At 39.9% G+C, this 144,179-nt stretch overlaps 1 protein-coding gene across 5 annotated transcripts; it reads left to right on the top strand.

Moving 5' to 3' along the window:
- Positions 1-56,968: 56,968 nt before the first annotated feature.
- inf2 (inverted formin 2) lies at positions 56,969-143,743 on the top strand. Of its 5 annotated transcripts, none has more exons than XM_072269624.1 (23): positions 56,975-57,159; positions 94,072-94,487; positions 96,851-96,966; positions 101,755-101,914; positions 103,334-103,367; positions 103,617-103,758; positions 105,753-105,894; positions 109,109-109,867; positions 111,671-111,816; positions 111,968-112,029; positions 112,508-112,610; positions 112,730-112,812; positions 114,773-114,873; positions 115,924-115,994; positions 119,525-119,632; positions 119,721-119,791; positions 120,409-120,529; positions 120,614-120,778; positions 127,658-127,760; positions 133,680-133,844; positions 137,354-138,052; positions 140,657-140,753; positions 142,423-143,743. In XM_072269624.1, exons 2-22 carry the CDS (start codon positions 94,094-94,096, stop codon positions 140,710-140,712), a joined length of 3,801 nt encoding a protein of 1,266 aa, XP_072125725.1. In that variant the 5' UTR covers positions 56,975-57,159; positions 94,072-94,093; the 3' UTR covers positions 140,713-140,753; positions 142,423-143,743. The 5 variants fall into 5 exon arrangements, with proteins under 5 accessions (XP_072125732.1, XP_072125740.1, XP_072125725.1 ...); XM_072269609.1 differs by having other exon boundaries at positions 142,420-143,743; XM_072269617.1 differs by lacking the exon at positions 56,975-57,159 and adding an exon at positions 82,312-82,434 and having other exon boundaries at positions 142,420-143,743.
- Positions 143,744-144,179: the final 436 nt, after the last annotated feature.

The following is a 144,179-nucleotide window of genomic DNA, read 5'->3' as shown; positions in this document are numbered from 1 at the left end:
CACTCTCCCATTAAGTTGCAACTGTTGAAGCACCTGGGCAACAGTTGTTCTAAGTGTAGTCTTTCCCATCTCAGCTACTGAAACCTGTAACTCCTCCAGGATTATCATAAGTCCTTTGGGGCCTCCCTCGCTAGTCATCTTGCACAGTCACTCAGTTTTTGAGGACAGCCTGCTCTAGGCAGATTTACAGCTGTGCCTTATTCTTTCCATTTCTTGATGATTGACTTAACTGTACTCCAAGGAATATTCAGTAACCTGGAAATTTTCTTCTATCCATCTTCTGAATTGTGCTTCTCAATAACATTTTTTCAGAGTTACTTGAAGTGTTCTTTTGTCTTCATGGTGTAGTTTTTGCCAGAATACTGACTCACCAGCAGGTGGACCTTCCAGGTACAGGTGTACTTTTACTACAATCAATTCAAACACCTTGACTGCACACAGGTGATCCCCACTTGACTAATTATGTGACTTCCAAAACCAATTGGCTGCACCAGTGATGATTTGGTGTTTCATATTAAAGGGAGTGAATACATATGCAATCAATTATTCTGTGTTTATATTTGTAACTACTTTAGATCACATTGTAGAGATAACTGAGAGGTTAGTGTACCTCTTGGAAAGTAGAGGTATGGTGGCTACATATCAAAGTGGGTTCAGGAAAGGAAGGAATACTATGGATCCAGTGTTGTGTCTAGAGGATGAAATAAGAAAAGCTCAAGTAAATAAAGAGACAGTGGTTGCAGTTTTTTTTGATGTTGAGAAAGCTTATGATCTGTTATGGAATGAGGGGCTCCTAATCAAGCTATGTTTAATGGGAATGGGGGGGTGGTGTTCAATTGGGTTAAGGACTTTTTAAATGGGAGAACTATTCAGGTGAAGATAGGATCAGAGCTATTAAGCCAGTATACTGTAGAAAATGGGATGCCTCAGGGGAGTGTAGTGAGTCCAACTTTATTCTCCATTTTGATAAATGATATATTTGTAAATATTCCAATGGAAGTGGGAAGGTCATTGTTTGCAGATGATGGGGCTTTGTGGAAAAGAGGGAGAAATATTGAACGTATAGTTATGAAAATACAAGATGGAATTAATCAAGTTGAAGAGTGGGGGACAAAGTGGGGTGTTAAATTTTCAGTGAAAAAAACAAAAGCCATATTCTTTACAAGGAAAAAGCTCAGGGGACTTAATTTGAATCTGTATGGAAGTAACCTGGAGAGTGTTGAACGTTTTTGGGAGTGCACTTTGACTTGAGATTAACATGTAGAGAACATGTTAGATATGTAGTTACTAAATGTAAAAATGTGATAAATGTCATGAGGTGTCTTGCTGGATTGGAATGGGGTGCTGATTTTGCATCACTGAGGTATACTTCTGTAGTGTTAATAAGATCAAGATTAGACTATGGAAGTATTGTACACGGGTCAGTAGCAAAACCTGTGCTAGCAGAACTGGATATCGTGCAAGCTCGGGCTCTAAGGGTGTGCTTGGGAGTGGTTAGAACTTCCCCAGTGTGTGCACTCCAAGCTGAAGCAAATGAAATGTCATTGGGGCTGCGGAGTAAACAGCTGGAGGCCAATTACTGGATTAACTTAAGGGGGAATAGCGATAGCCATCCTACAAAAAGGGTGTTGCAGACATGTTGGGAGAAGGAGAGGACACAAAAAGAAAGTTTTGGCTGGACAGGAGAGCAAACAGCAAAAGATATGGGTGTATACAATAAAAAGTTTTGTCCAAGTGTGGTGTGGCCTGTCAGACCTTTCTGGGTATTAGAAAATCCCTCTGTAGATTTGGAATTGCTTAAGATTAAACACAGTAATAAGATGGCTGATATACTCAGTGAATATCATAGTTATAGGAAATGTAAATATAAACACATACAGATTTTTACGGATGGATCAAAGGATCCAGAAACAGGTGCAACAGGGTCTGCAATTGTTGTAGCAAGTTATCAAGTGGAAATTAGCAAGAGAATGCTTGATTGCTTGAGTGTATGTGCAGTTGAAATGTTTGCCATATTGTTAGCACTAGAATGGAGTGAGCAGGTTGATTGTAATAATATTGTGATATGTAGTGATTCTGTATCGGCCCTTGCAAGCATTAAGGTGGGTACAGCTAGAGGTCACCAGAATCTGCTTTATGAAATCCTGTTTGCAAATTCAAGACTGGCTAGACAAGGCAAAAATATCGCATTCATGTGGGTTCCAGCACATTCGAGTATTATGGGAAATGAGACAGCAGATAGGCAGGCAAAAGCAGTCAAAAAAGGATCGATAGAGGTCAATATTAAACTATCAAAATCAGAGGGGAAGAGCATAGTGTGGAGAAGGATAAATCAACAGTGGCAGCAGCATTGGGATAGAGCTATAAAAGGAAGACATTTACATTCAATTCAGAACAGAGTAGGTATGGGAAGAAGTAGGGGAGTAAAGCAGAAAGAGCAAGTAATTTTAAGTAGACTGAGAATTGGGCACAGTAACCTTAATGGAACTCTGGCCATCATAAATCCAACATCCAACAGATTTTTACGATCTATGTCAGGAGACTGAAACACTAGAGCATATCCTTATTTCATGCAGGAAATTTGCACAGGAAAGACAACATATGTTACAACAATTACGCAAAATAGGACTGGTAGAGAACAGTGTTAAAGGTTTATTGGAATGTGGGGAGAGTGATCAGGGAGGAAACGGTTGATTAGTTTTTTAATGGTGACAGGACTGGAAAGACGGCTTTAAAGTGAATGGACAATGAGGGACAATAAATCCTGAAGATGGCAGTAATGCAACACAGTGGATGCCAACTGCCGTAAAAACTCAAGGAAGAAGAAGATTACTTTGAAGAGATCTGTTTTCACTTTGGCACAAAAGAGTCTTTTTCTGTTGATTAGTGTCAAAAAAAGCCAAATTAAATCCACTGGGATTCAGTGCTGTAAAACAATAAAACATGAAAACTTCCGGGGGGGGGGGGATTATGAATACTTTTTATAGGCAGTGTATAAACAGTATTTTATAAATTGTATTTATTATAAACAGTATTTTACATGTAACTACTATATAGACATCCACAGCATGGTAAATTTTAAATTGCCCTTTCAAGTCTAAAAATTTAATCGCTGTGGACGATTTCTTACTCTTGTGGGATAATGTCTTTCCTGACAACCAGAGTCATCTGCTTGGCAGGTGAGACTTGTGGCTATGAAACAATCTCAGGCCCAGGGGCCTTCCCCATGATGGTTATAGGAGTTAACTCTGGGACTGCAGGAAGTGATACTGACAGATCTGGACACCTTTCTTCTGGACATGTTGGCATCCTGAACAGTGCATGGCAAGCTGCGTGATCTACTGATCTAACCCCAGTCACCAGACAAAGCTTTGTACCAACGCTTTCATTTTGACCACACTAGATGACTAACATTTTAGTTCTCAAGTTGGATGTTACAAAAACTCTCAATCCTCAGATAAGGCAACCTCCATCAAGGGCAAGTTCATTGCCCTTGGGAGAACTGGAATTTCTGATGCACATTCCAGCCATCTGGAGTGAACATAGAACATAGAGAAATTTACAGCACATTACAGGTCCTTTGGCCCACAAAGTAGTGCCCACCATGTAACCTATGTGGTCATGTAGACCTAAGATAATGTGGAGTCTTTTCTGACTATCATCTCTGCCCTTATAGGGAGACTTTTGAATTGTATTAAGGAGAATATGTCCAGAAGACTGTCCTCTTTTGTAAATTCTTCAGGTATTTTCTTCTCCGAGGGTAAACAGGACAACCCATCAGCATTTCCATGATTAGTTGTCCTCTTGAATTTGATCTTGTAATTGTGTCCTTCAGGAAACAGAGCCCATCTCTGCATTCTTCCCACTGTTGCTAGTGGAACACCTTCTGTGGGTTGAAAATGGACACCAGCGACTGATGATCAGTAATGAGGTTAAATTGGTTCAAATGTTTTATGCCCCAAACTAACCTCAAGGCCTCTCTATTAATCTGAGTATAGTTTTTCTCTGCAGTGGTAAGGGAACACGATGCAAAGGCTGTGGGGCGTTCACTTCCATCAATCATAATATGTGACTTGACTGCACCTATAACATAAGACGAGATGACACGGGCAAGCTTCACTTGACAATGTGGATCATAATGTGTGTGTACAGTGTCTGATGTCATCATTTTCTTTACCTTTTGGAAAGCCACCTCACACTGTTTAGTCAGTTGCTATTTCTTCCTGATCTGTAGTAATGAGTTCACAGTAGCCAGGTTTGGCAGGAACCTGTTACGGTAATTGACAAATCCTAAAAATAACTGCACCTGTGACATGTCCTTTGGCCTTGGGACATCCACCACTGCTTGAATTTTCACAGCACACATGTGTAATGCTTGTGGGTCAATGATATGCCCACAGTAAGCAAATTAGAATTTGATCTTGCACTTATGTGCTTGAAGCATCAGGGCCCATTTCTGCATTTGTGCTGCTACTGTATTGATCTACTTTTGGTACTGGGTCAATGGTGACCTTAAGATCACCTGAGATCCCGACAGACCCATTCTTCATGGCTACTGGGAGCACTGGTGTTGCCCATGGGCTCCACTCAACCTTGGAAAGTATTCCTTCAGCCTCCATGTGATCTAGCTGACTGACTACTTTATCAGAAGTGGTAAGGAACTGGGTGGGCTTCATAAAAATGGTATTACATTTTTGTTTAACGTTATTTTACCCTTGATATATTTGAGTTTTCCAATGCCACACTTGAACACTACTGTGACATCATCCAGTACCTTTCTTAATTCACTTTCAATTGATACAATTGCAGGGGATGTGGCCACTCACACCCCACACTGCTGGCCCTCTCATTTTTACCACACACAAGTCCAATGTGGCTTGTTGTTTGTTGTATTTCACTGTTACAAATGTCAATTCCACAGGAATTTCTCCAGTACAAGTTCTTAGTTAGATATCTGCAGGCTTCAGTTTAGTATCTTTGCCATTCAAACTCACTTTGTGGGATGACTGAAACAGCTGAGCCTGTGTCCACACTGGTAACACACTTTGTTTAGGCCAGGCAGGTTTCCGTTTGCACATTGCAATTTTGTTCATGCTCACTTTCATTCCTGACAGCAACTCAATAGTGTCTCTGTCTGCCTTTTCCATTGATACAGCAATTTCAACTGCTCTTTTAAATGTGAGTTGTGCTTCAGTTAGGAGACATTTCAGAATGCTTTCTTGTAAGATTCCACAAACATTCTCTCAATGCATGATTAAGCCCATCTCTGCTCTACTCTCTCTTTACTCACATGACTGCATAGCTAGGAACAGCTCCAATGTCATCTATACATTTACTGATGATAAAACCATTGCTGGCAGAATCTCAGATGGTGATGAGAAGGTGTACAGGAGTGAGATATACCAGATGGGTGAGTGGTGTTTCATTCAATGTCAGTAAGACCAAAGAATTGATTGTGGACTTCAGAAAGGGTAAGATGAAGGAACACACACTAGTCCTCATCAAGAGAACAGAAGTGGAAAGAGTGAGCGATTTCAAGATCCTGGGTGTCAATATCTCTGAGGACCTAACCTGGACCCAAAAATATTGGTGCAGCTATAACGATGGCAAGACAGCAGCTATATTTCATTAGGAATTTGAGGAGATTTGGTATGTCACTAAAAAACACTCTCAAATTTCTACGGATATAACTTGGAGAGCATTCTAACTGGCTGCATCACCATCTGGTATGGGGGGGCGGTGCTACTGATCAGGATCGAAGTACGCTACCGAGAGTTGTAAACTTAGTCAGCTCCATCATTGGCATTAGACTCCATAGAATCCATATTATCTTTAAGGAGGGGTGCCTCAGAAAGGGTCCATCTGCCTTCTGATTTCTGAATGGACATTGAACCCATGAACGGAACCTTTTTTAAAAATTTCCTATTTTTTTGCCCTGCTTTGAGCAGCCATGATGAAATGGCAGAACAGACTCGATGGGCCAAATGGCCTAGTTCTGCTCCTATACCTTATAGTCTTATGGTCAAAAACGTTGATGGATCAACATACAGGAGGCAGACTGAAAATCTGGCTGAGTGGTGCCAAAACAACAACCTCTTTCCTACTCAATGTCAACAAGTTCAAGGAGCAAACCAGAAGTCTATGAGCCAGCCCCCATCGGAGACGCCGAGGTGGATAGAGTTAGCAACATTAAATTCCTCAGTGTAATTAATGCAGAGGACCTGTCCTGAGCCCAGCACGTAAGTGCAATGACAAAGAAAGCACAGCACCACTCTACTTCATTAGAAGTTTGCAGAGATTCTGCATGACACATAAACTCCCATAGATGTGTGGTGGAGAGTATATTGACTGGCTGCATCACAGCCTGGTACGGAAACACCAATGCCCTCAGATGGAAAATCCTACAAAAGTAGTGGGTACGGCCCAGTTCATCACAGGTAAAACCCTCTCCAGCATTGAGCACATCTGCACTGAGAGTGTTGTCACAGGAAAGCAGCATCCATCATCAGGGACCTGCACCACACAGGCTATGCTCACTTCACTGTGCTGCCATCGGGAAGGTGGTACAGGAACCTCAGGACTCACACCACTAGGTTCAGGAACAGTTACTATCCCCTCCCCCATCAGGCTCCTGAACCAAAGGGGATAACTTCACTCAACTTCACTTGCCCCACCAGTGAAATATTTCCACAGCCAATGGACTCACTTTCAAGGACTCTTCATCTCGTGTTCTCAATACTTATTGCTTATTTATTTATCAATATTATTATTTCTTCTTTTTGTACTTGAAGTTTGATGTCTTCTACACACTGGTTGAATGTCCCATTTGGGTGGTCTTTCATTGATTCAAAGGTTTCAAAGGTACGTTGAATGTCAGCGAAATGTATACAATATACATCCTGAAATGCTTTTTCTTTGCAAGCATCCATGAAAACAGAGGAGTGCCGCAAGAATGAATGACAGTTAAATGTTAGAACCCGAAAGCTACCCCCCCAACTCCCCTCCCTCTCGTGCCTAAGCGGCAGCAAGCAACGATCCTCCCTCCCCCACCAGCAAAAAGAAGCATCAGCACCCATCATTGAGCACTCAAGCGTGCAGCAAAAGCAACAGCAAAGACACAGGCTTGCAGTACCCAAAGACTACGCGTTCACCTGGTATTCGACGTACCACAGGTTCTCTCTTTCCTTAATAAGGGAGAAAAAGATATCTCCATTTTACAGCGAGAGGGGAGACATAACAAACAACTCACTGGTTTATGATGTTAAAAGTCCGTAATGGTTTCTGTTATGGTTATTTTTCTATAGATTTATTGAGAATGCCCACAAGAAAATGAACCAGGGGGTTGCATACAGTGATATATATGTAGCTTGAATAATAAAATGTACTTTGAACTTTAATCAAAAGTAAAACATGGGAGACCGGGAGAACGTGTACATTTAGTTTCCTTACTTTAGTGAGGTGTGCTCATATGATGTGGTGGCATAATGACATATGCCATTTACATACTTTTATATAAAACCCATAATGAATTATTTAACTAAACAAACCATATATTTACAATATTACTGCAATATTAAATACTCAACAGTTTATACCTCAACATTCTATTTCTATCTAATTGGTCTTGACATAATAATTGAATATTGAGGACTCCCTTGATCAATATTTTATAGTTTCTATAGATGTTGCTCCATTGATCAGAAAACTATACAGCAATTACCCCATTCAGAAGATGTTAAGTGTAGGCCTTCCAGTTGGATTTCCCCAGAGCAGGATAGGACTTGAACAGGTTCCTATCTTGGAGCCTTCATTCAGAATATCAAGCCCTGGAATATGGAGCTGGTAAATCGGTGTTGACAAGCTCTTGTGGGCCGCTTACATACAAATTTGATCAATGTCTCAGCATATCATGAATCCCAATGTAAGGATGAAGAACAAATCTCCCTCAATAAGATAAATAATCAACAGCTTTGTGACCAACATTTGCAACCCAAAATACAACTTGGGAATTTCCATGAAGAATGAGATAGCCAAATAAACAAAACTGTCATCCCCTGAAAGACAGCACCCATCAAATTTCATAAATTGGCAATTATTAACATTCATACTACACCCAATTAATCACTTTGTAGAACTCTATCAAGCCTTGAATTGCCATTCTACACATTGGAGAGTTCAACCTTCAGCACATGGAATAGGCAAATGAGATCTGTGTACCACACCAATTCAATTGATACCATGATGAAACCACAGAGGGATTTATGCACAAAGGCAAACCCAACTCTTCCCATCTAGTGAAACTTAAAGTAATTCTTTTTTTTAATGTGAGGACTCCAAGAAAACTTGTGGAAATAGATATAGTTCTTACAAGGTAAAACATTGCATCAGCTTGGGTGAAAGTTGGAATTAACATTTAATTTCTGACCCCAAAATGCAGTCTCCACATTTTGACCATTTGTGAAAAACAGATTCAGGAGCAGCTCAGAAACAGGTATATCTGTTCCAATACATACTGCAGGAATAGTATTTTAGGAATTCTGCAAAATGTAATAGTTCAAAGTTCAAAACTGCAAAGTAAATTTATTATCAAAGTACATATATGCCACCATATGCACTTCAATGAAAGACCGCACCAACTTTGATGTTCAAGCAGTGTGCAAAGTACAATAAACTGTGCAAACACAAAAAGAAAGAAAGAATAATAATAAATAAATAAGCGATAAATATCGAGAACATGAGATGAAGAGTCCTTGAAAGTGAGTCCATAGATTGTCGGAACAGTTCAGTGGTGCGGTAGATGAAGTTGAGTGAAGTTAACCCCTTTGGTTCAAGAGCCTGATGATTGAAGGGTAATATCTGTCCCTGAACCTGGTGGTGTGAATCCAGAGGCTCTTTCACCTTCATCCAGATAGCAGTAGTGAGAACAGAGCATGCCCTGGGTGGCAGGGGTCCCTGACGATGGATGCTGCTTTCCTGCCACAGCGTTTCCTGTAGATGTGCTCCAAGACAATTGATGTGGTCCATACCGTTTCCTTCTTCACAAATTTGACAGACATTGCAGTGATATATTCCTTTTTCCCAACAGCATTTGACTGGTTATCTAACCCCAATTATATTTGTTGATTCAAGCCATCTAAATGAAAGCTTTCCTTTTGCAAAAAGAAAAACGCAGCAGATTAACTGACAATTTTCATTGCAATTGTAAGTTCCATTTTGAACATGTTCATACATCTGTGTACCTTGCAGTTTTTAACAGAGTCTTTGAAATGACCTCATGATATCTTAGGCTTCGTGTTGGTCTTTACTTCCCATGTAAACAATGTTGTACTCAAACAAATTTCACTCTAAAATAATGAATTAAACAGGTTGATAATGGAAAAAAAACTGCCTATAAAGAAAGTGTTGCAGTACTTTTCACTGAAGTCAAATCAAAATGTTCCTCGTTTTACACTAGTATATATATTTTGAATGCTATCTTGTAAAAGAACATGTTATTTGTAACTTAGATAAAGCTAGTGTGAAAAATGCACTCTCTGTGAAGGGACAAAGGTTTTATAATTGCAGAGTTCCCACTGAGCAGCCTGCAGACGGCAGATTGCCACATTCCTCAGCATTAAACAAACCAATCTGTACCCCTGGAATCTGGTAGAGCTTCATGCAGACATGCAGTTCTTGTTAACGTTATTTCTCTCTGCTCCATGCTGGTACCCTCTCAGACACAGTGGTGCATTTTCAGCCTATCATATTAGTACAAATGAGCATAATGAGAGAACATGGTTCTGATTTTCTTGTAAAATGCTAGCAATGTCATGCGGAACAGTGGGTATTTCTCTACACCCGCTGGACAGCTCTGGACTTTTGCATCAGAACGTGATTGTGTTTATCTTGGGTTTCCTGAGTGGTTTCTCCAGGCTCTTTCCTGACATTCCTCTGAGACTGGAGTCCAATGTCACACCCAAAATTCACACAATTCCCAGCCATTATGTATGGAAATTGTAGCCCCCAGAGATGTTGTGAGGTGATAAACTAATCAAACTATGCACTACATAACACACTGACTGTCTTAAATATTTGATCGAAATTTTGGAAAAATAAATTTGCTTTCATGAAGTGCATTAGACAGGTTAACTAACCTTAATCTGGATTTATGTTGTTATTCCTTATCAGCTATATGAAATAATTATGGCAGTTTAGACTTGGCACAGGAACAAAGAAGAGGCACGGTTGGGAGGCAGCCAGGCAACTTTCAAGGTAATTTATATCTTTTTTACTTAATTAAATAATCTTCCCCCCCCCCCTTTCTATTTCTGTATGGAAACACCAATGCCCTTGAACAGAAAATCCTGCAAAAAACAGATACAGCCCAGTCCATCACAGGCAGACCCCTCCCCTCCACTGAGCACATCAATACAGAACACCGTCGCAGGAAAGCAGTATCCTTCATCAGGGACCTCCACCACCAATGTTATGTTATGTTCTCACGGCTGCCATCAGGATGAAGGTACAGAACCCTCAGGATTCACACTATCAGATTCAGGAACAGTAATTACCCCTCAACCATCAGGCTCTTGAACTAGTGGAGATCATTTCACTTGTCCCGTCACTGAACTGCTCCCACAACCTATGGACTCACTTTCAAGGACTCTTCATCTCATGTTCTAGATATTTATTGCTTATTTATTTATTATTATTATTATCTTCTCTTTGGAATTTGCAGTTTGTTGTCTTCTGCACATTGGTTGTTTATCTGTCCTGTTGGGTGCGGTCTTTTATTGATTCTATTATGGTTCATAGATTTACTGAGTATACCCACAAGAAAATGAATCTCAGGATTGTATATGGTGATATACATGTACTTTGATAATAAATTTACTTTGAACTTTGAATTGGTTTAACTTTTCCTGTTAACTTCGTTTTAGTTAGATGATTTGTAAAAAGCTGCTTGTGAATGAGGTGTTTGTAAATGTCAGAGTCCTTATTAAGACTGAGAGCACGATTTTTCTGCCGGACAAATGTTTCTATACAAGGTCTTGTCAGCCACATTAGAGCCAGTTCCTTCATTTAGCCCTGTTAGATTACCTGTTCCAGGTAGAAACAGACCTGATGGGCAACGGGGAGCAATGAATAACCATGCCTCACTGCTTGCAGGAAGTTCAGAGAAAGTGAAAAATTCATGATAATCCTGATAATGATCATCCTGTCAACCAGATTTATCTCTTAGAGTTTACCTGCTTTAATAAATTAACCGGATTAGTCAGAGATCATATTATATTGTGACTAACAAAATTAAAAAGGACTTTTAAAATTATTTTAGTTTCAGGATATATTTTTGAACCTGAAAAATCACCCATCATTAAAATTAAACCAAATATGTTAATTTTGATATATCTTTGAAAATATGACAAAATTATTCTATTCAGATCTGCTAAGTAAAAGAGACAAGCGTTTTTTGAGAAGTTTTATCTCAAGAGTGCTGCTAGTTTACAAACCCAGATGTGGGCTGAAGACACTGCCACGTGTTCTGCACCAGAAGCCTTCACAACTTGTGCACGATCTCCATCTACTGCCTGGCAAGCAGCATTGTTCTTAAGCAATCATTTTGTTCTTAAATGGTTCAAAATAAATTTATTATCGAAGTATATATATGTCACCATATATAACCCCAAGTTTCATGTCTTTCTGGGCATACTCAATAAATATATGGAATAATAACCATAACAGAATCAACTTGGGTATTCAACCAGGGTTGATATCAAACAATATTATTCCAAATTAGTTTTTTTTAATGCCCAAAGAGACTGAGGCATTCAGACATTGACCTTTATCTCTGCAATTAAAGTATCAACATCATGAACATAATCCATATTGCACTAAAGATTTCTTAAACTATAACAGTAAACAACAAAAAACAGCAATCTCACCAAAAAAGACCAATCTATTTAACCCCAGTTGTTATGTTGGAACTTAATGCTAGCAAGTACGCAACAAAATACAGGAGAACCACAAGTTATAGAAGTCCTGACATTCGGAAGAGTTTTTCAAGATAGTAATAATAAAATGTTTCTTGGTACAACTGGATATTGTACACATTTCTTAGGTTAAATTATGGGTAGTGTTAGGTTCAGTACTTCAATGGAGTTAAGGTGTTGTGGCAAGCATATGGAGAGAGATGCAATAAGGGCTTCAAGAGAAAAAGCATGTTCCTAACACACAGACAATTCTCAGGAAAAGAACTATTATGTAACCTTCAACTGCTCATTTCCTTTTGAATAAAATTATAGCAGCAGAAAATTCTATTCTTCAAAATACACAGTTCTCTCAAATCACATTGACTTCAACAAAAATTCCTTTGTTGATTTGAGGTGAAGGCCTTGTGATATCAAACAGCATGTTTGAGAACACAAGATAATGAAATCTCCATTCCGCACATCAATTTCCATCCGACAGATGTTCTTTATTCAATATGGCTGTACCCAACTCTTAATAATTTACCTCTAGCCACACAATTTACTGTGCCTCAAACAAATAGTAAATTTCAATTTTAAAAAAACTTTATAAGTTCATTTAAGTCAGTAATAAGAAATATGAAACGCCAAGGCTTCAGTACAGAAGACTATGGGGGAACTACTTGTCACATTCACCAATTATAACCAATTAGTTCTATCACCCAGCTGTCTAAGAACTGATGCCATAAGGTTTGCTCCACTTGAAGAACTATTATTTTTGGTTACGTTCTAACATGCAGAACTTTATTGAACAGCATTTAGAGATCCACATAAACAGAATCATTTAAACACTCCCTTTTCCACATACAGTATTATCAAGTTCAATTGAACGCACTTCAATAATGACCAAAACTGTTGCACATATTCAGTAGGTCAGGCAGCATCTATCAAGGTAGAAAAAGAGGGAGGGTGTAGCGAACAAAGGGAATGGTCAATAAGGTGGAGATCAAAGAAGACTAACTGACACTGCCAGCTAGAGTGCCCCCTAGAGGGTGATGAGTGCTTGTTCAGCATAAATAATCTGCCTGCAGGAGAGAAAAATGGAAGGAAATAAATTCAAGCAATGGAAGAGAAAGAAATAGAAAAGGAAATAAAAACACTGCTGGAACTGCAACACACACATCAAAGAACTCAAACACTGCAAATGCTGAAAATCTGAAACAAGAACAGTGAATACCAGAAATGCTCACCAGGCTCAGGCAGCATCTATGGAAAGAGAAGCAACAGCGAGAATTAATCAGGGATAAGTCTTATCATTAGAGAAATTCGTCTTTAGGAGTGGACATCTGAAGTTCTAAAATGAGATTGTGTTATGCATGTCATCTGCAACATCGGTAATACCTAAGATACATTTTCCCAAGATACTTCATAATCTAGGTTGGAACTTGTAAGATCGTTTCTAGTAAGAAACACCACTGATGAAGCAAACAACTAAACCTTCTTCTTTCTCATTGTGCTCTGGATATTCAAATATGGCGAAACACAAATCTAGACCCTTTATAATTACTTCTGCTAAGGACTGAGCTAAACATATTTCCACTTTTTGTATCAGAGTGTTTATTGCATGCAATCACCTGTGGAGAAGAAGAACCATTCATAATTAAATATTTAAAGGTGGTCTGTTGCCCTGAAGATTATGAGGTGTCAAGTGTATCTCATACATAATACACCCAATTGCATTTAACAAACATTGGCACAATTTCACTGTGTAAGGGAGGATATTTGAAATACTTTGTAATATTATTTCCAGAATATTTTTTGTAATCTCTTAAAATGCCCCTGACTCTTGTTTGATTTTATGTGCTTACTGTAACTTAACAATAAAAGACTTGGGGACTTAAAGTATTAACTGAAATGAACAGTCTGCATAAACATGCCTTGAATTTGATTGAACCTTCAAGTTCGAAGCATTAGTGAAAGAAATTGAAAGCTTCTTTTCACACAAGGTGAAACAGAAATGGGGAATTCTATCCCTTAAAAAGCCTATGAGTGTCAAGTGAATTGAAATTTTCAGGACTGAGATGGATAGATTTTCTAAACTGAGATGGATAGGTTTTTATTAGGATATCAAGGGATATGGAGCAAAGTCTTGCATGGCATTGATGTACAGATCAGCCATGATCTAATTGAATTACAGAACAGGCTCAAGGGGATGGATAGCGTACATCTGTTCCTGTGTAACCAACATCCCATTTTGCTGCCTGTTTCAATGCAGGAAAGGTGCAAGCCTTTAATGTAAACTGTTGTTATTGTAGGAGAAATTCACCAAAGAAAGCCATTATTACTGATTTTAACTTAGATCTGAAATGTATGGAGTTGTGCAAACCATTCCCTTGCACCAAGACTAGAACACAATCCACAAAACTAGTTGACAAAATTCTCCAAAGATGATAAGACAATTCCTTCTCCCATACTGATTCATGTGTCAACCAGCCAAATCAGGGAACCACAGCGGCATTGCAAAGTAACTCGGTAAAAGAAAAGTAAGAGAAATGACTTCACACCATCCAAATCTTTTCAAAATCTGTGAATATTCAAACAGCAACATTTCTAAAGTTTACCATACCTGGTAAATGACCACCATCATAACATCCAAACTCTGTCAGTTAGAAGCAGGAAATTATAATGGAATGTGACTTGATTAAGTGAATGGGGAACAATTGATAGACAGGATTAAAAGATGCAAGATGATATTCGCTCAGATTTCTGAGAGGCACAACAACCCGGCCTCTTTGCATGTGGCACCTTCTCATCAAACAGAAGATGAAATTGAAGAGAAAATATGTTTTATTGCATCAAAAAGAAATGTTTTTTTATCACTGGAAAAAGGTGAAGATTGTGGAGTAGTCTCTCATCCAGGGAGTTACCTTTCTCATGTACATATCTGCAATTTCAGAAAGTTATCTAATCATGATTAGCAATTAATGATCAGAAATGAGTCACTAGCAGCTGTAATTTGTAGCTGCCCTCAAACAAAATCAATTAATTCTGCATAATTGTAGTTCAAACTTGAAATCCACACAGTTCAGAGCTATTTGTTTAATTTTAGTGCTAAATCATTAGAAGCAATTTAGTTTTAATAATGCAACTGAAGACACCAGCTGCAGTATAAACCGAAACTGAACACCGCTCTTATGTCTTAAATCTTTGCATTGTCAGCAAGTGCTAAACTTACAGCATCTCCAAGGCGAAAATCAAGCAGACCCTAAATATACTTAACATCAAAGCCAAAGCTTTTGTTATTACACTGATAAAAAATCAATAACATATCAAATTTAAAACATTTTAACAAATAAGTAAGACATTCAGGGCAATAGTGGCTGTGCAATTAAATACCTGAAAGTCCCGACTGCAAAACAAGTGAATAAGTTGCTCAGTCTTGACATTTGTTGAAGGATTAAGGTGAATCTGATTTATCCATTGTACATTCAACGTTTCACACATCCCTACGACATGAATATCAAATAGTGGTGTAAAAAGCAGTCAATTTGCAATGGCTGTAAACTCACAATAAAAGAATTGACTAAGAGAAGCTAGCATTTGCAGCTCTAGCTTCCAAGGCTATATTTCGCTTTCATTTTATTTCAAAAATTCTGCTGACTTTTACAAATACAATTATCAAACAATAGAATTTCCAAGGTCATAAATGTTTCGGGAAAGGTTATGGTGCTCCTTCATGGAAAAATCAGCACAAAAATCTCAACTTAATTTGCATATCTTCTCTATATTTTAATAGCATTGGTTGCATCACTGGGTTTATTTTTCTCATGAGTATCTTGGAATTTACTGCAACACTCAGAAATAATGGTCTTTCTCCCCGAGTTCTGAATTAAATATGCCTGCTTTGTAACTTCGTACGGTATAAAGAAGTTAAAATTTTGGCATCGGACTCAGAGTAATGCACTTATGAGCATGGAAATTCCTTTACTAACACAGCAGCAGGTAAAAAAGAAATAGAAGAAGCTGAATTTCCTGAAAGCTTCCCCTGTAACTAGATTTGTACTGCACCACTGAGGAGAGTACACAGTGAAGTTCAGCAAGGATTAATCACGGTTGATAGAGAGCTATGGAGATATAGGCTTTGGAATGCTTTACCTGGCACAAATATTGTGTACTTCTGTTCTGCAATATTTCATACTTCTTGATGGATGAATGTTAGCCAAAACACTGGCAGAATTCCCAAAATGCAAGATCAAAATTCAAGTGCCATGCAACTCATTTTATGAATAGAGTAAAAACAGTGAAATTGCAATTTTTAATACAAAAGATTTAAAACATTTAAAGCAACTATTGCATTATTAGATACAATTAATAAACACATTTGATTATTATATTACAGTTAGGTAACTCTCAATGAAACAGTTCTCTCTATTGTTGGTCATTCTAATGTCATAATAATAAAGTTGCATTTTTGACGTTTGTAATTTAAACTCCTTTTACACATATTGAGAATAACCTCAGAGGTGGCATTAATTTCCATTAATTGAGATCCATTTTAAGGAGCAGCTTACAGCTTTGCACAAATTTTTATTCACCAACAGGGTCTTAGACCCAAATTAAATCACTTTGATCTTGGTGTGTAGCAGACTTTCCTTGAGGTTAATGTGTAAATATCATTAACAAAATTATATTAGCAGAATCTGCAAAGGTTTTGCCCTTTCTCAATAATCAAATCTGACTCAGTTTCAATTCTGAAGTAATATGACAGACAATGATCTGGTAATAACATTTTTCAAAAGTAGAGTTAATCTTTCATATTGATAGGCTTTAGGATTGAAGTTTAATATACTGTTACATATATTAATTAAAAACTTGGAAGGTTACATGGTAGCTTAATTTTAAGAAGAGTAAGCACACAGTACTATATATAAAGCCATCAATGTTCTCACCACGGATTGATACTCTGCACCAGCTAGAGTTTACTGCTGTGCGATTATTGCTTTCCTGTTGAGCAAAATCTGTTTTACAAACATTTCCTTTGTTTAATTTTTTTTAAACCTAAATGACCACGAGGTGACAAAATATTGATGGCTATGTGTATTATTTAAAATCAAAGAGAAAAGGTGTTATCCCACATGACTATTCTGTATGAAATAACTAGGTTAAATAGTCATCAGTCATAGCATTGAGATGTTACTTGTACAAGAGTGCCACTTAAAATGTCACAAAGTGACAATTCCCTTAAGAAATCATCTGCCAGCAAATTTTCTAATCCTGCTCGATACATGACTGCCCTCGTGTGGCTATCTACAGTATATTAGCATGAGGTCTTCCAGTGATTAAAATGATCATTGGGTAACAAAAAGAACATTATTAGTAGGATAAAGTAATTAAAGAAATAAATAATATATATATATGAAAACTGAAAAACTTCCCCAAACTGAATTAAAAATAAATTTAAGATAGCCTTATTTTAAGCATGCAATGCAACAACAGCTGCAATTTTCCAAAATTTGGCTGCAATGAAGTTAATTTCAGAAATGAATTGGTCACTCTGTGGACATGGTGCAAGTATCCGGAGGAATTTGTACTTCAGCTTTTTTAAGTGATGTTAATCAGCAAAGTCCCCTGTTACAATTATCCTCAATATCTGCACCCCACTAGGCTGTATCCTTAACCCCTTATTTTATTCCTTATACACTCATGACTATGTGGCCAAATTCTGCTCCAACTTCTTTTACAAGTATGCAAATGATACCACCATAGTGGGCAGCATCTCAAAATGATAACATGGACTACAGGAAGGAGGGAGCCCTCGTGAGAAACGCCAAAATGTCTTTCCCTCAAAAATCAGGAAAATGAAACAGTGGGTCATTGACTTCAGGAAGCAGAGCATCCACACAACCATCTGTGGAGATGATTGGTACTTTGTAAGTGTAATGATAATCACCTGTATGGACTCTATGGCCAAGAAATATCACCAGCACCTCTATTTCCTCAGAAGACTGAGGAATTTCTGCATGCCCCCAAAGACTGTAAACATTTTTACAATGCACCATAGAAATCATGCTATATGAATGCACCACAACTTGGTATAGCAACTGCTCTGTCAAGACTGTAAGAAATTGCAGAGTTGTGAACACAACCAGACCATCATGCAAACCAGCTCTCCTCCAATAACTCATTCTATACTTGCTACCTTGGAAAGCAGCCAGCATAATCAAGGACCTTTCCTATCCTGATCATTGTCCCTTCTACACCTTCAAAACCCTACAAAAAGTAGTGCATACAGACCAGTTCAACATGAGTAAAGCCTTCTCCACCTTTGAGCACACTGAGACAAATTTCACCTAATATGCTGGTGATATTAAACCTGCTCCAGATTTACAAGCCCTGCTGCAGGAAAGTGGCATCCGTTATCATGAACCCCCAACGTCCAGGCTATGCTCTTTTCTCACTGCTGCCATCAGTCCCCAGGAGCCTCAAGTCCCCATCACCAGGTTCAGTAGCAGTTATTACCCCCACGCCATCAGGGGATAACTTCACTCAGCCCAACACTAAATTGATTCCACAACCTATGGAGTCACTTTTAAGAACTCTACAACTCGCTTTCTTGATAGTTATTGCTGATTCATCTGTTATCTTTTTTTGTGTTTGCACAGCTTGCCCTTTGCAAATAGACTGCTTTTCCACCTTTGTCATGTGCTGTTTTGTCATTGAAAAAGAATCCAGGGAACTGTAAGTACAGTGGATTCCCGTTAATTTGGGACACACTGGGACCAGTACATTTTGGCCTAATTAAGCAGCTACCCCAATTAGCTGAAGTTTCATGGGAATAATTAAAAAGGTATAAAAAACACAAACTGAGCAACAAATTATGTATTTAAATGAAATACAGAACAAATTACAACACTACCAATACTAATACAGTATTATAAAACTGCGTATTATTTCCTAATACCTATCGACAGGGCAATTCATCTGAGTCACTGTGTAGCCCTTAAGGCATTTATTTGACTTTGTTGGGTCTACGCTTTAAATAATTTGTTTGTAACTATTTTCTAGTTAAAGTTAAAGATGGATAATTAAGTTACAGTATAACGAAGGTAAATCCATTGTCTATGGTATATCGTGGCATGTGATGACGTCACCTCCGGTTTCGCCGCGTCTTATGTGTAACCTCCGGTTCAGAGAAGGTGTGAGGGTGGGTGCCATGCGTGCAGCATGATCGTGAAGAGCTCTGTTTCTACCCACAAAGAAACATTACAGAAGCAACGCCATAAGTTCCTATGAAAGTATTTGAAATAAAAATATTAACACTGTTTCTGTTAAGGAAGCAACGGTTGGGGCAGCACGCATGCCGGCTTTTCAATTTCAAACACGGGGTCGGCACAAGCCCGGCGGCGGTTTGACGTGAGCACCTCACCCGCTACTCAGGGCAGCTGGAGACACTCGCTAAAAGAAGAGAGCGTGCGCAGTCTCCAGAATGAAACAGACGCTGTATATGTCTGTATTTTTTTTATCAACAGTTTTCACCATACGATGTTAATGTGGAAGAGCGAACAGTAAATGGTTAACCTTACAATGACTCTGTCTTCATTGGCTCCAGTTTAAATTGGTGTTTAGTCAGAGTTTCAACACACTGCACAAGAACACTACAGTTACATACTTTTGACCATAAATGAACAACACCAACACAGACATATAGGGCAGATAATGGGCTGCCTTCATACAATGTTATCAATGATTGCATCCTCCAAATTTTCATTTGTATTGTAACATTCAAGATCACTGTTGATGCCTTCAAGTTCTTTGTAGTTCATATCTTGTTGAAGTAGTGAAATTGTTTCGTTTTTTCTGACATCTCCAAGCCGCCATGTTTGAAACCGCAGTGAGCAAAACAGTTCAGAATTTTCTTTCTGCTTATTTCTCACCAACTATCAGTGACAAAAATTGCTGCTTTAAGAACACAAACACATGCAATTGTCACTACTTAAAAATTGTTCACTCGAACCATGGTGTAGTGTCAAATGGCCATGCAAGTGCACTCAACTGACACTAGTTAGAAACTGTTTGGCAACCGTTTCCTGTTCTAATTAAGCAGAATAGTGTTCCAAATAAACAAAGGGAATCCCGGCTATTTTCTCAATTAGTTTTTGTTCATTAAGAATTGTCCCAAATAAGTGGCTGCCCCAAGTAAATGATGGCCCAAATAACTGGAATCCACTGTATTCATTTCTTGGAGTTTAAAATTCAGTAAGTTGAGGACAAAGGGTGATGAAGATCAGAAGAAGCCAAAAGTCATTGAAGTGAAATGAAGGGGGAATGAAGATAAGGCAAAGATGAAGCTCATCTTGCTCCTTTCATCCTGTATGGCAGCGGTCCCCAACCACCGGGCCGCAAAGCATGTGCTATCAGGCCGCGAGGAAACGATATGATTTGGCGATATGAGTCAGCTACACCTTTCCTCATTCTCTGTCACGCACTGTTGAGCTTGAACGCATGCGAGGTCATTACACAGGCGTCAGTCATGTCAGCGCGGGAAGAAGATCAACTCCTCGAGCTTGCAAATGACGATGGGCTGAAAAGTATGTTTGACATAACATCTCTGCCGGCATTCTGGATCAAAGTCAAGGCTAAATATCCTGAGATAGCCACGAAAGCACTGAAAACATTGCTTCCATTTCCAACATATCTCTGCAATGAATGCAACGAAAACTAAATTGCGGAATAGACTGGACATAAGGAACCCCCTTCAAGTATCGCTGTCTCCCATCACCCCTCGATGGCACCATCTTGCTGCAGGGAAACAAGCCCAGGGCTCCCACTGATTCAGCGATATTGGTATGTTGCAATGATTTTATATGTTCATACGGGGAAAATATGTGCTGTGTGTTTAATACCCAAATGTTACTTAAAATGTTATGATGCTACTGACTTATAAGTGACTTATATAACCATATAACAATTACAGCACGGAAACAGGCCATCTCGGCCCTTCTAATCCGTGCCAAACACTACTCTCACCTAGTCTGACCAACCTGCACTCAGCCCATAACCCTCCATTCCTTTCCTGTCCATTTACCTATCCAATTTTTCTTTAAATGATAATATCGAACCTGCCTCTACCACTTCTACTGGAAGTTCGTTCAACACTTACTTCAAGCTCCCCTGTTCCCCCCTGATAATTGACTTATCACTATATTCATGCGAGGAAAATATGTGATGTGTGTTTAATATGAAATTCGTTAGATAAGCCCTTTTAGAAACAAAATTGAGTGTATTAGCCACTTATCACCTATATTCCGGTCGAGATTAACACTCCCCCCCACCCCCGAACAGAATCGCCAAAAATGATTTGTAGAAAAAAATCGGCACGTACACGCATGCACACACAGGTGCCCGTGCAAGGCTTCATGGCCATGGTAGTCTTTCTCTGGGTAAACACAACGTATTTGACTGCTCCTCTTGTCCATTGGCAACCCTACCCCGCGCCCCCCCCCCCGTCAGCCGGCCCACAAGAATATTGTCGATAATAAATCAGTCCCCTGCTGTATGGTATCCAAATTGAAGAATCATCAACTTAACGCTTTCCAATTTGTAAATTAACAAATTGGTTTATTATTGTCAGCTGTATCAAAGTACAGTGAAAATCTTCATTTTATGTGCTATCTATACAAGTCATTTCATTACAGCAGTGCATTGAGATAGTTCAAGGGAAAAAATACAGAATAAGATGCTACAGTTACAGATAAAGTGCGGTTCAGATAAACAATGGGATACAGGGTCAACTGGGTGGGAAAAAGTCCATTTTGTCACACTAAGGGACTGTTGAATAGTCTTATGACAGTGGGATAGAAGCTGTCCTTGGGCATGGTAGTATGAGTTTTCAGGTTTATGTATCTTCTGCCTTATGGAAGAGGAGAAAAGAGGAAATGTCAGAGATGGGTGGGGTCTTTCATAATCTTTACTGTTTTACTGAGATAGGGAGAAGTGTAGACAGAATCCTTGGAAGAGAGGCTGGTTTCCATGATGTGCAGAACTGTGTCGACAGTTCTCTGCAATCTCTGCCTGTGACCACACCAAGCCATGGAGTATCCAGATTGGATGTTTTCAACTGAGCACACACCATTTTCCTTCAGCCAGAATACGCCCATTGCGGTGAATTAAATTACTCAAAGCTGCACATTCGTGAAGTACTGTCGACAAATATTCTCAGCAGAATTGTTGCTTCGTGAAGCCACTATAAAGAACTACCTGAATGTTAAGCACAAAGATCAGCAAAATGTTGCCTTGAAAAGCATCCTCTCAATTAACAGACCAGAATGACACCATGCTCCTTTCACAATCAGTTGAGAAGGTGGGGGGGGTAAAATGTTTTGGAAGGAATGGGAAGGAGTCATGGATCAGAACTGATGGAAATATTCTACAAAGAGTCAGATTGTCCTTGATGGATCAAATGGCTTTCTTCTGTACCAAGGTTTGCAAAGGAGAGCATAACTGCTCTGACATCAAGTCAGTATTGACAATGCAACAGGTCCACTCAACCAAACTCCAGAGCATACAGGTTTCTGTCTGCTCACATCCACAGAACTGTTCCTCATCATGCATTTACCCAAGGCACACTATGATTATTTGCAAGTCTGATACACACTTAGGAAAGTATTACCTCAACGTTTTAACTACCTTAACTCACTTATTACATTGTCTATACTTCTGTTTAAAGGTCAAATTAACTAAATACTCTCAATTATAATGAATTTATGTAAAACTCAGTTCAAAGGTTCATTTGTGATCAAAGTATGTATCCATATACAACTCTGAGATTCATCTTCTCCAGATAACCACAAAGCAAAGAAAGAACATAAAAGGCATTCAGAGAGAAACATCAAACCTACCCTGCACACAAAAAAGAATGACATCCCGATCATCAACCTCCAAACCCCCCTTCCCCACACAAAACAGAACAAGAACATTGACCCCCAAACCCCCCTTCCCCACACAAAACAGAAGAACATTGACCCCCAAACCCCCCTTCCCCACACAAAATGGAACAAGAACATTGACCCCCAAACCCCCCTTCCCCCACACAAAACAGAACAAGAACATTGACCCCCAAACCCCCCTTCCCCCACACAAAACAGAACAAGAACATTGACCCCCAAACCCCCCTTCCCCACACAAAATGGAACAAGAGCATCAACCCCCAAAATCCTCTTCCCCTCTCAACAAAACAGAGAGAAATGGGTGAAAAACACAGAATATAAAAACCCTATGTCTGAGAAAGTCCACAGTCCATAAAAGCAATAGTCCAATCCATAACGCATAACCACAGCAACATCTTCCTTCGTCAATGAAGACAGAGACAGCACACAAGCGCAGAGGCCTACCTGCCTGCCATAGCAAGCCACACAGTGATAGGCCACTCACAGACTCCTCCTCAGCAGGGATCAAAAGGAAGGCAGTCGGTGCTGAACTCTCACTCACCTTGGCATTGGCCTTGATGCCTCAATCTTCCTTGATGCTTTAATTGGCACTTAATGGGTGCTTTAATCGGCTTACGCCCCGTCTCGGTTTCTGCACCTCAACAACATCTGAGAACAGACTTTCAAATTAAAATCAACTGAGCACGTGCAAAAGGGGGCTCAGAACAAGGTGGCAGAAGTGGTACAAATCAACTAAATTGGAAAAAAGATGAGATAATAGTAAAGCACAAGAAGCATTTAGTTAAAGCAAAAAATGAAACTCTTTATACTAAGACCAAGATGAAGAAAAGGTAAACCAGCAGAAGGAACCTGCTTTGTTGTCTACTGTATTTTTCTGCTGGAGATTGTAAGCATGCTACATTGATGCCAGAATGTGTGGTGTCACTTGTGGGCTGCCCCCCAGCACACCCTCGGTTGTGTTGCCTGTTAATGAAAATGACACATTTTACTGTACACTTCGATGTGTATGTGACAAATAAACTTGAATCTTTAAGGTTGTCCACTGGTTTTTATCGTCAGTGAGATGAGAAAAGGAGGTGAGCACACATGCAGAATCCCATTCGGGATTCATGAGCTCATTAGCAAGTTGTCCATCAGCACTGTACAGGCCTGCAAATCAGAGAAAACTGATATGCTTCTCAAGTATAGCAGCCAACTGAAATCAATAGAGTAGAGAAATCCTGGCAGATTTGATGGCAGTTGAACAGTGATGGCAAGTATTAATAAAACAGCTGACTCCAAAGTAGTACTCACCGTGCAGAAGGGTTGGTCACCTACACAAGTCTACTGCTTTTGGATCTTATGAATGGAGCAAACCAAATGCAGCTACATCTGAATGAGTTGCAGGAAGAGTGTTTGGTATTTTTGAAACAACTTCAGAATGCCAAGCCAGTGTTGGATCCCCTTTTTTGATAATGCTGAGTGCCACTATTGTGACTGGAGCTAGACTGTGGACTGTCATCTCTGAAGTGAAGGAAGGAACAGAAATCCAGATGAGAAAGCTGAAGTGAGGGGGGTGAGTGTGCAGCAGGGATCCATGAAAGGATGTAGAGGAGGGGAAATGAACACACATGGAGTGACAAATAGACAATGAAGTACAATGCAGCACCAAGACAGATGTGGAACATCTGGAATCTTATGAGTGCAAAAAAATGAAAATTTCGTCAAAGAAGATTCCAAAGAAAGTAAGTGACTGGGTTTGACTTTACACATTTTACAATGTTATCATTGTCTGCCTACTGTGGTTTTCTTGGAGATATGATCATGCTTTCACTAAATCAGAATCAAGTTTATTATCACTGACTAATGTCATGAAATTTGATGTTTTGCTTCAGCAGTACAGTGCAAGATACAAAATTAACTATGTTACAAAAATAAATAAATAATGCAAAAGATGAATAACAAGGTAGTGTTCATGGGGTCATGGACCATACAGCAATCCAATGGCAGAGGGGAATAGCTGCTCCTAAAATCACTTTTATGTTGCTCCAGTTTACACAGACTGTAAACAAATTTGATCTTTGTTTAAAAAAAAACTTCTTAAGATTCTCTCCAATTCAATAGTTGGCACTGTGACTACCAGTACATTTCCCTCTTCCCCATGTTCCGTTGGACAGTAGATTGTGCGCAATATTCCACTAATAATTTGAAACTGACATCTCCCATATCAATTCAAACCCTCTCCCTCACCACGTCTTCAAAATCTATTCTGGTCCTCCAAAATTCTCAAGTCTATCAACAAATCCAATATCTCGTTTCTATCTGTTATAGTTATTACCACCAATAGCAACACAACATCAAAAAAAAAAATCAATATATTTGGATATCTACTGCATAGAATAGAAGTATTCTAACATCACCAAAGAGTGAATGTGCACCCATTTAATAACATGAAAAAATTAAGAGAACTACCTTTTAAGAGTCAGATTTCTATATATAAAGGCAATCAAAATAGAATGAAGATTTAAGTCAAACTTCAAAGTTGTGTGTGCCTAATACTTTTTTTTAAATCAAAACAGTAAATTACAGAGGATTTTTGCTTTTAAAAAAGAAATAGCTTGATGAGATGCCTAGCATATCATTCCTCATTCTGAAATATGTAACTCAGTGAAGTAATTACTGTAAGTACAGGACGCAGTGATTTAAAATACAAGCAGAAGAAAAATGAATTCTGAACTTTGTCCTTCATCTCAAGTATAGCTTGCATGTTGATAAATAAATGGTGCCATTACAAATTGCTTCTCCTATCCCATTTTACAGTATTATATATAAAACAGCATTTACAATCAAGTCCAAAAATAATAACATTACATTGCAACACACAGTGCCTTTTATTGGTTATAAATTAATAATGCAATTTTATAACCTAATTTTATAGCAGCCAAATCTAATGTAAACAGAAGAAAGATATATACAGTACATTATATATATATATAACCAGTATGTTGCGGGAAAAGCTGTGTAAACTCCGGAGGGCGGAACATCTGTGACAGCAAAGAAGGAAGAAAGAGAAAAGGCGAGTGCAGTTTGTGACAGATCCATTCAGCTTCACCAGGACTCTTCTCGGCCAACAAAACTCTGGTATACTATCCAGCTCGAAGCCAGAGGTAGAGGAGTTCCTGCGGGAGGCACACAGCGACCCATGGAGGGGTCAGGGACTAGGAACCAATCGGGCTGTGCGTAGACTGGAAAATCCATCAGTTGAGCTGAATGTGAAGGAGCCTACATGGCAGGAAATCCAGGACATCATCCGGAAAGCTAAAGCATCAGCTGCCCCAGGCCCGAGCGGCATACCTTATAAGGTGTATAAGAAATGCCCAAAACTTCCTCGGAGGCTGTGGAAGGTCATGATCTGGGCCTACTATTCCATCGTTGGAAATTGGCAGAGGGATGTTTTATTCCAAAGGAAGAGGATTCTTCCACAATTGCCCAGTTTAGGACAATTTCTCTCCTGCATGTGGAATGTAAGATTTTCTTTTCTGTGCTCGAAAGAAGGCTGACTTCTTACATCAGCGGTCCCCAACCACCGGGCCATGGACCGGTACCGGGCCGCAAAGCATACACTACCGGGCCGCGAGGAAGCGATATGATTTGGCGATATGAGTCAGCTGCACCTTTCCTCATTCCCTGTCACGCCCACTGTTGAGCCATTACGCACGCGAGGTCACTACCCCAGCGTCATCCATTTCAGCGCAGGAAGGAGATCAACTCCGCGAGCTTGCAAATGACAGCGGGCTGGAAAGTATGTTTGACATAACATCTTTGTTGGCATTCCGGATCAAAGTCAAGGCTAAAAATCCTGAGATATCCACGAAAGCACTGAAAACATTGCTTCCATTTCCAACATATCTCTGCAATGAATGCAATGAAAACTAAATTGCGGAATAGACTGGACATAAGAAACCCCCTTCGAGTATCGCTGTCTCCCATCACCCCTCGATAGGACCGTCTTGTTGCAGGAAAACAAGCCCAGGGCTCCCACTGATTCAGTGATATTGGTGTGTTGCAATGATTTTATATGTTCATACGGGGAAAATATGTGCTGCGTGTTTAATATCCAAACGTTACTTAAAATGTTGTGATGCTATTGACTTATATAACCATATAACAATTACAGCACGGAAACATGCCATCTCTCCGCTTCTAGTCCGTGCCGAACACTACGCTCACCTAGTCCCACCGACCTGCACTCAGCCCATAACCCTCCATTTCTATCCTATCCATATACCTATCCAATTTTTCTTTAAGTGATAATATCGAACCTGCCTCTACCACTTCTACTGGAAGTTTGTTCAACACTTACTTCAAGCTCCACTGTCCTCCCCTGATAATTGACTTATCACTATATTCATGCGAGGAAAATATGCGCTGTGTGTATAATATTAAATTCGTTAGATAATCCCTTTTAGAAAGGAAATTGAGTGCATTAGCCACTTATCACCGATATTCCAGTAGTGATTAACAGCCCCCACCCCCCCTCCTCTGAAGAGAATCACCAAAAACGATTTTGGGGGGGGGGGAATCGTACACGCATGCGCACTGGTGCCCGTGCACAGCCTCATGGTAATTGTAGTCTTTCTCAGGGTAAACCCAGCGTATTTGACTGCACTGCTAGTCTTGTCCGTTGGCAACCCTACCACCCCCCACCCCCAGTCGGCCGGTCCACAAGAATATTGTCAATATGAAACCGGTCCGCAGCACAAAAAAGGTTGGGGACCCCTGTCTTACATGACGCAGAACCGCTATATCAATACATCCATCCAGAAAGGCGGTATTCCAGGCTTTTCGGGGTGTCTGGAACACATCTCAATGATTAGCCATTTGATTCGTGAGGCCAAGCAGAAAAAGAGTGACCTAACAGTTGTCTGGTTAGACCTCACAAACGCCTATAGGTCTATTCTACATGACCTCATGCTAGAAGGACTTGACCACTACTACATCCCAGTGGCTATTCGAGACATGATCACCAGCTACCTACGAGGATTCAAACTCAGATTTACATCAGCCCATTTCACAACTAGTTGGCAGGACCTCCAGAAGGGGATTCCAACAGGGTGCACCATCTCCCCCATTCTACTTATTATGGGAATGAATTATCAGCAGCAGAAGATGTAACCCGCGGCCCCACACTGGAGTCGGGTATTGTTCAGCCGGCTCTACGAGGGTTCATGGACGACAACACTATAACAACTGTGTCATATGTCCAAGCAAGATGGGTATTGGAAACCCTGGGTAATGTAGCCACTTGGGCGAGGATGTCCTTCAAGGCCAAGAAGTCCAGGTGCATGGTGATCAGAAAGGGTAAAGTTATAGCAAGTTTAGCCTCCAAGTTCAGAGTGAGGTCATCCCTTCCATCGAAAATAACCCGATAAAATGCTTGGGGAAGTGGTTTAATGTGTCACTGACAGATGGGGACAATGTCACCAATGCTGTGAAGCAGACAGATGAATGGTTGAAGAAGATCGACAAATCTAGACTTCCCTGTAAATTCAAGACCTGGCTGTACCAATACGGCATTCTGCCCAGGCTTCTCTGGCTCTTCACACTTCATGAGTTCCCCATGACTGCAGTAGAGGGCATCGGGAGGAAAACCAACAAGCACCTGCGGAGATGGTTGGGAGTTCCCTCAAGCTTCTCTTCAGTGGGCCTCTATATTCGATTTGGGCAACTGCATCTTCCCCTTTCATCTGTTGTGGAGGAATTCAAGGTGGCAAAATGCAGAGCCTTATCAAGCTTGAGAGATTCCAATGACGTCTTGGTAAAGCAAACAAGCGTTACAACCAGATCTGGGCACAAGTGGGCAGCCAACACAGCTGTGGAGCAGGTGGTGTGTTCTCTGAAGCTGCGAGATATCATTGGCAACCTCTGTGTCAGGCGGCAAGGCCTCGGCTCAGTTCACTTCCAGCAGTGGAGAAACGCAAGCATAAGGAACAGGCGAGACATGGTACAGGCAGAAGTATGAATCCGTGAGGAAGAGAAGTGGATGTCAAAGGCAATAGAACAAGGGTCCCAGGGTCCCTGGACAAAATGGGATCTGCCCAAGTGCAAGCTCTCATGGGCAGAGTTATGGAGACTGGAGCCCTTCCGTATTTCCTTCCTCTTGCGATCCATGTATGACACCCTTCCTTCGCCATTACATCTGTACACATGGGGGATGAGAGAGGACCTGAACTGTAAGCTCTGTGATCAAAAGGGGACACTGGCTCATATACTGTCCGGGTGTAAAACAGCTCTAACTCAGGGACGGTATAGGTGGCACCATGATAAGGTGCTTCTGGCTCTTGCTGACACACTAGAGCGGGAGAGATGCAAGAAGAGGACGGCTGGCACAGATCTGAGGCAGGCCATCACCTTCATCAAAGAGGCCTTTCGTAACCAAACAACCAAAGCCCAATCTGCTGCTAACGGCCAGGTCCTGGGAGATGAGGATCGATGTGGGAAGGAGGTTGCAGTTCCCGGATGTGGTGAACACAACCGTATGCCCAGACATTGTACTGTGGTCAATGGAAGACAAGAAAATAATTCTGGTTGAGCTGACTGTGCCGTGGGAGGAGGGAGAAGCCAGAACGAGCCTCTTGTTGGATTTGGAGTAGGCAAGAGGAGGGAAGCTGGAAGCCAGGAGCAGATGGGCAGTGATTTGGCCACCACTGCCAGCCCACCAACTGGAGAGTGTCATGGTTAAGGGTTGAAACACTCAGTGAAGGTTGGGAACCACCTGATGACATCTGCTCCTGGCTGAAGTCTACAGTTACCTAAAAAGGTATCTGGAGAATGCACCCTAACAGGTGTATGTAACAAGATCCAGTCAGATTTTGAAAACCCTATGCCTGAATTTTTCATAAAGTAGGACTTGCATAATCAACAAGCAATAGCACTTTCCCCTTCTCCTTCCCTTTCTCCACGATCCGCTCTCCTCTCCTATCAGATTCCTTATTCTTCAGCCCTTTGCCGTTTCCACCTATCACCTCCCAGCTTCTTACCCATCCACCTACCTTTCCTCTCACACGGCTTCACCTACCCCCTTCTAGCATGCGCTTCTACCGCTCCCCCCCCCACCCCACCCTCTTCTTACCTCATTCTTTCTAGTCCTGATAAAGGGTCTCGGCCGGAAATGTTGATGCTTTGTTCCTTTCTATAGATGTTGCCTGACCTGCTGAGTTCCTCCATCATTTTGTATGTGTTATTCTGGAATCCAGGACCTGCAGAATTTCTTGTGTTTATCTGCTGAAATGCCTTGGAACTAAAGGTATTCAGCAAGTGCAAAAATGCAGTTAAGATAACTGCAACTGAGCTTCAATCTATTAATACTTAAAGAAGTAAAGCTCCCGAAGTAAGGTTTCATTTAAAGTAACATTTCTCAATGTTCAGTTCTTTTCTCACATCCTTAGCAAATGAACGAGACCACACCACCATACAGCAAAACCTAGACAACATTCAGACATGGGCTAATAAGTGGCAGGTAATGTTTGTACCATGAAAATGTTAGACAATGACCATCTGCAACAAGGGAGAGTCTAAATACCAGTTCTTGACTTTCATTTACATGAGCATGGTTGGAACTCTCACCATGAATATCTCGAAGGTCATTGTTAACTAGAAACTCATTAAACCAAACACAAAAATATCGTGGCTACTAAAGCAAGTCAGATGCTGGGTGCCCTATGGAGTCCCCAACCTGATAACCTGATGCCATTCCCCGATCTAAAAGGCACAAGTCAGGAATGTGATGGAAGACTCTCCACTTAGCTGTACAAATACAGCTCCAACAACTTTAAAAGATGCTTTATACCATTCAAGACAAAGTAACCCACCTGAATTACACCAGCCTCCAGCATCAGCACTTACTGGCTGTTACCTTCAATAAAATGCATTCCAGTTACTTGTCTGGACTACTCTAAAAGCATCCTCAAACCTAGGGTCTCTGCCACCATGAAGGAACAAGGCAGTAGTTGCACAAGAACCTCACCGCCTGCAGATTCGCCTTCAAATTATACACTATCCTGATTTAGAAGTACAGTATATCATTGGTTCTTCTTTGTTACCAGATAGAAATCCTGGAACACCTTTTCCAACAGTCCTGTGGGCACATCTTCATCAAATGGATGGATTTAATTCAAGCTGGTTGCTCACCACCATAGTCCCAAGTGAAAGATGTTGCTGAAGTTTCACATGGGAAGATTAAGTCACTTCACATTCAGGATGAACTAATCAACTGGATTCAACATTGGGTTGGCATTCTCCTGCTAGAGAGTGGTGGTAGATGGTGGTCTCTCTGACTGAATTCCTGTGACTAGTGGTGTGCCACTGGGATTGTTGTTTATCATCTATATTAATGATTTAGATGATAATGTGGTGAACTGAATCAGCAAATTTGTCATGACACTAAGGCTGAGTGCATAGAAGACAGCGAGGAAGGCTATCAAAGCTTGCAAGATAATCTGGACCAGCTGGGAACATGGAATGAAAAATGACAGATAGAATTTAATGAAGACAAGTGTGAAATGTTAAAAACACAAGAAATCCAAGACAAAACACACAAATGCGGGAGGAACTCAGCAGGTCAGGCAGCATCGATGGAAATGAATAAACAGTTAACATTTCGGGCCTAGACTCTTCATTGGGACTAGAAAAAAGATGAGAAGTTGGGGGAAGAGGAGGAAAAAGCACAGGATCGCAGGGGAAAGGTGAAACAAGGAGAGGGGGTGGGGGTGAAGTCAAGAGCTGGGAAAGGTGATTGCTGAAAGAGACAAAGGGCTGGGGAAGGGGGGATATGACAGGAGAGGGTAGAATATCATGGAAGAAAGGGAAGGAGGAGAAACACCAGAGGGAGGTGATGGGCAGGTAAGGAGATAAGAGAGAGGGAAAAGGAAATGGGAAATGCTGAGTGGGGGGGGGGCTGGGGAAGCATTGCCGGAAGTTCAAGAAATCATGCCTTCAGGTTGGAGGCTACCCAGACGGAATATAAAGTGTTGTTCCTCCACCCCAAGTGTGGCCTCATTATGGGAGTAGAGGGGGCCATGGACTGACATGTCAGAGTGGAAATGGCAGTGGAATTAAAATAGGTGGCCATCGGAAGATCCTGCTTTTTCTGGCAGATGGAGATAGGTGCTCTGTGAAGCGGTCTCCCAATCTACATTGGGTCTCACCAATATATAGGAGGCTACACCAGGAGAACTGGACACAGTATATGACCCCAACAGACTCACAGGTGAAGTGTCGCCTCATCTGGAAGGACTGTTTGGGCCCCTGAATGGTAGTGAGGAAGGAGGTGTAGGGGCAGGTGTGGCACTTGTTCTGCTTGCAAGGAAAAGTGCCAGGAGGGAGATAATGGGGAGGGACGAGTGGACAAGGAAGTCGCTTAGGGAGTGATCCCTGCGGGAAGCAAAAAGAGGGGGTGAGGGAAAGATGTGCTTAGTGTTATGGCGTGAGTGAAATCACCCAGAGAGAGTGTTGCTGGTAGATACAAAGCAGCTTCTTTATTCAACAAAGAAGGTACAGCAGGCATCGAGACCTTTTTGGTGGAAAAGGTCTGCTAGCCCAATGTGGGCTCGATATTTATTTGCTAAACACAAAGGGCAATCTATATTTACAAAGTATAGACGATGCTTTCTTTTGAAGCTACATGCAAACCATCACACTTTCTGACTTCATCCATTCCTTCCAACGCCAGCATGTCTGGGCTGGTATTCACAGCCTTTGGGAATGCAAGTTAAATCCACAATACATTTATTTGGTATCTTATGTGCTAACATAGTGGACAAATCATATTTACAAAGTATAGATAAAGCTGTCTTCGAAACTACCTGTGAACTTCACACTTCCATCCCAGAGGCACCACCAGCATCTGGGCTAGTATTTCTGTATTCACAGCTTTTAGGAACAGCATTGTTACAAATGAACTGGGTTCACAGCTTTTAGGAAATGCATTGTTATGAACTCAATCCACAGTACTTTGTCAAAGGGCAGAGGACTGGTGGCCAAAGTCATTTAAGTGTAAATGAATCATCTACCCAAAAACTCACTCTAACACTCAGTGGTGGGATCCCGTTGGAGTTGGTGGAAATTATGGACAATTATGTGCTGGATGCAAAGGCTAGTGGGGTAGTAGATGAGGACAAGAGGAACCCTATCCCTGGTGTGGCAGACTGTCATAAGGTGGTGGCTGGACAGACAAGACACAGACACTGAAGTACTAGGACAGGACTGGGATACAGGGCGATGGCAAGGACATGGACAGGAAAACCAGGAACCTGGAACAGGACTGGACAAGAGAGCTAGGAGCCCGGGCTTGGACTCCGAGCCAGAGACTAGACAAGGACCCAGTACCTGGGTCTTGCCACTGGCTCAGACCCCAGAATTAGGCAAGGATGAGGCTTGGCAGGCAGGCCAGACAAGGCTGGGATCTTCAAGCTTGAGGCTAGAGGCTTGGCAAGAGGCTAGGCGCGTGGCTGGAGGCAGGAGGCGCGAGGCAAGGCGAGGCTCCTCCTGGGCAGGGCACAACTCACCACCCATTAGAGACAAGGGACAGGAAAGGACAGAACCAACCGCAGGTAACGGCAAGACGGCCTGGCTTACCTGGGCGGAGGCAAGGGAGCTAGGTACAGGGTGGCTCCAGGACAAGGCTGCAGGCAAGACGAGGCAGTACAAGAACTACAGGTGAGGCAAGAGTTACCGGCAAGACAAGGCAGGGCTTCAGGCAAGGAAACAGAAGGAGGAGGAGCAAGGAGCAAGGAGCAAGGAGCAAGGAGCAAGGAGCAAGGAGCAAGGAGCAAGGAGCAAGGAGCAAGGAGCAAGGAGCAAGGAGCAAGGAGCAAGGAGCAAGGAGCAAGGAGCAAGGAGCAGAACAATCCAGCAGCCACAGCCTGCTCTCTGGAGGTATTTATGCAGCCAGCCCCAACAGGCATCAGCTGCCTTAATTAGTGCTTAACAGGAACAGAAACAGGGTAGGCAGGAAAACCTGGATCAAGGGTCGATGGACCGGACCGTGAACCGGAATACAGATTTCACGGACCGGACTATGACACAGACGTGTGTGAAATGAAAGAAATGCGGGTGAGGCAGCGTCGATGGTGGAGGAAGGGAAGCCCCTTTCTTTGAAGTAGGAGTACACCTACTTAATTCTGAAATGAAAGGCCTCATCCTGAAAAATGGTACTCTTTGGGTAGGACTTACACAGAGAACAAAGGGACCTGGGAATTTAAATCAATAATTTCTCAAAAATGGCATCACCAGATGGTAAAGAGAATTTTTGGCACATTGGCCTTAAACCAGAGCATTGAGTACAGAAACTGGTATGTTATTTTGATACCGTATAAGATATTGGTGAGGCCAAATTTAGAGTATTGAGTACAGTTCTGGTTGCCTACCTACAGGAAAGAGATCAATAAGTTTGAAAGAGTACTGAAAAAACTCACAAGGATGTAGGTGGGACTTGAGGACCTGAGTTATAGGGAAATGTTGAACAAGTTTGAACTAGTACCACAAGGAAGGAGGTACAGGAGCATCAGGACTGGAACTGCCAGACTAGGTAACAGCTTCTTCCCCCAGACTGTGAGAGCCTGCATCACCAAGATCTCATTGCACCAGCAGGACATTGAGCTTTTCACAGTGTGGTTTACTGTTTACCTACACTGTGCACTTCATGTGCATTTTGAATTATATTTTATTAACTTATTTGTGGCAACATTTTGTTTTGCATGCTCTGTGTGATATACTGTATGTACTGTGGGTGTACTGTGGTTCAGAAGAGCATTGTTTCATTTGACAGATGACAACAAACTTGAACTTTAACTTGACTTTATTCCCTGGATTGCAGGAGAATGAGGGGAGACCTTACAGAGATGTACAAAATTATGATGGGTATACATGGGATGAATGCATGCAAGCTTTGTCTCTTCATGTTGGATAAGACTAGAACTAGAGGTCATAGGTTTAAGGTGAAAGGTAAAATATTTATGTGTAACATGAGGGTGAACTTCTTCATTCCGAAGATGGTGTGAGTTTGGAATGAGCTGCCAGCAGAAGTGGTAGAAGCAAGTTCAATTGTAACATTTAAGAGAATGAGTGGTTATGGTCTGGGTGCAGGAAGATGAGTCTAGTCAGAAGATCAGGCTGGCACAGACTAGATGGACAAAAGGGTCTGTTTCTGTGTTGTAGTTCTTTATGGTTCTATAAAGCTATGCAATTAAGGATGGGCAATAAATACCGACCGGACCAGCAAAGCCTGGATCCCACAGAAGGATTTTTTTTTAAATGTCACCAACATTTATTGCCTTTTTTAAGTAAACCTATAAAATAGAAATGTTAGGCTAGGGAAATGCTGTTAAAGTGATGCATTCCTAAAGCAAAGTGGGTTTAGCCATCAAAGATGGTTTCTGCAATTTTCTGCTGCTTACAGGCTCTCCATAAGTTGCATTACACTGCCCCACGCCATCAAGTAGCAGTACTAGATGATAGACCACACTCCATTTTCCACCTGAACCCCAGCCTGCAGTCCAACTTCAGCATGAAACCTAGTTTCAAAAAAAAGACATACTACCGTGCACACAATTCAATTCAGAGCTAAGGTAGCACTTCAGGCAATTCTAATCTAATCTAAACTATGCTTTACCATCTTAAGCTTCAACATAGTATTTTATGCACAGACATTCACAAAGAAAGTCACCCTTTATATTAATTTATAATTTACTTTTTGACTGTAAATGTAGGAAAGTGGGTCTTTCCTTACGATCTGGGGCAGAAGTATGTTGCACACTCACTCATATCACCAAAGCAATTGCATGCCTATTCCATTTTATTTTGAGTCAATTTGCATTACATCTGATACATATCCAACATTAGAGTGAGCTTCAAATGCATAATGCTCTAAGGGGATACTCAAGGACTAAGAGCTTGCAAATTTATAACTTATTTACTCATGGGGATTTCATTGCCCGCTCAACCTGAATAGCTATTTATCACTGCAGGAATAAAAAATTATGATCTTATATTAAAACTAAGTGAATGCTCATTTGAATGGTGCATTCTATTAGTAACATTGTGAATGAAGGGAATTACTAATCTTGTTTACAATTCCAGTACATTTTTCATGTGTTGCAGTGTTTCTGATCAATCACATTTACATTAAGTTCACGACAACAGCACCACACTTGTACAGCTACTATAAAACTTTAAAAATAAATGTATGAGGTGAATACGCAATAACATATTTAATATTGACCATGCAAATTCTGATAATGAACTTAATGATAAAAATTGAAATATTATTGATGCCCACTTTTGTACTCATTGACCTTTACCTTATGATATCATCTCATACATATTCAATAGTTTTCCCAGAGATCAATGCAGAGGTGACCAATGGCTGATGAATTCATTCCATCTACCTGATCATGTGACCATTAGGTCCAGCCCATTTTGACACTTGGGCCTCGTTTGCATTTCACTGGTGGGCTGTTCACCTACAGTGAGCACTCTGACAATATTTTTGATAAACAAGAGAAAATCAGCAGATGCTGGAAATCCAATCAACACACACAAACTGCTGGAGGAACTCAGCAGGCCAGGCAGCATCTATGGAAAAGAGTACACTCATTCTTTCAGGCTGAGACTCTTCATTGGAACTGGAGAAAAAAGAATGGTGGTGGTGGGGGAGTTGGGAGGGAGATGGTTGCCGTTACCAGTAGTTTGAGAAATCGATGCTCATGCGATCAGTTTGGAGGCTACCCAGATGGAATATAAGGTGTTGCTCCTCCAACCTGAGTGTGGCTTCATTATGGCAGTAGAGGAGGCCGTGGTGGGAATGTCAGGGTGGGAATGGGCAGTGGAATTAAAATGGGTGGCCACTGGGAGATCCCGCATTTTCTGGCAGACAGAGAGTAGGTGCTCAGTGAAGTGGTCTCCCAGTCTCACCGACATACAGGAGGCCACACCGGGAGCACCGGACACAGTATATGACCCCAACAGACTCACAGGTGAAGTGTCGCCTCATCTAGAAGGACTGTTTGGGTCCCTGAATGGCAGTGAGGGAGGAGGTGTAGGGGCAGGTGTGGCATTTGTTCTGCTTGCAAGGAAAAGTGCCAGGATGAAGATAATGGGGAGGGACAAGTGGAAAAAGGAGTTGCTTAGGGAGTGATCTCTGTGGAAAGCAAAAAGTGAGGATGAGGGAATGATGTGCTTTGTGGTGGGATCCCGTTGGAGTTGGTGGTAATTATGGTGAATTATGTGCTAGATGAGGAAGCTAGTGGGGTGGTAGGTGAGGACAAGAGGAACCCTGTCCCTGGTGTGGTGGCAGGAGGGCAGATGTGCACAAAATGGAAGAGATGCTGTTGAGGGAAAGACATGCTTGGAGGTAGGAGCCATCTTTACCCCTCCCCCTCTCCCGGTCTCACCTGTCAACTGCTACCTTGTATTTCTTCCTCCCCTCCCCCCACATTCGGACTTCCCATTTTTTTTCTCCAACTCTGATGAAGGGTATCAACCCAAAATATCAATTGTTTACTCTTTTCCATAGACGCTGCCTGGCTTGCTGAGTTCCTCCAGCATTTTATGTTTGTTGCCAATATTTTTGATGTTCATTTCAGAAATATAGAATGAATACTGCACTGGAGGAAGTTTTTGTATTTCATGACGAGTACTGAATTATTTTATGGCTACTCCCTCTGCAACCAGATTCTGAACTTGCTAATTGGAAGACTACAGTTAGTACAGTTTAGTGATAACACCTTCTCCTTGCTGACATCAACACAAGTACACCTCAAGGGTGTGTGCTTAGCCCACTGCTGTGCTCTCCACACTCCTGACTGTGTGGCTGGGCACAGCTCGAGTACAATCTATAAATTTGCAGATGACACCACTGTTGTTGGTAAAATCTCAGATGACATCGAGTAGGTGTAGAGAATTGAGGTAGCTTGGGTGGTTGAGTGGCGTCACAATGACAACCTCGCACTCAGCAGCAGCAGATCCAAGGAACTGATTGTGGACTTCAGGGAGGAGAAGTCAAGAGAACACACACCAGTCCTCAGTGAGGGGTCAGCATTGGAAAGGATTTAAAAAAGGTAAATTCCTGGATCTCAACATCTCAGTGGATCTGTCCTGGACCCAACACATTGATGCAATTATGAAGAAGGCATGTCCGTGGCTCTGGTTCATTCCTGTCAGTGACAGGAATTAAACCCTAATTGCTGGTGTTGTAAAGCGTTATGCTAATCACCTCGCTAATGTGCCACCCAGATTTCTATAAATGATTAGCCAGGGCATCAAAAAGTATGGGGAAAAGGTAGGGGAGTGAAGATGACTGAAAGAATTGGATCAGCTCATGATTGAATGGCATAGCAGACTTGACAGACCGAATGGCCTACTTCTGCTCCTACATCAAAGGTTCAAAGGTCCAAAGGTCCAATTTAAAGTCGGAGAAATGTATACCATGTACATCCTGAAATGCTTTTTCTTTGCAAACATTCACAAAACACCCAAAGTACCCAAAGAATGAACGACACTTAAACGTGAGAACCCCAAACTAAGCTCCCCCCCATCCTCACGTGTAAGCGGCAGCAAGCAACAATCCCCCCTCCCCCCAGTGGCAAAAAAAAGCAAGCATCATCAACCTATGGTCTCATGGTAAATACATGGTGGTGAGCATTATGACTGGTTGCATCACACTCTATAGAGATTCCAACACACTGGATCACAAGAGGCTACAGGGGCTTGTAGAGCCAGCCAGCTGCATCACAGATACAACCCTCCCCACCATCAAGAACATCTTGAAAAGTTGCATCAAGAAGATGGCATCCATAATTATGGACCCTTACCATCTGGGACCTGCCCTCTTCTCATTATTCCCATCCAGAAGGCTAGGGAGCATGAAGACCCACACTCAGTGATTCACAAACAGCTTCTCTGCCTTCATCAGATTTTTGTACAGACCATGAATCATTATTCCTTTCATTTCCACTGTTCATTTAGTTTTATAGCTAATAGCTTTTTATCTCTTTGTATTATTCTGTCACAAAGTAACAAATTTCATGTCATACATCATTGATAATAAATCATCGTGCTGACAGTGTTGGCCAGTGAGCAATTCCTATCTGCCTGTGTTTGGCCCATAACCCTCTAAACTTCTCCAATCTATGTATTTACTGTACAGCTTTTAAATATTGTTCAACCATTATTTCCAACAGCTCATTCCAAATATGTACTACCCTTTCCCTCAGGAAGCTGCCCTGCTGAATATATGACATAATTCACCTCTGATCTTCAACTGATGCCCTCTTGTTTTCAGCATCCATTCCCTGGAAAAAAAGGCTGTGTGCTTTCACCCTGTCTATGCTCCATATAGGTTTATATACCTCTATCATATCTTCCCTCATTCTACTATTTTCCAGGGAATGAAGATCTGGTCTTCACAACCTCTCCTTGTAACTTAGGACCCAAGTCCAGGCAACATCCTGGTAAATCTTTTCGGTACAATACTCTAAATGCAGCACCACCAACATATCATGTAACTGCAGTATAAGGTCCTAATTCCAGTACTCAAATGCCCTGACTGATGAAGGCCAGCATACTATACACCTTTTTCATCACCCTATCTACATGTGATGCTGCTTTCAGCGAAGGGTCTCTGCCCGAAACATCAACTATTTACTCTTTTCCATAGATGCTGTCTGGCCCCCTGAGTCCTTCCAGCATCTTGTGTGTGTTGCTTTGAAACTTGTTCACCTAGTTCGTTTTTTTTTTGGATAAATTTGCTGCAAGTAGCCTGCCAACACATGGTGTTTTGCAAAGGAAATATGGTCCATTGGATGTTGTACAAAAACGCTGTGGCTATGTATAGAACTCATGCCAATAAAAACACGCATTTCAGAAGAAAAAGAAACATTTTGAGAAAGAATGTGTTTTCAATTTTTAAATAAAATATATATTTTTCCTCTGTAGAACTTGCTTAGTGAGTATGAGCGCAATTTAGTTCGTAGCAGTCAGTGAAACTCTTCTGAACGCTAGGCATTATCAGACATGTTCGTTTGCTAAGTATTAAAAAAAAGGCCTTGCGTGCCTGTTTTTGTGAAGTTTAAAGGCCCCTTGACACCATTCAAAAAAAGAGTCATAGATTCGCTTAGTACCCTGACCTAGATTCCTTCTGATATCCTCACCAATATTTCTCCCTCAGCCAGCAAAAGACTTAACTAGTCTTTTCCTGATCAGTATTGCTAGGTTTAATTTGAACATTGGCTGCTGTCCAATAATCAATTATAGGAGATATATGGGTATGACTAAGTTGTATGTCAACACAGGTTTTACAGACTGGATTTTATATTCACTGAGCTTTTAACATACCAAAATTATGTCCAACTCTCAAGATTCTAGCAGGGGTCCCCAATCTTTTTCATGCCATGGACCCCTAACGTCAACCAAAGGGTCCATGAACCCCAGGTTGGGAACCCCTGAATGTCAGGTTGCTTGATGATTATGATTTGAATATAGAACTGTCCCCCTATCCCCAATGTATTTTAGTTGTTTAAGAAATAGACAGAAACCTTACTCTGTGTAATGAGCTCAAACAGAAAGCAAAGGAATTTATTAGAATGTTTAAAGTTAGAACATTATCTGGCATTGACTACACATAAAGTGTGCAGAACAATTTTAAAACAAAATAGAGGTATATTCTAATAATGCATTATATAAAGGTAAACTTGAGCAAAGCCTGTCTCAGGTATTGTTACGAATCATAGAGAAGACATTAAGCTGAGCTGAGGAATTCATAGTGGAACAGCAAGCAGTGAAAAGAAGAAGCATTATGCACGATTGCACTGATACCTAATATCCTTGCAAATCAGTTTTAACAAATAACCCACTTTCCCCACAATCTTACTGAATAAATGAAGACCTGTAACAGGGAGTGTCTTGAGGCTTCTGACTAATGGGGTTGAGAGGGAAAATGAATGGTGGTGTAGACGCAATTTGCGGGATGTCCTAATTCTGCTCCTATGTCTTATGGTCAACATATTCAGGAAGGTCCATCTGTTCCATAAAACTCTCGAGGGCCCTGCCATTTACTGCCCAAGTCTGTTTAAAATGCAATACCTCATTTTTATCTGGAATGAAAACTATTTGCCAATCCTTGCTCAAAATAGCTCACTGACCAAAATCCTCCTATATTTTTCATAGCCTTCTACACTATTTACCACACCACCTGTTTTAGTATCATCTACAAACTGACTAACCATGCCTTGTACATGCCTCTTAAGACAAGCTCACTTGTTTCTTCGACCTCTAGGAAAGAGAAACAAGATAAGGAGGGCGCTCGTGGGTAAACAGCATTTCACTACAACAAAAAAAAAATACCATTTCTACCAATGTAGATCTCTAAGAAGAGGCAGAGGACTTGAGCTGTGGTAGGGACAGGGAGGATCAACGCATTAATGCCCTCACAGACAGAAAGCAAGCAATTCAGATCTTGAGAGGAGGAACATGGACTGGTCCTGGTGAGATTGATGAAATGTAACATCAGGGACATCAGCTTTTGGAGTTGTGTTCAGCTTGGTTAACATGAACTGCCACCCATTTCTTCATGAATTGTTCCTTTTCACCATTCTCTAGATTTTTCTTGCCCTCAACTACAGCAAAGACCAAAGGCGAAGAGAACCTCTCATAAATGTGCCATTACTCACCACATAACTTGCAGCAGAAGTACAATTGTTAGGTCAGGTCTGACCCGGAAGGGAATTTCTTTGCACAAGTAAATGCCTTAAGGAGATGGAAGGGAAGGCAAGAACCTGGCTTCCTATCAAATCACGGGAGGAATCAATACCTGTACTATATCATGCTCCTTTCATCCTCTTCAGGTCCGACACATTTATTATAAACACTAGTGCTCCACAAGTTTGCATCCTCAGCCCTTACCCCACTCCCTGTACCTCATGGCTGTGCAGCCAGATTCTGCCCTAACTCCAGCAAATGGAGTCTGTAGATGACACCACTATACTGGACAGTATCTCAAATAATGACAAGTCATAGTACAGGAAGGAGTTAAAGAGCTTTGTGACATGGTGTCATGATAACAACCCTTCCCTTAGCATCGGCAAACCAAAAGAATTAGGGCTTATTCCATGCTGTATCTCAAAATAAAATAAAAGTTAGCCATTGACTTCAGAAAGGGAGGTGGTGCACATGCTCCTGTCTACATCAAGGTTGTTGAGGTTGAGAGGATCAAAAACATCATGTTCCTAGGTGTGAACATCACCTGATTGGCTTGTCCTGGCCAAGAAAGTTCATCAATGCCTCTACTTTCTCGGGAGGCTAAAGAAATTTGTCATGTCCCCATCAACATTTACCAATTTTTAGCAATGCCCCATAGAAAGCATTCTCTCTGGATGCATAACAGGTTGGTATGGCAACTGCTCTGCACATGACCACAAGCAACTAGAGAGAGTTGGGGACACAGATCAGCGCACCACAGGAACCAGCCTCAGCTTTGTCTGTACTCCACGCTGCCTCTGTAAAGTGCCCACCCTCCTTGGACATTTTCTCTTCTCCTCTCTCCCAACAGACAGAAGATACAAAAGCCTGGAAGTACCAGACTCAAGGACAGCTTCTTTCCCACTGTTATCGGACTCTTAACAGACCTCTTGTATGGTAAGATGATCTTTGCTCTCACAACCTACCTTGTTATCATCTTGCACTTTAGTGTTTACCTGCACCACATTTTTTCAGCAGCTCTTACACTTCATTGTCATTGTCATTGATTTACCTTACTCTAGCTCAATGTATCATGTAATGATTTGATTTCTGCAACAGTTTGCAAGTCAAATGTTTCACTGTAACTTGGTACATGTGACAGTAATAAACCAAACCAAACCAAACCTTGTCACCATTCTAGCACTGTGGTTCCTTGTCTATGTTACTTCAACCACTCCTCTCAAGCCCCTGGCTTCCTCCATGAGGACAAAGGCAGCAGATGCATCAAAACATCACTGCCCACAGATTTCCAACCACACCACACACTGTCCCTCTGAGGAAATACGTCATCAGTTCTCCATTGTCACTGGGTTTAAATCAGAGAACCTTCTGTAGCAAATGCAATGGCCAGTCACCACCACCTCCTTGATGAGCATTTTGGGATGTGCAAAAGATGCTGCCTTATCAAGTACATCCAGATACGAAAAGTGAATAAAGAAAGCCACAACTATCCAGTTTGACCCTTGCAACAACTCCCCTACTGACCTCCCAATCCAATACCAATGTCCCATATTGACCTTCATCAGATTTTCCCACAAACTTCCAGATGACCCTTACCCTAATCATCCCCAGTCAACCTCCCAGCCCAACAAAGGCACAGACTTCCCTAATGGGAGCCAGTCCTAGCCCACATAAGCCTTCTATTGAGCTTCCAGCCCAACCTTTACCCAAACCATATTACCAATCTCATAGTCTGACTACTCAATCCCCGACTGAATTCCAAGACTGACCCTTGCCCTGAGCCCTTTACTAACCTCCCAGTTCAATTCCTTATTACAATCCCAAACAAGTAAATAGTGATCTCCTCCACAGCTGACTAAATCACAATCAATCTAGAACCTAGTTCACTCAATCAATGACTGGCCTTCCTTCACCCAGGAATCAACCCATAACACACATGCAAGATCCAAGTATAAACATTCCTTCATGCCAGCATCATATAAGAGCTTTTCAAAGCATAAGGCCTATTCCACAGCCTCGGGCTTCATGCACTGTTTAATCTTGCTGCCTTTCAAATAAGACATTCCTTAGCCCACCATGCTGTGGCCCATTAATACATCAAAATAAGCATCATTCATCTTCTGAATGGCTTTTGTTTTATGTTTACAAATTTTCAGAATTTTTTTGGCTTTTACTTGAATTGTCAACTTCAGACATGGTGCAGTTTTATAATGTTTCATTAGCTTCACTGAGTAGAAGTATAAATTTGTGGATAACACAGGAATATTTTAAAATAAAGGTAACATTTTATTTAATTTAGGGTTTTTTTTTAAATAGCATTCATTACAAGTTAGAGTGAGAATGAAAATCCTAAGGTTTTCATCATCCATATAACCTGTTATCATGCTTCCTATGTAAACACATACACCCAGATAACAAAGCCAATTACATCTAATGACAACACAAACATTGGTATTACTAATCACATCTACCTGCATTTGTAATATTTGCAATGCAGAATATGAAAAGAAAACTAAATAAAAGGAGAGTAAAATACAAGGATAATATTCTTCTCCCACTAACTAGAATAACATTGAATATTAGCAAAACAATATTTTTGCCACTTGTATGATGAGATTTTGCTAATCAAGATTTAATTACTGATTTTAGGGTTTTTGAAGCCCATGTGTCCACTGTTGTTAAAGGTTCTGTCTGCCTCATATTTATTTGCAAAACACAAATTCTGGAAGAACTCAGCGGATCAGGCAGCATCTATGGAGGAAGATGGATATTTGATGTTCAAGTCAAGGTTCTTTATTGTGACTGATGAAGGGTCTGAACCTGAAACATCAACTGTCCATTTTCCTCCAGAGACGCTGCCACTCCCACTGAGTTCCTCCATCATTATGTCTATTGCCACAGATGTTCAACATCTGCAGTCTCTCTCATGTCCCATTACTTATTAATACTTTGCCGCCTATAGTTACTCATGATGCAAAGTACACCAACCTAATGGCAATGCTCTCGTATTTTAGCATTATGTAATCAACTGATAAATAATAATTTATGTAATCAACTGATAAGTAATATTTGTGCCATTAAAGTACTGGGCAATAATCATCTGCAGCAACAGGGAGTTTAATGACCTCCAACATTACATCCTTGCTTTTATGTTCTTGGCCTCTTGAAATGAATGCTAACATCATATTTGCCTTCCTCACCACAGACTCAACCTAGAAATTAACCTTTAGGGAATTCAGCACAAGAATTCCCAAGTCTCTTTGTGCCTCAGTTTTTTTGTATTTTCTCTCAATTTAGAAAATAGTCAACCCTTTCATTTCTTCTACCAAAGAGTTTGACCATACACTTCCCAACACTGTATTCCATTGACTATTTCTTTGTCCATTCTCCTAATCTAAGTCCTTCTGTATCCTCCCTAATGCCACAAAAATACTTGCCCCTCCACCTATCTTCGTAATGTCTCCAAACTTTGCAACAAAGCCATCAATTCCATCATCCAAATCACTAACAAAAAACATAAAAAGAATCAGTCACACCACAGACCCCTGTGGAACATCACTAGTCACCAGCAGCTAACCAGAAAAGGCTCCCTTCATTCCTACTCTTTGCCTCCTGCCAATCGGCCACTGGCTTATCCATGCCAGAATCTTTCCTGTAACAACACGTGCTCGTAGCTTGTAAAGTAGCCTCATGTGTGGTACCTTGTCAAAGGCCTTCTGAAAATCCAAGTACACAACATCAACCAGTTCTCCTTTGTCTATCCTGCTTGTTATTTCTTCAAAAAAATTCCAACAGATTTGTCGGGCAAGATTTGCCCTCGAGGAAACCATGCTGACTATAGTCTATTTTATCACATACCTTCAAGTACCCTGAGACCTCATCTTTAATAATCGATTCCAAAATCTTCCCAACTACTGAGGTCAGACTAACTGACCTATAGTTTCCTTTCTTCTGCCTCGCTCCCTTCTTGAAGAGTGGAGTGGCATTTGCAATTTTCCAGTCTTCCAGAACCATTCCTGAATCTAGTGATTCTAGAAAGATCATTACTAATGCCTGGACAATCTCTTCAGCCACCTCCTTCAGACCCCTACGGTGTACACCATCTGGTCCAGGTGATGTATCTACCTTCAGATCTTTCAGTTTCCCAAGTACTTTCTCTCTAGTAATGGGAACTTCACACACATCATGACCATTGACAGATGGAACTTCCACCAAACTGCTAGTGCCTTCCACAGTGAAAACTGATGCAAAATACTCATTCAGTTGTCTGCTATTTCATTATCCCCGATTACTATCTCTCCAGAATCGTTTTCCAATGGTTCAATGACCACTTTCACCTCTCATTTATACTTTATGTATCTGAAAAAACTTTTGATATCCTCTTTAACTTTCATACTTACTTTCATACTCCATCTGTACTTTCTTCATGAAGTTGCCTTCTGCTGGCTTTTAAAAGCTTCCCAATCTTCTAACCTCCCATTAATTTTTGCTCTGTTATATGCCCTCTCTTTAGTTTACAATCATGGATACATTTTTTATTTTAATTCTCCAAAGAATTCTGGGAAGAACAACTGTCAAAATCTTCTTTATGGGGTGTTGCCAATAAATTAATGTCTGAAATCTGCCTACTCATCTAAAAATGCAGAAGATCGGCATAAAATAAATTCTTTACCCCTGCTGCCTATCTTTTTGCATGATAAAATAACTGAAAAACTTCCAGATTAATTTGAATGATGGCCTACATGTTACTACTAGATTAAACTGAAGCTCCCTATGGTCGGTAATTATATTTTTCCTGAGATAATTAGATACAGAACTGCCTTATAGAATTCTAGCAGAATGCCAACAATCTCTATATATACCATATGTCTAGTACAGGAAAATATTCCAAGGCGCTTGGCAGGAGTTAACGATGAAGATTCTGTGCAGAAAGTACACAATAATGAAAGCTGTTAAGTTGTCCACTTTTGCAGGAAAAATAATAGAACTTAAGAAGAATAGTATTCTTAAATGATGTAAGATTGAGTGGTGAGAAATGGTGTTCTGGGGGTCTTGGGTGTCCTCGTACATCAATTAGTGCAATTTAACATGCAGCAAAGCAGGCAATTAGAGTTGTATTCTACTTTAAATTGCCTGAAGATATGAATATAAGAATGCACATAAAATTGGAACATTGAGCCACACAGCACAGGAACAGACCCTTCACCCCAAACGGATATACCAAGTAAATTAAGCTCATGATGCCTAATGAAACTAAACGCTTCTGCCTGCACAGACGCTATATCTCTACATACTCTGTGCGTTCATGTAAAATGTCTTACAAGTGAGGCAGCAGCTAGAATACTGTGTAGGAATTTTGGCTCTCCACCTCTGGAAAGATCAATTGCAACAGAAGTTGTGTAACAAAGGGAAGTTAAATAGACTATGCACCTTGTAATTCAGTAGACCAAGTGATTTCACTAACACATACAAAATTTTTAAGGAACTAAACAAAAAGTTTCACTGGGCATCAGTTTCAAAATAAGGGGACAGTCAGCCATTCTCACTGAAATGAGATTTCTTCATCGGGGGTGGGGGGGGGGGTGCTCTGAAATTTTGAAAGCTGTGGAGACTCCCATTTTGTTATATTACATGCAGTGACCAGTGGTCCTTTGGATATTAACAGTGTTAAGGAAAACGGGCTTCACAGGGTAATAATACTTATGGTGACAAAGCTGAATGGAGGTGTTAAATGGTCCACTGCTTTTTTGCCTTATGTTCTTCCCAAACAAAAATAAAAGTTGCCATGCTTCAAGAGAGGAGCTACCAAGACTGAACAATAACAGTTGAGTCAAAGAAGGAGGTTTTAATCCAATACTAAAGGAGAAAGGGAGAGCAAGGAGAGGCTTAGAGAGGTCACTGATGGTGCAACCATTATATCTGGATCCACAGTTGAAGGGCTAGACATTTGGTCACACAACTTAGATTCCACAGTGTTTTATTGAAAATCATCTTAATACATTTGATGCCTTAGCAGTTATCAAAGTAATTCAATTCCATTTTAGTGTTACTTTCATTCTTCTTATCACCTATTTTCTGAAGTAAAACCTCTCCAGCTGACATCATTTCTTTCATAAGCACCACTATAGTGACCTTAAAAATAATGTAAAACTATTTCTAGCCCCTGTATTTAACTTTATTATCATCATTATAGGTTTACCACAGAGCAGATGAGGTGAGAAAAATAGCTCTTTGGTATCTGGAATTTAGCACCAGTTCATTTTAGGTATGGCTATAGCTTCTCTTCAATAAGGTGTTACTGCAGAGCCACAAAATGAATAATTCATCACCTCTGTTAAGCTCCCTCCATGTAATATCTTCATGGAATGTCTTTCCAGGCACCTGTCACATGCCCAGATGTAGCTTTAATTGGCTCACTTCTCCCTTGCTCCAGCTGTTTTCCATCATCTGCCCAGTATTCTAGGCAGGAAATGGATCAGCCGTCATGACATTATGGCTCATTTTAGATAAGACTGGAACTGTGCATAACTTCTTGTAGAAGGGGTGAATTTGGATTGCTGCAGGAACATAACACCAACATTTTCCAGTCACCTGATTACTGGGTGAATCTTTCACCCTATCCATCTCAGGGCCCTACAACTACATGTACACTATGGAACTCCTTCTGCCTTATTTCTTGAAACAGCCCCTCCAAAGATGTCTCTGATCTCTTGCAGATCTCTGCTATCTCTAACTGTTGGCCTCTTTACCCTCTTGCAGACCATGAAGACTAGCAGTATCTACGATTTCCAAACTCCAAAAGAATTTGTTATTTACCTCAGAAAAAACATCATGATGCCCAACAAATTATGATCTTCTGTTGCATAGCTGGAGCCCACACATCTGTACAGCTGGGTGGCAGGAATTCTGTGATCTTGGTTTTTTTAGAAGAATCATTCAAACAATCCGGCCTCAACTGTAAGCAGGATCTTGGATTCAGCTGACACTTACTTTTTACCAGCATAATATTATTACTGCATTGTCCAATGTCCTGACATCCACCAATTACTTGCAAGTAACAGACAGGTTATTATTAATTGTATAATTATGGACATAAGTTATGAAACTTGCATTGAAGCGAAGCCAAAGTCAAAAGGAAATGAGTAACTCCAATACATAGTTATTTTCAAAAAGCTTCAATACATTCATTGTAGCAGGCTGGCTATCAGAGCAGTGTCTCACTTCACACTCCTACACATTTGCTAAAAACGTATTAGTGCATGAAGAAATATCCAGACAGTTTTACACAAACAGGTCTATCCCTTACTGCATTCCTAGTTTGCAGAGTATCTCACCAGTCAGGCAAATACCAAGATTTACAGACACTGAAACATAATTTGGCATAAATGGACCTGCAAGGGCAGGTATCTTGCTGACAGACCAGCTTCAATATACATCTTTAATGGAGGAAGTTTGGATTCATGCAGAAAACGTGTAGGAATATGGCTATACATCATTAGGAGTTTGAGGAGATTTGTATGTCAACAAAGACTCTACCGATATATAATGGAGAGCACTCTGATTGATATGGAGCCTCCCTTTCTTATTTTGACATGTCAGTCCATGGCCTCCTCTACTGCCACAATGATATCACTCTCAGGTTGGAGGAGCAATACCTCCATTCCCGTCTGGGTAGCCTCCAACCTGACAGCATGACCATTGATTTCTCTAACTTCTGGTCATTTCTCCTCCCCCCACTTCTCCCTTCTCCCTTTTCCAATTTTGCCTCCCCTCCTACCCATTCTCTTCTCCTCACCTGTCTGTCAACTTCTTCTGGTGCGCTTTACCTTTTAAAGCTACCACCTCTCAGCTTCTCATTTCCTCCCCCCACCACCCATCTACCTTCCCTCTCACCTGTTACAGCTATCACCGACCAGCTTGTACTCCTCCCCTTCTCCCCCCACCTTCTTATTCTGGCCTCCTCCCTTTTCTTCTCCACTCCTGATGAAGAGTCTCAGCCTGAGATGTCGACTATTTGTTCCTCTCCATGGACACTGCCTGACCCACTGAGTTTCTCCAGAATTTTGCGTGTGCTGCTCTGGATTTCCAGCATTTGAAGAATCTCTTGTGTTGCTGAGAATACATCAATGATCGCCTTGGCCTTCACTTCCCCATATTCTCTGGGCGAGTTGTTGACTTAAGGGTTTATGACCATTTCACTCAATCCCAGCCATGTGAAATGTACAATTAAGAGATGTACCTGCCACTGGTAGGTTGGTAAGAACAAGGTTAAGCAGGTTTATTCCCAAGTAGGTCTACTCACAACCTGTTGTAAACCCTGTCTATCAGCTGTATTCTTTGGGTCTCACCAAGCTCTGTCTGTGATGGTGATACCAAGCTGCTCTTGGTGAAGCAGACTGAAGTACTTTCTGTGTCATTGCTATTTTTAGTACTTCTTCCAAGTGTTGTTCAACATAGAGGAGTGCTGGCTCATCAGCTGAAGGAGGACAGAGATCAGTAATTCGGAAAACATTTCCTTGTCGTGTTTTATCTGATACCGCGTAACAATGTCGAGTACTCAAAGGACCATTTCATTCTATCTTTATATCACTGTGCTGCTAGGTCTAGGGGCCTGTCCTACCAGTACGACTGGATTAACCACACATTGTGGTGGAGGAATCTAGCACATTATGACAGGCTCCTTGAGTATGTCTGAATTCCATGCAAAGGTTTATGTCAAGTGTCAGTCCAGTTTTATTCCTTCAGTACAGTGGTATTTCTGCAACCAAGAGTCAACTACAAGAGATGGGTCTGGAGTCACATATAGACCAGATCAAGTGAGGAAAACTGGTTTCCTCCTCTTTTAAAGACACCAATAAACCAGGTGAGCCCAAGCCTCAGAATTATAGATCAATTACCCTGCTACAATCTTTTTCAATCTTTTTTATTGAGTTTCAAATTGATAAACATAACAATGATAATAATACAAAGAGATCAGGATTACATTAATAATGGTTAACGTATACAGACACAGACTCCAAGTAACATATTTAATTTAAACCTCCCAATCTCTTAATAAGTGAACATGAAAAAAATTCAAAAAAAAAAAGTTTTTACCCCCTACACTAAAATTAAACAAAACAAAACAAAGACTGGGCTGCCATATTTCATCGGTTAAGATCATTATTTGCCATTAACTCCGCTCCGCTATACACAAACAAAAAGTTATTAAAAAGGATTCAGAAAAGGTCAGCTTCCATCATGTGAAAATATTGAACAAATGGCCTCCATGTTTCTTCAAATTTAACCGAAGGATCAGTGGTACCACTCCTAATTTTTTCCAAGTTTAAGCATGTTAAAGTTTGGGAAAACCATTGAAATGTATTAGGGGCATTAGAATCCTTCCATTTAAATAAAATGGATCTTCTGGCTATTAATGTAACAAATGCAATCAAACGCCAGGCTGAAGGGGATAAATGACTAAAGTCTATCATTGGTAATCCAAAAATTGCAGTAATAGGATGAGGTTGTAAATCAATATGCAAAACTACTGAAATAATACCAAAAATGTCTTTCCAATATTTTTCCAAAAGAGGTCAAGACCAGAACATATATGTCAAGGAAGCTACCTCAGAATTACATCTGTCACAGACAGGATTTATATGACCATAAAAACAAGCTAACTTATCTTAGACATATGGGCCCTATGACCCACCTTAAATTGTATCAAAGCGTGTCCCTGCTTCAATCTAATCTTTCCCTCTGACCATACAAGGGCAATCTCCTGTGACCTGCAGGTACATTTATTAGATAAGTAGACCTGGCAACACTGGGACCTGAATTAAGTTTGAACCCGATGTGACTCCTCTGCCTAGCTCACCAATTTGCAGGAAGAAATCAAGGAAGTTTATTTCCAGAAGTTATTTAACTCTTAAAGACCATGAGTAGAAATGATGCTCTATACCCCACTTTGGATTCCCTATCCTGGGTTCTCCCACCCACCCAACTTTCTAGCCACTGGAGTAATACTGTACCCATTCTCCTGTAAAGGCCATAAGGCTCTTCTGCCAGTTTTGACTGATGCCTAAAAGAACAAATGGGATTCAGCAATTACAATGTCTCCAGCTGAAAATGGGAAGTAGGCAATTTCTCAGCACAGTTCCATTCCCACCATGAAGTTCAATTGCAGACTCGAGGGAATGAGGAAGTATCAGATTTGGTGCTCAGCAGACTCTTGTCCAGTTCAGAAATAAGCACATGGTATGCATTTCCTTTCTGGAAGGCTGGGAGCACTGTCTACTGGTTAGAGTTGCTCAGAACCAGAGGGATAGCCAACTTCAAAGTAATTTTTAATCCTGTATTCCTTCGAACATAGGCCATGTTATAGAATAGCATAGCAGAGAAACAAGCCCTTTGGTCGACAATGTTGTGCTGAAACCTACCTAAACTAATCCCTACACAATGTCCATATCTGCATACCCGTGTGGGTCATGGTCCGGTCCGTGAAGTCCGCATTCCGGTTCACAGTCCAGTCCGTGAACTCAGGACTCCGGGTCTTCCAGCTGTCCTTTGCTTGAGTTAATCATAGGCACCTGATTCCCATCTTTGGGCTTGCAATATAAGTAGCCTTGGGATTGTGGATAGGCTGCTGGTTTGGCTTGTTAGTCTCTCTTGGAATAATCTGCTGATGGAAGGCTAGTGCAACCATTTGTGATCTCTAGGCCTGGTTGGAGGACCACTGTTTCATGGAGCCTTGTTACCACTTGTTGGAGTAGTCTTTGTGGTATGGATTTGGTTGATTCCTGAGTCAGCTGAGTGGCTACCAGCCACTCTGAACTAGGTAGGGATCCAGCTGTTTCTGTAGCCAGCTGAGGTAGCTGGCTGAACTGAGACTTGGAGCTACCCTGGAGCAAAGATGGAACTGTCTGTTGTTCTTTGGTGTTTATCTCTTGTCCTTGCCTCTGGTAAGCCAGGCTTGTTTTGCTAATACCCTGGGGGGTGGTGTCCTGTCTTGTCCTGTCTTTGCCTCTGTGGGGTAAGTCAGGCTTTTTTGCCATTGCCCTGTGGGGGGACCTGTTGTCCTTGTCCTTGCCTCTGTTGGGTAAGTTTAGCTGTTCTGCTGTTACCTGCTGGAGAGACCTGTCCCACTTTGGTGTGGAGATGAGGATAAGTCCTGGCTTGTTGTTGATGTTCAGTTCCCAGTATCCCTCTCAGTTCTAGTGTCTGAGTTACTAGCTTCTGCATTTCAAGATAAAGATTCTGTAGCCAAGCTCCAAGAACCCTAGCCTTGAGGATTGCGCCACCAAGCTCCAGACCCAGGAACCCTAGCCTTGAGGATCCTGCCAAGCTTGGGCCTCTAGACCACAACCATGTTCTGTTCTGAAGCCATGTCATGTCCTTGCTTGGTTCTGGGGGTCCAAGACTGAGGCAAGACCCAGGTTCTGGGTCCTTGCCCAGTCTTGGGCTCGGAGTCTAAGCCTTGTCTCCTAGTCCATGGTTCCTAGTCCTGGTCCTGCTTTCCCTAGCCCAAGCCTGTGTTCTTGTCCTTGCTCCTTGCCTGAATCCTGTCACATCCCTACCCTAGTCAAGTCCTGTTCCTTGTACTTCAGTGTCTGTGTCTTGCATTTGGGTCTGTTCCTAGCACCCCATTGTGACAATGTGCCTGTCTAAAAGCTCCTTAAATGCCCCTATCATATTTTGCCTCCACTTCCACCCCTTGCAGTGCATTTCAGACACCCACCATTCTCTTATGTAAAACACCTGTCACACTTATCTCTTTTATATTTACCCCATCTCACCTTAACACCCTTTGTTACTAGACATTTTGACCCTAGGAAAATGAAACTTTTAATCTTATAAATGTCTTTCAGATCTCCCTTCAGCCTCCATCACTCCAGCTTGTCCAAACTCTCCTTAAAATAAATGCTATCTAATCCATGCATCATTCAGATAAAACTCTTCTGCACCATCTCCAAAGCCTCCACATCCCATATAAATTTGTTTGGCTTGGGTAAGTACAGCTTGATTTATTGTAGATGTTTATCTGCTTCCTAAAGGCAAATTGTCATTCTAATACATGATATGCTTACTTGGAAGTCCTCCTCCACTTTCAAAAGCAGCTGGCGTGAGTTCTGAAAGAACATGCACAACTCTGGTAAGAAACAATGGCAGAGTACAACTGAACAGGAGAAGACTATTTATTAAACATGTATGACATGCTTATGTTAACACATGGCAATGCAAAACAATAGCATTTAGGATATTGGCAAAGGCATTCCAGAACTTGAGAGATAAGCACTGTTCTAAGCTCACTGGTCACCTTATTGTATTTTGTCATTATGTGGTTTAATTATTAAGCTATACATATTAAGAGGAATAGAGTGGACAGCCAGTGCCTCTTCCCCAGGGCACCACTGCTCAATACAAGAGGACATGGCTTTAAGGTAAGGGGTGGGAAGTTCAAGGGGGATATTAAAGGAAGGTTTTTTTACTCAGTGGTTGGTGCGTGGAATGCACTGACTAAGTTACTGGTGGAGGCAGATACATTAGTGAAGTTTAAGAGACTAGACAGGTGTATGGAGGAATTTAAGGTGTGGGATTATATGGGAAGCGGGGTTTAAGGGTCGGCACAAAATTATGAGCCAAAGGGTCTGTAATGTGTTGTACTATTCTGTGTTATATTTTAAAAGCAACTTCTTTGTCTCCTCACCAAAGATTCGTGAACCCCTGACCACAACTACTTTGTTATTCAACTTTTGTACTATGCACATAATTTGTAGTAATTTTGTCTTGTACTCTACTGCTGCTGCAAAACAAATTTTACAAAATGTCAATGATAATAAACCCAATTCTGATTTTGATAGAGTAAGAAAGGTGAAAATATTAAATGTTTTCCTGATGAAACATTATCATAAGGACTTGAAATCAGTTAGAAGTTACTAACAAATTACAGATTATTTATAATTAAATGATAATGGACTGCATCAATGAACATTCAAAGACTAAAGTCATTTTGACCCCAATCTTCAAATTGTATTTTAAGTCTGCAGGTTGAGAGTTATGCTCTACTGCAGTAATATCATAACAGCTTAAAAACACATTGCTACAGATTACATGATGGGCATGGTCTCAAGCTTAACTGCTTAGGGATTTTCTTTAATGAAATAAATTCACCATAAGCTCAAACAACAGTGTGCCATTTCTCCTGAACTTGGAAAAATATGATATGGTTGACATACAGTAAATGCTCTTTGATTTCCTACCATAGAGCTTTTAGTGTCCAAAAATTCCTTTATTCATTCAATTCCAGGTAGTTTTACAGCCAAAGCAAAAAAATGCACCTCAGGGAGATACTGTTAGTTTATTTTTTTGCTAGGTAGAGTTGATGCTGTACTGAACCCTACTTCAGAGAATGCTCATAAGAGGTATGTGAGAAAAGGCTATACAGGATTTTCAACCCTTTCATGGAACTACCTTTTCAGTAAGGAAACTTCAAAGTTGACTAGTAATGAAAGCTCCAGATAGGAAGAATTTTTTAATTGTTTTTAATCCTTAGTGCAGCTTCATGTATAAGAGGACAAAGGATTTATTACCAGGTCCCTACAAATCTGTTTAAGTGGGGCCAATGAGTGGAACAAGCAATTAAAGTATAAATAAAAAGTCATTTCCCAGTCAGAATATTAATAATTTGATTTTTCTAAGCTAATCTTTCAAATAAATACTGAAAAAGCCTACTTTATCTCTGAACATTTCCAAATTAAGACAGATTTTAATATTTATCTTCCAAACTGTACCCCAAGACTAAATAAAAATGCCATTAACTGCCTGCCCCTCCACATGTCATGCTTGACACAAAATTATTTTCTAGAACAAGCCACAATTTTCTGGCTGATTCTCCACCTTTATTTCTTTCTATTGAACTATCAACTATAGTTCGAGGAGGGAGGAGAAGATGGCAGTGTGACGCAGTGTGCGTAGCCTCTCTGGTGAAATGACATCATATCTGTTAAATAGGGTACTGTGCACAATTCTGATTTGATGGAGACAGCTGTGAGCACAGAGGAACATCTGGAGTAACTTCTGAAATGCCTGGTTCACTGCTGCTGCTACTGTGCGATCAAGAATCGCTGGAGGGAAGGCCCCAAAATCCATGGCTTTGCCTGCTGCTGGCGACTGTGGCTGGGGTCGAAGTGTTCACCAGAGATAGTGCTCAGTGTCAGAGGGCTGGTTGGAGCTCGAAGTTTTTGGATGACTCAGTCGGACTGTGGTCGGGTATGGTAGGGAGAGTTTTCTTCCATCTCCTGTCTGTGTGAGATGTGGGACTTTCAAGAGACTTTGAACTTTTTTTTTTTACTGTGCTCACAGCCTCTTCATCAAGTTATAGTATTGCTTTGCACTGTTGTAACTATGTTATAATTATGTGGTTTTTGTCAGTTTTTCTGTCTGTCTGTCCTGTGATATCACACCGGAGGAATATTGTATTATTTCTTAATGCATGCATTACTAAATGACAATAAGAGGACTGCGTGTCCTCATAATCTAATCTAATTTCTGTAAGGATGAGAATTCAAGTGGTTTTGCAACTCAAAATCATCTTGGGAAAGAAATGGTAAGAGATAGAAAGCAAAAGGAAAGTAATGCATACAGGCAAACACCTGCATAGGTATCAACCATGTATTTGCATAGCAAAATCCTTATTTGTAGCTGACAGTGTCAGCCCTCTTAAAAACATATTTCTGTTTGCCCAGTTCTTCCAACATTCATAAAGAAGGTAATTGTTCAGCTCACACATCAGTAATCCCAACCTCTTCCTGCACATGGGCTGGGACACTTCTGCTAAATGACTTAGTTTTCAGCTGTTAAAGTATTTCTTTTCCTCAATATAAACACAAATCTGAACATGAATTAGTACTGTTCCCAGAAAGAGTGCTTTCTGTACTGAACAGAAATTATGCAGAGTCAGGAATGTGTTAATATTTGAAGTCCCCTGAATTCAACACATTTTGTGAAATACAACACATGAGTGCCGTGTGCTGCATTTGATTGCACTCAAGTATTAAAAATCCCTAAACAAATTTGTTGAATTTATCATTTCCAAGCCATTAATTGCAATGGTCATTCAATAATTATTTTATTAAGAAACCAGTAATCTTTCTGAAGATATAGCAAGTTTCTACACCATTCTACAGAGAAGCCAGGATATTGTTAAGAATGTCTTGTGCCCAAAGCTTAGAATGCATGTTTCTCCCAGATATGAAATCTGAGTCCGCAGACTGGCTTCTGACCAGTTTCAGAGGAATTCACAGCAGATGCTTATGGTGTAAGAAAACTCTAATCAATAGCACAGGGTGGAGGGGGGGAGGAGCATAGTGACTACACCCTGTATGAACAAGACTACTTGAAAAGGAGTACAGCTGTTGCTATATTTGCTGCTCAAACTAATTACCAATACTGCAAAAACAACAAAAGGAACTGATAGAAAAAAGCTAGGTGAAACTTAGTTTTAGTGACTCCTTAAAGAAGATCAAAATCTACATCTGTACAACTGAATTTTACTGGTAAGTAACTTAACTGTTATATTCTAATTCAGAGAAGTTTTAAAAGTAGTTTGGGATTTCTGCCTTGAAGCTCAAATGTATTTAAATGAAATATACATGAAATATGACAAATGTTCCCGTGCTAAGTTGATTGATACTTTGTTCTCGCCAGAGAAGCGTCACTATCTCAATATGCATCAATAATTTGCTTTACGGGGTGTGGGAATTTCTGTTTTGTATTCACATATAGCAGTTAGTTTCCAGGTAGTTCATTCCACATATGATCATAATATCAAACTTAGTTGTTCTGTGGCATAGAATCATATAAGTCCAGAAGCTGAATAAGCTTAATATTCTACTTAAAGGCTCTTATTTCTGACAGCATACCACACCCTATTCAATGAAGTGCCAAACTAGCTTATGTGTGTCTCCTTCCTAAATCAGAATTAATAATGCTGCAGAAATAGACAGTTTACTCAGAATCATTGAAGTTTGCTCATTACATTACAGGAAAAGAACTAAAGTAAACTTGCAAGGTTTAAAAGGAACATCATTGTACTGTACTCGGTGGATTACATAGTGAAAAAAATGGAGGTTTTTGTGACTCCACCCTAGACAAAGGAATTAATCATTAAAGTCACAGTGGATCTGGTATGACTAAGTGTTCCTACAGCTTTTGCCTACAGTCATCAAGCAGATAGATATGGTACAAATTTTAATTCAAAGATGTTAGTCACTGACAATTACAACTGCATTTATTTTTGTTGAGTCACTTCCTCTGTTTGACAGCAATGTCCAGTGACTTATTATTAAGCAGATAGATCTATTCTTAAATAACTCAGATCTTCCAAAGCAGCTTTCCTATGACTTGCTTATACGGGAGAAAGAATGGTTGTCAAACAACATCTCTGACACAAATTACTAAAGTTGGGACAGCAATAAACTTGTGGAGTGACCACAATACAGTCTGATTAACCCTGAGGGGAATAAGATAAATTGATGATACATCATACTTGGTCAAATTTTTGAACAACATTGAAGGAAGCCATTGGACTCACCCAGTCTATGTCAGCTCGCAGACCAATCCTGTTCTCCCATTTCTTTCCCTATAACCCATGACACTGAGAGAACAAAAAAGTTGGGGGGAAAAAGAAAATGTTCTCCTGCCCACTGCTGTGATAAAAGATATAATGCTGACATAGCAGTTCAATTACTGGATGTGCCACCTAAAAGTTTGGATTAAAAAGTCAGAGAGAGCTGTTCAGATCTCACTATGGCATACATAGATTTTCTTAAAAAAGACTTCTGACTGTAGTACTGTTAGTAGAACTTCATATCTCTAACAGCCCAGTTTCAATCTTAAACTCTGGTGTTGTGTATGATGAGTATGCACCTCCTTTCTGCCAATCTCTGGGTTTCCCAGGACAAGAACAGGTCCTTTGGCCCATGATGTTGTGTCATACTAAATAAGCTAACAATACTTAATAAAAGCAAGCATTACATACACATACTGTATCATCCTACCAATGGGTGTAGCCACTTTCAGGGAGCAATGCATTGGGACCTTGAGACCTCCAGCATCAACACCATTAAAAATCCTGCCATTAATTGTGTATTTTTCCTTTACATTTGATCTTCCAAAGTGCAACACCTCACACTTGTTCGGACTAAACACATTTCTTCCATTTCTCCACCTAATTCTGCTACTGATCTATGTCTTGCTGTATCTTTTGGTAACCTGTTTTGCTATCTATACTAAGGCATAGACAGTGGTGGGACTCTGTTGGTCAGAGATGGAATTACATATTTAGAAAGAGGTGACGTAGGGCCAGAGAATGTTGAATCTTTGTGGGTGGAGTGAAGAAATTGCAAGGGTAACAAAACATTATGGGAATCATATATAGGCCTCCAAATAATAGCCAAAATGTGGGGTTGATTATCTAAATGGGGAAAAGATTCAAACGCCAGAAGAGCAGAGGGCCAGAAGTCCTCGAGCAAGACTCCCAGAAGGTTAATTTACAGGTTGAGTCTGTGGTAAAGTAGGCAAATGCAACATTGGCCTTCCTTTCAAGTGGAATAGAATATAAAAACCTAGGAGATAATGCTGAGGCTTTATTAGAAACTGGTCAAGCCACACTTGGTGTATTGTCAACAGTTTTGGGCCCTAAATCTCAGAAAGGGTAGGGTGTGCTGTCATTGCAGAGAATCCAGAGGAGTTCACGATGATGATTCCAGGAATAAAGGTGTTAACATATGAGGAGTGTTTGGCAGCTTTGGGCCTGTACTCACTGGAATTTAGAAGAATGTAGGTGAATCTCATTCAAGCCTACCAAATGTTGAAAGAACTAGATGTGGAGAGGGTGTTTCCTATGGTGGGGGTGTCCAGAACTAGAGGGCACAGCCTCAAAATTGAGGGGCTACTTCTTAGAACAAAGGTCAGGAGGATTTTTTTAGCCAGAGTGTAGCGAATCTGTGGAATGCTCTGAAAAAGACTGCTGTGGAGGATAAGACCATGAGTATATTTAAAGCAAAAAATGACAGTTTCCTGATCGCTCAGGGCATCAAAGGTTATGGCAAGAAGGCAGATGTATGGGATTGATTGGGTTCCAGGATCAGCCATGATGGAATGGCAGAGCAGACTTGATAGGCTGAATGGCTTAATTCTGCTCCCATGTCTTAAGATATTATGGTCCATCCACAACACTACCAATCTCTGTGCCATCTGTAAACATACTCATCCACTCAACTTTCGGACTATCCTTGTGGTATTTAGTATTGTGCCTTTCTGAGGATTTACATAGATATTACTGTGTAGCCCTAATTGTTTAAAGCTATTGTGTAGTGCCTTTGGGACAATATCAGTTGTAAATATTAACTATTGGGACAATGTATACCCTGTTCATGTTTCATAGTCTTTCAATTTCCTCCTTTAACTCAGCATATTTCTGGTGTCTTTCATTTATTGATTTCTGTAAGTTTTGTCTGTTTGGAATGGCTATATCTACAAAGTAAGTTGTTCTTGCTTGTTTATCCTGTATTATTATATCCAGGCGATTATTATGGATTGTCCTATATGTAATAACAGATCGGCTGTAATATAATTTGTGGTATTCTGACTTTAAAACTGGATGAGGCTTGTATTTAGAGTAAGATATGATTTCTTTTATGAGTCTGTATTTTAAAGCAAGACTTTGGTGAATGGTATTTGCTGCTTGCATGTGCCTGTGTAAGTCATCAGATTAAGTTAAACTACTACAGGATCCTGTAATGTTTTGGGTTGTTTCTGGCTTTTCTTGGCATTTTCTACATTTATCATCCTGAATTTGCTGGTCTTTTATTATGTGTTTTTGATAATTTTTGTGTTAACCACCTGGTCTTGTATAGTCACAAAGAGCCCTTCGGTTTCTGGGAAGATGTCTCCAACTCTGAGCTAGGCATTCGATGCTTCCTTGTCAACATCTAGTCTGTTCAGATCATGGGGATGTCTTCCACGGAGGGTCATGCTCCTTCACCGCTTAACTTTTTCTTCAATAGTGATAACTTAATTTTTCTGAGTGTGCTGTCACATAAGTTTAGTGGTGTATACTTCTTATCAGAATTGCACACATTTGTGTGGAGTGCTGATTCCTGTTTTCATTGATGAAAATATATCCTTAGAAGTTTTACCTGACTGTTTTGTGTAGATTTTTAATGGCTGTTATTCCTCTTCCCACTTCTGTCCTAGGTAGTATTCCATTGTACATAATGTTTTCTGAAATTTGTTATTTCAGTTCTTATTTTTCTTTGTAAATCTTTCAAACTGGTGATTGTTATTATTATTTATGTTTTCTCAGCATCAAGCTGGTAAAACCTGAGGTACGGGCATAGCTAAGCACACTTATTTCTCAATTGCTACAAACCTTTGGACTTTTCTAGTGGTGTTTAATATTGTGGCTTTCTGAAGATTTACATAGATATTACTGTGTAGTGCTAATTGTTTAATGTTATTGTGTAGTGACTTTGAGATGACACCAGTTGTAGACATTACTACTGGGACAATGTATACCCTGTTCATGTTCCATAGTCTTTCAATTTCCTCTTTTGACTCTGCATATATCTGGTGTTCTTCACTTACTGATTTCTGTAAGTTTTGTCTGTTTGGAATGGCTACATCTATGAAGTAAGTTGCTCTTGCTTGTTTATCCTGCATTATTTTTATTACTAGTGTAACTCCGAGCACCAATGTAATTGACCCTTAAAAGGCGAAGCAAGCCATTCATTTGCAAAATTACTGCTATGATGAAATAGAGACAGAGAAGTTATGTACTGAATTTGTGACAAAGTTTCTCCCAATCTAGAGCTCCTTTCTACCTTACCTCACACCTGACTATGGCCTTGCTACTTCAAGAATCACCATCCCATACTCATTTCCTGTAGACCTTCTTGTCCAGTGGTCTCTGAAAGGTAGAGTTAATAAACAAAAACCCTTTAAGGAAGGAAGCCAACCAACAACAGTAGCTGGAGAAGTAGACATAGTGTTATTTAAAAAGTGCACTCATTATTTACCACAATCAATTTGCCTGTTAATTGCCCTGGAAATTTAGTCTATTTTCCAACTTTAAACTTTCTGACCCAGAAATGGAAGTGGTCATCAGAAATCAAGTTTCAAACAGAACTGAATGAACTCTAGGTGGTTCCTCTATATTCTAAAATATGGCCTAAGCAAGATGGGAATTTAAACTCATAACCCTTATTTCAAAGGTCAATGCTAGAATTTTGTAGGTGCTTACAATAACTGATTCTTTAACACACTAGGTTTTGAAACGGTTTCTTCTTTAAAAAAATTATATCAGAACTGACAATACAATCACAAAATAACAGTTATATAGCCTTTAACTTAGAAAAGTCCCAATGTTGTTAAGTCTCATAATAAGTAGTTCAGTGGACAAGTCTCCAAAATATTTTGGACTATTCATTTGAAGAATTCAGTTTCATTCCCATGACAGCAGCTGAGGAATTTACTTTCAAATAAACTGGAACAAGAAGCTAGCAGGAATGAAATAAATGAAATGGTGTCAAAAACTGGTTTATTGTTGTCTTTCAGGGAAGAAAACCTGCCATTGAAGGTGGTGCCAATTCTTTGGCTCAATTTGGTTGAATCTTGCATTCATTTCTTTCAGAGTTTCCAATAGATCAGCTTCTAGAATACTCAGATTATCACATAACTGCTCAATATTCTCTAATCTTCCATTTGTCTTGCTGGAATAAGGTTTTCTGCATTAAATAGAAGACAGAAAGTAGGGGTAAAAGTTGTCATTCTGGCTGGTGGCCCATGACCAGAGGTGTTCCACAAGTATTGGTGCTAGGACCACTGTTGTTTGAGATATATGAGCTGGAGGAAAACAAAGGTGGGGAGATTAACAAATTTCTAGACAGCAAGATTGGTCTAATTGTAGAGAGTATAAAGGACTGTCAGAGAATACAGTGAGATATGTATTTGTTATAGATATGGGTAGAGAATATGGAGTTTAATTTGAACACCTTAACATGTTGCACTTTGTGAGGTCAAATGAAAAGAGAAAGTTACAGATAATGGTCAGCCCCTTAACAGCATTAGGGCACAGAGGGATTTTGGAATCTAGCTCCATAGTTTATTGAAAGTGGCTGCACAAGTGGATAGAATGGGAAAGAATACATATGGAATGCTTGCCTTCATTGGAAAGGGTTTTGTGTTTATGAGTAAGGAAGTCACACTACAGCTATATAAAACTTCAATCAGTCAGCACTTGAAGCATTGTGTGCAATTCTGGTCACTCCATTATAGAAAGCGTATGGGGATAATGGATAGGATGCAGAAGCTCATTTGGATGCTGCCTGGCTATAAAACTTGGAAAACTTGGATTGCCCTCCTAGAGAGGAGGCTGATAGAGGTCTTTTAAATTATGAGAGTCATAACTTAATATTATGAGGGTCTATCTAAACCAAAAACCCTGGATCAACAGTTTGTGCGAGCAGCATTTACCATACAACACAGAGCTTATGTGGCCGGTAATCAGCAGGAGCTCAAGAAATGCATGTCCTCTGGTGTCTGGCATTTCTATCCTGGGAAAAAGATTCTGGCTACCATCTCTATATATTGAATGGAATTGCCTTTATTAATTACATCCTTCACACACATGAGGAGTAAAAATATTACATCTCCGTCTAAATGTGCAATGTGCAATTTATAGTTATTTATAAGAAATAGTATCAGGATAGTCAATATAACATAGAAATACAATTGTATCAGGGTGAATTAATCAGTCTGATGGCCTGGTGGAAGAAACTGTGCCAGGGCCTGTTGGTCCTGGCTTTTATGCTGGGGTACCGTTCCCTGGATGGTAGCAGCTGGAATTGTTTGTGGTTGTGGTGACTCGGGTCCCCAATGATCCTTTGGGCCCTTTTTACCTGTTCTTGTAAATATCCTGAATAGTGGGAAGTTCACATCTACAGATGCACTGGGCTGTCCGTACAACTCTCTGCAGAGCCCTGCGATTGGGGGAAGTACAGTTCCCATACCAGGCAGTGATGCAGCCAGTCAGGATGTTCTCAATTGTGACCCTGTAGAAAGTTCTTAGGATTTGGGGGCCCAGACCAAACTTCTTCAATCGTCTGAGGTGAAAAGAGGAGCTGTTGTGATTTTTTCACCACACAGCCAGTATGTACAGACCACGAGAGATCCTCGGTGATGTTTATGCTGAGGAACTTAAAGCTGTTCATCCTCTCAACCCCAGATCCCTTGATGTCTATAGGGGTTAGCCTATCTCCATTCCTTCTGTAATCCACAACCAGCTCCTTTGTTTTTGCAACATTAAGGGAGAGGTTGTTTTCTTGACACCACTGTCAGGGTGGTGACTTCTTCTCTGTAAACTGCCTTGTTATTACTTGAGATTAGGCTAATCAATGTAGTGTCATCAGCAGATTTAATTAGCAGATTGGAGCTGTGGGTGGCAACACAGTCATGGGTATACAGAGAGTAAAGGAGGGGGCTTAGGACACAGCCCTGAGGGGAACCTGTGTTGAGGGGCAGAGGTGAGGGAGCCCTCTCTTACCACCTGCTGGCAATCTGACAGGAAGACCAAGGTCTCTGAACTTCTTGTCGAGCCTGGAGGGAATTATCGTGTTGAATGCTAAACTGTAGTCCAAGAACAGCATTCTCACATAGGCATCAGTCTTCTCCAGATGTGCAAGGACGGTGTGTAGAGCTGTGGTTATTTTGTCAATTGGTTGTGTCAGTAGGCAAATTGTAGGGGTACATTGTGGGTGGTAGCAAGCTGCAGATGTAGTCCTTGACCAGCCTCTGAAAGCATTTGCCTATTATTGAGGTGAGTGTGACAGGACACCAGTTGCTCAGACACGTTACCTTGGTCTTTTTAGGCACAGGGACAATGGTGAACATTTTGAAGCAGGAGGGCACTCTACACTGGGAGATGCAGAGATTAAAAATGTCTGTAAGCACACCTACCAGTTGTGCCGCGCACATCCTGAGTACCCACCCTGGGATGCCGTCCAGTCCTGCAGCCTTACAGCTGTCCACTCATTGGAAACACCTGTGTACTTCAGCCTCTGAGATTACCAAAGTGCAGGGCATTTTGTGTGTGTTGCTTTGGATTTCCAGCATCTGCAGATTTTTTTGTGCTTAAAATTAAAGAGAATCCCAAGGCATTCTATATACACATCAAGGGCAAGAGCACAAGTAGGGAGTGGGGAAAGAAACATGTGTTAAAGGTAGAGGATGTGGTCCTAAATGAGTAGTTTGCATCAGTATTTAGCAAGAAGAACATGGAGGATAGAGAGATCAGTGTGGAGTGTGCTCATTTGCTAAGTCATTTCAAGATAAGGGAGGCAGCATTGGGTCTCTTAAAGAAAGTTAAGATGCATAGGTCCCCATGGTCTGATAGGATATGTCCCAAGTTATTGAGAGAATCAAGAGATAATATTACTGGGGCCTTGACTAATATCTCCCTGTCCACTCTAGCCACAGGTGAGGTCCCAGAGGACTGCAGAATAGCTAATTTGTTTCTTTATTCAAGAAGGGAACTAGGAGTAATCCTGGAAACTATAGACCTGCAAGTCTCACATCAGTGGTAGGGAAGTTACTGGAGAGGATTCTTGAGGATAGGACTTCCGAGCATTTGGAAAATCATGGTCCAATTAAGAACAGTCTGCATGGCTTTGTGCAAGGCAAGTTGTGTCTCACTAACTTGACTGAGTTTTTAAAGGAAGTATGAAGGTGATTAATGGAGCTGTGGATGTGGTCTACATAGATCTTAGTACGGCTTTTGACAAGGTTCCTCATGGAAGGCTCATCCAGAAGATGCATGGGATCCATGGTGAATTGCTGTTCGGATTCAGAACTGGCTTGCCCATAGAAGACAGATGTTATTGGTCAATCAAAGTTATTCTGGCTGGAGGTCAGTGACTAGTGGTGTTCCACTGGGACCTCTGCTGTTAGTGATGTGTATAAATGACCTGGATGAAAATGTAGTTAGATGGATAAGGAAGTTTTCAGATGACACAAAGATTGGTGGTGTTGCAGACAGTGCAGAAAACTGGCAAAGGACACAACAGGATATAGATCAGTTGCAGGTAAGGGCAGAGATATGGCAGATGGAGTTTAAACCGGGCAATGAAGAGTTTCACTTTGGGAGACCAGATGTAAAGAGAACTTACAATTTGTATGGTATTTCCCTTAACAGTGTTGATATGCAGAGATCTCGGGGTCTAAGTCCGTTCCTCCCTGAAACTGGGTTAATAGGGTTAACTGGGTTAATGAAGGCATATAGCATGCTTGTCTTTATTAGTTGAAGAATTACAGTAAGTTCAAAAGTCAGAAAATTATGTTGCAAACACAACTCTGGTTAGGCTGCATCTGGAGTATTGCATTCAGTTCTGGTCACCCCATTATAGGATGGATGTTGAGGCTTTGGAGAGGGTGCAGAAGAGTTTTACCAGTATGTTGCGTGGTTTAGAGAGTATGTGCTATAAGGAAATTTTGGACAAACTTGGGTTGCTTTATCCAGAGTGACAGAGATCTGACATTTATAAGTTCATGAGAGGTATAAACAGAATACAGGCAGTATCTTGTTCCAGGGTTGTAACGTCTAATACCGGAGGGCATGCATGTAATGTGAGAAGGGCAAGTTCAATGGACGTGTGCAGGATAAATGTTTTTTTTTGAGCAGAGAGTAACATGGAATGCGCTGCCTGGAGTGCTGGTGAGATGAATATGATAGAGGAGTTTAAGTCTCCTAGATAGGCTAATGAGTCTGCTAGAAATGGAACGATAAATTTCAAAGTAAATTTATTATTGATGTATGAATATGTCACTATATACTAGCTTGAGATTCATTTTCTTGCAGGCATTTATAGTAGAACTTAGAAATGCAATAGAATCAATGAAAAATTATGCACAAAGACAATGTACAAAAAAGCCAAATAGTGCAGATAGATAGATAAAAGAATACTTAATTGATTAATTAATACTGATGACATGAGTTATAGAGTCCTTGAAAGTGTCTCCATAGATTGTGGAATCAGGTCAGAGTTGGGGAGAATCAAATTATCAATGTTGGTTCAAAAGCCTGATGGTTGAAGGGTAATAACTGTCACTGAACCTGGTGGTGTGGGACCTAAAGCTCCTGTACCTCCTTTCCAATGGCAGCAGAGAGATGAGATCTTGGCCTGGGTGGTGAGAATCCTTGATCACAGGTGCTATTTTCTTGTGGCAGCGTTCCTTGTAGATGTGCTCAGTGGAGAGCAGGGCTTTGCCTCTAATGAACTGGGCAGTATTCCACTACTTTTTGGAGGCTTTTCCATTCATGGGTGTTTGTGTTTCCATACCAGGCCGTGATGCAACCAGTTGGGATACTCAACTACATAAGTTTATAAATGTCTTATATGACACGTTGAATCTATGCAAACTTCTAAGACAGTGGAAGTGATGTCGTATCTTCTTTGTGATGGCACTTATGTGCTGCTCCTAGGACAGATTCCCTGATATGATAACCCCAAGGAATTTAAGATTACCTCTTCACCTCCAATTTCCTAATGAGGACTGGCTCATGGACCTTTGGTTTCTTCTTCCTGATTGTGTAGAATGAAGGGATTAGGTTAGTTGAACATTAGATCACTAACTTAATATGTTTGACACAACATTGTAGGACTGAAAGGACTGCTCCTTTGCTGTACTATTTCATGTTCGATCCTTCCTATACTGAGGTGACCAGAATCCAATTCAATTACCCTTAAGTGCAGCCTAAACAGTGTTTTATAAATCTATAACATAACCTTCTGGCTCTTGTTCACAATGCTTCAACAAATGAAGTCAAGCATGTCAAGCACCTTCTTTACCACTTCATCAATCTATGCAGCTGTTTTCAGAAAGCCATGAACCTGGGCCCAATGGCCCATCTCTTCATCAATGCTGTTAAGGATCTTGCAATTAACTGTGTACTCCGCCTTTAATATTGGATCTCCAAAAGTGCTGTGCCTCATATTTACCAGGATTAAACTCTTTGACACTTCTCTGACCATACCTGCACCATTTCCATCATAAAATGTTTAATCTTGCACCCTTGATAATCAGTGAGATTTTCACTCACAAGTCCTCCACCATCAACATCCAATCAGCCACCACAGACAAGAATCTCAATTAAGCCAGGCTCATGACTACTACGGCTGCAAGAGCAGATCAAAGATAAGATATGCTTTGAAAAGATTCACCTCCTGACATGTCAATCTCTTTCCACCACCTACAAGGTGCAAGTCAGATAGAATACCAGAACCAGAAACGCCTGAATTCTTCAGCACCAAAATAGATCAGTGTCTACATAGAGCAGGGGCTCTCACCTGAGGTCCAAGGACCCCTCAGTTAATGGTAGGTGTCCATGGCATAAAAAAGCCAGGTATCCCTCATCTAGAGAGATCCTGCCATGAACTTCCTACAGCTCCCCCCCAAAAAATCGGAAGATCCCTACCTACACTTTGGAGTCACTAATTGTTGGATATAACCACCCTGTTTAGGAATTTCCAGATAGGATGGTCTCTGGTGCTTGATGGTGACCTCAGTAACCTTATCTAAGTTTAGTATTAGTTTAGAACTGAATGATTGGAGACCTGTGAGTGAAGTAGTTCCTGATTTCTGAAGTTCCCCAAACCCCTCTGTCAGACCCTGCTGATGCATCTGAATCTCCAGTAGCCACATACTCATAATACTTATGGACCATCATTTACAAATACAGTTTATACTTCGAACTCTCCAAAACTCATTGGTAACTAGAATAATCACCTGGAATTAGAGGAAGTACCTTGCCTCATTTCAATAGCGTCACGAGAAATAGATGAACCAACACTGAGTGTAGACAACATTTACTTGTATAACCAGAACAAATATATTAAAAAAGCTCATAACCTTCAACCTCCAAAAATTCCTTTAAAATATAAAGCTTATTGTTGAGGAAGTCACAAAATCCACCCTTGACAGACTTTGCCAATTTGAGTCAGAGACCAGAATATGGAGCTTTTATGCACTACATCCAACAAAATCACCCAAGAATACTACAAAACTTCCCAAGCAAAACCATGCCTCATTATACAGTATGTGGGCAACATTGCTTCATACTTCCCCATACTTCCAGGCACTTGAATCAAAAGGATGATTCTGAAATAAACTTTCCAATTTGCAAAAAACCATTTGATCTAAACGGAGCAAATCCAGAAAAAAAATCCCTCTTTGAAGTTAAGAGAAAAATGGTCATATTTATAATTATTTTATGGAAAATCCCTGGGGCTGTTTTACATTTTTAGTTCATAATTTGTGATAGACAGGCTCACTTATATGGTTTTGTGTAGCATTTCATAGCTGCATAGCAGAATCTCTCAACAGCATTATTGATGCAGCCTTTATGCCTGAATGCCTCTTAAATAAGTTCATCATCACTTTATGATTTCTACTAATAAAAAATGACCGTCATACTGACATTTAATCTGCACTGGATTGCATATGGGTTCAACTAACATGAAAACTACATTGAGAATTCAGACAGAATGATCTTTATGCATTTCTATTAATTGTCAAGCAGATGTGTTTAACATACAGGCAGTGAGGCAGGCGGTACCATTTGTTCAGCATGTTATATTTATACCAGTGCTAGACACCATGCTTTTTGTAAACGGAAAACAGTGAAAAACCTTTCCAAATTTAAACACAATCACTTGGCATTTACTTTTCATTACCATTGATACCCTGGCTCATTTGAATTGCTAATCCTACAGCATTCAAGACCACAGAACTGTTGCTACTAAATCTCGTCGATTTCCACTTTACAGATAATGAAGACTTGGTAAAATTATTCCATCTGAGTTCTGAAAGGGTTTTACCAACAGGCTATAAAACGTACAGATGGTGACAGATGAAAAAGACCAGCTGGACCATTTGGCCTGTCCAGCACAAAAATTATGCAATTCAGCATTCTTTGCCCACATACTGTAAAATGACCTGCAAAAAACTTCCTAGAAGGGAGTAAATAAAGTTTTAAAAAAAAGTTATTTCAAGTAATATGGAATTCTAGAAATATCTCTCCAGTTCCTTTTCCAGTTCCTTAAAAAAAAATTCCATTAGAAAGTCAACATGAGGCACAGGGTCCAAGATCCCAGCTATATTGTGCACAGTGATAGCCTCCCCCAGAACATGGACTATGAATCTGCATTCATTGAATAAGTTCTTGCTCCAAAGCTCCATTACTATCTGCAAAAAATAAGAACCTAGATATTTAACTTTCCATTCTTTCTGTAATTTTTAGGCACTTTGCCTCCTCTAATTAACATCTCAAAATTAAATAGTCTATTCACATATATGCAGCATTCATAATTTTAAATATCCTTATCAAATCTCTTAGAACATCATGTTTTGTGGAATAAAAGTATCTCTCCAAGCCAATGATAATAACTACGTTGTGTTGCAAGCCTCTTCTGGGTTATTTCCAAGGTCACTTCAAGCAAAACCAAAGCTGGACACTGTACTTTAAAAAAGATTGAACTGACACTGCAGTATTACAAAGATAATAGATATCCTTTAGTATCAGCCATTGGACCCCATTTGTGTACATTACTCAATTGGAACCTTAATGGCATGCTGCATGCAACTTGCAAGTTTAAATGACAGTGTTCCAAATGTATCCTCTTTGTATGCCTTAAATAAGCAAGACGTGGTGATAATGTATACAGCTGTGCAATACACATTTAATGCCAAGCTTGTCAAATTAGTCTGCGTGTACTCAGTTAACCGTGTGTGCCAAGCACGTGTTCTCTAGCAAAACAGAAGGAGAACATTCAGCCATCAAGTCTATGCCAGCTCTTACAGCAATCCCACAAATCCCTTTTCCCCCACTTGTTTTGCCTCTGTTACCATTTTCTCTCACTTGCCCATTAAATTGCCCTACCCGGATTCACCCACACTGGACGTTATTTACAGCAACCAATTAACTCTCCAACCAGCACACCTTTGGGATGTGGGCGGAAAGCATTGCAGCCACGTGGTCAGAGGGAGAACGTGCAAACTCCACACAGACAGCACCTGAGATCAGGATCAAATACAACTCAGTAGGGTTGTAGCTAAGTGCTGCACTGCTATGCTGCTCAACTGGGTCTGAAAACCGCAGGCAGAAGCCTTGCATTTATAAATCTTTCAGTGACCTGCAATGAGGTGCCAAATTTCCACAGTGCCACAAAAATGCTAACACCAACAAGGGGAAGCTTAACAATCTGCCATTGGCATTGCGTGCTCTCCCGCTATAAAAATCCTGTTTGAAAGGAACTGGATCAATCACTCGATTGCTATGACTACCAAAGCACATTGAAAGCAGGATATTTTACAGTAGGAACTCAACTTTTAACTTCCCAAAGGTCTTCAACCTGTCATCATTTCTGTAGAATGAATTTTACTAATCTCTAAGAGTGCAACTGCAAAGATACTGATATTTTTAAAAAGTTTTTTTTAGGGAAAACAGCTCTGTGCACTACCATTCATCAGAACCACCCTGAACATTCAATATAGCCCGATATCAATGCGAGGCTTCCACTGGTATGAAATAATGACAACAGCTTACCTTCACCAGCACAGCAAAAATCTTTAACCGCTTCACTTCTACTCTAGAAAGGAGAGCAATTGCTTAAGTATTCCAACTCCTAACATGGAAAATACAGTACACACAGTGGACACTTTATTAGGTACGGGAATGGAACCTGCAGTCTTCTGCTGCTGTAGCCCATTCACTTCAAAGTTATGCATGTTGTATGTTCAGAGATGCTGTTCTGAACACTTGTGCTGTAACATAGGGTTACTTGAATGACTGTCACCTTCCTGTCAGCCTGACCCAGTCTGGCCACTGTCAATCTGATCTTTCTATCAATAAGGCATTTTTGCCCACAGAACTGCTGTTCACTGGATGTGTTCTTGTTTTTTTACATCATTCTCTGCAAACTCTAGAGACTATACATGAAGATCCCAGGAGATCAGCAGCTTTTAAGATACTCAAACCACTTTGTCTGGCACCAACAATCATTCCACGGTCAAAGTCACTCAGACCATATTTCTTTCCCATTCTGATGTTTGATCTAAGCAACAACTGAGCATCTTGACCATGTTCACATACTCCTATGCATTCAGCCACTGCCTCATAACTGGTTGATTAGATATTTGCAGTAATAAGCAGGTTTACAGGTTTTCCTAAGAAAGTGGTCCCTGAGTGTAATTCTCTATAATCTCATGTAGAGCACTCATTCCCTATGTTATAGCCCTGTTGTGACTGTGAACAAAGTCCTCAGAGAGACACTGAAGCTAGTAGATATAGAAGTCTTTATTGAGCAAAGTAAGCAGCAGACATCATATTCTAGTCACTCTTGGAAGAGTCCTGCCTGACCCAATGTTACATGACATTTTTATGTGCTAAAGATCAAAGGTAACAGTCGGATAATTCTATAGTTACAATGAATCTACAATGCTTCCTTTGAATTATATATAATTTTCAAACACCTCCATCTTCACACCCACTCTCCAGACGCCCAAAATGAATGTTAACTCCCACTGACTCTGGGCCACATTCATGCATATGCAGGCATCTGCGGTCAAATGGAGCGTTTCTTTGTTTTCAACCAACCACAAAATGTAGCTCCAGGAAGACCATTCTTCAGAGCTGCATTTTAAATTCAATCTACAATCCACGTTCAGGTCTGAAGACTGGCTGCTGTTGAAATTAGTATTTGCTATATACCATAACTCCAGAATACGCCCAAACAAGGCCGATGCGAGTTCCTCGTCATGAGCGTAGAAGCAACTCCACATGACACGTTGTCATCATGTGGAGTGCCATTGTGGATTATCTTTATAATATGACCTCCCATGTGTAGTCACCATTAAAGCATTCCATCACGGCACAGGACCCACGTTACCTTCCCTTCTTCGCTACATCATTTTACTGCTCATTTGCACGAGAACTATGAACACAAGGGCCAAACGAAAATCATCATGCCAAGCAATGTTATGCAGAAAATCAATACAAAATCACCATCACACTCGGGCATTCCCTTGGCATCCAAAATCATCCCTGCTCAAATGCACAGTCACTACAACTGCTGGTGGGGAGTGGCTGAGTGCTGTGGGAAGAACTACCATGAGCTGGAACCTGATGGCCTGGGCTTCATACTCCTCTGTTTCACCATTAGACCATAACATATTGGAGCAGATTTAGGCCATTTGGCTCATTGAGTCTGCTCCGCCATTCCATCATGGACGTAATGCTGAGGCTTCATAAAGCCTCGCTTGGGGCACTGTTATCTAAGAAAGGACACTGGAGAGGATTCAGATTTGGTTCACAAGAATGATTCTGGGAATAAAGTTACCATATGAGGACTAATTGATGGCTCTGGGCTTGCACTTGCTGGAATTCAAAAGAATGAGGGGGGATCTCAGTAAAACTTATTAAATGCTGAAAGGCCATGATAGAGTGGATGTGTAAAGGATGTTTCCTATGGTGATGGAGTCTAGGACTAGAGGGCACAGCCTCAGAATAGACGAGGAGGGATTTCTTTAGCCAGAGAGTGGTATATCTGTGTAATCATTACCACAGGTGGCTGTGAAGGCTGTCATTAGGTATATTTAAGGCAGAGGTTGATAGATTCTTGATTAGTCAGGGCATGAAGGGTTATGGGAAGAAGACAGGAGATTGGGGTTGAGAGAGAAGTGGATCAGCCATGATGAAATTGCAGAATGGACTTAATTCTGAGGCTCTATTCCCTCTATTCTGAGGCTGTGCCCTCCGGTCCTAGACTCCATCAAAGAATATCCAAGTCCTTCAGCGTGGCACTAATGCACCGTTCAAGGCTGTTGAAGGAGAGTACCCCAACAGAATAGCAGGTAATCACTGACCATATTTTCTGCATTTCCCTGGTTAATTGAGTGAGACTTTCACTGTCATAAGCAACTTCAAAACCAAGGCCTTTCTCATTAGCAATGAGATTTCAAACTTCAGCAGAAACTTGGTAGGTTATCAAGGGGACCCAACATCGATGGCACCAGTGAATTTTCTACAGCGAGTATAATTCAGTGGGATTCCTAACTGTGGCTTGAAGCCCACAATGGGGAGAGCAGAACTTGACCATGTCAGCCTTTGGACAGCTGCAGCAAAGGAGCAGAAAGCTGAACTCCACTGTGAAAACGCAGAGGGCAAGCTTCATTGAAGCAGTGATTCTTTATCAGTCAGGGAGTGAAGTGACTCACCAGTTGTAATCCTAGGATAGGACAGGGTGTGTGGGGGTTTGCATTTGTAATTTCCATGTCTTCCACCCACTGTTATGATGCTAGATATCAGTTACATACAAGTGTGCCTTACATCCAGTGTTGCCATGTGGTGCAAACTGAAGTCTGCATTGGCAATGGCAGCAACAGACACAATGGCCAAAGTGGCCACTGGTACAGAGCCAGCAGAATAGGCAGATCTCCATGTTAGGGAGGGAGGAAATGGCACGTCAAAGATTGAAAAGGATTTTGTCAGCGTTTGAATCCCAATGACTGCAGATCATTCATAGAGTCATTGTGCCATTCAGCACAGAAACATTTTCTTCTTCATCCTGTCCTTGCCTCTATCAAGTGTCCGTCAACATTTATCCTATTTGCTACCACTGAGTCTGTTTCCTTCCATGCCTTGGTAATTCATGTGCACATCTCAATTCTTCTCAAACATTGAAAGTGTTCACCACCACCATCCTTAAATATCATGTAATATCTTTACACCACAAAACTTTTATAACAGATCTGATGTGAGCTTATCTCCTTCCTTTCCCAAGTTGCCTTGGCTTTTATCAATTCCTTCAGATTTTATCACTTCTTCATCTTGGGAGAGTTGAGCAATGGGGAAGAGAGAGAGGGAAGAGGCAAACAGAGAGAGTCAAGGTTGGGTGGAAACAGGAGAGACAGGAGAAATAGAGAAGGAGAGGGAGAGAGTGAATTTTGTCAATCTCAATTGTATATCATCAATTCAAACATCCTAAGGGATACCAGGAGTTCTATAAAAATAGCTTATGTATCTCAGCCTCTCCCTTCCAGTAAGATTCCTTTCATATCTTCTATGACTTCATCGGGAGCAGGGACCAGTCTATTACATAAGTACATAAGTACAGTGGTCTATGCAAATTCCAAGGCTCCTGGCATAGCCAGACTTGTCTGTGCTAGTATCTTGCTTTAGCAATTACAACATTTAATTTGACAATCTCAAAATCTAGTCTGTAATTTATCTGTGTTGTATCTTGCATCCAGCCCCATACTTCTAGCTTCCACGATGAAATTATTACGACTCTCCTTGCCACAAGTATGCAGCTTTCTTTGACTTTATTACCTCCACTGCATCGGGCAATTTCAATACATTTCAATTCTTTCATGTTGCCAATGTGGAATATATTATCCTGTGAGTTCTTAAATACAGAGCATGCAAAAGTACATAGTAAACACTGGATTCTCTAAAAGGTACGTTGGATTTATTGAGAATGAACACAACATGTCCAGACTGCAAATTCTCAATAAAGAATGCATTGCTGACAGAAAGAATTCAACACAGAACTGGCTAGGTTTGGTAGGTACATGATATGATACACGTTAGCATGATTTCATAGCCACCATTCATCACCCATGATTTTAAATCTAGATTTAGAAATTCTTCTTAAATTCACATAAAACCTGGCACAGATGCACCTTTCAACAGAAGTACTTTTCTTTTAACACCAACGTTGTAAGCAGTGCTCACTTGAGTACATGTTCCTCACATTTTTAAAAACTATCTAGCCACCCATAAACCATGTACTTTTAAAAAAATCTCTTTGTTCTCTAATCTGAGGAAGGAAATAATTTCCTTTGCCAAATGGGGATCTTTTCTCCCTTGTTTCAAATAAAAAGTTGTTGTGTTAAAAGAAAAATACTATCAAAAATTCTCTTGACGTGACGTGAATGACAAGTATAGGTATTAAAGTATACTTTCAACTAGCATAAAAGAATACAACCTGCATTAGAGGGAGACTAAGAGCTGAGAGCTAAACCTCACTTATTAACTCCTGAGTCGTACCTCAATAAAAAGAGCTGAATTTCTTCTGGATGTTCACTAACCTCTCACCCTAGCATTGATAGAAGTCCATTGGCAACTCCCCTCTCCAAAAAAAGTAAGAGTGTTTTTAAATAAACCCTTCTCCCATGGTGAAACATGGCACTAAATGGCTGCAACATGTAAATGAGTTACTTTCTCACTGGACCATGGGCATTCAGCCTCAGAGGACAGCAGCGGTTGTCATGACCACGTGTTTGAGGGGATAATTCTGCTTCTCTGGTCAGTAATTTATGAATTTAATGTACAGAGGTCAGTGAAAAAGGACAATAAGGACCAAAGTACAAGATTCATTGCAATATGTTTACCTCCTTTTGGCTAGTTTCAGAGTCGCACTGGCCCGAGAAAACCCTGCTCATAGCAAAATCAGATTGTACACTCAAGGACCATCCAAGCACTTGTTTTCATGAGCAATATGCAGTAGATGCTGAACTGCTTGTTAAATACCTTGGAGTGGTTCTTGTCCTATAAACTAAATGTATTTCAATGCACGAGGGTTAACAGGTAAAGCAGATGAAGTCAGAGCGTAGATTGGCTCTGGGGACAAGGATGTTTTATCCATAACAGAAATATTGCTAAGGAAAGGACAGGGCTGGCAGCTCAATGTTTTAGGATACAGGTGCTAAAAGTGTGATTGAGGTACATTTAAGTGAGGAGGTAGTGTTGCCTTTGTGATAAGGGAGGACGTACAGAAATGCTGTAGAGATGACATCGTTGGAGGATCATCCAGTGAGGGCATATAGGATGTAGTTAGGAACAAGAAGGTGAGGGTCACTCTAGTGAGGCTGAACAATAAATTCCTACCGATAGTCAGTGGGAACCGACTATTGTGTAGGGAAATTACTCACAGTTGCAAGAAAAATAGGGTTGTATAAATAGGAGTTTGTAATTTCCCCGAGAGTGCAAAGGCCCTGGACAGGGTGGAATTTGTAAAATGTGTCCAGGAAAGTTTCCTGAGGCAATATACAGAGGGACGCAACACCATACCGAGTCTTAGGGAACAATGCAGGGCAAATAACAGAGGTGGCAACTCATGACCATAATTCTAATAGTTTTAAGATAGTGATAGAAAAGGTTAGGACAGGTTTGCAGGTTAGGGTTCTAAGCTGAAGGAGGATAATTGAGAGAATTAGGCAGGATCAGGAAGAGATCAATTGGGAGAGATTGTTTGAAGGGAAAGAAGGAATTTGAGAGTGTGTTATCAAGAGACGCAGGGCAGCATATTCCGGTTAGGGTGCAAGTTTAGGGAATATTGATAGTGAGAAATATTGAACCTCCAGTCAAGATAAAGGAAGCATACTGTACATTGGGTTTAAAGGCCAGAGTGGAATTAATTCTTTGATGACTATGAAAAAAACATTAAAAATATATTCAAGAGAGAAATCAGGAGGGAAAAAAAGAGGTGAGATAGATCTGGCAGTTGAGGATAAGGAAAATCATAAGAGATTCTATGGACATATTAAGAGTAAAAAGGTGATTGGGGAGAAAGTAGGGTCTCTAGGGCCCCTATGTCTCAGGCAGCAAGAGATGGGTGAGATTTTTAATGAATATTTCTCTTCCATTTTTACTGAGGAGTAAGTCATGGTTGCTCAAGAGACAAGGGAAAAAGGTGGAGATGTTTTGGTAAACATTCATATTACCAAGGAGGAGGCATCTGCCGCCTTATAGCACATTAAGGTGGATAAATCCCCAGAGCCTGACAAAGTATATTCTTGGACTTTCTAGGAGGCTAGAGGGAAGTTGTAGAGCCCTCCCTTGTGAAAACATTTCCTTCATTATTAGCCACTAGTGACATTCCCAGAGATTGGAAAGTGGTTACTGTCATTCTGTTGTAAAAGGTGTGTAGCAAGGACAAACCAGGAACTACAGACAGGCCAGCCTGACATCAGTGGTAGAGAAGATACTAGAGGGAATTTTGAGGGACAGGATCTGCCAACGTTTGTATAGGAAGACTCTAATTAAGAGTCAGCATAGCTTTGTGCAGGGGAAGCCATGTTTAGTGAAACTTTGGGGTTTTTTTTTTGAAGAGGTAACTTTGGGTTTTTGTTTTTGAAAAGGGAAGATGAGGGTAGAGCAGTGGTAGTCTGCTTGGACTTTAGCAAGGCTCTTGTCAAGGTCCCGCATGGCAGTCTGCTCTGGAAGGTTAGACCTCACGGAATCTATGGACAGCTAGTTAGTGGATTCAAAATTGGCTCAGAGGTAGGGTAGTAGCTGAAGGCTGTTTCTTAGAATGGAGACCGGTGACTAGTGGTGTGGTGCTGCAGGGATCAGTTTTAGGACCCCTGTTATATGTTTGATTAGACTTTATGAGATAGGAGCAGAATTAGGCTACTTGGCCCATCAAGTCTGTACCATCATTTCATCACGGCTGATCCAATTTTCCTCTCAAACCCAATCTCCTGCCTTCTCCCCATATCCTTTCATGCCCTGACAAATTAAGATTCTTTCAACCTCTGTCTTAAATATACATAAAAACTTGGCCTCCATAGCTGCCTGTGACAAAGAATTCCACAGATTCATCACTCTCTGGCTAAAGAAATTCCTCAGCTCTGTTCTGAAAGGACCCACCTCTATTCTGAGGCTGTGTCCTCTGGTCTTAAATATTCTCATCATAGGAAACATCCTTTCCACATCCACTCTATCAAGGCCTTTCACCATTCAGGTCACCCCTCATCCTTCTGAATTCTAGTGAATACAGGCCCAGAACCATCAAATGCTCTTCATATGATAAGCCTAGAATCATTTTCATGAACCTCCTTTGACTCCTTTTCAGTTTTAGCACATCCTTTCTAAGATAATATGGTTAATTGGATCAGCAAATTTACAGATGACACCAAGATTAAGGGTGTAGTGGACATCAAGGAAGACTACAAGAGTTTGCAGCAGGATCTGGGCTGCTGGAAAAATGGCAAATGGAATTTAATGCAGACAAGTTCAAGGGTAGGTATTACACAGTGAACGGTAGGGCACTGAGGAATATGCTGTAGAACAAAGGGATCTAGGAACACAGGTCCACGATTCATTGAAAGCAGCTGCACAGGCATTTCGGGTTGTAAAGAAAGCTTTTGGTACTTTGACCTTCATAAATCAAAGTACGAGTACAGAAGATGGGATGTTATGTTGATATTGTATAAGATATTGGTGAGGCCTAATTTGGAGTACTGTGTTCAGTTTTGGTCACCTACCTACAGGAAAGATGCAAACAAGGTTGAAAGGGTACAAAAAAAATTACAAGGATGTTGCTGAGACTGGAAGACCTGATTATGAGGAAAGATTGAATAGATTAGGACTTTTCAACTTGGAATATAGAAGATTGAGAGGAGATTTGATAGAGGTGTACAAAATTATGAGTGGTATGGATAGGGTGAATGCAAGTAGGCTTTTTCCACTGAGGTTGGGTGGGACTACAGCCAGAGGTCATGGGTTAGGGGTGAAAGGTGAAAGGTTTGGGGAAACTTCTTCACTCAGAGTGTTGTGAGAGTGTAGAACAAGCTGCAAGTATACGTGGTGCATGCAAGCTCAATTTTGATGCTTAAGAGAAGTTTGGACAGGTACATGGATGGTAAAGGGCTATGGTCCCAGTGTTGGTTGATGGGAGTAGATAGTTTAAATGGTTTGGCACTGACTAGATGGGCTGAAGGACCTATTTCTGTGCTATACTTTTCTATGACTCTACTACTCACTGTCTATAATCCTATTACCTTTCCTGAACAAGGGAATAACATTTGCCATCCTCCAGTCTTCTGGTACTACTCTTCTGGCCAGTGAGGAAGCAAAGATTATCAAAGGCACAGCAATTTCTTCCGTCATCTCCTGTAGTAACCTAGGTTCTATCCTGTCCGCCCCAGGAATTTACCCATCCTAAACATGAGAAAGTCCACAGATGCTGAAAATCCAAAGTAACACACATAAAATTCTGGAGGAACTGCCCTATCCTCACGTTTTCAAAATTTCCAGCACATCCTCTTTCATATCATTGACATGTTCCAGTTTATCAGCCTGCTTTGCACTGTGCTGAATTTGTCAATATCCCTCTCACTGGTGAATGCTGAAGCTAAGTATTCATTAAGGACCTCCCATATCTCATCCGACTCCAGGCACTTATTTCCTCATCCATCCCCGTTCAGTCCTTCTGTTATCCTTCTGTTCTTCATGTACATGTAAAATGCCTTGGGTTTTTCCTTAATTCTACTCACCAAGGCTTTCTCATCTTCCCTTATAGCTCTCCCAAGCCTTTTCTTAAGATCCTTACTGGCTACCTTGTAACTCTAATCAATCTTAGAGTTTTTTAAGGAAGTTGCCAAGGCAGTGGATATTGTCTACATGGACTTTAGCAAGGCATTTTACAAGGTCCCGCATCGGGGGTTGGTCAAGAAGGTTCAGTCACTTGGCATTCAAAGTGAGGTAGTAAATTGTATTAGACATTGGCTTAGTGGGAGAAGTCAGAGAGTGGTAGTAGATGGTTGCCTCTCTGACTGGAGGCCTGTGGCTAGTGCAGTGCTGTAGGGATCAGTGCTGGATCCATTGTTCTTTGCCATCTATCTCAATGATCTGGATGATTATGTGGTTAACTAGATCAGCAAGTTTGCAGATGGCACCTAGATTGGGGTGTAGTGAACGGTGAGGAAGAATATCTTGATCTGGACCGGCTGGAAAAATGGCAGATAGAATTTAATGCAGGCAAGTGTGAGGATTTGCACTTTGGTAGGACCAGATAGGGTAGGTCTTCCACAGTGAATGCTTGGGCACTGAGGAGTACTGCAGAACAAAGGGATCTGGGAATACAGGTCCATAATTCATTGAAAATGGCATCACAGATCAAAAGGGCCATCAAGAAAGCTTTTGGCACTTTGGCATTCAAAAATCAAATTACTGGATACAGGAGTTGCTATGTTATGTTGAAGTTGCATAAGATGTTGGTGAGGCCTAATTTGGAGTATTGTGTGCAGTTTTGGTCATCTACCTACAGGAATGATGTAAATCAGGTGAAAAGAATACAGAGAAAATCGCTGGGACTGGAGGACCTGCATTATAAGGGAAGATTGAATAGGTTAGGACTTTATTGCTTGAAGCATAGAAGATTGAGAGGAGATTTGATGGAGGTATATAAAATGATGAGCAGTGTAAATAGGGTGAATGCAAGCAAGTTTTTACCACTGAGGTCCAATGGGACTACAATTAAGGGTGAAAGGTGAAAAGTTTAAGGGAACATGAAGGGAAACTTCTTCACTCAGAGGGTCGTTGAAAGTGTGGAAAGAGCTGCCAGTGCGAGTGGTGCATGCGAGCTCAATTTCACTGTTTAAAAGAAGTTTGGATAGGTACATGGATGGTAGGAGTATGGAGGGTTATAGTTCCGGTGCAGGTCGATGAGAGTAGATACCTTAAATAGCTCAGCACAGACTAAATGGGCCACAGGGCCTATTTCTATGCTGTACTTCATGACCAACAACAGCATTAACAATCAAATAAGTAAAATGCATTTCCATAAAACAGTTGCCTGGTTTTGTATTTGTATTTATTGTGTTTTTTATTGTCATTGTATTCTTTATCTTATTATGTTTTCTTGCTGCGGCTGCAGATCTGGAATACAATGATTTCATTCTCCTTTACCCTTGTGTACAGGGAATGACAAACAATCTTGAAGATGGTGATCGTTAGCATTTAGCAAGCAGAATGTGTTAAAGATTCCATATTTCCTGCCAATGATATGTGTCCACTAATTAATATCATTTATTTTGTCGACCCTGCTAAGAAAGAAAGCTTTTGTGTCTAGCAATGTTTTTAAATACTCGTCTGCTTGTGTCTGCTGCTGCAGAGTCTGCCTAGCTCTCTCATAATTAGAAATAGATCCAAATTTGATGTTTTGACTGACTTGCTTCAGTGCAAGTGACTGGCAATGTAAGTTCTATAAAAATAAAACACTCATGTACATCAACACCTACCAGATACACACACAAGTATGGAGAAACAACTCTTTAAAATTATTTCACCACAAAATTTAATAACTGATTTCCCTCCAGAATAAGACGCTGATGTTCATGTAGTCACCAGACCTTTCATCAGGTAAAACGTATTGAATCATACGTCTGAAAATCTTTGCCTGAAATTTTGAAGCAAAATATTAAATTGGAAAATGCATCATTTTAGAAAAGCGTAATAAAATCTTTAAAAGGTGAGTATATGTGACAAAGTTGAAAAATTTGCCATTACGCTGGCTGTGGATTATTTCACTGCAAAATGGTTTCTACTTCATTTGTATGATATAATTATTTTCATGTGACTTTGCTGCATATCATTCAAATGGGTTTCTGAAAGAACAGTCACATGAATAATAGAGGCACTTACGGGTTTTTGCTAAAGTGCCCTTATTGCAAAAAAGAACTAGTCATGAATGTTGGCAACTGTTCTGCTGTGATTAGCAATTCAGTCTCTGAAATCTGCTGCAGAGGCACAGTGCAAGGGTTCCCAGTACCTCAGTCACAGTGGTTTCGTACAAATGTTTGTAAGGCAGCACCATCTCCATGATGAATTTCAAGCTGCTTTTGAAAGTCTGGTGACATGACAGGAATTTATTGATATTTTAAGAGAAGATCATTTCAATCCTTTTCCAGAGAGAACGTGCAGCTCCTGGGTAAGTTTTATTGTTCTGGTTTTTGAATGATAAAGAAATAACTTTCTAGAACGAGAAAAACTTTCCAGTCATGGGGATTCAGTTAACTGTGTAGCTTGTGGTGATGCATGTTAGAGTAATTCCTCTCTCTATTCAAAACCTTAAAGATTCAGAGAACTTTAATGTAATGAAAATATGTTTTTATTTCATGGTTTGGGCCCTAATATTAAGGATTTTAATCACTATGAATTAATTGATGTACTCCTTACATAGATTGCTGTTTGTCAGAAACACGACAAAATTATTAGGGCAGAGTTAATTCCAGAAAATGGATGTTGTTTTATGATCTATAAAAATCACATACCTCTTGAATTTCTCAACAAGAAACAGTACTCTGCAAACGTCTTAGGTACATTATAATATAGCTAGAGTGCCCAAGTCATTTGCACAGTACTGTGTATTATGTCTTTCCAGTTACCAAATAACAGACATCCCACCTCTCCCAGAAGTTCCGGGAGTCTCCTGCATATTAATAGTGGCTCCCTGATGCCCGCAAATTATATACAATATCCCGGAAATCAATTTTTTTGAGAGAGCGAGAGAGCGTGAGAAAGAGAGAGCAACCACGAGAGAGAGAGAGAGAGAGAGAGAGAGAGAGAGCGCGAGAGAAAGTGAGAGCGCGTCATGGCAGAGTGTTCCAAAAAAAAGAAAATATAAAACATACGTCACCCCAGACTACCCTAAAGTGTACCCCTGCCTAATAGGGGTCAAAAATAATGACAGTGTTGCTCACTGCACTGTTTGCAACAGTGACTTTTCTATTGCCCATATTGGGTTAAGACTGTAAAAGACATGTTGAGGGGAGTTTAACAGGTGTCATTCGTTCATTAGCATAGCGAATGTTATTTAAACTAGCTGGCTAGCTGCTAAGAAGCTACTCTATTGCAGACATCTCACCTCTCCCGGAAGTTCCGGGAGTCTCCCACAAATTGATGATGCTACCTCCTTGAAATGAGTTTTTGCAGGGTGGGATGTCTGCTTAAGAGTAATGAGCTAATACAAAGCTAAGTACTTTTATTTCTGCTTCCCAAACGCCTTCCTATTTTAACCTATAAACAGTTTGTACTCTGAAAAAGTCTTAGGCACTATATTTACTTATATACCACATACATACATTACATACATACATATACACATCCAAGACCTTTTGCACAATACTGTATTTTCCTGGCTTTACTCTCCCAGCCTCTGCAATTTCTCAGCCCCAGTGATTTCTCCACCGTCAATTCACTGTTCACCTTTCTCTGAATTTACAGCCCTGTTTTTCTTCAATCGATCTAACCTGTTGACTTTGTTGTCTCATGTCCTTGTTACCCTCAGTGGAAAAGTGACAGCTTTCTGAGTACTTCCATGGATCTCTGTTTCTTGACACACAATAGTCTTCTGAGTCCATATCTGACAATAACTCTAAAAATGGTCATCATAAGAACAGAAAGCTGCAAGAGCACATGGAATAGCAAGCAAGAATAGGCCATAAAGACCTCAACCTGCTCCACCATTGTATAAGATTATGACCCAATAAATATTCTTCTGATTCATAGTGTCCAGAAAACTACTAGTCTCAGGCTTGAATATCATCAACGTTTGAGTGCCGACCAAGTAAAAGGTAGATTTAACACTGGCTAGGCAAGATTTCCCAAATGTCGGAAATGTGTGGCTGTTGAGGGTGGCGTCACTGAACTCAAGGACTGTGGCCTTTCTCCTTACCTGCTTGAGAAAATTTAACTGCTTCTCCATCCTATCATCAGTGCTCCAAACTGTCTCCAATCTCTCCTCTCCATATGACACCCTTCCCTTGATCCAGCTTCTCTGTTTGCATCCCAAGCCTTGCTCCGATCTCCCTGCTGCTTTGGATCACAGCCTTCATTTAGCCTTGGCCTCCGATTTCTATATTTCTCTGTGATTCCCACATCCCTTGGGTCCTTGAGTTAAAAATAAGTTTGATCACATTCTTTAATGTCAATGACTCATTGGGATAGAAAACTCCAAAAAAAGCAAGATGCACTATGAATGCATACCAGTCCAAACCAATTACCCTTCATGTTGCATTAATGCTGCCTGGTCCCAAGCAGAGAAAGACAGTATCAATGTGACCAGAGTGTCTGCATAGGCTGTTAGCATTTAATATGATTATAAATGGAGAAAAAAAACTCTTCAAACTGGATTAACATTATATGATTTAGCTTTATTTACTTGATTGTCAAATATTGTTCCATTGTTCTTTAATGATAAAGAAAGCTCATCTTCAATCCTGAGGCAAATTACAGCTGCCACCAATGAAATTGTTCCCCATTATTGTAGATCACTTGTTAAGCATGTTACAGATAAATGCATTATATTATTAGATTGGGCTTTTGTGCATTAACATCCCTATCCCTTCCTTTTATCTAGTGGTAAATAGCTCAGATAAAATTATTTACCTGTTGCAATGGGAGGAGAATGGTTTGTTAATGATTTATACTGGATTACAAGGAAGGCTGTATACAAGGAAGATAATGTGGACATAATTAAATGTACACAGATAACATCACTACTCACTGATACAAGTCCTCCATCAACAAGTTAAAGATGAACGAGGATGCACATGTTTCTAAATCTGGTCAGTCCTATCATAGGTTTGCATGCAGCTGGTATGAATTTAGGAATCCATGTCACATAGCTAAGCAAATAAATAGCAGCATCATGGTAACATTTGACAGACCAAAGGATACTTTATAAAGTTTTCATCCTATTAAATTAAACATCTTCACTATTTCAAATAAAATTCAAGATCAAACCTGATTATTTTATTTCAAACCATCTTATGCATAGATTATTGTATTAATTCTAGTGTAAACCTAACGGACTAGTTCTCATCTCTGCACATTAATGAATCTGTAAGCATATTCACGATAATAAGAGCTTAGAGAAGGCTCTGCAGTTTAATAAGATCATGGCCGACCAGTTATTGCATTGCCACTTTCCTTAAACCCTATATCCCTTGGCTTCTTTAATATACAAAAATGTTTCCATTTACTTCTTGAGTCAAGCAACTAAACCTCACAGTCTCATTGGAAATTAATTCCAAAGGTTCATAAGTTTTCAGATGATGTTTATTCCTGAGGCTGTCCTAATGCCGAACTATCAGATTGAGGCTGTGATACTTGATTCTAGATACCTCACCAGGTAGATAGAAATATAGAAAACCTAAAGCACAAAATAGGCCCCTCGGCTCACAAAGCTGTGCCGAACATGTCCTTACTTTAGAAATTACCTAGGGTTACCCATAGCCTTCTATTTTTCCGAGCTCCATGTACCTATCCAGGAGTCTCTTAAAAGACCCTATCGTATCCGCCTCCACCACCGTCGCCGGCAGCCCATTCCACACTCACACCACTCTGCATAAAAAAACTTACCCCTGACATCCCTTCTGTACCTACTTCCAAGCACTTTAAAACTATGCCCTCTCATGCTAGCCATTTCAGCCCTGGGAAAAGCCTCTGACTATCCACATGATCAATGCCTCTCATCATCTTAAACACCTCTATCAGGTCACCTCTCATCCTCTGTCGCTCTAAGGAGAAAAGGCTGAGTTCACTCAACCTTATTCTCATAAGGCATGCTCCCCAATCCAGGCAACATCCTTGTAAATTTCCTCTGCACCCTTTCTATGGTTTCCACATCCTTCCTTTAGTGAGGCGACCAGAACTGAGCACAGTACTCCAAGTGGGGTCTGACCAGGGTCCTATATAGCTGCAACATTTCCTCTCATCAATCCCATGATTGATGAAGGTCAATTCACCGTATGTTTTCTCAACCACAGAGTCAACCTGCGCAGCAGCTTTGAGTGTCCTATGGACTCGGAGCCAAGAACCCTCTGATCCTCCACACTGCCAAGAGTCTTACCATATGCCATCATATTTGACCTACCAAAATGAACCACCTCACACTTATCTGGGTTGAACTCCATCTGCCACTTCTCAGCCCAGTTTTGCATTCTATCAATGTCCCGCTGTAAACTCTGACAGCCCTCCACACTATCCATAACACCTCCAACCTTTGTGCCATCAGCAAATTTACTAACCCATCTCTCCACTTCCTCATGTGGATCATTTATAAAGATCACGAAGAGTAGGGGTCCCAGAACAGATCCCTGAGGCACACCACTATTCACCGACCTCCATGCAGAATATGATCCGTCTACAACCACTCTTTGCCTTCTGTGAGCAAGCCAATTCTGGATCTACAAAGCAATGTCCCCTTGGATCCCATGCCTCCTTACTTTCTCAATAGGCCTGGCATGGGGTACCTTGTCAAATGCCTTGCTGAAACCCATATACACTGCATCTACTGCTCTACCTTCATCAATGTGTTTAGTCCCTTCCTCAAAAAAAATTCAATCAGGCTCATAAGACACAACTCACCTTTCACAAAGCCATGCTGACTATTCCTAATCATATTATGCCTCTCCAAATGTTCATAAATCCTGCCTCTCAGGATCTTCTCCATCAACCTACCAACCACTGAAGCAAGACTCACTGGTCTATAATTTCCTGGGCTATCTCAACTCTCTTTCTTGAATAATGGAACAACATCCACAACCTCTAATCCTCTGGAACCTCTCCCGTCCCCATTGATGATGCAAAGATCAATGCCAGAGGCTCAGCAATCTCCTCTCTTGCCTCCCACAGTAGCCTGGGTTACATCTCGTCCGGTCCCGGTGACTTATCCAACTTACAGGGATGCATTATCACTGTAAAACTTAGAATATTGCATCTTTCAGTAAGACAATCTCATTTTATGCACACCAAAGAATACAGGCTCAATTCCGTTCCCATTCCTCAGTGAATAAATCTGACATCCTAGGAATCAACCTGATGAATTGTCTCAATGGAGATCCATTTAGTTTCAAAAGTGAGACTAATAAATGACAATTCACCAAAAAGATCTGCAGAGGGATGTGGCATGAACAAGGTTAGCATCTGCATGGTAATATAGCTCAGTGGGTATAATTTAATCCATGCACACTTGGGCCTTGATAGTTGCCTAATGGGAGAAGACAAAGAATGCAACAAGGCCATGGGTAGGGCCCTGCAGAGCTCAATGCTTCTGATGGCTTCTTGACAACAAGAAAAACAGACAAAGTACTGAAAAGAGACAGAAGTTCAGATTAGATATGTGCAGAAAGATTTTAAAAAACAAGTTATTGTTAACAACTGGGCAGTTGAGCCACTGGTAGAAGCAACTCTGGTGTCAGGAGTCCTCCAGCAGAGTTTCTTGGGAAATACCCCAGATTCTACAGGATTAGAGAAGATCAACAGGTAGAGCAGGAAAGTGTATCACCCATTCTGGCATTGAGGGAATGTAATGATCAATTAGGAAAAGAAAGGACTGACTCACCCCTCAACCAGGGAAGAGATCTTTAAGTACTTTGAACCTGAGAAAGACTTCATGACAATTCTTGTTCTCGTAGAGTTGAGCACAGCATTTAATACCGTAGATCACAGCGTTCTCATAAACCACCTTAATCAATGGGTAACACAAAATGTGGGAGGAACTCAGCAGACCAGGCAGTCTTGGTCTGAAACGTCAATAGTACTCTTTTCCATTGATGCTGCCTGGCCTGCTGAGTTCCTCCAGTATTTTGCGTGTGTGGCTTGGATTTCCAGCATCTGCAGATGTTCTGTTGTTACTCAATGGGTAGGTCTTTCTGGAATTGCTTTAAGCTGGTTTCAATCTTACATTACAGGAAGAAAATTCTTTGCTTGCTTTGGTGATAGTGCTTCCAAAATCTATGATATTGTGTTTGATGTGCTGCAAGAATCAATTCTTGGTGCATTGTTGTTCTCATTCTACATGCTCCCATGAGGTCAGAGTATTTCAAAACACAAAGTGATTTACCACAGCTAGGCAGACCACACAAACTGTACTTGTGTATTACACGAGATGACCCTGAGGCTCTAAACCTTCTGGTCCGGTGTCTTACCAGCATTACAGAATGGATGAGTTCAAATTTCCTTACATTAAATAAGGAAAAAAAAAGAGATTTTGGTTATTGGTAGCAATAAAAAAGTATGAATCTTAGAAATAAACTTGATCATCAGGCCTGAAGTAGGGAGTTGAGGAGTTATTACTGATTGAGAGCTAAATTTCAAATTACATATTAACCATATTACTAAGACCGTGTTCTTTTATTTAAGGAGCATTGCAAGAGTTCAATTTCTTACAACATCTCAAGATGCAGAAAAATTGACATACTCTTGTTTCTAGCTGATTAGACTGCCGTAATGCACTCTGTTCAGGACTGCACAAGATAGTGCTGACACTTGTTCTAAATGCAGCAGCAAGAATCTTAACCAAAAAAAATCTGAGCAAATTTCACTGGTTTTGGCATTACAACACTGGCTGCCTGTGTCCTTTAGGATCAATTTTAAAATACTCTTAACTGTATACTAGTCTCTGAACTCCTATAGCTCCTCTGAATATTTTGGAGTGTCTGCCTCTTTACATTGCTAATCATAACCTTACATCCACGGAATTAGCTTAGTACAAGACATACAGGAACTTTTGTTCTTTTGCACCAAAAATCTGGGATATTCTACCAAATGAGATATGCCAGGCTAGTGGAACGTTTCAAAACACTTCTGGAAACGTACTTTTAAAAAAAAAATTTGGCCTACTTAACTCCTGTTGATGTTGATTACATTTATATAATTTGGTATATTTGATATAATGTTTGTCTTTACTTATGATTTTAAATTTTAACTTGCATTTTTGTGAGTATATTGACTTATTTTTACAAAATACATAAAGCGATGTGAGCCTGCATCTTAATGCATGAAAGATGCAATATAAATTTATAAATACAGCTTGAACGTACAAGGGAGACAGACGAGATCCTGCAGATGCTGGAATTCAGGAGAAACACACAAAACGCTGGAGGAACAGTGGGTCAGGCAGCAGCTATGGAGGGAAATTACAGTCAACATCCTTTATCAGGACTGGAAAGGAAGAGGCAGGAGCCAGATTAATAAATGGGGGCGGGGGGGCAGGCGAGGAGTACAAGCCAGCAGATGAGGGAGGATGAAAGGGAATATATGAGAGGGTCACGAGAATGAAAGAAAACAACAAGTGGGGGGGGAGAGAAGGGAGAGGTTACAAGAAGCTAGAGAGTTCAATACCATTTTTTGTTTATTGGCATGCAAATTCCTATTTGTCAAGTCTTAGCTTTGATACATCTGATGTAAGTGACCACATTTTGTAAACACCATTGAGTATTACACAAATCATTCACCCTAACCCACACATGCCCAGGTATTTGTGATTCAATCACACCAACTTCCACCCTTCCCCATCTAACCCTCTGCACCCATTCTTAATAAACGAAACTTCTCAAAATTCTAATAGTGATACAGAGTATCAAATATGCAAAGCTATATAAATGATTTGAACTATTACCTACAATGGCTGCTGGAATTATATCACGTCATAAATGCTTTCCTTTAAAAAAATTATATAACATTTCATCATGAGGTAGATTTACTAATGGATTGAATTTAGCTCCTGTACACGAGGAAAGTTCCATTGCTGTATTTCTAACCTGAGCTACCGCTAACATCCCACTGAGAGCTTAGACATGTTGAATTGAATGTGCAGTCCCTGAAATTAACTTCCTGGCTCCACAATTTTGCTGAACTATGAATTCTTTCCTTGGCTCATGCATGAACAAAAACAAAACAGGACTCAGCAATTCACACCAAGTTTAAAGAGCAAGAAACTGGGAAATTAAATAGTGAAGAAACTACATTTTGATTCAGTGAGACAACCATTTCCTGAATTAGAAAACTGATTTTTAGATGAATGGAATTACAGCCAAGTGTTGTACTCATATTCTACCCAAGAGCTTTGGTGAGGTGCAAAGCAGTAAAACCAATGGGCGCAGTGCAACCACTGGCACGTCCACTTAATTATGCTCAATTGTGTGAGGAATCGTTACAGTGTAAAGAGCAATCTGTATTTCACCATTAGAATGAACAAGCTTGTTTTCAGAATTCTATTTTTACTGAATTCTAGACCAGTCTTACCTTTATTTGTAATTATTTATTTTAAAGGGCCCAAATGCGGGGAAATTCATTAATCAACGATGATCTGTAGAAGCTTCTTAACACTTTGGGTGAGGTTTATATTTAAAGATGTCCTGGAGTTATAGACAGCTAAGGCTGATTTATACTTGTGCGTCAAATGTACGTCGTAGGTACGGCGTAGCGGCACGCCCTACGCTATACTCTACGCAAACCCTACGCCGTAGCCTAATGCGCACCTCTCCCAAAATGTAACTACGCGTTGCGGTGACACAGACCGCAACTACTGTGATTGGTCCGCTTGGTAGCATCGCATTTCCTCCTTCGCTGCAATAGCCTCCCATTGGGCGACCGAAGAGCAGGCAAGGAACTCTGGCTGCAATGCTTTCCATAAAGCTTTACAGACCTCCAAAATTACGGAGGACCCTGTGCTTGATGCCAGTTTGTAGCTAGCTGCTACAGCCTGTTAACTTCCACCTGAAGCTAAAACTCCAATGGTGATTGCCAGTCTCTCAGTATACTGTGCGTACACTGATGCGATATTAGAGACGATGAACCAAATTGTCAAATCTACCTGCCGACATCTGAAAATACTTGAAATGCATTTCTTCGTCCATGTCTCTCGGTGGCCGGACAAGCACAGAAAATTCACCCTCCTTCAGTTTCAGTCGCCATTGTTTGAAGTTTGAGTTTCTTCGTGTTGAGTTTCAACACGAAGGAACTCAATACAGTGGCATAGAAACCCCACCGCCAACTAGCGTTTTGGCAGTGAATTGCAGTGCGACGCAGACACACCAATGCACAAGTATAAATGCTCACAACGGCGAAGCCCACTTGCGTAGGCTACGGTGCAAGCTAGTACACACAAGTATAAATCAGCCTTTAGTCAGAGCACTTGTAAATGCAGTGGCAGGAGAATCTATTGCTCATTGGCAGGGAATCTACATCCCCACCATCAGATTACCCAATGTAACAACTGCAGCGCTCTCAACATTGAGTAATAATATGCTGTGTTGTTGTGGGGTGACCTTCCTCTAGCATGTCTGACTTCAGTTAACAACAGCTGTCTTTCTCTGAGCTCATACTTTGAACTCTGATTAATCAGAGAAACAGAGTTAGAGAGAGACGCAGCACAGAATTAGGCCCTACAGCCCAGAGAGTATATGCTGACCATTTACACTGATCTTACATTAATTCAACATTTTTTTTACCCTCCCCATTTTTTCTTCAGCTCCTTTCAGATTCTACCACTCACATATACACTAGTGACCATTTAACCAACAAGATGTTGGGGTGTGGGAGAAACTGGAGCACCTGGGGAAAACACACAGTCACAGGGAGAACATGGAAACTCCCCATAAGCAGCACCTGAGGTCAGGATCGAACCTAGGTCTCTGGTGCAGCGACGCAACAGCTCTGTTAGTTGCACTACTGTGCCACCTAGTTCACCAATTTATTCTCGGTCAGCCAAAGCAGAATTACACAAAGGACATTCCTCCCATCTCCCATTTTCATTTTAAACAGGGTGTTATCACCATTCAGATTCCACGGTGAAAATTAGCTAAACACAACTTGAGCTCTTGAACACAAGAGATTCTACTGGAAATCTAGAGCCACAGACACAAAATGCTGGAGGAACTCAGCAGACCAATCAGCATCTACGGAAATCAATAAACAGTTGATGTTTTCGGCTGAGGCCCTTCATCAGGACTGGAAAGGAAAGGGTGAAAAAGTCAGGATAAGAAAGTGGGAGGAGGGGAAAGAGTCCAAGCTACGAGGTGACAGGGGATGGGGGAGGGGTGATGAAGTAAGAAGCTGGGAGGTGATAGGTGGAAAAGGTAAAGGGCTGAAGAAGGAGGAATGGGATAGGAGAGGAGAGTCGACCATGGGAGAAAGAGAAGGAGGGGGAGCAACAGAGGGCGGTGCTTGGTAGCTGAGGAGAACAGGTAAGAGGAGAGCCAAAGTGGGGAATTCAAGAAGAGGGAAGGGAAAAGGGGGAAGGGGGAAGGGGGAAGGGGGAAGGGGGAAGGGGGAAGGGGAACTAAATTACTGGACGTTAGAGAAATTCATGTTCATGTCAGCAGGTTGGAGGCTAACCAGACAGAATATGAGGTGTTGCTCCTCTAACCCGAGCTCTCGAATCCGATTTTACAAACGTATGTGAGCTCTGCTGATATTCCATAATAATGTCACTTTGAAAATAAAATCTGATTGTGTTTGAACAAAATAGGATTAGCACTGTCTTATTTTAAATGGGCACCTAATGGTCAGCAGTGACTTGGTAGGGCAAAGGGCCCATTTCCATGCTGCATGACAACTCCACAATATTTTTATTATGTATCTATTGAGATACAGCACAGAATAGGCTCTTCTGGCCCTTTCAGCCACGCTGCCCAGCAATCCCCCGATTTAATCACAGGACAATTTACCCAGAGAAAACTATGCAGTGATGGAAAGGAGATACAAAATCATTCCAGGCAGCGGTGGGAATTGAACCCAGGTCACCTGTACTCTAAAGCATTGTGATAACCACTGTGCTACTGTGCCGCCCCAAAATCTGTATAATAATAATAAAAATTATAATAATAACAATAATAGAGTAGAACCAGATGTCATCATCCTGAAAATAAGAAACAAGCTTTTCTGGAGAAAAAAATAGGCAACATTGATATGGCAAAAGACGACACCAGGTTTGCAATTCTCGTCCAGAACTGTTGAGTACCACTCCCATCTGTTTCTCCCCTCCTCCCACCACCTTTTTGTTTTTCTCCCATTCTGGTTATCCTCTCACCCCCTCTCCTCTTCTACCCCTCCCTTATGTTCTGCCTATCATCTCCATTTGGTTCCCCACCTCCTTCCCTATATTCATTCCATGGTCCAGTGTCCTTTTCTTAAATTCCTCTTCAGCTGTTTACTTCTTCTACCTATCATCACCCAGCTTCTCATATCATTCCCCTCTCCTCCACCCCTACCATCTGGTCTTATCACCAGCCAGCTTGTACTTCTCCCTCCTCCCCCCAGCTTCTGCCTCCTTTCTTTCCAGTCCCGATGAAGGGTCTCAGCCCAAAACATCAACTTTATTCTCCTCCATAGATGCTGCCTGACGTGGTGAGTTCCTCTGGCATTTTGTGTGTATTACTGTGGGATGTTGTTCTCCAGCATCTGCAGAATATCTTGCATCTCTGTTGATCAGTAATCTGTCACGGCTATATTATGTTCAGCAAAGTTATTAAGGAATATGGAAAAAGACAAGGTATATAGGATGGATCAATAATCAACCTTGCTCTCACTGAAGAGGATTGTTGTGCCAAATAGCCCAGCTATAATGCACGTCCCTGTGTTGTTCTTGTATTAACTTGCACACCACAGGATGAAGAAACAGAGCATTTTAAAGATCCAACCTACAACAAGAATATTCTTTTGCTGCTGGTTCGGGCTTGTTTTGAGATGCCTTATACCAGTAATATGGCTCTTGGATTTAATTACTTTTCAAATCTCAAGCCTTATTTTAACAAGTTCTTTGCCTTCCATTTCACAGGTGAACCAAAGGCAGAATTAATATGGCTGCAAAGCAGGAAAGTAAGTCGAAGAAATGGGCTCTTTTAAAGGAAAAGGTCACTGCCCCAGATATAGACAATACCGAGGCCAACCTGGAAAATGCTGACCCTGAGCTCTGTATACGTTTGCTTCAGACCCCAACTGTTATGAATTACTCAGGCTTGAAGAAGCGACTGGAAAACAGCAACAATGCCTGGATGCTACAATTCCTGGAGCTTGGTGGCCTTGATTTACTGCTAGAAGCACTGGACAGATTGTCTGACAGAGGAGTGGCAAAGATAACCGATGCCCTCTTGCAGCTCACCTGCGTGAAGTGTGTACGGGCTGTGATGAACTCTTCAAAAGGCATCGACTACATTATAAATAATTCAGGCTATGTCCGAAAACTTTCCCAAGGTATGGAATAAACATCTCAATGGAGCTTTAATGCACTGTTTAATGTTTCAACCGTTTTTGTGTCAGGTTTATCCTTAACATACCAATACACCTCACAACAAATGGAAACAAAATTAACATAAGAAATCAAGGATGTTCTGTAAATAATCATTTTCAGGTTCATGCAATGGATTATAAAATCTGCAGCTCAGTAAAACCTATCCATAATTTTTAAAATCAATTTTGATTACAATTGACCAAAATTAAAATAAAAGTTAACTCACATTATATCACCCATAATTTATAGCCAATGGTAAAGCAATAGTTCTTTCCATTGTCCTCAAAGCACATTACCCAGAACAATCTAGCTATCTTTTACCCATGCCTTCTTTAATCAGTCTGACATAATGAACACAAGCAACAAGATATCATCATCTGGCTGTGCAGCCAATGACATTAAGGGATTCGAGGTCACCACACACCGGGAAGCAGGAGGCACAACGCTCAAATTAATTTTATAAATACGACCATATTAAAGATCGAAACACATGCATGATTTAGAAGCTGAAATATCATGCACTTAAAATAAAATACATTAAAATGCTTTAAGTATAAAAATTACAATGCACATATATAAAATTAGATTTTTTTATAAGGGAAGGCAGTTTGCTAAGTAGAGACATACTGAAGCAATTATTTAATTTTTAGCTCTGCAAACTGAAATTGCAGTTTTGTTCACATTAAGCAAATACTTGTACAAATAATTCAGGATTCTGTACTGTATTCCACTCAACTAAAAGAATTAGTTTTTATTCCAACTAAGAGGCTACTTTATTCTCCTTTGTATACACCGAGGACACTGAATCAACAACATTCAAGGAAGCACGTCCTACACATTTGTTCAAAACTTCAACTTTTTTGTTTATAATAATGACAAATATTGCTTTGCAAGAGAAAAATAAATTTTCAAAGAACCACCCAGTGAAAATGAAAAGGAATGCTCCTTTCATCAGGTAGCACAGATTGTTCAATACATTGAACACACTGCCAGAGGTAGTGGTAGAAGTGGAGACATTAGGGACATTTAAGAGACTCTCACATAGGCACACCAATGAAAGAAAAATGGAGGACTATGTGGGAGCGAATGGTTAGATTGATCTTGGAGTAACACCATGGGCTGAAGGGCCTGTACTGTGCTGTACTGTTCCATGATCTATATTAACATGGCCACATATTTTAGAATGGAACCAGCATTAAATCTGGAAACAATGCCTCTGAATTTAAAGCAGTTCACTGAATCAGCAAAACTACATAATGAGGGGAGCAATTAGCAAACTAGCATCAGCATCCTCTCCTAAGTAACACCCAGAGTTCCAAGGCCCTAATTAATTGTCAGCATCTTCTGTTAATTGCATACATACCAGAGTCCCAAAAACAGATGCTCTATCATGGGAAGAAAAGATTCAAGGATATGCTGGAGTCTGCAGTTTCTACATTGGCCTCATGAGCTGCCTCACAATAGACAATGCTGGAACATCTGCAGCATTTTGGGGCAAAAAAAACTGCAAGGAGATCACAACCTGCTGGGTGAAGAAATTATTCCTGATCTTAATCCTTGTACTGAGGCAGCACCAATTGTTCTCTATCAAGGGTAACAATCTCTGAATGACAAGGATACAGTACTCACTGGCATGGATTTCCCATTCCAAATTCCAGCTGCAGATGGATCTAAACTAACTGGCATCCAGCAGAGTGAGAACTACTCCAAAGGGTTCTCAGAGCCATTCATAAAGACTGATTTTTAAAACAACTTTATGAAACTCTTGCAGAATGACAAGGGCATGAATTTACAAAAGCTAAAATATCATTTATTTTAAATTCAGTTTGATGCAGTTATTTCACGGGAGGCACCACACAGAAAATTGTCTTTCAGGGCCAGAGAGGTTGTTCAGCAAAATAAATTGTCTTCATACTTTGTGAAAAAAAATCAGTACATCTTAAGCAAGAAGGCTGAGTATTTATAATGAGAATAGTAGCAATATTTTCTGGCTTCCCTCTAAAAGATTTCACTGGCTGACCATGAGGTTATCAGTGAGTAGAAATGTTTGAGTGTTTCTGCATTTAATGCATGTGAAGACTTAGAGGTTTCTGTCGGTTTTATGATGCAACAATGGTAAAAGGTGACAGTTTTGTTGTTATTAGACCACAAAATCTGGGCTATTCAATTCTGATCAAATTTAGTTTAATGGTTAGTAGTGAGATTTGTATTTAAGATGTTGCAAAAAAAAAGCAAGAACAGGCATATTTGTAACTACAAGGTTTTGCTGTCTCAGGTAAAATTTTGCTTTCATCTGAAATAACAATCTTAAAAATTTGATTTGCAGCTTTGGATACAGCTAACATCACAGTAAAGAAACAAGTCTTCGAGCTGTTAGCAGCACTATCTATCTACTCCCCAGAAGGCCACAGTCTGGCTTTGGATGCATTGGAAAACTACAAGGTAAGTGTAAAGCCACGGTTCAAAATATATTTGTTTGTTTGATGAAACGTGCATGCTATCAATCACTGCATTTTAATATGATAATCCTGCTAAAGCACTGGACTTCCTCTGATAGGATAGAAAATAAAGTTTTATTCCTAGGACTAAGACCCACAAGAATCATGGATAGAAAAAAATCGTATTTAAAATACATAGATTACTGCTCAGATAGAAACAATACTATCTGGTTCCATTGTTCACTTCTGAAAGGGGTGTAAGATTTTGCAATTAAAGCATAAAATGCTGAAGTTGAGCAGATCAAGCCATATCTACGTGGTGAGAAATAGGTCAATCATCTTCATCGGAATATGAAAAGAGAAGAATAGGGAAAAAGTTTTAAGTTAAATAGGAAGAAGCCAAAGGGATTCTCTGTGAGAGGCTGGAGAGCAGATTGTTCTGGTGACACAATTACTTTCTGTGGCATCTGGTTAATCATAGCTGATCTGTCCAAAAGTGTGTAAATAGAGGGAGATGAATGGTGACCATCAGAGGGCAATGAAAAGAATGTGTGCTGGGTCTATGAGATACACAACACAGTAGTTACTGAAAATCTGGAACAAAAGAGAATGGTGGAAAGACCTAGCAAATTAGGTGGATTTGAAACTAGCCAGTTCTGATACAATATGAGCTAGATAAAGTCAATGCAGCCTTTTTCCTAGAGTTAGGGAATTAAGAACTGGAGGTTAAGGAGGAGGAGATTTAATAGGAACCTGATAGACAATTTTAACCACCCCCCATCCACCTCCACACACACACACACAGAGGGTGATCTACATATGCATTTTGATTTCAACATCGACGTGATGCATTCAGAATGCTGAAACAGGAGGGGAGGGACGATGTGTCAGGTGAAGGTGCCAGAAATTATGGAGAACAATCTATATAGAGCAAGAAGATTGGTAAGGTGGAAAATGAGAGCATGGGAAACTCTAAACACAGGATGAGAAAGAGGGAGTATGGCAGAGTGTTCTGTCAGTTATGGGAGAGGAGAGACCATTGCTACGGAATAATGATGATATTTTAGAAGTGATGCTGATTATCATCGGAGCAGATGCTACAGAGCCAGAGAATCTGGGTAAATGGAGTGGAGTCCTTGGAAGGTGCAATATGGGAGGAGGAGTCATCAAGATAGCAGTAAGAGCCTCCATTGATTATTTATCACTAACTTTGTTTTTGGTAATGGAGGTAGACATGTCAAGAAAGAGAAGTCAAAAGACAAACATGGGACATATGAAGCCCTTGAAGGCAATTAAGAAAGTGAGAATTCTGAATGAGTGCAGGAACTGATTAAGTATCTGTATACTGAAGTGAAAGCTCTGTCATCATCCTAGAGTGGAAAGGCAGTGCAGTGTGATTAGACATCCATAATGAGAAATTATCCGTTAGGACCAGGAAATCCTGAAACTGGCTCAAGGCAACCGAAGCATCACATGACAGAGAGCAAAGGAAGAAAATAATAGATGTAAAATAGGAAGAAATAAGTTCAATAGGGCAAGAGTATTACAAACATGTTGGTGAGACTGCATTTGAAATATTGTGTTCAGTTTTAGTCACCATGCTATCAGATTTAAGCAGGAAAGAGTGCAGAAAAGATTTCTGAGGATTATTGCCAGGACTTAAGGGACTGAGTTAGAGAGAAAGGTTGAGCAGGCTATGACTTTATTCATTGAAGCATAGCAGAATGAGGGGTTATCGTGTTGAATTGTACGGGGGAAGCATAGGTAGCTTCTTTTTCCTAGAGTTGGCAAATCAAGAACTAGAGGGCATAGACTTAAGTTAAGAGGGAAGATATAATAGGAGCCTGAGGGACTAAGTTTTCCACCCACAGGGTGATCTGTATATGTACTGAGGGGCCAGAGGGAGTGATTGAAGCAGGTACATCAATATAAATATGAGGTGACTATCTGAGAGACAATGACCTAATGTTTAGTGGTGGGGTCATGCTCCAGAGGGAAGTAGGAGAAGGCATCTTGACATTCAAATTCTGTGAGGTAGAGTCCAGTTCACCAAACCACAGCTGCTTTACCGTTGTCACCAGTTTTGATGAAAACAGTGAGATTAGTCATTAGTGACAGAGTGCTATAAGTACAGATACGAGTTGGTTAAAGCAAGTAAGGGCAAGGCAAACTTTAAGAAAGTTAATGTAGTAAAGAAGTTGGAAAATTTTGTAAGATCTTGTCCTTTTAATATCAGAACAAAGGCTCAGTGGGACTATCAACTGGGCACTGTGACTTTAATGAATTAAAGGCAAGGTGCCAATTTTAAATCAAGATTTTTAGGCAGTTAACAACATCAAAAGGTTATATGTTATGATCTCAATGTTAGATTCAAAGGCTCAAAAGTTCACAGATTTACTGGATTTCTTCAACTATTTTACCCCATCATGCCAAAACTATCTTAATTCTTCTTTCCAATAAGTTCACAGGTTATCATACAGTAATTCATTCTTTCATGAGTTTACAAACATAGCATAGACTTGTAGCTTAGTTACACAAAAGTGGTTACAAAAGAACAGTACACACCCAATAAAATAAGCCAGATGTATCTTCCCTTTATAATTCTACTTCTTTAAATATATTTCAATGGAAGTTTCAATTCCACAATTTAAATCCTTCAGTTATAAATTGCATCCATTCACACTCTAAAAGAAGTATAGTGTAATATTGTTGCATATCCATATTGTGAAATGCAAAATGGAAGAGAGGATCTTAAATTGTTTTGATAAATATATTCCAAAAAAACTGAAGCATTTTTCTGTATAGATATTCTATTCTTTTCCCAATTCAAAAAATAGATTATGCAAACTATTATAGTACTAACTTATGGACTGCAATCTCTCTTCTGCTTCAACTCATCTAATCCCATTTACATTTCTTCAAAGAGACAAACTAATGAACACATCTTTACCTCCCTCGCCTAGATGGCACCCCACCACAGGGGTCATTAAGTCTCTTGTGGTTTCCACCTACCAGAAATGCCCTTCCTTACCTCCATCTCTCCCCTTTGCCTGCAGTTTGTTTGATTTCTAACATTTTTAGTTCAGATGCAAGGCCTTCAAACAAACAAACTTAGATTCTTGTTTCATACTTTCTGTCTAATCTATGATTTTGAGCACTTTACAATTTAAATTCATAATACACTATAACACTAGAAATAGTACAAAAATATTAGAAAAGCAACTTTCCTCAAAATGGACAGATGTTCAATGTCATAGCCTGGAAACAAGCTATTCAGCCCAACTGATCCATGCAAGATGCCCCATTGAAGCTGGTCTCATTTGCCAGCATTTGGCCCATAAGCTTCTAAGCATTTCCAATCCATGTACCTGTCCAACAGTCTTCCAAAAGAAAATTACTGTACCTTCCTCAAGCACTTCCTCTGGCAGCTCATCCCATATACATATCACCCCTGTGTGTAAAACTGTTGTCCCTTAAGTTCTTGTTAAATCTTTCCCCTCTGAGCTTAAACTTGTGCTTTCCAGTCTTGGTTGACCAACCCTGGGAAAAAGATGAAGTGCATTCGTCCTGTCTATACCCCTCAGGATTTCTCAGATGTCTGTAAGATCACCTCTCACTCTTTTACACACCATGAAATACAGTCCTAGCCTTTCCAAGATCCCCCTATAACCTAGTCCATCAGGTCCTGGACTTATTTACTGGCATAATTTACATATTGTTATTTAATTATTTATGGTTTTATATTGCTATATCTATACTCTATTCTTGGTTGGTGCAACTGTAACGAAACCCAATTTCCCTCGGGATCATTAAAGTATGACTATGACTAATTCTCAGATTATCACTGGTTTCTTTCCTTTGATGAATAACAGACGATTAGCTACTTAACAGTCCTCCAGGACCTCTCCTGTGGCTAGGGAGGACTCAAAGATATCAACCAAGGCCCTAGTAGTCTAATCTCTTGCTTCTCTCAACAACCTGTAGTTTATCCTATCAAGCCCTAGGGAATTATGGACTTTAATGTTCTTGAAGAGACCAAACACAATTTCTGTGCTGATCTCAAAATGTTCCATGTGGATCATTCTATCTTCCATGACCATCTCCTTGCTAACTACCAAGGCAATGTATTTACTCAGGACCTTATCTACATCCTCTGCCTCCAAACATATGTTCCTTCCTTTATTCCTGAGTGGTGCTAGCCACTCCTTAGTTATCCTCTTGTTTGTAATGTATGCATAGAATGGCTTGAGATTCAATTTAATCCTACTTGTCAAGGATTTTCCATGATCCCTCCTAGTTCTCCTCTCAAGTTTTGTTTTCTGACTTCTTTATAATACTCAGGAGCTCCATTTGATTTTACTTCCGAAGCTTGCATGCATATCCTTTTTCTTCTTGATAACTTTCACAATCTCTCTCAACATTCAAGTCCCCATATCTTACCAAACTTGTGCTTCCTTAGTATTGGAATGTACCTATCTTGTACCCTCTGCAATTGGTCTGTAAATATCCTCCACTTGCCCCAAAACAGCTGTTCCCAATTGACTCAGGTTAAGGTAATAAGATATGACCCCAGTTTCCTCCCTCATGCTCTATTGAGCTTACTTTGACCACATGGTCAATCCCCAACACTCAGGAAATTATTTCTATTAAATCACTGAAGATCATCTTCCCTTCCCTCCTTCCTTGCAATGGTAAATAGCTCACACTCATCACATATTATTCTAATTGTTTCCCAGGAATTAATAGCAAATAGTAAATTTAATGGATTTTCTTTGTTCTTTTTTCTTGTTAGACTGTGAAAAGACAGCAATATCGATTCAGTGTAATAATGAATGAACTCCAAACTACCGATAACGTTCCATATATGACAATACTGCTGAGTGTCATCAATGCCATTATTTTAGGCTGTGAAGAACTGATACATCGTACACAACTGCGAAATGAATTCATAGGTAAATATTCCTTACTTAATTCAACTGCAGACAATCCAGCCCACTCTTTGCTTTGGGATTTACCAAATTTTAGACAGCCAGTGCAATAATATGTATACATAATATTTTCCTTAAGCATAAAGACCTCTAGTGCTCTTCAGTAAAGAGCAAAGCACAGCTACTTCCAGACCTTGGATAGAAAACCTTTGGTAAAATATATCAAGAAATACCCGTCACTATAAAGGATTCCAACTTTTGTTTTAAAAGACGTTCAATAATTCCAGACACCACAACTGTGTCCTGGTTAAGTAGCTCAGTAACTGTTGAAGGATGTCAACAGATTATTGGAAAAGGTTATTAATTCCACAAATGTCACTTTTAATTGTCTCTGACTATGGATTCTTAAAAAGTAAACACTTCAAACACTGTCAACTTCTGCTTAGATTTAACACAATCAATTTTTTATGTTTCTAAGACTGTAAGATATCCATTTTGTTCATTTTTTGTGCGAGGAGGAGGGATTTGGGGATTGATGACCGTGCTGTTGTTCTTTTCCTTCTTAGTTTTGTGGCCACTTGGAGAAGAAGAATTTCAGAGTTATATACTTCGATAATAAATGAACCTTTGAACCTTTGAAAATATTGTTCTACTTAACACTGATTATACATAACATTTTTAACAAACAATATAACTTTTGAGTGCATGGGACTTACAAAAAAATCTAGTTGTTATATTCATATATATTTTTGTATTGGTTTCTCAATACATTTTTCTGTGTAGTTGTCACTTAAGTCAAGCAGCTGTCTTGGATTAAGCAATTATGCCCCACATAGTTTTCATTAGTATTCTGATCAAGTTGCTTAAGAATCTCAGCAATTGCATGCTGATTCATGCTCTTTCATTGGCCATTCTCCTTAAAGTGGCACATTGTTAGTTCATCATGTTGTATTTCAAAACAGTAAAATATAAATCAAAACTATTATTTAACATTATGATAAGGAAAAAATGAATCAACAAAAATGCATATTATGTGAATTTCATTATGGCTGCCTCAAATGCATTTACATCAGAGAAACTATGCCACTTTAAGTGTTTTAAAATACAAACGCTTGTATAAATAATTGTTACCAGCTAAACTTCAACAATGGTTTGTCTGATATTTCTACTTTATGTTGGCGATAGCTTGTGCACCAAGTAACCATGTTTATTTCAAAACTGAAAAACAGGACAAAGTGAATATTTGATGCATCCAAAGTCCTAGCTTTCTCAGCTTAGTTAAGTTTAAAGTAAAAATTACCTTGATGCCACTGTTTCTGTTGCTTTTTAAATTTATTTCACAAAAGCATTAAATTAAATAATAGTCTTAAAAACAACACCATATTAACTGTACCATTCCATTTACTGCATGCCAAATGATGTTATTAAACTATTGTTTTTAAGGTCTCCACCTGCTGGATATACTGCCATCATTAAGGTATGGATCATTCACACAGATTAGATGTATTTAACATAATGTTTCCTAAAATTTTCCTCAAATTCATTGAAAGTTTTATATTCTGACTTTTTAAATGTTTAATTGATGTCTAAATATGAAAGTATTTAACTCTCACATACTTAAGTGCTCTGCTTAAGCCATAGAAAGACACTACCTGATTCAGTTGAATTGGTATTTTGTTCAAGAGGAATGCACAAATATAAACTGGATCATGATGTATTCATTAAGGGATCAAGATGATGAAGATTTATTAGTCCAATGTTTAACTTTTGAAGATGGTAAAGCAGATGATGATGAAGAGCTAATGAAGATTTCTGATGGCATTGATATGAACAGTCATCAAGAAGTTTTTGTAACATTATTTAACAAAGTAAGTGCATGGTTTTCTTTGGATACTATAGCAGAATTTGAAGTGTTTCAATAGTACAATTTCAGTTTAAGACAATTAAGACGAGTGAGTCTGATATTCGGCAGTGCATTGTGATTGGTAGCATTCATGTTTTTCGGTGATTTTAGTTTAATTGTCTTGAGGTATAATAACATTTTAAAGATATTGACCTGCTTACGATCCAGCAATGTCGCCCTTCATTCTAAACAAAGGAGATTTAGAATAATTTTTCTGTTAAGATGATCATGGTGATACAAAGTGATTTGCTTCAATTGTTCCAATGAGAGTTAAAGTTACAAGCCTGAAACTTGGATTATACCAACTTTTGCATCAGTTAAAACATGGTTCAGTCTAGTACAATAGCCAATAGAATCTTAGACAAAATTATGCAATATCCAGTTTGAATGGCCTCAGAGTGGTTTAGGTGCAGAAACAGGTACTAAAATGGGACCCACGCGTTATTCAATGTAATTTTGATCCGTGTTGTGTGTTTCCTGAAACTTTATTGCACTGTGTTTAATGAAAGGTGTCAGTGCTCACAAAGTCACACTCATGGTATCAGTGCAGGAGCAACTCAGTTTTGGTTGTCATAAAGGTGACAACGAATCTGTCCTCAAAAACTTTGCGAGTACTGCTCCATTGAGACATGTGCAATCATGGGGACAAGGAAATTCAGTGTGCTAATGACAAGAAGAGCCTAGTATGAAGTGGTTCCCACAACCTCATACAGGAGTTCCAATCCTGCACCATGCAACAATGCTAAAAGAAATTTCATGCTGTTTTAAGGTGATCTGCACATCTACAGGAGGAAATCATTGCTTAAAACGTTCTTTAATGTTCTTTAAGAAAGATGCCACTTATCATAGAGTCATAGAAAATTACAACACAGAAACAGGCCCTTTGGCCCATCTAGTCTGCTGAACAAATTAAACTGCCTTTTTCCATCGACAGTTTAATCCCATCAGGGAAATAGACATGATTTAGCAAGCCATTAAAGCAAAGCTTAAGTAAATCTTTGCAGGGAAGGTCAGATTTACAATCAAAACCCATTATGAAAACCACTTACTAAATGCTTGTTTTCTTTTAGCCAGATGTTAATGCTTCTAATCATGGTTACAGAGACAAATACCACAATCTTCATGGCTTCAGTTATTACATCCTTGTTGCTTGTGCTGCTCTTCCGGTATTGTCAAGCAGACCCCAAGCTCCACGTCTCCTTGTTGCTCTTCCTCTGGTGCAGGCCTTGGTCCATTACATTGCTCAGAATGAGAGGCTTCTGTTGTGGGGCACACCTAGACCAGTGCAGGCAACAACATCTTTCCTTAAGGTGACCAATACTGCTTGCTGTTGCCATTCTAAAACATGCATTTAGAGCCCCGCTTATACATTTTTCTTCACTAAGTAGGGTGTGGTGCTTCTGGAGATTCTGTGGGAGTAAGTTCTTCACTGATAGGTATATTTTAGCCTCCTACCTGAGATCCATTCAGATTTGTCCTGTGAGGCCAGCCACTGATGAAAAAGACAGTCCCAGTAATAGTTTGCTATTGAGAGCGTCACCACCAAGGCACATCATTGATTGAGCAACTTCACAGCCCAAACACAGGAGAAAACATTTCTGTTAGCTAAACACGTTCAGTGGATTTTGGAAGATATCTGAGCTGCCTGCAGTTATTTCTGATGCTGTCCAGTCAGGTGTTCCAATATTGGCAGTGTTCCTCTCTGCATCAAAACAAAGCTACCAGCTAGCACTCTCTGCCCCTAGTTCTACTGAGACCATTCTGACACAGCCATACAAAAGACTAATTATTCAAGACATTTAAGAGAGAAAATTATCTTGAAGTATTAATAGCTTTATTAGAGAGGAGGTAGGAGGGTGAAGGCCAGAGAAAAGGGTAGGTTTGCTAGGCCGAATGAGTTGAAATGATGGCATTATGCAGTTACCAGACTTTTTATTTTCCTTTTTGCTTGCTCCCTAGGTGAGCAGCTCACCAGCCTCTACACAACTGCTGTCAATTCTTCAAGGCCTTCTGCAGCTGGACCCATTGAACAGCGGCAGTCCTCTGATCTGGGAAGCCCTGGAAATTCTGGTGAACAGGGCCGTCCTGATTGCCTATGACAGTAAGCAATTATTTCCCCCAACTATATTGAAACATATTATTCTCCAATATCAGTACAGCTCAATAACTGCAGGTAAAAACTGAACTAAATGTTACTGCTGCTTACTGTGCTAATTGCTACAGTTATTCACTCTTCTCCAAATTTGGCAAGAAAGTAAGGGCAGTTCCCTACAAACTGCCAACAATTTCCTGTGGAAATCCCGCAGTTGTGCTAGTTTTTCATAGGTGTCAGCTACTGTCTAACAGTGGAGTTCCCCTGGAGACAAGTGTGGAAACAGAATGTGCTTCTGTTTCATTTTTTAATGCTTAAATTGGTAATTGATTGAATAGATTTAAAGTTTATTTGATTATTCCTGAAGATCAGAAACAAGTGCTGTCATTAGTTTTGATAGCCAGCAAAGTCATGTGTTGTGGCCCTCTTTCCACCCCACTCCCAATTTTACACTGAAGACTAGTTTTATGCAGGAATTGCTCTAGGCGACGCCATGGGTTATTATCAATCCTTTCCCACCCACCATTCCACAAGCCTCACCCCTTTAATTCCAAAAGTCCCTGCAGGTATGGATTGGGAAGCTGCACCTGGTCAAGCAGGACCATTCCTAGAGATGAGCCAATAGAGGGGATGGCTAATTTATTATCTTCATAATAAGTTGGATCATACTGATCCAGTCACCTCAGCCAGAATTGGGTCCTCCTCCTCTCTTACCTGCACTGGACACTGGGGCCTCTCTCACCAGGCCTCTACTCCCTGGAGTGTCTGGATGGCAACTACACCACTGGTGTCACCAGCAACACACCCAATGATGACCTTTGATAGTTGGGGATTCACGGCGATGTAAAAGTTATTAAAAGTGAAGTGAATAACTTAAAGGAATCTACCAAGTCTAGGCACCATGATGAGGTGATATGCAGTGAAATAAGTTAAGAGTTTTATCTTCTGAGTTGGTCCAGAAGCCTGGAATTTCTGCATTTCATGGCACACATGCCTAAGTCCCAGACTGACTCATTCTCTGCTCAAGAAACGAAGGAAACGGGAAGCAGGAAATTATGGATCAGTTAGCCCTACGTAGGTTATTGTGAAAATACTGGAGTCTAAAATGAAGCTAATATCAGGTAGTTTCAAAAATCATGAGACAATCAAGCAGAGTCAACATAAAAGGGAAACTGTTTAACAAAGATAATGGAGTTTATTGATATTAGAGCAAACAAGTTGATAAATGGAAACCAGTAGATGTACTGTATTTGAGTGCTCAGAAGACATTTGATAAGGTACTGTACCTCACAAAGAAAACTACTGCACAAGAGTATATGTTGTGGGTAATATAATGGCATGGGTATATCATCATTATGTTCCGTGTCATATGACGTGGGTGACCATGGTCTTATCGATGAATATGATTTTTCTTGGCAAGTTTTTCTACAAAACTTGTTTGCCATTGCCTTCTAGGCAGTGCCTTTACAAGACAGGTGTCCCCAGCCATTATCGATATTCTTCAGGGATTGTCTGCCTGGCATCAGTAGTCACATGAACAGGATTTGTGATGTGCACCAGCTGCCCTTACAAACATCCACCCCATCACTTGCTCCCATCGCTTCCGGTGACCCAGATCGGGGGATAAGCAGCTATTACATCTTGTCCAAGGGTGACCTGCCGGCTTGTGGAGGGAAAGGGCATCTTACACTTTTGGCAGAACATGCAGGACCTCCACCCCGCCACCCCAATGGATATAGGATTGGAATTAAACAGAAACAGAACAATCATGATAAATGGATCATTTTCAGATTTTCAAAATTTGTGATTAGTAACTACTGAACACTATAGGGTTTAGTGATGACACCTCAACTATTTTATAATCTATATTAATGATTTGATGAAAGGACTGACCAACTAGAACCAATTTTACTAATGATACAAACTTTGGTGAGATTTAATAAACTGTGTATAGATAGGTTAAGTAAGAGGGTAAGGAGTTTGCAGATAAAGTATAATGGAGAAAAATGTGAGATTATCTACTTTGAGAAGGAGAAAAAAATGAAAAATCAGCTTCTTATTTAAATTGAGTAGAAGGATGTGTTGAGGTACAAAGTGATCTGGGATCATGGTACACAAAATTCCGAAAGTTAACATGCTGCTGCAAGTATTTGGAAAGGCTTATGGCTTTTATTTCAAGGAGTATGGAATATAAAAAGAGGGATATTTTGATTTAAAAATTTACAGACCACTGGTGAGATCGCATCTGGAGTACTCCAAATTGTTTTGGTTTTCATGTTTAAAGAACAGTTTACATTGGAGACAGTGGAGGGAAGAATTACTGTGTGATACTTGAAGAACTAGTGAGCAGTTTGTATTCACACTCCTTGGAGTTTATGAGGAAAAAAAAGTGATCAGTTTGAAATGTACACAATTTTGTGGATGTTCCCCTCAGTGGAAATATTAAGACATAGGGGAAGTAACTTCAGAAGGGTTGTCCATGTAAGATAGAGATACTGAGGAGTTTCTTCTCTCAAAGAATCATGAATCCATGGAATTCTCAACTCCAAAGAGCTGTGGAGTTGGTGTCTTTCAATGTAATCAAGACAGGCTGAGAGACATTTGAACTACAAGGGGATTAAATGTGGGCAGAGTGTGTGATTGTGGTATTGGGTCAATCATGATTTTATTGAAAGGTACAACAAGCTTGATGGGTTAATTGATCTACTGCTGCTCATGACGGGGGGGGGGGGGGGGTGTAAATGTCGTACCTGATCCGTGCATTCAGACCAGGAAGGTTTCTACCATTGATTTTTGGTGAACTTATTTAATGGATCAATGTAAGAAGTAGGAATTGAAGCAGAATAATGATTTTATCCAGAAGAATTGGTATGGATGATTTGGGCCAAAGGGCCTGTTTCAATGCTGTGCCAATCTATGACTCCAAACTCCTCTGTATTCTTGTCCCATTGTTCACACTGTCTTCTATTGGCAAACACATGTTTGGAGAATAGCTCCTAAGTTTGTGTCCTTTCATATACAGGGCTCACAGAGATCTGGCAGCCACTGTAAGTGGAAACAAGCCAGTACTTCCAGTAAGAAAGGGGTGGGGGAAGGCCTAAAAAACTACTTTCGTTTAATGAAAAGCAAGTTATTGAGCCATCATTAAATAATTTATTTAAGCAGTTGTAAGTAGGTAAAATTCTGAGGCAAACATTGATTTATGAAATACTTTTCTTCACAGCAAATGAAGATGAAGACATTGGCCTAATCATGGAAAGGCTTGTATTGACTAAGAAATTAAAAAAAAATCTGCCAGTGAAACAAAACACAAATAAAAAAGCTGCTGAGAAAGCTGTACAAACAGAACCATCATTGCCCACCTCAGCAGCAGGAGTAAAGCAGAAGGCTAGCTCATCATTGCCATCATCACCTCCTCCACTGCCAGCTGTGGCAGATGACACAATGACATCTCCACCCAGTGATCTGCACACTGCCAATATACCCCCTGCTCCTCCTCTCCCGGGCACTGTTGGATCTTCCCCTCCTCCCCCTGCTCCTCCTCTCCCTGACACTGGTGGTGTGCCCCCTCCTCCTGCCCCTCCTCTCCCTGGCACTGGTGGTGTGCCCCCTCCTCCTCCTCCTCCTCCACCTCCTCTCCCTGGCACTGGTGGTGTGCCCCCTCCTCCTGCCCCTCCTCTCCCTGGCACTGGTGGTGTGCCCCCTCCTCCTCCTCCTCCACCTCCTCTCCCTGGCACTGGTGGTGTGCCCCCTCCTCCTCCTCCACCTCCTCTCCCTGGCACTGGTGGTCCACCTCCTCCTCCCCCTCTGTTCCCTGGTGGTATTCCACCTCCACCACCTCCACCGGGCTCATTTAATGATGCACCCATTGTGGCCTCCCGTTCAGCAAATCAACTATATTCTTGTGGTCCACCTCTCCAGCGACCAAAATTACGGATGAAAAAGCTCAACTGGCAAAAAATCTCCCCAAAAATGGCCACAGGTACTGTAAGTCTGAGAACAAGCTTTCTATAAATAACTTGTTATACAATCTTGAAGGATGGTAGTAAAATTTAAAGTTCAATGGACAGGAGTGCAATGAAAAGTACCTACATGTTTCAGCTAACTGTGATGCTGATGGGCAAGTTGAAAATGGAATTACCATGATACAGTGAAAAGCTTGTCTTGCATACTGTTCATAATGATCCATTCATTACATGGTGCACTGATGTATAAAGTAAAACAATATCAAAATGCAGAATAAAGTGTAACAGCTAAGGGAAAGCATAGTGTAAGTAGACAAAGTGCAAGGCCATAACATGTTGCTCATGTGTGTACTTGGTTGCAGTTTCAGGACTCGGGATTAGTATTCAATTTCATTCAGTAGCACAGCAGATCCTCTGCATTACAAGATCCAGCAGCATTTTAAATTAATCTATCATGGTTTGACTCTTTATGACAAAATACTGAAAACCAACTTTGAGTTCTCTTATCCTCCCACCATTTATTTAGTTCGCGCTTGTTCCAGTCAGTGTATGGGTATGTATTGGTGTTTCATTTCTTGCAGAATATTTTGTAATATTGTGGCCATTTATCTACCCAGTCCCCAACTTAACCAAGACTATAACTGGCTTAATGCTCAAGCTTAGAAGTTTGCTTCTCCAGGGTCTAGGTTTGTGCCCACACAGTCTCATTTTTGAATGTAAATGAACTATGAACATGGCCACTCGCTGGTATTTTGTTTAGAGAATTAATCAGAACAAAACCAAATCTCAACTGTCTGGAAAATTTCCTGATATACTAAGTCAGAAAGGCAATGTAAAATTTCACAGTTCTAAGTCCTGTACTTTGCATTCACCAGGCCATACATATAGCAGCCTGTCCCATTTCCCATTCTGTGTCTGTGTCAAAGAAATTCTTACTACAATTTTCCCTTCAATGTTGGTCTTACAGTCTTAAAACCCAGGACTCAACTGGAGCATTTTCTGATTACTTTCATCTAGAAAGGATGAGAAGTCCTTCAGAGAGTTCAGGAAAGATTTGATGGAATACTTCTAGTGACTGCAAATACAAAATAAAAATGGGAGAATCCATGGTTTGCTTAGGACCAGAGAAGGTTGAAAAGAAATCTAATGGTATCCAAAATTGTAGGAGATTTAAAGCAATTAAACAGAAAGAGATGTTTCTATTATCAGAGTGTTCAAGGACACTAATTGGCCAAAGATATAGAGATGGCAAGAGAAAGTGTAGTGGTTCAGTTGTGATTTTTCTAAAAAAGAAACAGATTAATGTTAAAGGTTTAAAAATTACAAGACTGTAGTGAAAGTGTTAAAATAATTTGATAGCTCATAATTCTATATCAGCTTATTGTATAGAAATAATAAATCAGAAGGTGTACTTCTATGCTGCATCAACCCTAGTTTGCAAAGATTCCCTGGGTACATGACAATTGCTGATGATGAATCTGCTCTGTGCATCATGTCTAAGAAAAGTTACACCTGTGAGGAAGCTAAAACTTGAAGAGTAGGGATTACAATTGGAGGACAGCAGTTGGTGTTGGTGAGCTGGTATCAGTGATGGGCATGTTATCCTTACATTCTCTTGACAGCAGTTTCAAGATAGTTTTTTTTGTAATCAATATGAAAGTGTCTTGCTATTGTGTCCAGGAATTTTGCAGAGAATAGAGACACGTGTGTTAAGAGAACATGCAACTTTTTTATATCAGTCTTTTGATTCAGCCCAACCTGTATAGGAAAATCTTTATTTCTTTCTCCCTTTTGGAAGTCTGTTTGTTTTTTTTCCCCAGAGAACAATTCTTTGTGGTCATCTATCCATCAAGCTGCTGCATCATCTTTGGATCCAGACTATGCCAGTATTGAAAAACTCTTCTGCTTTCCCATATCAGAACCAAAAAAGAAACAGCAAAATGTGTCAAAAAAGGAACCAAAGGAGGTAAATAAAATGCTGAAAATCAAAAAACAAGAATGTTAGAAGTGAGCTTAAGAAAGTAAAGTAAATCTATAAAGCTTGTTGAGGGAACTAAGAAAGAATCAGGAGAATGATTTAAGCACAGCTCTCAGTTATACCTTCTCATTTCTGACAGATCACATTTCTGGACTCAAGGAAAAGCCTTAATTTGAACATATTTTTAAAGCAATTCAAATGGTAAGTTATACGTCGGGCTGCCTTGCACAATTCCCGCTGATTTGACGCAAATAACACCTTTCACTGTATGTTTCAATCTTTTGATGTACACGTGATAAGTAAAGCTAATCTTTGATCTAATCTTTAAATTCAACTGTTATTCGCATGCAGTTAATTCCACTGGCAATGTTTCCAATATTAAGTAATTAAACTACATTCTTAACTGGCTTGGCCTCTTCCTTTGCAATCAGTTGCTGATACAGCATAGATGTATTTTAGATTTACCCGTGTAACTCTGCTGTCGTACCTCGTCCTCGTAGGACAAGTCTGCATATGTCCATGTTTTATTTACCAGAGGACAGCTGAATGCTAGTGGTTCCCTGTAAAACTATTGACAAAACCAGCACAGTCAGTCCATTATTGATAACAATTACCTACTAGAAGTTTGACTCTTGGATTTTTGATATAATGACAAGTTCCAATTGCAATATTTTTTCAGTTCTGATGAAGAAGTGGCTAACATGATCAGAACTGGAGACCGATCAAAATTCGATGTAGAGTGTTTGAAGCAACTCCAGAAGTTACTCCCAGAGAATCATGAGGTTAGTTGACAAAGCAGTAAATCATGAGGTTAGTTGACAAAGCAGTAAATGCCAGCTCTGATGTTCTAGAAGATCCATTTTAATCTGACCAAACTCTTACTTCCTTGTTCCATGTGCAGATAGAAAATATAAAGGCATACAAAGGAGAGGAGAAATTAGCAAGTGCTGATCATTTCTACCTTGTGCTGCTTGATATTCCCAGGTGTGTATCATGATGCCACTTGAGCGCGCAAGTTCATGATTCTGTTATGAATCTCTTTCCAAACACATCAATTTGCTAATTGCTTACCCAGCTACATTCATCTAGAAATGATGTTACAACTCAATATTGTCTTTAGAAACTGGTCTTCCATAATCATGCAAATATTTAATTTGAAAGGACCGCCTAGCCTCCTGTACCTAATAAAGTGGCCACCGTGTATACGTTTGTCATTTTCTGCTGCTGTAGTCCATTCACTTCAAGGTTTAACGTGTTGTGTGTTCAGCGATGCTCTTCTGCACATCACTGTTGTAATTATTTGTAACCACTATTGCCTTCCTGTCAGCTTGAACCATTCAGGGCATTCCCTGCTGGCCTCTGTCATTAAGAAAGTGTTTTGCCCACAAATCTGCCACTCACTTTATGCTTTTTTTTTGTTTTCCGCACCATTCTCTGTAAACTCTGGAGAATATTGTGTGTGAAAGTCCCATGAGATTAGCAATTTCTGAGATACTCCAACTACGCCATCTGGCACCATCGGTCATTCACAGTCAGTCACTTAAATCATATTTCTTCCCCATTCTAATGTTTGGTCTGACCAACAAGTGAACTACATGACCATGTCTGCATTTTTTTTTATGCATTGAGTTGCTGCCACATGATTGGCTGATTATGTATTTATATTGATGAGCAGGTGTACCTGTACCTAATAAAGGGGCTACTGAATGTAAGATTTAATCTTTCAAAGTTTGCCAGTAAATAGAACTATATAAGAAGAGGAATTCATGAAGTTATCAAGAAAAAGAGAAAAAGGGCCAGGGGCAGGTACAGGAGAGAAGAACTTATCATATATAAACAACCAGACGTGGAAAGAGATAAATTTGGATTTTGTTTGATTTACAATAAATCCTTACTCAAACCTCGACTGTGTTCCAATTTTCACACTGAGGGTTTTAACTTTTGTTATCTATAGTGAAATACTATACCTGAACAGAAAGAGCAATAAATAATGAATGGAAAAATATTTCCCAAGTTGCACTGTCAGAATCCTAACCATTAAAAACTTAATGAAAATGTATTTATTATAAATATTTCTTGTACTTTTCTTGCACTAAATATGTAACACACTGACAATATCAACAGAAAAGCAATGCAACAAGAAAATCCCAATGTTAGGCAGCCCAATACCACCAAGATATCAACTGGAACTTTCATGTAGAGTTGTAGCACAATTATTTTGCTAACTATTTTGTCTGAATTATGTCCACATTCGGTATGGATCTGAGGTGTACATTTTTTTCTACATTCCAAATCATTTAATGTAATTTCATTTCCATTTACTACAAAAAAAGTCTTTTGTTATCAGAGATCTAACACTAACACATAGCAAATTAAATGTGCTATATAATGACTAAAGTGAATACTGTTGCTTTATTTCTTTAAAATACAAAAAAGTATTTTGGAAGTGAGATTAAAGACATTTTGGTCTCCTAAGTAAAATATTGTTTCTATATATAATTTTCCATAATAATTTTGAAATCTGTTCAATCTATTTAACTCCTGAAGAATTAGGCAAACAGAGCAAAATTCAAATATTGTATTTCATATTACATATAGGTACCAATTATATTAATTTTTATAGTATTTCCGTGATTCAAGAATATGTGAAATAATGGTATTCCTGGCATTTTTTTTTATGTTTTGCTTTTCTTTTTGGTTCCTTACCAAACAGTTTTTTATTCAAATGTTAAAAAATAAATAGTAATTTAAAAAATGTTAATTTAGTAATACCTGTTTTACTATCCAGTTTGTCTCTTTGTTTTTGTTTAAGTCATTGTTTTGGCATCTTGCAAAAAGGAAAGATTACTTCTAGTTGCATAACTCTTTGAGACTTGTAAAGTTTTGACTGTTCCTGTCCAGATTAACACTCTGTGCTCTTCTTTTGTTCCTTGATCAACCACAGCTATCAGCTAAGGATTGATTGCATGTTTCTGTGTGAGGAGGCAGCTGTTGCCCTGCAAATGCTCCGTCCAAAAGGAGAATTAATTAAAACTGCTTGTCAAGGTAAATCAATTGGACTATATAAGTAAATATGGTTCTGCTCAGGTTACAAAATAAAACTGCAAAACTCACAGACAGTTGAGCAACATTGTGATTGGTCAGAAATTGGGAAACTAGTGGCATCATTTATGTGATTTGATGCAATTTAATCTGACAAAGAGTGCTCACTTGTGAATATATTTCCATAATTATATGTTGCCCATTCACAATATTGACATGTATATCACAATACTTATTCTAAAAAGATTCATAAATGGGTCTTTAATGCTGAGATAAAATCTTGTACTCTGTCTCAAATACTGCTCAACTCATTGTCTGTTTCTATGTAACTTTATGACTTGGCTCCTTTTTATTTAATTCTAATAATATTTTCATTTATTTGCTTTTTGCATTGATAATTCCAAGTAAAAAATGTAATGATAAAGCTTTAATACTAGCCTGCTCACTTTTAAAAGCAAATATAAATACTATTGCTAAGTATGTCTTTTGTAGGTTAATAGATATGTGTATGAATAATATATAACTGAACTGTTGCAAAGCAGTAAAAACAATTGTAAAACAAAAGCTGAGATTGAGCAATACAAGCAAGTATTAGTGGAGGAAACTTAAAGTATGGCCTGGGTTTTAAATTATAACTGAAATGAGAGGGGTAGAAAGATTTGGGGGTGGCTTGGGTTGAATCCTGGGGATTGAGGCCCAAGCACAGCTACCAACTATTGAACAGAATGGGAGTCAGGAATGTGCACAAACCCTTCCAAGGAGGAACTATAGATGTTGGAACTGAAGGAGATGACAGGAATAAGGAATGGGGAAGCCATGGAGGATTTGAAAACGTGGGGAGGGTTTCAAAATTAAATTATGAATGAGAATTGGAGGAAGTTAGGACATAGGACATGTGTGTATGTGTGTGTTGCTAACATAACTGGAGCTTAATTCCCTATAAACTTTTACAAGCAGAAAATTCTGTGAATGCTTGTCACATCAGACAGCATCTGTGGAGAAAAAAATGGTAAAAGTTTCAGATCAGTGATGCTGTTTTCTGCTTTTATATAGATTTACTTTCTGCTACAAGACTGCCACTCTTCTGTGAACTCATTCTTAAAGTTGGAAACTTTCTGAATTACGTATGTATTCAATGAGCTACAGAATATACTGGTTTTGATATGTAACAAGAATTATTAATCAATATCTAAAATTCATAAGGATGGATAATTCCCCAGGATCAGATGAAAACTATTCCAGAATGATTTGGGATATAAAACGAGATTGCTATACCCTAACAAGGATTTCTGCAGCTTTGTTAGTCATAGGCAAGGTAACAGAAGAATGGAGGATAGCTAATGTTGTTCTTTGATTTAACAAAGGCATCAAAGATAGTCCAAGTAGTTATTGAACAGACTGGTTAAGCTGGAGTGAAGGAGGTTGAAGGGTGACCTTAATAAGGTTTATAAGATGATGAGTACAGAAAAGTGAGATAGTAACAGTCCTTGCCCAGAGCTGAGGAGTTTAACATTAGACTTCCCAACACTGGCAGGGGTGTAGGGGAACCGTGTTATCTCTCTGAGGGTATAGGTGTCAGGTTCAATTTAAAGAAGATCTGAGGGGTAAATTTTTCTCACAGAAGGTAGTGGGTATGTAGATCAACTGCTAGAGGAGGTGGTAGATGCTGCTATTTTTACAAATCTTAAAATACATTTGGACAGGTACATGAATAGAGAAAATAATAGAGGATATGGGCCAAATGCCCATTGTTGGTATGAATAAGTTGGGTTCAAGGACCTGTTTTCATGCTATGTAGCTGTATGAATTTGATTAAATGGAAAGAGACCCTTGCATAGGCAGTCAGGAAATTCTTGGAGAAAATTCTAAGGGACAGGAATTACCTTCACTTGGAAATGAAACAATTGCTTAGGGATAGTCATCATAACTTTGAGTGGAGTATCATGCTTCACTAATTTCATTGAGTTTTTTTGAGGTAAGCAAGGAGATTGATTGTAAAATAGTAGATGATATCTATATGAACTTTAGTAAGCCATTTAGCAAAGTTAAAGCACATAGGAACCAGGGTGAGCTGGCTAATTGGATCTTAAGTTAGCTAGATGATGGGAGGAAGAAAATAGTCGTGAAGTGATGATTCTCTGATTGGAAGTCTGACATTAGTGATGTACAACAGGGATTGATGTTGAGATCTTTACTGTTTGTTATATAAATTAATGGCTTGGATGTGGATGTAGGAGGTATGATTAATAAAATATGTGAATGACACAGAAGTTGTTGGTATAGTGAATAACGAGGAAGGTTCACAACTGGTCTATGTCCTGCTCTAAGGCTATAACAAGACATAGATCAGTTGAAAAGTTGAGCAGAGCACTGGCAGATGAAACTTAATCCCAACAAATCTGAGGTGATGCATCTGTAAAGCCAAATATTGGTAGAACATGTACAGTAAATGGGTAGGGCACTATGGAATATTAATGAACAGAGACAGCAGGAGGGATCCAAGTCCACGGTTTCGGAAATAGGCCACACAGGTGAACAGGATGGTGAAGAAGGCATATTTCCTACCCTTTTTTCATAATTTGGTGCATAGGATAAAGAGTTGATACTTTATGCTGCAACCTTTCAAAACTCTAGTAAGGCACACCAGGAGTATTGTACACAGGGGAAATATGGGACAAGGGCAATCCCGTATGGGACAAACCAATTTAGCCCAATATACGGGATGTCCCAGCTACGGGACAGTTGGCAACCCTGGGGGTGGGGGGGTGGGTGTTAATCACGACTGGCAGATAGGTGATAAGTCAACTATAAGTCACTTATAAGTGGCTAATACACTCAATTTCGTTTATAAAAGGGTTTATCTAACAAATTTAATATTAAACTCACAGCACATATTTTCCTCCCATGAATATAGCGATAAGTCAATTATAAGTCACTTATGAGTCAATAGCATCATAGCATTTTAAGTAACGTTTGGATATTAAACACACAGCACATATTTCCTCGTATGAACATATAAAATCATTGCAACACACCAATATCGCTGAATCAGTGGGAGCCCTGGGTTTGTTTCCCTGCAACAAGACGGTCCCATCGAGGGGTGATGGGAGACAGCGATACTCGAAGGGGGTTCCTTATGTCCAGTCTATTCCGCAAATTAGTTTTCGTTGCATTCATTGCAGAAAACCCTGCTTTGCAGAGATATGTTGGAAATGGAAGCAACGTTTTCAGTGCTTTCGTGGCTATCTCAGGATATTCAGCCTTGACTTTGAACCAGAATGCCGGCAGAGATGTTATGTCAAACATACTTTTCAGCCCATTATCATTTGCAAGCTCAAGGAGTTGATCATCTTCCCGCGCTGACATGGATGACGTGTGCGTAATGACCTCCCATGCGTACAAGTTCAACAGGGCGTGACAGGGAACGAGGAAGGGTGCAGCTGACTCATATTGCCAAATCATATCGTTTCCTCACGGCCCGGTAGCACATGCTTTGCGGCCCAGTGGTTGGGGACCACTGATCTTATGGATAGGTTATTTTTACACAGAGAACATCATAGTATCAAAGCATCACACACACCGAAACGGGCCCTTTTGTGCATGCCCATCGTCATGCCTACCTACTCTAGTCTCATTTTCCTCATTTCCTTTCCTATCCCTGTACCTGTCCAGATGCTGCTTAAATGCTGCAATTATACCTACCTCTTTCACCTCCTCTGGCAGCTTGTACCACATACCCACTACACTCTGTGTGGAACACCCTTTCTCTCAGATCCCCTTTAATATGCCCCTCGCCATTTTATAAAACTCATTAAGGTTTTCACAATCTCTTGCATCTTAGCCTTTTTACTCTCTCACCGTAACTGAAGCCCTCCATTCTGCCAACTTCCTGGTGAATTTCTTCTGCACTCTTTCTGTCTCTATCTCATCATTTCTACGGTAACACATACGAAATGAGAGGAACTCTGCAAGTCAGGCAGCGTCTATGAAGGGCAATGAGCATTCAATGTTCCGGGCCAAGAATCTGGACATTATTTCTGTATTATGGCAATCTCAGTGCTAAAGTGGATATCTAGAACATGCTACCAGAGGAGATACTGGAATCAGATGCAATTATACATTTAAGAGATATTTAGACAGTCAAATTGGCAAGGCCTAAAAATTATGGATGAATGGAAACACTGTAGCTGGGCTGAAAGGTTGGCGTGAACATGGAGGACAGTAGCCATTTCTGTGCTTTATGACTCTATGCATTGATTCTCCCTGAAAATACTGGGTACAGCACAGCCAGTGGAGAGACAGAAATCATCCCACAACTATTGGTTTTCTCTATTTAATGATGTGCTCAAATCATAAATTTTAGAAGCTTCACTGTGGAATGATGTAACATGCTGGCCTCTTGTTACTAAAGTTACAAGCAGCCCATTGTCAAAAATGGTAAATTACAGAGATGCATTGCCACAAATTTTACTCCTCCAACGTAGTATATTTTCAATAAACTAATGAGAACAAAGTCTATGATTGTGAAACATGGCCTGTCCCAGACTGTGTCCAATATTAGGAAAAGAACAATGTATTCTGTGTTTATTGTTAATGCATCTAATATTCATTTGTATTAATGTTAATCTATCTCCTCTTTCTTGTACTCCATCAGGGCAGTCACACAGGAGATGCAAAGGGATTTAAAATAAATACCCTACTAAAACTGACTGAGACAAAAGCCAACCAATCCCGGATCACATTGCTGCATCATATGATAGAGGTGATGCCTTACAATTGTTGCATTTTATTTTGTTGTTATTTGATTTTTTTAAATATCTAACCATTTTTTAAAATTTTAAATGGGAAAGGAAGCTGAAAATTTCCATCCAGACCTTCTGAATCTTCCAGATGACCTGGAAAGCATTTCACAAGCAGGAGGGTAAGAAATGAATTTGAAAGCTGTTTCTGTTTGTAACAATGCCAACCTTTTGCTAAATAGTGAGAACTATTTTTTTTACTGAACAACAAGTGAAAAGCAGTACCCAGTACTGGCCAACAAGACACAACAAATTCCTGATGTTATTCAAATAACACCTCACTATTGTTTGTCCAACAGTTTGGAAAGGAATATTTATAGGAAAATTGTGGACTGTAGTTTTCAAGGAATAAAACAATTCATTCCTTATGTAAGTCCTACATCTGGTGACTGGTAAGGAAGAAAAATCCCAAAGCCACTGATATTTGTAGCAAGCCTGTAATGGGAGGGAAGCATGCCAAGATCCTCTGGCTAATTAAAGGAACATAGAATTCCAAAGTTTATATTCTCCAAAGAATAGAAACCCAATTATTCTCAGGAAACAATATTGTTGGTGTGCATAAGAGTAATGGATGATTATCTATTTTCAATCAGTTGCTAAGATTGTTATGCTGTTGTGATATGTGTCCCACATCTCCGTTCTGCATCTTTTCCCTCTTCCTCATCCTTAAATACCCCCACCTTGCTATGTTTGATTAATCCTTAAAGACCTGCCCTATCTTTATAATATTTACTGACAGGATTAGTGTGGAATCGCTTCAAGCTGATACAATTAATCTGTTGGAACGCCTCAAGAAAACTGGTGGCATTCTCAAATCATCCATTGATGATATAAAATTACAGTTTGACAAACCCATCCAAGTAAGTAAAACATCAACCCTAAATAATTTGACAGCCTATTATAAAATTGATTTTTACAAATATGTATATAACCTACTATTTCAGGAAAGTCTGTCTGCAACAACTGAACTGAAGAAAATTCTAGAAGAGATTGAGGCAGAGAGAAAGAAACTGGCTCTGTACTTTTGTGATGACATTGGAAAATTTTCACTGGAAGAGCTTTTCAAAACTATCAAAACATTCAGAGATTATTTCCTGAAAGCAATGAAGGTAATTATTCATGACCTTACTGAATGAATCTCACTTTTGCAAACTAACTATAACGTCTTTGTATATCATTTGATTTGAAGATCTTTATTTAAGACTGCATAAATTGACTTGCAATGAGTTCTAATATAGTCATACAGAATACTGAGTGATTCCTACAAAAAGTAAAATCTGAAGCACTATTTAATGGATACCTTATGACATTACCGTGGTAGTCATGTTTCAGCACACTTGTCTTACAAATGTGCTGAAACATTAAAAGACGTGACCTGTGGTTAGTTGGGCTGCAATGTACCGATTGTTAGCCATAAATGGCATGGGAAATTTCAGGCCAACTGAAGAGTTCAGCCTTGCAATATATAGCTTGGGAACAAGCTGGAAGTCCAATGCCAAAATATTAGCCTCCCACTCTGCTGGTGGAATCGGTTACAAATCCAGAGCAGAACACAACAGTCTTGAGATGATGGTTTCATACAATTAGCACCTGCCCCTTGGCTTGAACTAGTATTGGGTGACACATGGTGTGACTCCATGCGTTCTCTGGAAAAAATTGAATTGATTTTAATTCTTACATCCTTCACATACGCGAGGAGTAAAAATCTTTACGTTACATCTCCGTCTAAATGTGCAAATTATAATAATTTGTAATAAATAGTATGAACAGTAAGATATACAACAGAACAGTCAATATAGCTTAGAAATACAATCGTATCAGGGTGAATTAATCAGTCTCATGGCCTGGTGGAAGAAGCTGTCCCGGAGCCTGTTAGTCCTGGCTTCAACGCTGCGGTACCGTTTCCAAGATGGTAGCAGTTAGAACAGTTTGTGGTTGGCGTGACTTGGGTCTCCAATGATCCTTTGGGCCCAATTTATGCACCTCTTATTGTAACTGTCCTGAATAGTGGGAAGTTTACATCCACAGAAGCGCTGGGCTGTCCACAGAGTCCTGCGATTAGGGGAAGTACAGTTCTCATACAGTGATATAGCCAGTAAGGATGCTCTCAATTGTGCTCCTGTAGAATGTCCTTAGGATTTGGGGACTCATGCCGAAATTCTTCAACCATCTGAGGTGAAAGAGGCGCTGTTGTGCTTTTTTCACCACACAGCCGGTATGTACAGACCAAGTGAGATCGTCAGTGATGCCTATACCAGGGTCGCTAACCTTTTTTGCACCGCGGACCGGTTTAATATTGACAATATTCTTGCGGACTGGCCGACCGATGGAGTGGGGGTGTTCAAGTAGGGTTAAACTCACCTCAACATGTCTTTTACAGTTAGGGTTGCCAACTTTCTCACTCCCAAATAAGGGACAAAAGTAGCAGTCAAATACGGGACACTTGTGTTTACTCTGAGAAAGACTACCATGACCATGAAGCCTTGCGCAGGCACCTGTGTGCGCATGCGTGCCGATTTTTTCCCCCCACAAATCGGTTTTGGTTTAATCTTCCCGACTACACTGTACATACATTATTTCTACTTTATATAGGCTGTGTATTTATCATATAATTCCTGCTTTTACTATATTACTGTTATTTTAGGTTTTATGTGTGTTATTTGGTATGATTTGGTAGGTAATTTTTTAGATCTGGGAACGCTCAAAAAATTTTTCCTGTATAAATTAATGGTAATTGCTTCTTCGCTTTATGCCATTTCATAGTGTTTCAAAGGTTTCATAGGAATGCTCTACCTTAGTGGGGGAAATATAGGACAAGGGCGGTCCCATACGGGACAAACAAATTTAGCCCAATATACGGGATGTCCCGGCAAATACAGGACAGTTGGCAACCCTATGTTCAAGGTCAACAGTGCGTGACAGGGAATGAGGAAAGGTGCAGCTGACTCATATCGTTTCCTCGTGGTTGGGGACCACTGGTCTATACCAAGGAACTTGAAGCTGTTCACCCTCTAAACCCCAGATCCATTGATGTCAATAAGGGTGAGCCTATCTCCGTTCCTCCTGAAGTCCACAATTAGCTCCTTTGCTTTTGCAACAGAAGGGGAGAGGTGGTTTTCTTGAACTACTGTGTCAGGGTGATGACTTCTCTGTAGGCTGCCTTGTTATTATTTGAGGTAAAGTCAATCAATGTAGTATCATCTGCAAACTTAATTAGTGGATTGAAGCTGTTGGTGGCTACACAGTCATGCGTATACAGAGAGTAAAGAAGGGGGCTTAGGACACAGTCCTGGGGGGCTCCTGTGTTGAGGGTCAGAGGGACAGAGGTGAGGAAGCCCACTCTTGCCACCTGCCAGCAACCCAACAGGAAGTCCAGGATCCAGCTGCACAAGGCAGGGTGAAGGCTGAGCTCTCTGAGCTTCTTGTCAAGCCTGGAGAGAATTATGGAGTTGAATGCTGAACTGTAGTCCAAGAACAGCATTCTCACATAAGCATCCCTCCTCTCCAAATGTGTAAGGACGGTGTGTAGAGCTGTGGCTATTGCGTCATCTGTCAATTGGTTGTGTCAGTAGGCAAATTATAGGGAGTCCAGTGTGGGTGGTGACATGCAGCAGATGTAGTCCTTGACCAGCCTCGCAAAGCATTTGCTTATTATTGAGGTGAGTGCGACAGGACACCAGTCATTCAGACATGTTACCTTGGTCTTTTTAGGTACAGGGACAATGGCGGGTGTTCTGAAGCAGGGGGACACTCTACATTGGGAGACGGAGAGATTAAAAATGTCCGTTGTGCCGTGCACATTCTGAGTACCCTCCCTGGGATGCCGTCTGGTCCCACAGCCTTGTGGCTGTTCACTCATTGGAAACACCTGCGTACTTCAGCCTCAGAGATGACCAAGGTGCAGGTCGCGTCGGCCACTCTTCTCGGGGGCTCAGTGCTGGCAACATCAAACCGAGTGTAAAGAAGATTTAGCTCATCTGGGAGTGAGGCAGCAAATTTTGCAGCACTGCTGATTTTAGCTTTGAATTCTGCAACAGTGTGCAGACCTTGCCATAAGCTGCATGTGTTATTGGTGGAGAGTTGTGTCTGGATTTTGTCCCTGTATTGTCACTTCGCTGCCTTGATAACTTTGCGTAGGTCGTAGCTGCATTTCCTGAGTTCCTGGTGGTTACCAGTGGTGAAAGCTCTGTCTCACGCATGGAACTGTTGTTCCAGGATTTCTGGTTTGGATAGACCCTGACAGATTTTTGGGGGACAATGTCCTTGATGCATTTCCGGATGAAGTTCATCACCACTTCTCTCAGCTTGGAGACGTCCTCATTATGAAAGACATTCCCGTTGATGTCATCAAAGCAGTCCTGCAGCATGGAGACTGATTGGTTGGACCAACAGTGGACGGTTTTGTACATAGGCAAAAGCAAGACAGAGGAGTGGTCAGACTTCCCAAATAGTGGACAGAAGAGTGCTTTGTAAGCATTGTGGAAGGGAGAGTAGCAGGGGTCGAGTATGCTATCTCCCTGTGTGCTCACCTGGATGTGTTGACAAAACTTCAGAGGGACTTTAGTCAGTAACTCTCAATTAAAGTCTCCAGTGACGATGAAAACAGTCTCCAGTAAGTTTGACATTACAGGAGGCCATGAGGTAATTGGGTACAAAGTATTGTAGCTGCTTCCTCTTTTTGCCCAACTGCCTTTTTTAAAGTTAGGGCCTTCATTTAATTACCTTACAGTGACAAAAACGTTTCACGAGGATAAACAGTTTGAAGTAGAATCAGAAAATACTGGAAAAACTTAGCAGGTCAAGCAGTATCTCTGGAAATAAAAATGGCCAATGTTTCAGGACTGTGTCAGGATTCAGACAGATAGATATACAACACAAGTCTGAGGAACACTCCTTCTGGGTATGTGGCTCCATTCCAAACAGTATTGATTTCTTAAAATGTTAAATGGCATGCTATTTCTTGGTAACGATATTTGAACCATTTCTGCCTTCTTTTCCTGCTGAAAACTAACTTGCATTTCTCTCTTACTGAGGTCTTAGCTTAGATTTTTAAGGAGCTAGGTGGGAAAAGTTAAAAATCCTTGTATTTCTCCCAGTGCTCTGTGCCATTGAGAATAAAGATAGGAAAATAAGGAAGATTAATGCTTGAGCAAAATATATGAAAGCAATATTGAAGAAGGGTTCCATTACGGTTTTTCAAGTAATATCAAAATTGCTTTTTTCTTTGTACCAATGATCTGTATGGAGGCATGCCAAACAACGTTTTTCACTATATGACAATAATAAACCTACTATGAAATGTGGCCTAAAAATAGCAAGTACCGGTGCTTAATATACATCAATACTAGCTGTTTTTAAAAAGATTGGAGCAATTTTTGAGGCACCGCAGTAACGTAGCAGAGGGAGGGGGAGCACCACAGTAGCGAAGCAGTTAGTGCAACACTATTATAGATTAGGCCATTAGAAAATGGAGTTCAATCCCAGCATTCTCTGTTCATCCTCCCCACAGAATGCGTGAATTTTCTTCAGGTGCTCCTGTTTCTTCCCATGGTCCCAGTTGGATAGGTTAATTGGTCAATGTAATTTGTCCCCTGATAGGGTTAAATTGGGGTTGCTAGGTGGTGCAGCTGGAAGGGCCAGAATGGCCTATTCCACACTAAATAGAATAAAATAAAATAAAGAAATAAAGCTGATAATTCCATGGGACTCTGATTTTAAAGTTGTGGACAAGAGATGAAAGGCAATGTGAGTTAGAACTTATTTTGTTGGATAGGAACTCCAGGGAAATTAATTTAGAGTGGGGAATCTTCTAAACTGATGGGATTGGTTGTATGGGATCCCCGACCTTGTTTGCAAAAACCAGGTGTTTCATTGTACTTTGAACACGTACAGGGTTTTAAGGTACTTTTTAAAGTTATTTAAATATTTTCAAGTTGTTTCTCAATGGCTCAAATCATCAGTTGAAAACAAGTCAAGACCCTTTGACAATGTGTTCCCAATGGGATATGAAAGTAATAAATGCAAAATTAGCTGCCTATCACAAAAACAGTGTTATAGTTTACTACGTGGTTCAGATTGCCCATTATTAATGAATGTTACTATACTGTGGATTAGTAACAACTATACTTGATCTATCCTGATTCACAAGCCCACTAAACCCACTCTTATTTCAAACAAGTCCCCCAGAAAGAATATTGGTAAAAGGAAACTGGCTTCTACCAAATCAACATAGTCCTGGACATTCAGAAACACTCCCAAACTTGCAAAAACAATTAAAAAATTAAAAGTAAATAAAAGCAAAACTCTGAAATTGCAGGCAATCTACTTACTGCAAAATGATCACACTCCAGCATTAGTATTCACGACAGCAGGAAGCAACTATCTGAAGTTCCTAATTTCTGCAAACTCTTGATTGGAAGTTCCTGGAAGTGCAGACTCCTTTGGAGAAATTCCAGGCCGTACCACTGTACACATGTTTTCAGCAAAGATATCAGCATATCAGTCTAGAATGGAAGCTGGCTGGCTTTGAAATTTCCCTCTTTCCAAACTCATGGTTAATAAATCCATCAGCCTAATTGCCACCAGGGACTGGAACTTGTAACTTCCTGTTGTGCACGATTCAGTTACCCATTAGATACTGAGCATTAAAAGAGCAACAATGTGGCTCTTAACCATCTGAAAGTCACTTTTCTAAGATTAATTTTGCATGTAATTAATTAAACCTTTACATACATTCAATAGCATCTGAGTGAATGTGAAAGAATATTTAATTACATGCAAATATAATCTCACCAGGTTCACCTTCACTTTGGTCAAGATTGCTTTAATTAAAACATTTAATGGTAGGATGCACAATCTGTTGCTTTGGAGCAGCAGTACAGTACAGAGATAAAATTACCATAAATTACAAAATAGAAAAGAAAGGTATGTCACATCCGGAATCTTCCGGTTAGCGGGCGGTTTCCTTCCATGCCGCTCCGACGTATTGGGAAATCGTGTACGAGGCAAGTTACAGCAGTGGTTTTCCATTGCCTTCTGCCGAAATTACAGAATAAATAGTCCAAAAAAGGGCAAATGAGGTAGTGTTTATGGACCATTTAGAAATCTGATGGAAGTGGGGTTGGGGGGTGGGGGCAAGAATGTGTTTTTCTGTCATTGAGTGTGCGTCTTCAGACTTCTGTTCCTACTTCCTGATGGGTAATATGAAGAAGAGGTCATGTCCTGGATGGTGAAAGTCCTTAAAGATGGATGCTGCCTTCTTGAGGCACTGCCTCTTGAAGATGTACTCAATGCTCACAATGGAGGTAGCTGAGTCTGCAGCCCTCTGCAGCCTCTTGTAATCCTGTGCATTGGACCCTCCACACCAAGCTATGATGGAACTAGTCAGAATGCTCTCCACCACACATCTATAGAAACTTGAATGTTTTTGATGACATACCAATATCCTCAAACTTCTAATGAAATAGGGCCACTGGGGTGCTTTCTTTGTGACTGTATCAATGTGTTGGGCTCAGGACAGATCCCCTGATCTTGGAACTTAAAGTTGCTCTCCCTTTCCATTACTGACTCCTCAATGAGGACTGGAACAAATTCTCCCAACTTCCCTTTATTGAAGTCTATAATCAATTCCTTGGTCTTGCTGATGTTGAGTGTGAGGTTGTTGTTGTGACACCACTCAACTAACCAATCTGCCTCATTCTTATATGCCTTCTCATCACCATCTGTATCATGTCAGTGAGATCTGAAAGGAAATTGGCCCTATAAGAGTTTCCCAAGTTGAGGAGGGCACTACTAAAGGAACAATGGAGTACACTGCAACCTCCTGATCAATGCCACCTAGACATCATATAGACGTAGTTTGGCAAACACGCAGAGGCCTAACACCTAAAAACATTCACTCATCCTGAATTGCAGGTGATTGTTTCAGCCAACTGGTCTTATCTGTGCTTCCCCACTGGAAAATAATTCTTCTTTTCCTATTATTAAAGGAAAATAAGCTCAGGAAAGAACAGGTTGCAAAAGCAGAGAAGAGGAAACAAAAGCTTCAGGAAGAGGAAGCCAAAAGGCAAAAGGGAGAAGATGGACAAGTTGGTAAGTAATGAATTGAGTAAATATTTCTGAATTTCTTAATGTCAGGGTCTATGTATTGTATTTTCAAATTACGTTTTATCGTGACATTATGTTCCTGTTAAGGTGAAAGGTAAGCCCAAAATGTTTAAGGGAAATTGGCTGATGAGAAATATTGAGGCACTGGTCAAGAAAAAGGAAAAAGCATACACTGGGTTAAGGAGGTTTGGTGACGATAAGAAGAACAAGAATATTCTTAAGAGGGAAATCAGAAGAACAAAGAAGGGGTATGAGGTGGATCTGGGATGTAAGGTTAAGGAAAGTCCCAAGACATTCAATAGCTATGGTGGCTAGGGAGAGAATAAGTCCCCTCAGAGATCAGCAAGGTTGTCTAAGTCTCAAGCCACAGGTGATGGGTGGAATTTTTAATGAATATTTCTTCTTAGTTCTTTCTTGAACAACCATGATTTTCTCAGTCATAAGGGGAGCAAGAAGAGATGTTTTGGAGGAAATGCATATAAATAGGGAGGAGATATTTACACTTTAAAGACAATAAATCTCCAGTTGCTCATTTTGTTTGTCATTTAAGAAGGGTAGCAAGGACAAGCCAGGGAACTTCAGGCTGGTCAGCCTGACAGAAATAGTGGGGAAGTTACTGCAGGGAATTCTGAGGGACAAGATCTAACAGCATTTGGATGGAAAGAATCTGATTAGGATTCAGTATTGTTTTGTGCATGGGAAATCACGTTTGACAAATCTTTTAGAGTTCTTTGAAGAAGTAGTCAAAAGGATAGATGAGGGTAGGGCAGTGGATCATAAACATGAGAAATTCTGCAGACACAGTACTAGAAATCCAAAACAACACACACAAACTGCCAAGGGAACCCAGCAGGTTCGGCAGCATTTAAGAAAATCAATAAGCTGTTGATGCTTCAGGTCAAGAACCTTCAGAACTGGAAAGGAAGGGGAAGATGATAGAATGAAAAAGTGGGAGGAGGGGTAGGGAAAGTAAAATGCTGGAGAGGAAGGAATCTGCTAGGAGAGGAGAGTGGACCATAGAAGAAAGGGTAGGAGGAGAGGACCCAAGGATGGGGGGGGGGGTGGTGATAGGCAGGTGAGAAGAGTTAAGGGGCTAGAGTGGGAGAGGAAACATTTTCTCCTTCCATCAAAAAAAAATCAATATTCATGCCATCAAGTTGGAGGCTACCCAGACGAAATATAAGGTGTCGTTCCTCCATTCTGAGGGTGGCCTTATCATGGCACAAGAGGAGGCTATGGAATCAGAATTAAAATGTTTGGCCACTGGAAAGTACCTTTTTTGGCAGATGGAGTACAGGTACTCGACAAAGTGGTCTCCCAATTTACCACAGGCTCAACAATGTAGAGGAGGCTGCATCAGGAGCACTTGATGACAGCAGCAGATTCACAGGTGAAGTGTCACCTCTCCTGGAAGGACTGTTTGGGGCCCTGAATGGATGTGAGGGAGGAGGTGAATGGGCAGGTGTAGCACTAAGGCAGTGGATGTTGTTTATTTGGTCTTTAGCAAGGCCTTCATCAATGTCCTGCATGGTAGATTGGTCTGGAAGGTTAGGTTCCATGGAATCCAGGGTGAGCTAGCCAGGTGGATTCAGACTTGGCTCAGAGTTAGGAAACAGGGGGTGGTGGTTGAAGGTGGTTTGTTGGAATGGAGGCCAGTGACTAGTGACTAGGATCAGTACTGGGACACTCATTATTTGTTTTATATATATATATATATATATATATATATATATATATATATATGATTTGTAAGTGAATGCACAAGGCTCTTGATCAGTAAGTTTGCAGATGACATAAATTCAAGAAGATCAGGGGGCAGGAGTGAGTGTAGTTTTTATTACTAAGGAGAACATGCTTGGGAAGCTGAAAGATCTTAGCTACCTCACCCTGGGGTGTAGTCCATTTGGTAAGTCATCTGGACCAAATGGACTACTCCCCAGGGTAGTGGTAGCTGAAGAGATTGTGAAAGTATTAAAAATGATCTTACAAGAGTCACTAGATTCCCGAATGGGTTTCAGGAGGCTGAAAACTACAAATGGCCCTCCACTTTTTGAGAAGGGAAGGAGGTAGAAGGAAAGTATAGGCAAGTTAGCTTGACCTCAGTGGTTGGGAAGATGTTGGAGTCTGGTATTTCAGGCACATGATAAAGTAGGTCGATCGCTGCATGGTTTTCTTAGGGGGAAATCTTGCCTGACTGTTGGGATTCTCTGAGGAAATAATAGATGGGATAGACAAAGCAGGGTCAGCAGATGTTGTTTACTTGAATTTTCAGAGGACCATTGCCAAGGTGCCACACATGAGACTGTTTAACAAGGTATGAGCCCATTGTATTACAGAAAAGAAACTAGCATATATAGAAGATTGACAGACTGGCAGGAAGCAAGGAATGGGAATAAAAGGGGCTTTTTCTGATTGGCTGCCAGTGACTAGAGGTGTTCCACAGTGTTGGTGTTGGAGCCACTTCTTTTCATGTTGTATGTCAATGATTTAGATGATGTAATTGGCTTTGTGGCCAAGTTTGCTGACAATACAGAAATAGGTGGAGGGACAGGTAGTGTGGAGAAAGCAGGAAGTCAGCAGAAGGACTTAGATTGGGAGAATGGGCAAAGTGGCAGACGGAACATAGTGTAGGGAAGTACATGATCATGCAATATGGTAGAAAGAATAAAGGTACAAAAAAGGCTGGATATCAACAGGCTTCTAGTCAAGATGGTGCCTGCGTACAACACTCCTACAGTTGACATCTTCTGGGTAGACCACAAAACTATATATTTCACTTCTTTTATGTATTTTATGATTGTTTTTCCTCTTGAATGTGATTCTGGAGCTGTTGGAGTCTGTGATTTGTGGTTTGGAAATCAGTTGAGTATTTCAGTGCTCTGCAGTCTCCAAGAGGATGCCAGGAGACAGAAGCAGAGTGCATGAACTTCATGATGAGAAGGCTATGGGACAGGGCATGGGCCAATGTTCAACTCCATCTTGCCAATTGTGGCTTCCATTGTTTGCTGATTAAAACGAGGGAGATAGAAATATCAAAGCAAATGCGGAAGGTGAGGGCCGGCTGCCTGCCTTTTGATCACTGGTGGGATTGATCTGCTGCCGGAGATGGGAGTGGTTCCTACTGTACCCGGAGAATGTTCCCCAGATTTTCTGCGTTTTGGATATGGACTTGGACTATGGACTATTTTTTTTCAGTCTTATAGTTTTTTATATTCTGTGTTTTTTTTTTTGTCCGATCTTTCTCGTTTTCTTTTGTGTGAGGAGGAGGAGGGGGATTCGGGGTCAATGTGCCTGTTCAGTTTTTGTTTGTTTTTTTTGTGCATGGAGGGCGATTTGGGGTTTGATGATTGTGCTGCCACACTTTCTTGGTTTTGTGGCTATCTGACGAAGAAGAAGAAATTCAGAGTTATATACTTTTATAATAAATGAACATTTGAATTTAAAAAAAATCTGAAGTGGAAAGGGATTTGGGAGTCCTCTTGCAGGATACACTACAGATTAACTTGCAAGCTGAGTTAGTGGTAAGGAAGGCAAATGCAATGCAAGCATTCATTTCAAGAGTACTACAATAAAAAGCAAGGATATAATGCTGAGAATCCATAACGCGTTGGTCAGACCACACTTGGGAGTATTGTGAGCATATCTAAGAATGGATGTGCTGACACTGAAGAGGATCCAGAGGAGGTTCACAAGAATAATTCAGGGAATGAAAGGGTTAATGTGTCAGAGGCATTTATTGAATCTAGGCTTACACTCAGGATTTTTGCTATAGTGGGGGAGTCTAGGGCCAGAGGGCATAGCCTCAGAATGGAGGAATGTCCATTTAGAACAGAAATGAGAAATAATTTCTTTAACTCGAGGTTACTGAATTCATTGCCACAGATGGCTATGGAGGCCAAGTCGTTGGGTATATTTAAAGCAGAGCTTGATGGGTTCTTGATTAGTAAGAGTTTCAAAGTTACAGGGAGAAGGCAGGGGAAAGGGGTCAAGAAGGATAATAAATCAACCATGATGGAATGGTAGAGCAGACTCAATGAGCCAAATGATCTAATTCTGCTCCTATGTCTCATAGTCTTATGGAAATAAGGAGGTGTTGTTGATAGCGAAGAAAATTACCATAGATTATTACAGGAGGATCTTGATTACCTAGGTAAATGAGCTGAGAAATGGCAAATGAATTTCAAGAAAGGTGTGTGGTGATGCACTTTGTAAAGTCAAACCAGCATGGGGCTTAGGCTATGACTGGTGGGGCACTAAGGAGGATAATCGAACGGGAGGACTGAGGAGGACAAATGCACAGTTCATTGAAACCAATGTCACAGGTAGACAGGGTAGTGAAACAAGCTATTTAGCATGCCAGCCTTCATTAGTCAGGGCACTGGGCATATCAGTTGGGACACTATGTTGCAGTTGTACAAGTTGTTGTTGAGTCATCACTTGGAGTACTGTGTATGTTTTGGTTACCCTATTATTGGAAAGACATAGATTAACTGGAAAGAGTACAGAAAAGGATTATGAACATGTTACCAGGACTAGAAGACCTGTGTCATAGGGAGAGGTTGGCCAGGTTAAATCATTCCTTGGAATGCAGGAATATGATGAGCAACCATTCAGAAATCTTTAAAATTGTGAAGAGGCATAGAAGGGTGTTTATCCAGAAGATTAAGATGCATGAGATCCATGGTGAATTGGCCATTTGGATTTAGAACTGGCTTGCCCATAGAAGACGGGGCAGTGGTCAAAGGGACTTATTCTACCTAGATGTCTGGGATTAGTGATGTTCTGCAGGGATCTATACTGGGACTTCTGCTGTTTTTTGATAAACAGATATATGACCTGGATGAAAATGTAGCTAAATGGGTTAATAAGTTTGCAGCCCTGCTGTAATATAACCCTGCCTCTTATCAAGTTTTGCCAGACTTTCATTGTTTCTATGTTGCATTAAGATCCCCTCCTTTACTCCCTGTATACCCATGACTGTATCGCCACCCACAGTTCCAATCTGCTAATTAAATTTGCTGACAACAGTACATTGGTTGGCCCTATCTCAAACAATAACAAAATAGCCTATAGGGAAGAAGTCATCTCTCTGACACAGTGGTGTCAAGAAAACAACCTCTCCCTCAATGTCGCAAAAACAGAGGAGCTGGTTGTGGATTACAGGAGGAATGGAGATGAGCTAACCCCTATTGACATCAATGGATCGGGGGTTGAGAGGGTAAACAGCTTCAAGTTCCTCAGCATCCACATCACATCCTCACGTGGTCTGTACACACCAGCTGTGTGGTGGAAAAGGCACAGCAGCGCCTCTCACCTCAGACGGTTGAGGAAGTTAGGTATGGGCCCCCAAATCCTAAGAACTTTCTAAAGGGGCACAATTGAGAGCATCCTGACTGGCTGCATCACTGCCTGGTATGGGAACTGTACTTCCCTTAATCACAGGACTCTGCAGAGAGTGGTGCGGACAGCCCAGCGCATCTGTAGTTGTGAGCTTCCCATGATTCAGGACATTTACAGGGACAGGTGTGTAAAAAGGGCCTGTAGGATTACTGGGGACCCAAGCCATCCCAACCACAATCTATTCCAGCTGCTACCATTCGAGAAGCAGTTTCACAGCTTAAAAGCCAGGACCAACAGGCTCCGGGACAACTTCTTCCACCAGGCCATCAGACTGATGAATTCACGCTGATCCGAGTGTACTCTATATTACATTAACTGTTCTATTTATTATAAATTACTATGATTGCACATTGCACATTTAGACGGAGATGTAACGTAAAGATTTTTACTCATGTATGTGAGGAATGTAAGAAATAAAGTCAATTCAATTCAATTCAATATTTTGACATGGTTTATGCCCTAATTCTTCTTTAAATCTCACAAACTCTACTCCATGTTTTTCAGTTCAAAAGTTACCAATAAAGCAAGAGGAAGAATGCATTATAGACGCTCTTCTGTCAGATATAAGAAAAGGTTTTAAGCTGAAGAAGACGGCTAGGAGCAATTGTGAAAACTTGTCTGCTCCGAAACATTCCACTACTGAAACAAGTAGCAGGAAAATACTGCTGGGTAAGAATAAATGGTTCCATGGATGTTACTTCAAACTGTAATCCTCCTTGCTTTAATTCGTATTGGCAGAATTCCCATTGAGAAACTATGTGGCCTGATTTATATTTTTCTTTAGGTAGCAGTTATCTAATTCATATTGCATTATACCTGCTATTTTCAAGTCTTTCAGTAGGTGAAGACCATACAGCAATGCATCATCACAAAAGATTTTTTTTAGAAGTTAGATCAACACTGGTTAATATGCAACAGTACATATGCTCTAAAATTGCTTACTGCAATAGGTGGGTGTGTGTATATACAGTATGCAAAATATAAACAGACTTTGTGGAAAATATGCCTTGCATATATTTACAGATCTGACACTTCCAAAAAAATCTTACCTTTAAATCTTGGATATATTTGTTTTATAGCAATTGAATTAAGCAAATTTTCAGTCATTTAAAATCTGCATCCAATTTCATGTATTTGTTGTTTTTTGATCCTGAAAAAATCAAAATATTTTCTACCATTTTGATGTGAAAAACAAAGTAACATCAACTCAGCCACAGGCTTCATATCAGAATTGATCTTATTTATTACTTTGGCAGATTTAGTTTTGTTATATTTTCTTTGCTTAATAGTTTAGTTTATGATTTTCTTTTGCTATTGGAAACAGAATGCACCAAAATTGAACAATAGATAGAGTGGATGTTCAGAAGAAGATAATAAACATCTCTGAATACCACAGTTCTATACAAATGAGGTAAAATTATAGGGAAATAGTAAAAGGGTCAAATTAAATGCTTTTTATCTGAATACACATAACATTTGTCATAAAATAGATGGCACAAAGTGAGAAAGACAGGTATGTGGTCTGATAGCAATCACAGAGCCATTGTTGAATGGTGACTAGGATGGGATCCAGATATTTTGAGTGCTTAATCTTTTGGAAGGATAGGCAGACGCAAAAATGGAGTCTAAAATAATGACTTTAATAGAAAAGAATGATCTTGTTTGATCAAAGGTATATTGAGTTGAGGTAGGAATAAGAAATGTCAAGGCTATGTGACTCATGGAAGCAGTTGAAATGACTCCTAATGTGTTATAATGTAGAAATTTAAAAAACAATAGGTGTTTGTATGAAAGATGCTGAAATATCACAGGGAACTTTCATCTTTGATTCGTTTGCACCAACAATTGGCAATAGAATGAATTTGGGATTGCTTCTTAGAATAATTTGTAGACAACCAAATGGGGAACAAGCTGTATTTGATTTGATTATATGTAATGAGATAGGATTATTTAATAATTTTTCATTACGAAGCAAATTCTTCAGGGGAAGACAATATTTTTATATTTAGTTTTAGAGTGAGAAATTTCATTCTAAAGCTGATACCCTGACTAAAAGTGATTACAAATAATAAAGGCAGGCTTTGCTAAAGTGGGCTGGGAAAGAAAGTAGGATAGTAGCAATCATTTAAGGAAACATTTCATCATTCTTAACACAGGCATAATGAAATCCCTGCTATGCGAGAGATGAGAGGAACATATAAAACCAGTGAATAATGATGTATAATTAACTGAACAAACCTTAGATATTTTTGAAGAAAATAGGAAGAGGGTAGACATTGGTAACACAACTTATCTTGATTTTCAAAAGGCTTTAATAAGGCACTCGTTAATAAATTAACAGTCATACAGGAGTGAAACAGGTCCTTTGGACTAATTAGTCCATGCTGACAAAGATGCCTATCCAAGCTAGTCATATTTGCCAGTATTTTGCCCTTAACCCTCTAAACCTTTCAAAGCCATTATCTGTCCAACTGTCTTTTAAAAGTTATTTATTGTAACCACCTCAGTCACTCCACATATATACACCCTTGTATGTAAAAACAAAAAATGCCCTTCAACTTCCTATTGAACCTTCTCCCTCAGTATAATCCCATGTCCTCTAGTTCTTGGACCCCCAACCCTTGGGGAAAAAAGATGGAGTGCATTCACCCTCTCATGACTTTATATCCACTAGAGGATCATCTCTGTCTCCTATTATCCAAGGAATGAAGTACCTCTCCCTACAATTCATTCCTTCATGTCCTTGCAACATGTTTGTAAATCTTTTCTGCACTTTTTCCAGTTTACAAATGAGGTTTTGAATGGAGTCAGAATGGGTTTCTAACTGACTTCATGACCGAAAGCAGGGAGTGGGTGGGTATTTGCAGTAAGAAAAAGTAGCTGGCGATATTTTACAAGAATCACTGTTGCAGCTTTATTTTCATTCGGAATTCATACTAATGCTTTGGACTTTTGGAATTAAACCAATTTTCTGAATTTGGGAGTAATGATGTCACCCCATGCATTCTTATCGTCCCCATTCTCTCACTTGGCTCCTGCAACCTATTCCCTTTCGTGTGCCTTTTACTTCCCCCCCCCCCCCCAAATTCTCCTACCATCCAGCCCTATGAGTGGTATTTTGCATCAGCCATCTTTCAGGTGAGGGAGGAGAATGGGTTGCCTGTGAGAACCGCATACTGTCTTAGGGAGCTTGCTCTGTGCAGCGGATACCGGAGCTCAGCACTGAAGCAGGGTCATTGGATCTACAGGTCAGCAGTGCCTTTTAGCTGATTTTGAGCATCTGACCAGTTAAAATTTATCTTCAGCAACCTTCTCCTTCTATCATTTGGATGATGCCGATTTCCTTCCTAATTAAAGAAAAATCGTTAATCTTTCTGAAATGTTTCCTGTATACTTAGCCTCTGAAGCACGGTCTTTCTGAGAAACTCTAGTATACTTCTATATATTATATAAAAGCAAGGATGTAATGTTGAAGCTTTATAGCGCACTGATGAGGCCTCACTTGGAGTATTGTGAGCAGTTGGGCCCCTTATCAAAGAAAGTATGTGCTGACATTGGAGAGGGTTCAAAAGAGGTTCAAAAAAACGATTCAGGATTTAAAGTCTTGTCATATGAAGAGTGTTTGATGGCTCTGGGCCTGTATTCACTGGAATTGAGAAGAATGAGGCGTGACCTCATTGAAAACCATCAAATGTTGAAAGGCCTCGATAGAGAGGATGTTTCCTATGGTAAGAGAATATATGACCAGAGGGCACAGCCTCAGAATAGAGGGGGCATCTTTTTAGAACAGAGATGTGGAGGAATTTCTTTAGCCAAGGAGTGGTGAATCTGTGGAATTTGTTGCCACAGTTGGCTGTGGAGGCCAAGTCATTAGGTATATTTAAGGCATAGGTTAATAGATTCTTGATAAGTCAGGGCATGAAGGAAGGAGATTGTTTGCCCTCTAATCCCCAGATAATCCATGATGAAATGGTAGAGCAGACTCAGCTGGCCAAATGGCTCCTACATCTTAAGATTTTATGGTCTTAGAATGTATTGTGATGGTAATTGCTTTTATTTTAAGTAGGTGAAATATGAGGAAAATATTTTCAGATTTGATTATTTAAACCAACTGTATTGATTATGGGGCAAGTTTTCACTTTCATAAATGTACAGATTTTTATTTGTGTGTTTTACAGACCAAAATGACACTTCAACAGAAGACAAGGAAAACAAAAGGGCTTCTCAATACACAACTACATCAGCAATCATGGATGAAAGTTCTAATTCCACGGTGAAGTTAGTCACCCAGCAACCACCTGCTGAACAGAGACCTGCTGAAGACAAAGCACCGATAAGTGATGTGCTCAAGACATCTGTAAGCTCCCCATCTAGCTCTGAAGTAAACACACCTGAAACTGAATCAGAACGTGAGAAAGTGAATGACAAGAATCTTGAAACATGCTCAACTGATGGAAATAAAGTAATTGTTTGCCAAGACAACCCCAGATCTAGCAAAGAAATGTTAATTGCAAATGAGCATGAACAGTTGACACAATGTAATGCTGTAGCCTCTGTGGACATTGTGGCCAGGGAAAATGAAATACTCTTTCATAGCAGTAACATGAATGGGAAATTACCTCAAGCTGATAACAAAATAAATTCCCAAAATAAAGTTGACTCTAGATGTGAAATGCCTGACTCAAAGACAAACACGGTCACTGAAATAACGATATCAGAAACAGAAGAACAAACTATTCCTGACACAAGTGCCACTTGTCCTAGCCCAAGGAATAGTCACTCTGGTGATGAGTCACCTACAAAAAGTATTTCACCCAGATCTTCCCTAACACTACTTGGTCGGAAATCAAAAGACAGGAAAAGTAAGAAAAGCAAAGGTAATTGTCTTCAGTTTCTCCAAAGCACACCAGGAAACAGATCAGAAAATATTTGACTTTAAAATGCAAGACACCTGATATAAATGAGCTTCAATTGAAATAATTCTCTTCTTTGTCAATTTGTGTAATACTGTATTTAACGCAAAAGAACTTTGTCATCCACCCAATTTGAACAATGCTCTGTTCTACAGCAAAGTGTATGTTAAATTGTTATTCAGGAAGAGTCTTACTGCATCACTATGATTTTCTGGTTATTGCTGAATGATTATGACAGTTGTACTATCAAATCTTGTTCTGTGCTTCTTTAATTGTATTGTCGATTAATACACACACGTACAACTCAATCAGCCTTCCCATTAACTAACACAGTGCTGATTCAAGACTTTACCCCATTTTAGAGTAAAAGGATGAAATAAATTCAGATGAATACAATTGATGGAATAAGTTGATGAGTTTTAAAGAAAAAAATATATATTCAATTAGATTATACAACCACTTTTGAAAGTGTAGAAAACGGGATAAATTTTAATTTATTTTACACGTTACACTGTCAGCTTACAAAGCCTATTAGTTATTTCTGAGGTATACTCATTGCTAATTTATAGAAAATTGGGAGGCGGGGGTAATTAATACATAACAAGATCCCAAAGAAGGTAACTGAGTAATCAGTCTGTTTCTTTTTGACAAAACACTGGTCAAAACAATGACTCATAGCAGAAGCTCTATAATGTCCATGATATTAATTTTATCCAATGAAATATTAATAAAGGATCTGTGTAATATTTCTCCAGAAAGGCAACATTGGGCAGAAATGAAGATGAATTTGAGCTTGATCAAATTCAACTTCATTTCTACCCAACATTTAAGTGCACTACCAAGAGAGAATAAATGGCTATGTTGCATTTTCAAATGAATTAAACCTATACTACATTAAAAAAAGTTAAATGTACGTAATTGGAAGATTAGCTGAAACCAAGGCATCTTTCAGATTATACTTTGAGTTTTGTGCTTTGGAAATCAGACCAAACACAAAGGAAGCATTCAAGTCATGGTATCAATGCAGTGATTAGTCCAGTTGTTAATCTCAAGCATCAGGCTTGAGAATTATAAAGAAGTATTAGGGCTTTGACAGCAGATGATGAAATGAAACTTTGAATTGATATAGTATAAAGTATTAACTAACACAAATGAGCAAAGAGAACACAAAATACTATTATAGTGGTTGAAACTGAAATAAAACTGCTTAACATCCAGAATGATCAGAAATCATTTGTTCATGAAATGAATGATCATATTCAGAACAGAAACAATAAATGCAAAAAAAAAGGTTAAAAGAGCAGGCAGCATCTGGGGAAAAAAATCTGAATCAATGATTCCTATCAATAATCTTTACTGTATTTAGAATATCCAGATGCTCTTTTCTTCAGACCAGTGTTGACAAAAGTAATCAGTTTTGTTTCTGATCCTATTGTATATCCAGGCTGAAAGAATCTGAAAAACATTTTTTTTCATTGTTATGTGAATTTACATTCTTATAAAGGGAAAGTTCTATTATACACAGGGCTCTAGGGATTTGATACCTATTATTTAATATATTTTTCAATAACATTATAATACTTTTGAAATAAATAACTGAAAATATGTTAGCACTTTAAAACATAACATTTTAGCACTACAGCAGTTTAATTGCTTCACTAAACCATGAGCTATAATGCTATCGATTTTCCCTTTCGTAAGGTGAGAAGTAATTAAAAATATTGCTTTTAATTCTGTATCACTGCAACTGGAGTGCCTTTGAGGTTCCGAAATGGATGCTGATTTTCTAGGTGTGTTTCATTCTCTTTCCTTGGAGGAAGCCTCATTTAAATCACAGCCTGGAATACTGTGACCAGACTTAGTCACTTCACCTTCAGAAGGATTCTTTAAATTGGGAGGGAACATTGCAAAGCAATGTAAGAACTGTGCACGCTGGAAGTAACTCTTGGTGAGACGATGTCTGGGAAGAGAGTTCAAAATGTTTCAGATCTATGACCCTTATTCAGAAGACACCGCACCACCTTTCAAAAGCAGTATATTATTAGCAGAAAAGTTTTTGGTTTATAAAAGTTAAGTTACAAGGAGAGATTTCAGTAACAAGGAATGTAGTAAACCTGGAATTTAGAATGTTAAGGGATGATTGAAGGGAACTGATTAGGATGGAGGGAGGGAAATTATTTTCACTTTACCAGCATTAGGTCCTGGGGTGAAATTGGGAAGTATTTCTATATGTAGAGCATAGTAAAGTTTTTGAACTCTTTCATTAATAGCAGATAATACTAGGTACAGGGTAACTGGTTAATTTTAAATCTGAGTTAAATTTTTAGTAACCATTGGAAATGAGTTACAATTTAGATGTGATCTCAACGAATGGTATAACAGGCTCCTGGAGCTAAATGTTCTCTCACTTTGGAGAATCCTTTTCTGAGATGGTCTAAACTATATTGATGCAGGCTAGACTTAAATTAGCCATTAGTGAACAGTTAATCACAATTTGATTAAAAAGTTGATGCTTTTACTCTGAACTGATTTTTTGCAAATATTTTCCTACTTTTTGTTTTAAAACAGAAGTCTGCTCTGAAGATAGAAGAAATAAATCCAAAAAACCTTGTTCATTGCACTAATGTATGTCTGAGTCTCACGTACACAACATTCCTAAACCACGGTATGTTTACTTGTTTTCTGCCAGAAATCTTTATTGAATGAAAAAGAATTCATTTTGTTGCACGTAAACATGATTATCCAGTCAGTAGCACCATTGCCAAGCTTCCAATTTGCTTAAAGAGACTAGCCATGATCATTAATCCCAGTCGGTGTATAAGGTAAGATTGAGTTTAGGAAGAACTATAACATGGGTGACTTTGCATCTGCTATCCAGTCGCTCCAGCATTGTTTAATGCTGTTGCTATTTATTACAGTCAACTATAATGCATTTTCTGGAATGGCAAAAATTATCCCATTTGTTTTGTATCTTTGTCCAAGTTCATTTGCAGCACCCTATCTCCTAACATCCCCACAAGTGTTTACTGTATGTGAGTAATTCATTTTATGGAAGTTCTTCACATTAGGACTCTTTCTATGGGCATTCATGGTATTTTTACTTTTGAAGCTGTACAACAAGAGAATTATAATATGTCTGTTCATCTGATCTACGGTCACCAAAGTAATTCTTAGAACACTAGTCATTCACTCCCATGTTGGTTCAAAATAAGAACATGGTATGTCACAGATCTACAAAGCAGGAAGCCCAATTACTGGTTACTAAACAAGATTGGAAATTATGACTGATTTCTACTTCCACTTCCAGTCAATTGACTTATCCCCAGCAACACACACAATAGACAACACGTGCAATTGACTTATCCCCAGCAACACACACAAAATGCTGGAGGAACTCAGCGGGCCAGGCAGCATCTATGGAAAAGAGTAAACAGTCAATGTTTCGAGCCGACCGCTCATCAGGACTGGAAAAGTATTATTCTTGACAAACACTAATCATCCCATAACAGTCACTGATGGGCCAGTGTCCTCACCTGGTCTGACAGAATTTGCTAATTAAAAGTCTTTGACCTTAAACATTAACTCTTCTTCTCTTTCTCCAGATGCTGCCTGAGCTGCTCAATGTTCCAAACACATTCAGTTTATTTTTCAGATTCCAGCATCTTCTTTCTTTACATTTAATGCTATTGTAACATGTCCCTGTGTATGTCAAACTTAATTAAGATTACTCTTATAGTCATGAGCTTCCACAAATGAACTTTTACCACCTTTAAACTCTACCAGTTGAGTTGCTGAAGTAATTTTTAATCACCTTATTCCTTATGTGAATCTCAGCCTGTTGGTTTTTTAAACTGCATGTTAGAAACTTATCACTGCTTAGAGTCAAATTTTCAAACTGCATTCTTGATACATGAGTTATTTACGGGTATGACAAAGTTAGAAAATGGTCTTGAAAGATTTAAAATCAGAGCCAGAGTGATCAGGAACATTCCTTTTCAACATCTGCCCAAAGTGGCAAATAAAGAACAGGCAAGATTGCTATAAATTCTGCAGTGATTTCTCTTATAAGAATGTAGCAGATGGAAAGGAGGGTGATCTTAGCAGGAATGTCTTCCACAATTAACCCCTACTATTTGTTGTTAATGTTCACACATCAACTGGGCACTAATGGAAGTAGATACCAATGAAAGAAACTAAGTATTAAGAAGAGTGTACGTAGGAGAAAAAGGGAAGAAATTAGTCCTTTCATTCTAGCATAAAAATTCCAAAAGTCACTCTGTGTGTTTTTTATTATCTGAATAATAAAACTTAGTGTCTGACATCTGTTTCAGAAGAATGAAAGAAGACATAACAAGAAGATGATGGAGGCAATCTGATCAAGAGTTATCACCAACTCAGAAATGCTTTTGCTCAAACAAAAAGAATGACATTGTGTACCTGGACTATTCTAAGTCTTCTAAGAGTCTTGCAAATGTGCAAAATAGTTGAATGTACACTATAAAGAAACAATTGTTAGCTTTGTAAGGTTGATTGTCATCAAAACAACTTTTGAAAAAGTGGAAACATTTGAAATATCTGAGTAGAAAATAAAATAAGACTAAGCTATGTTAGCTGATTTTATGTTCATTGGGAAACTTCTGCTAGCATCAAGAAATCGAGTATTAAATATTCAAATGATAACATGTTATTGCTAGTACTTGAAACATTTTGACAATCATCTTTTTCGGTTCTGGAATACTGCTCTAACCTGACACTGGAGCTAAGTGAGTGAGTCTCACTGAAACAACAGGAATTCTGCAGATGCTGGAAATTCAAACAACACACATAAAAGTTGCTGGTGAATGCAGCAGGCCAGGCAGCATCTCTAGGAAGAGGTGCAGTCGACATTTCAGGCGGAGACCCTTCGTCAGGACTAACTGAAGGAAGAGAGATGCTGCCTGGCCTGCTGCATTCACTAGCAACTTTTATGTGAGTCTCACTGAAAGCTAGTTTCTACAGTTTCATGGTGTTGGCCTTGAAGAATAGCTTGAATTCTGGAAAATTTAGGGATGGTTTTAAGTCAAATGCTGATCTGTAACGGCATATTTTTCATGCCATGAAAATGGTTGGTGTAACTAAATATTAGCTCTATGTTATCTTGAACATAACATTTGGTGTAAGAATACTTTCAGCCATAAGTCATAATAATACTTAAATTAGGATCCTGAAAGTTGCTTCTTATTTAATATGGTGTGTATTTGCATAAATTAAATCAAAATGCCCAGCATCCAGCTTTATGCAACAAATTTTAACAATCTGTATCTTTTGAATGAAAAATGTGTAATCTAGTATCAGCTTTATTATTTCGTAATACTCATTCTGAATTTTATTTTCACAAAGAATTGGATTTTTGTATCATTTGAGCATTGTTACAATGAATTGGATTTTTTAAAAATCTTCTGAACAATAACTTGTTTTTCTACAGGAATAACCTTTATATTGTTCTTTATTTTAATAATATATTTTTGTCAGTCTTTCCTTTATGCCTTCAATACAGTAGTGCTTCGTTTCAAAGCGATAAAGGGTACCCTGACTTTATGCCACCTCTACTGTCGCAGCTGGCTGCTTACTGGAATATTTCAGGAGAAATAAAAAAATAAACAATTAATAAAAACATTTTTGTGAAATGTTTATTAAGTATTTTATAGCTTTTCACACTAGCCCATTTCTATATAATGTACCAGTAAAACTGAGAGAATGATTCAAGGACGTGCTCAAATTTCTCCTTGAAACAAAAAAAAGTGACATTCCCTGCTGAGAACCTCTGGCCATGACTTCTCACAGGAAAATTCAAAATGGTATTGGTAATGAGATCTTGTAAAGGAAGCATGCAGAAGCCCTGTGTAAACATCAGAAGGAGTGTACCTCCTCACAAATTACTCAACCACCCACCTAATCTATCACCTCCTGTGAATCTGTGAAACAATCTGGGATTCAAAACCTACAGAACTAGAGCAAGTCATGCTTAAATTTCTTTTATAACATTTTCACTGATAATATCTAACACACATCATAGAACATTACAAATACTAATATGACAAATCACTTAGCA

The sequence above is a fragment of the Mobula birostris genome, chromosome 1 (genome assembly GCF_030028105.1).
Source record: "Mobula birostris isolate sMobBir1 chromosome 1, sMobBir1.hap1, whole genome shotgun sequence".
Lineage (NCBI taxonomy): Eukaryota > Metazoa > Chordata > Chondrichthyes > Myliobatiformes > Myliobatidae > Mobula > Mobula birostris.
This window is presented reverse-complemented; position numbering and strand designations above follow the sequence as displayed.

Excerpts from the sequence above, each read along its gene's own strand:
- inf2 (XM_072269624.1), top strand. The coding sequence starts at position 94,094 with ATGGCTGCAAAGCAGGAAAGTAAGTCGAAGAAATGGGCTCTTTTAAAG. Across the intron at positions 115,995-119,524 it reads TTGGAAACTTTCTGAATTAC|GGCAGTCACACAGGAGATGC; the intron begins GTATGTATTCAA and ends GTACTCCATCAG. Across the intron at positions 120,779-127,657 it reads ATTTCCTGAAAGCAATGAAG|GAAAATAAGCTCAGGAAAGA; the intron begins GTAATTATTCAT and ends CTATTATTAAAG.